This window comes from Saccoglossus kowalevskii, chromosome 6 (genome assembly GCF_978046115.1).
Source record: "Saccoglossus kowalevskii chromosome 6, keSacKowa6.1, whole genome shotgun sequence".
NCBI classification, from domain to species: domain Eukaryota; kingdom Metazoa; phylum Hemichordata; class Enteropneusta; family Harrimaniidae; genus Saccoglossus; species Saccoglossus kowalevskii.
This window is the reverse complement of record NC_140646.1, coordinates 16,207,639-16,351,817: the sequence shown is the minus strand read 5'-3', so window position 1 is coordinate 16,351,817 and position 144,179 is coordinate 16,207,639. Positions and strand designations below refer to the sequence as shown.

Genomic DNA, 144,179 nt, shown 5'->3' with positions numbered 1-144,179 from the left:
CGACACTTTATGCCTGACATGTGTGACAATGCCATTCAAAGTCCGAATAACCGGAATTAATATTAACTTCTGGGGTTGGGCAGAATAGAAAACAGTGTGCAAATTACACTTTCTATCGGTATAATGGTACTTTAAGTGTATTCATCATTAGTAAATGGCCATGTACATACAATGCCCCAATGTATTTTCGTGATCGACTTACTGACACAGAATTTTTCTTTCAACAAAAAATTTGTCAAGGGAATAAAACAAAATATACTGACAATCCGCGAAGCGTGGTGACTTTGTGGAGTTATACGCTCACAGTTGTTTGGTCCTGAGGTTTTTTGGCAAAAACGAAACCCATTATACGAATAAGTTTCATCGATTTCACATTATAATTATGGTGATTTTATTACAGTCTCGTATTTCCCAAAAGGTGCCAATTTTACTAGATAATTAGTATTAAGATAAATAAAATGTGGTCGATAAAACAGCTGCGCTATCTCCGTCATTGATTGCATTTTTTAAATGTCGGTGTTCGAAGGTAATAGATTATTTTAATTTTTATCTACTTGGGGATACAAAGCTTCTCTACCTAGTGATTTTTTTTATTCCAGAATCTGACAATGCTTTACCTTGCATTGCTATGAGCCATCCTGAAAACAATATATATATATATATATTATTAGATATGTTTAATTTGTTTAAAAGATTCCTCTCATTAGTAAATAGCGCCCTCACTCAACAATATTTAGAAAGAGTGGTTGGTCAAAAGTTTGATGAGTCAGGTGCATCTATTGGCTAAGCTTGTTGCACTTAGATACAAATGAGTATAGGAACCATTAGTGCTGTAGGGTGTACTGGGAGGGGTGGAGAATTTCATGTTTGTAATGACTGGTTGTAATGCGCTATCTCGTTGTTTTCAGGATGCAGCCTGATATTTGTTGCTTTCATTGTTGTTCAATCATGGCTAACATTTTTGTGGTGGGTGGCAGATGTGTTTATTGTTTGTTGAGTCATTGTTTAGACACCTTGCAACTTGAAATGGTATGATCCAAATCCAAATTCGATATGGCGGTGTTGAATATCTGTGCGATATGGCAGTGTCGTCTAAAAACATGGCATCAAAATGATTTCTGTTTATTTATTTACTGTTGTAGATCCTGATAACTAGTCATTGAATATGATGTCGGGAATAAATGGTTTTCTGAACAAGCTTTATTAATTATTGCTGGCAATATTCCAGTATGAATCGGGAGCAAACTGTGACACCAAATCTAGTCGTTGTATTGTTATGCTTCTAAAATATTTTTTTTTTAAATAAAATAAATTAAATAGAAATATTATGTGTATTTTTTTATGTGGAAACATGGCTGGCCCACTCAAAAATATAAAGAAGTGAGTTCTGCAGTACTTTTTTCTTAATTTTTTTATTTGTGAAAAAAAATGGTATTTTACAGAGTGTAAACAATACAACACTCACAGTGCAAGGCTAGTTCATCAACATGTCTATTCTCTTGCTTGAGTGTGAAAGTACATGGTTTAGTGACTACCTCTTATGTTTTTAGATTTTAGAATTTCTTTTATTTGGGAAGGTTCTTCTATAAAATAAAACAGATATATGCTTTAATGTGATCAGATCTTCTTCTCCTGTACCAAAAAAAAAATTGTCGCCATCCATTTTACATAACATTTTGAAATACTCTATCAATTCCTTTTTGATTTCTGGTTTGGATAAATTACGAAAATCGTAAACTTGGGTTAGTGCTTCCAACATGAACCCCACTTCTTCAGATTTCTCATTAAAGCACTCTGTAACATTTATCAAGCTATCTCTTCTGACGATGTATATTTTAATATCAGGAATTCGACGCTTCAGCATATCTTTGACGGTCTCTGAACAAATGAAATGAAACTTTGGATCGAAGTAGTACTCTCCAACCTTTAGAAACATTTGTTTTTCAAAATCACCTGAGAAAGGAAATGAGTTTGTACATAACACTGCTTTATTCATTGATTCGATGATTAACATGTCAGCCAAGAACACTTTGGACTGTTACTTGTTTATGGCGTGATGTTTTCCACACTGTCAATATATATATATATATGAAATCTCCAGGTATTTCAGGATATAATGTTGCCAATATTGTGATATAGATACAAATGTAACAAATAATTGGTCCAAAACATTGTTAATTTTGTAATACATGTTTACAGGTGCGATCAAACAAACATTACATATAGAAACACAATTTTCAAAGACACGATTATTTATTTGCCCACATGTAATTCAAAATGAACCACCAGCAATTGACAGTATTATATAAATTATGTGTATTTTCTTTGCACGTTCAAAGAAAACTGCATCGGCAATTGATACAAACCAATGCTGTATTGTGCGGACGTAATTTAATGGCGGATAACAAGGACGTGTACAGAGAAGTAATAATAAACAAACAAACAGAACGAAAGAACAACTCAGATGGTCGTGTGATGGCGTGATACCCTTCCGTTTCTTCCCCTAACAATTCATGTATGATATTAAATGTCACAATTGAATGTCATAAACTTTAGTTCTGATACTTTAATTCGAGTCTAGTAATATGAACAACACGAAAATATACATTTACAGGATTGTTACAACATAATCAACATGAACACAATTTTGGGTGGCGCTAGGCTCTCACCCCGAAGTTAAGGCATTATTATGGCCCAAGCTAACAACCTAAATTTAAATTCATGGGTGGCGCTAGGCTCACACCCTACATAGGCATTATTATGGCCTTGAATTCATTCCATTACCCAATTTCCACTCAGTTGCCATCCAGGTGGCTTTCTAACTCTGGAGGTTCGACGAGGCATAGTATGATCAGCTGGCTCCTCATTATTGTCACCTCTTTCTGGTGAGGCTTGAGATAAGGTTGGGGTGACCATGGTAGTAGGCAATGATGTAATCTCAGTATCCGACTCAGAGTCTTCAACTTCATTCAGACCTTTAACGAGATCGGAGAAGGGCTGATGTAGCACAGTAGGCTTAATTGGATAGCAATCATTAAGTCTAACATCATATACTTTAGCACGGAACTGGGATTTCGTGAACTTTCTAATTTGACAATGGTCATCAGACAGACCAACAACCAAGTAACGATTTCTGGCACAAGTTTTATCCCTATCGCCGTAAAAGTATACAAGGTATCCAAGACATACATCTCCTGCAGCAGATTTTGACTTGCCATGCGCTTTCGATTTTGAACTAGGACCATGGCTAAATATGCGCTGGAAATGTTGCTGTTGTATTATTTGTTGATCATCTATAGGTAACTGCTCCCCAGTGAACTGGTCTCTTTGTGTCCATATCTTGCGTGCCGATAAGCCTCCTTTCCTTATTCTGGTGTTTAGATTAGCAGTCGCCATTGCTAAGGTAGTAGTGGATAAAGGACCTCCCTCAGGATTTATGTTGAGGCATTCAAGGCCCAGTTTTTTGATAGCATTCTGCGCCACAGGATTCTTATTAATATTTTTAACATTTCCAACCTGTAAACGTATACCTAGTCGTTTAAGTTTCGGGTCATTGGTTATGGCAACCAAGCCCGGGCCAGAGTCTAAACGGATGAAGATATCCTCATCATCCAAAGATCTAACCTCAGCACAGAGTGCCAATATGATATTTCGAACGTCATCATGCTCCTCGCTCTCCATCATGGCCGTTAGGGTGAAGGAGGATACTGTTTCACGAAGAACAATGATGTACTGGCGCTGTCTGCGCATAATATCTGCGGCAAATGATCTGCCTATGTGGTTTGGTGGTGTTGAAAAGGACTGAGAACACAGCTGTGTTGGTACAAATGTCAGGGATAGACAATGATGACATGAAGCACATACTGATCTGTCCAGATCTAAGGCAAAGAAATATCTGCTGAACAGGCGTTTCATTTGGTGTTTGGAGGGGTGATTGAAGCGAAGATGAACTGCAGTGAGCAGGCCATCAATGACACTCCTCGGGACAACAACACGTTCTCTGGTAGGCTGGAAAGGTTGTGTATCTCTCACTATAAGAAGCCCATCATTGGCCACAGTGACATCTCCCAGGTAGCGTTTTACGTCTTTAATTTTAATCAATTTCTTTGAGGGTCTGGTGCCTTGGATAAGATGTGAACGAGTATGTCTTAGGCTAGAACACTCTTGCTGAGTGGCCAGCCAGGCCGCACGACTTGTAAAAGGCATTTTTACCGACCCTTCAATGACATCACTTACAGTCAGATTACTAACTGCACAACTCTCCAACTCTTCAACAAACTTACAAATTTGGCAAGATTGATCCAAACATTCTGAGGGATGACGACTTGCAAAGTCAGTAGGTACATTTTAGATTCCTGCTATATGTTGAACATCTATCATATAGCGGCTCAATGTGGACAAGAATGTAGTAACTCTGGAACTAGCCGAGAACTCACCCCGTCTCAATTTCTCGTAAGCCTGGACACAAGGTCGACTATCGGTCGAAAGCTGTGTTTTATGTTTTGATTGTATTATATAAGGAGCAAAGTGCTTTACTGCTGCCCCTATACACAAAGCTTCTACTTTGCAGGGCAGCCATGCAATTTGATGTTTCTTCAATTTAGCATTGAAAAAACTTGATAGACGTAATTTGCCATTTTGTTGAGAGGAGTACAATGTAGCAGCAATTCCTTTGTTTTTCCCGGAGGCATCTGTGATTATCCACAATTGGTCATTTGGCCCTGGTACTGTAATCTCTTGACAATTTTGTAGTGCATATTGAGCAGTTTTAAATGAGTCTATTAGGTTCTCAGACCAGTTTATTTTGCTAGCTGATTGTTGTCCAGCTGTTGCCTGCTCCAGAGGATCAATGAGGTCAGCATAGCCTTTAAGGACACGGCTGAGGACTTTGTATGCTCCAATAAATGACCACAGACCTGAGACATTGTTAGGTGGATCAATTAAAGAGAGGGTAGCAATTCTGTGTGGGCTAGCTTTAATTGTGCCATTTGACCAAATCCAACCCAAAATATTAGTAGATTTGGGACAGACTATGGTCTTTCTAGCTGATAGGTGTAGATTATTATTGTGCAGTGCTTCAAGTGTGCGACTCCAATTATGTAAGACACTGTCAGGTGTTCCACCCCCAATATAGAGATCATCAGCTATTTTCGAAGTACAGCCTTCCTGGATAAGGTCGCCTAGAACTCTGCACATAACTTCTTCCAAACTGTTTCGGATCCTGGCATACCCATAGCACAGTGTGTATATACCCTGACTCCTTTAAATGGAGTCGCCACTCCACAATATTTCATGGACTTTGATGCTAGCGGGATTTGATAATAGGCCTGATTTAAATCTGTTTTAATAATGTACTTCCATCCGGCAATGTCACGTAATACATTACCGAATATCCTTGATAGATATAAGTATCTTACAAAAACATTGGTGCCTAATTTAATTATTTTAAGGGACATAATTTCCAGCTTTATTCAAAGTAATTCAGATATTTTAGTATAAAACAAAAGCTTCATCTCAGAAAAAAAGTGCTGCTTTTAAACATAAATGGATTCATAAAACATGTAAAAAAAACAGAAAATCTTAGCTGGCTTTTGTCCAAGTATTTTGTACAGGTGTATGTTAAAAATTGAGACAAATATGAACTGCCTTATTATATTCATTGTGTGACTACTGTATTATATGAAAAGTAAAAAAACACCCTATATGAATAGCTATCATGTTGCAAGCTCTGCTTTGTATGCAAATCAACTTAAATAGTTAGTTGGTGTCCAGTGGAGGGAGAAGTCAACAGTACTGTTGCCTCCTGAGAATCTACATCTTCAAACACTGCAATCTTTGTTTTTGAAGTGCGTTTTTAAACTAGTATTATAAAAGCTCTATCATTCTATTCTAATAGCTGAAACAAATTCCTGTGAATTTGCATTTGTCAACTGAACTGTTTGTCAAATACAGAATACATATATTTTAGTACAATTTTTTTTTCAAAATGTGGATGCAATGTATGTATTTTTTATGTTTTGTTTTTAATTCGATAACTTTGAACTAAACAGATTTTCTATTAGCTTCAGATCTTGATCAAAGTTTGGCACCCAGTTCATAGGTGTGCTTATATTGATTTTCTGACATCTTGTTTTCTGTGAAGATTTTATTGGTAGATTTGCAAATGTGTATCAGACTTTGCAAAAAAATCTCTCCATGAGTTGGTTTTGAAACCCAGTATAGTATTCCCATGGAATTTGGGAGATTCATACCCAAGGATATTATTACAAGATAAATGATTTGCTTCATTGAACACGTACAACAATGCATATTTCCACTGAGATCAGTGACCTTTGATGCATATCACCAGTGATCAGTTAAGTAGAAACAGTCAAAATAGTTTATCAGATTTTCTCAATTTTTTCATACAGGACATCTGTTCAAACTCAGGGAAGAATTTATGCCGATGAATAAGGTGACCAAGTTTGATGAAGTTTGGAATAGAATTAGTAAAGTTATTGTGCACACAATAACAATTAATGACGACAACAACGACAACGTCGGACAAAAAAATTACCATTAATAATACCCTTCCCTTCCATCTTTGATAGTACGGGCAAGGTAAAAATGTCATACTCAATGCATATCAATCATGTAGACTAGCTAGAAGGAATTTACTACATATTATCCTACTCACCTTTTTGGTCATGCTGATTATAAAATCTTGTCTACTTTTACCAAATAACTTATAGTGTTCAGTATGCATCAACTGTATTGTATCTTCCTTGTATGATTTCACTACATATTCCTTGTTTTCATCAAACACATCACACTTAATTACTGTACAGGTGTAACACTCTCGCATACCACCTTCTCCAATAAAAGACCCAATTCAAAATGTTATGGGATAAGCACTTTCTTTCCATTTGATGCCATCTTGTTTTATCTCTGCAATATACACAAGCCCTGAGGAATCTGTAATGTATAACCAACAACACAAGAATCTATTAGTATTACCAATACATGTACAATGGAGTTAGTAACACACTAGTAACTAGTAACACACGCAAAATTTCTTTTAATTATTTAACTTTCAACTTTTATTTAAAGTGCATGGTCAAATCCATAGGATATATTTTTGGAATATACACTTTATATCAATTTCAAATGATCCTGTTATAGAAATTAATCTTCGCGTCTTTCGATATCAAAACTACGGTAAGCCATGCATGCCATTAATGAAACATTAATTTATACAAAAATAAGAATAAATTATGACTTACAGATCTTTTCAAGAGAAGTGCATGGTAGGCTCGTCCCAAGTTTGAGAAATTTGGTAATTCCAACTGAATGAAAAAAATTGAAACCCATTAGCTGATGAAAATGTATTACTGCTAGATATTAGTAAACATTTTCTAGATTTTAAAGGATGTGTTCAGTACCGATCTACCTTTTGTATGGCGCTCTTTTCCAGCAAACTGTCTACTTCCTTGTCTGATTGATTCTGTCTTGCAGGAATCCCCTGGCAGTGCCAAATAGGGGATCGAGACACAGACAGGGGAGATGTCCCCCGGGGTCGCAGAGGTAAGCACCAAACGTGCCGCTACTCTTCCCGCCCGTGGAAGGGTATGAGCGCTTGCCTCCTGGTTTACTCTGGCTAGCGGACGTCGCCTTAGGGCGTTGTGTTTTCTGTGCTTGGGGCGCCCTTGGTTTACCCTTGGCAGTGGCCAACTGGCTAGCGAATTTGATCTGAACCATCTGGTTCATTGCACTCCGAAGCTCGGAGACTGCACCCGCCATCTCTCCAACAATGAAAATGGGAGATGTCCAGTAGTGAATGGCAGTGTATCAAAATGTGAATATGGAGACTAAACAATGTGGGAAGTGAAGTTTCAGCTGGAAATCGTGTAGTGTCAATGAGATTTGCAGATATATGTAAGTGCTAGAGTTTAGTAATCTAGAGTACAATTTTTAATGGGAACTAATATACATTAGATTATAATAACACATTGTGTGATCGAGAGATGAACAGGAGTTTATAATACATGTAGTAGAGTATAATAACATACTAGAAGATTTGGGTATTTCATCACTTATCTTTACAGCAGTTCTCTTTCTATCAGAAACAGCTAATGAGAAAACAATTCATTAATCTTAGTTAATATTGCTACAAAACATTAATATACAAACTCCAGTTACCATGTATTGTGAAATTTTACCAAAACGGGTCGAGTATGTCTCAATAATATTTTGTAAAGAGAAACCTTAATTAAATACTCAATGGAAAATGCTACCGATAAGAAAAATGGTAATCAGTCTTGTTTGATGAATTATTCATATCTTGTTCTTGATAAAAATGAGAATAGAAACACAAATGTTGTTTTTCTAAAGATGTACTAAAGTTAGTGTTATATTAGTAATCTAGAAAATATTATGTCTGGCACTATGTATTGTATATGTCTGAAGTTTCAATGAAATCAACTCATGAATGCTTGTATGTACATACAAATGTATGCACAAATTTGAACTAAAATTTAAAGAGAAAAAAATGTATCACATAGACCAGAGTATGTTGAATAAAGAAAAGCGGTACATATATATTCTTACCAAGGTTGTCACTTGCACATCTTGCAAAGCTTTTAAGCTTAGCTGAAGCTGAGAATTCTGCAAGGATGGAAGGATACGTGGATACTTAATTTGGTTTGAGATACCAAAGTGTATTTCTAATAGAAGCATTAATAAACCATCAATTACATCACAGTAATAGACAAATATCACTTTTGGCAATAACACACCAATGTTATTTATGTAAGTGTTGCTAATCAGTATACTTGGTTTACAAATAACAACCTCAATGTTTAACACACCTAGTAATTTATTCTTTCAAGCAGAAACAAATTCCTAGTTCCAGCTACAAGTTCAATTGTAAAATAAATTTTACAATGTTCCCTTTCATCATTCAATAGTAGTTCATTTAACAATCGTAACCAACCATGATAATCATTGAGTGAAAGATCTTTATTTAAATTTCATATTTTCAACCTATTAATGTTGTATAAATACTCACCATTTTTACTTGAGTTCTCACTGTAATCAACTATGTCACTCATGATAAAACTAAAGAATAAAAAAGTATGCATGTATGCAGTTTTACCTTCCTGTTGTAGTAATGTTGTACTGTTTACAAAACTTAGTTGAAAGTCATTCAATTTTGAGTAACTTGGCCATAAATCTAATTTGAAAGTTTAATATACTATGTTTGTGAGTTATCTGACACATTTTTATTAACTTTATTACAATAAATCTCGTCATGAATTAATTGCTGTTTGAATTCCATTTCAAGAGTAATGTTTGATGTTCAAAGTTTGCTTGACCACAGTGGTAACAAAAGTATTAAATACTCATCGCATGAATTCAAAAGGGAGGGAGGAGCATAATGGTGATACAGGACACAAAACAAGAGTCTGGTGTGCATCTCAGACTAATTATAATGCAAAATGCTTCACATCAAACGCTGAGTCAATGAAACTGCTCAGTGATATATAGCTATAGACAGCGATATTTTTGCAAATACCATAAATGTTGGATTTATTACAGTACCAAGTTTGATCTGTTAATAGTTTTGCTTACATAAATTAAAGGGTAGTCAAATAAGTATACATTGGAGATGAGATTTTAATAGAGCAAATGCAGTACAGGTATTACTTAACATTAAGTAATTAGCTGTCTAGTAGTATAAACTAGTGTTTCCTATACAGTTTCATACACACCTTCTACTTGGTTCTCTCATCTCCCCACCTCCAACATGATCATCATCTTCTTCCTTGTCATCATCACTGTTGTCATCTTCTTCTTCATCAGCCTATAACATTTAACATCCATTTTGAAATGTATGTTCATAGATTAGAAATAGAGATGATTGTGTTCACTGTGAGACTAACTACAAAAGAAATCCTTCAGGAATGTCAGAATTTTTTAACAATCAATATCAATGAGCTACTCTCAGAATAGCAGTAAATGGCCACCAGTCCAAAATTTATATGAGGTAATCAGTAATTATACTAACCTTATAAAAATAAAAACTAGTTTTACTCTGAATTTGGTCACCCAACAATTTTGATGAGGTAAATCTACTGTTGTAGAATATGCAGCATTTTTCCTTTACATTGTTTACGGTTAATGGTACATTAAAAAGAACCTGTTGGTGAAATATCAGAGTATGAAAATTTAAATACTTCATTTTGCATAGCAGGTTCTTTGTTCCCACTTTGATTGATTAAATGCCAATTCTATAAAAAAAATTATGACAAACACACACATGGCTTTAAAACATTGCGCAGTAGATAATAAACAAAACATTGTGTGCTCAATACATTCTGGGGCAGCAATCCTTATTTAAACATGCTGATAAAAAATAAGGAAGTCAAAATTAAATTGATGGATTAGATAACAGTATCAAATAACATCAAAACTGTTATATGTGTTGTCACAGTTAGATCCAGCATGTAACAGTTTCAAATCAAAAATGTAACAAACTCTTGTTCGTAATCATAGAACTCATCTGATTAACTTTACTTACAAATTCTTTTAATCCAGCAGCCTTTTTATATTTTTTACCATCAAATATAACCCTTGTAATTGTTAGAGTCTAATGCAAAAACAAATAAAATAAATTAATAGTACATGTTTAAGGCATTATACTTTAAAGTATAAAGGTTCATATTCATTTTTGTGCCAGGTAACAATTACAGACATTGAATGCAACTGTTCACTCTCTTGACTTTTTAGGTGCAATTTGCAAGTGCATTTGCTACAAAGACTATATTCCAGTTTGGGACTATGTGACAAGGATCTCCTTATCATAATGCTATCCTGACATGGTACACTCACCCAGGACTGAAACTAATAATAATGGGTGACAACAGGCATGAAAACCTAATACAGTATAGTTACAAAATGAAGAGAAAAACATACATTCACCAATCCTTCTGATCCCTCATAAGACTATGGTGAGTTAATAAGGCAGTGTGTCCACGAGGAAACTCAGTCAATGATCATTTGTCATGTGATTATATCTAATTATTGGTTGAATGGTTGTCCATTATTGTACATGAATAAGATTACCCCTTACTGAATACAAAACAAACCTACTATACAACTTCATCAACACAATACTGCAAGTGGTTCTGAGAATACACCAATTACACCACAGCAACACAAATATTCATTATTAAATATAGGGACTTGTAGTCCAATCAAAATACCTTTAAGTTTATACCAAAGGACCATGCACTCAGAATCATGGCTTTTAAGAAGAGAAAAAACAAGCAGCCTGTTGGCTGAGAGGGCTTCGCTGTTAGCAATGCACATTTCAATTAAAGAACAGAAGATATCATTAGAAAATGAATAATATGTATAGCATCAAAGCAATTGGACTTGTGGTTTTTAACAAGAAGTCCAAAATATCACTTTTTACCAAATATTACAAAGTATGACCAAAAGATATCATCATGAAATGAAAAAATCTGAGAGAGGTCCACCCAAGGTACATATACACCAAGTATCAAAGCATTCAGGCTTCTATTTTTTAAGAAGATGTTGAAAAGGTAAAAAGTTGACACGGACGACAGACACCGGATAAGACGGACAACCACTCATATAATAAGCTCTGCTCGACAAAGTCAACAGCGGAGCTAAAAAAACAATTGCTGATATACACGAGTTAATCAGGGTTAATTTATAAAGTGAGCAGCAGTTCTTACCTTGTGACATTTCACCTTTATATTATGTGGCTTCTTTGCCAAACATTGTCTTCTAATGAGTTTTTGTTTTTTTCTCTATTTCAGCCCATGTATCTACAAGAAATCATAGAGATACAATGTTATTGCATGCTCACCAAAAAAGTGAATAGGTAGAACTATTTTGTTTTTAATATTAACTTATATGAAGTTACTGGGGTATATGTTTTTCTCTTTTTTTACAACAGGTTCTAAAATTTTGATGAATAATATAAATACTGGGCAGATATTATGAATAGTTCTTGAGATATCAACAGAAACAACATTTATTGTTATTCAAAACATAACTTTTACAACCTTAACCATTAAGAATAACGAATGAATAGATGAATACAAACCAACAATCTTTCCATTTTATGGCAAAAGTGAGAATAAAAGTTCTGATAGAAGGCAATAATATATCTAAATATTGCTAAAATATTTGGTGGGAACAATTCTGACCAAAAAAAGGACAAAAACAATAAAGTAATTGTAATTACATGAAGAAATGAATTCATGACACAAACACAGATACATGAAAAATAAGTTTATTACTTTGGCAAAACAGAGGGGCACACAACGAAATCCATTGGCTTACAAAAAATATACCAGGATGTCATGAGCCCCCTCCATGTGAACGCAAGAAATAACACAACTCAAAAATCAGTGTTAGTAGTGAAACTTCAACCACTGGGGCTGTAGTGTAATGAGAGATTGCAGCGTGACTGCAATTTGAGGTATGGGCAGTGATGGCTGTGGCTATACTGTGGAGCAGCAGCGTTGGCTGCAAGAAGTTAGTTGTTATGGTAGATGCAGTTTGGCTGCGAACTACCAAGGTTAGTTGTTTGAAGCAGCATGGCTGCAAATGGATGGTTAATGATTATTAATAAAATACATAAATCTATATCTAGATAAAAGTACAACTATATATAACAGTATAACTAAGTAAAAATATTATCTTGGGGGGGGGATATGAGCCCCCATGAAACTATGGCGAAGTCCCAGGAGGTGTGTTTGGGGATGGTGGTGGGATCAAAGAATAAAATACTTATTTAGGTAACAACAACAGAGAAATTGACTTTAATATGGCGCCAGGAAGAAAACAACAAAGAAATGCGAAGTCACATGAACAAAAAGTCACATGGGAAACTGGCGAAATTTGTGTTATAAACACTGTTTAACATAATATATTAAACACACATTAGTGTTAATGGCCATGTATTGTATAAATCGCAATGTCTCTAATAGAATAATATAACATAAATTGTATAAAAGTTCCTAAATAATAGTGCACATACTCAATGTACCCAAATAATAATGCAGTAATATACATAAGCACAATATAACACATGAAAAATCTGTACATTTGTTCCACTTTTCACAAACTGCTTATGCACTGCATTACTTTTAATTATTTTTACAATATACTTAAACAAATTTACAATGAAAACGTGAGTCATTGCTCTAATTAGTAAACAGGAAAATTAATGTATCATGACATTAATATTATTAGGTATGGTTGTTGTAAATATGTGTTTTTTTTTATGTATTATTATCTATGATTTTTTGCCATTTTTCTGCAAAAATAGTGGCAAAATATGTAATGGAGGATTCTTTGTAATTGAAAAAAAACAGTAACAAGTGAATTGTATAAAATATCTCTGGCCAGAAACTAAAATATAGCGACAGCCTTAAACAGGTATAAGACTGTCTTGTGTGTTACCTCAATCAATATGGAGCTACCAAGAATGCTATATTTCAGATTGTGTGGGATAGGGTTATGATTAGAACACCCCATGGCACAAAGGCAACAGTCTGTGAATAAGATCACATCACAAAAACAACTTTTTGACATTGAGTTTTCTTGTGCTGACATAGATCCTGCAATAATTGTTTTAATCAATAGTAGTTTCACCAAAAGTTTCTTTTTATTAAAATGATTTTTTCAATCAGACATTAGTTGTGGAGTGATCGGTAAGGTACTGTATGTGACTGACTGCTTTATACAAGTGAATTTTTGATGTTTTACTAATCTGAATAAACCGGCCATGATGAGAAGCATGTTGAAATTGATTTTTGATTTCATTTATAATTTATTTTTGACATTGGAATAATTATTCCAAACATTTTATTTGACATTGGTAGTGGCGTGATCATTGATTTATAACTCTATACAAATATAATGACAAATAAACAAAAAAGAAGACAGATGTATGTACGACTTAACTGCATGTCAGACAGAGAGACAGACAGACAGACAAACAGACAGACCGAAACACTGACACAGACATACAGTGTATAGGGCTATAATAATATAAATGGCCTGTGAAGTTACATGACTCTATACATTTATGTGATTAACCAGACAAACAGACATATAGAAAGATTATCTTTGGAAGTACTTGTATGATAGGCAAACGACCGTCTCAATTCAGACCTCATTACATGTAAATAAGTTCTGATTCTCATCTTTCTCACACAGGAAAAACTTCAATGAGCGAGACTCTTCACCCTGCTTCAACAAGTGTACGTAAGAAGCGCCGTTCAAGAGTCATTGATTGGCTGAGCAGTTAGGGTCAAAGTTTAGAGGTCAGGAGCAAAGGGCGAAAAAAGTAAAAACCATTTTCAAAAGCAAAGTCATTTTCAAAAGTAAAATGTAATTTTAAATTCATTTTGAAAAATAGAAGTATTTTTTCATGTGCAAATTCATTTTCATTTTGAAAAATAAAAGTAAATTTTCAAATGGAAATTCATTTTCAAAAATAAAAGTAAATTTTTAAATGCAAATTCATTTTCGAAAATAAAAGTAAATTTTCAAATGCAAATTCATTTTCGAAAATAAAAGTAAATTTGCAAATGCAAATTCATTTTCGAAAATAAAAGTAAATTTGCAAATGCAAATTCATTTTCGAAAATAAAAGTAAATTTGCAAATGCAAATCGTAAGATGCGCACGAATCTTTCAATCTATCCTCGGGGGCGGATATCCGGGTATTTTCTACCGCCTGGCAACCCTCGCGGTGAAAACAAAGACCAAAAAACTCGCAGAAAACGGTACTTTGCGATGGTTGATGAGAGTCCCCTGAACAGTGTTACAAGATTAGCCCTACGTGTGTAACATATATGAATTTGGTTGTTCAGGATTACTTCAAAGTTGAGTTTGTGTTGTTTTCTCGAGTTTTCACCGGCTCCACCAGCGTTCCACAGCAGCGCGCACAAAGCCCATAAAAATACGTGGTACAGTGGTGCGCGTCTTAGCAACGTAGAACGTCCGTGACGTAGCTCCGCCCCCGAGGATAGAGTAATCCGACGAGCGCTTCTCGAAAGTACGCCCTCATACGCCGCCGCCATTACTGGGGGGCATATACCACTCACAGTCATGGCGTCTCATAACAAATTACGTAAAAATAATAATATTTATTAATTACATGCAAACTCGTACTATTGTCACCACTACAAACTCACCTACAAACATTTAATACGTATTTCCAACGATTATTTCCATGGATATTTGGAAAGATGATGTTAGAGACTGGCTAACATGTGGGGCCGAATGATCAATGGAAGGAGGTCAACCTAGAGGACTGTACTCGAGGCTAGAGACTGGCCAAAGCTGGAAATTCTGACTTTGTGTAGAAATTGTTGTACAACATGATTTTGTTTCGTTTGTGTGCGTCCAAGTCGTTTTTTGCACGTACATAGTTAAGCTGTTTTCCAAAACGATCAATGGAGAACAGACGTAGGAGAATTATTCTCGTTAGTAACTGGGCAGTCCCCTACCAACACGGTCGATGTACAGAATCGTAGGTTGTTCATATGGTACGATTTAATTTTTGTTGTAAAGACTTACTAGATTTAGTGGATAGTCATTCTTTGTAGAAAATGATGGGCATTGATCGCCAAGAAGATCATTGTAACTACACTGATGAAAATAACATAACAGCTCAAGCAATTTCTTAACTATTCAAAATATTTAGGCATTTGAATGTTAATAAGGAATGCTGATGTAGAAAAAAATAAATAAAAACAAAACTCTGCCCTTTGGACATCTCAGAGAAAGCTACGTATCACAATTAATGCAGCTGCAAGCGTCCCAACGAAACTGAACACCTGACCGATCCCTCAAAATGGATTCGTAACCATGTTCACCTACGCTTCACAGGTAATGCAGCAACAACCTCAGCCAGTAGTTACTATACCCAGGTGCAAATTGCAATGTTTTGCTCAAGAAGAACAAAGTGCAATTTTCTTATTGGGGTCCTAATGACTATGCGATTGCTGATGTTTCACTAGATTTACCATGCGCTGAAATATAAAAACACACCATGTTGATAACTTGTAATAAATTAGCTAAAAACCGCTATATAAAAGTTTCAATCTGAGCCCTGAAAAATACATTAAGGGGCAAGGTCTTGACATTATGTACAGTAATTATAAACACTGACTCAGCATGCAACTCAACATGTTATTATTTCCATTAATAAGAAATAAATAAAAAATTATAAAAAAACTGTGAGAACTATTTAAAGTTTACTTGTAGTAACAAGTCAACTAATTTTGTAAACACAAAGGCTGCTTTGATCAAGGAACTTCAAGGCATGTTAAAGCACTGTCACTGAAATTGAAGGGTAAAATTTGGCAACATCAATGCATGTGCGCTGAGATGCTGTTGTGCATCTTGTTAACAAGCCCTGAAGGTACTAGCACGACTGCTCTAGTCAACATTTAGCACAAACTTCAATGCATTGATTTTGTCCAATTTCACAATTATAGAGTCAACTTTACATGTACTAAATTTATGATCTTATCGTGGTGAAAGCATGAGAACTCAACATGGTGCTTTACATTGTACATGTATTTTACTGGTGTATTTAATACTGTCTACCAATTTCATGTACAAAGTAAACTACCAGTTTGTGAAAATGCACAGACTCATTTGTTCACATTCATATTATTTATATCAAGCTTTGATATGAATGTAAACAAAAGAGCCTGTGCATTTTATCAAACAGTTGACTTGCAAAATTACAATGAGAAATCAAAATCTAAATGTTGCATTATTATTGCAAGTGATCCACTTTTGGGGAACTATTGAAATAAATTCAAAACGTGGAAAATTACAAATTTATTTTTCACTTTTGCATTCTTCATATTGAAATCAATTTCCTCTTGAACATGAGAGGTCCAGAACAGTATTACTTCAAATATTTCAGTCGTAATCACATTGAATGCAATATCACGAATAACATCTACAAGTTTGTTTACAAACAAAACGAAAATAATTGGTACCATTTTACATTTTTGTGAGACGGGAGCTTTTCATTTGTATCACTAGATGCAACGAAGTTTGCATTACTAAACATTCGTTTTACTGCTATAAATCGTTCTATTTTGACTTACCCGACTATCATTCCTTGGAAAGAAGTATTTTTTTTTTTTATAATCTGCTTCCATTTCATCAGAAGCTTGGCAGACTCTGTTTTTTTTTCCATTTGGATACCGGTGCATTTGGTAAGGTTGCCTCCCGGGGAGTGCTATATGTATATGTGCCGCCAAAAGGGGTCCCAAATTCACCACTTCTGTCTGAAAAGGGGTATGTTATTTTACCCTGTCTGTATCTTTTTGTCATTATTTCTGTCTGACAAGAGGATTTTCCAAAGACTGACCTTAGACCTTGAGTGATCCAACAATCAGAAAAATTAAGCTGATTTTTTCTTTTTGTAACTTCATTTCGGTCGTCAAATTATATCCTCGGGAGTCCATCTAGGTAAATAAAAATAGCTGACCACCCACCCCCATTTCTCGGAATAAATAAACCTAAAATGGATATCGATCCTCTGATTCGCTTTTTACCATTTATGGTACTGTCTGGAAAGGGGTGTCAAATATCCACACTTTGTCTGAAAAGGGGTAGGCAATTTGAGTTTATTTCTGTCTGATAAGGGGTAGGCGTTTCAAACAACCAGCTACACACTCCTGTCAGTATTTTTGCAAGTAGGCCCTCCCGGGGGTTGCCTACATTCGCACTCATCATGTGTCTTTGGTGAATGGATTTCGCACGTAGTTTGTTTCCATTTTTTAAAGTTTGTTATCATGGTTCGTGCATCCTAGAAACTTACAGTTTTTTTCTGACCCTCCCATGATCATAAAAACATTGAAACTATAACACTAGTTAAAATTATGGTATAAAATTTTGATCAAAACAATATTACACTGACGAAAGATTTCCACTCGATTATCGATACACGTTGCCCCCGGTAATGGCGGCCGTGAGCGCGCCGCCTACGGCGAAGGGGTAATTCATCTGCTTCTCGGATTCGTCTATTCTCGATTCAAACGCTAATAGCAGCCATGACGAATAAAGTTGTCAGCGGACAACAAACGCTGGATACAGGTCACGTTCAACGAGATTAATATGGGCATTGAGCTAAATATATGTAAGGGGTTAAATCGACAAAATGTTTAAACCACAAAAAAGTACATTAAACAATATTTCAAATGAAATAAATTAAATAATAATAATAATAATATAATTATATTACGTAAAATTGTGATAAGATTGGCTTGGTACGAATTAAACCAGTTCACCTTTCACAGAACGTAATAGTATCGAATAGTAGTAATATTTTAGTTACTAAAATTTTAATATTTATGTCTGAATCTCCGGAATCTGAGAACCCCGTTTTTCGTTTTGTTTCATGCCTTTCTTATTTTTCTTACACATAAATGCAATATAAATTCTGTTCGCTCGAGATATTCGGCACGACGACAAATTTTAGTTATTGTATGTTCTCGCGTTACGGATGAGGGAGTACGAGATTTCAGTGATCCAGGGACTTTGTATTTATGCTGGTATCACCTTTAATTTTAACAGAAACCGGATTTTTCTAGCCACAATAACATTTTTATTATTTTGAACATATTTTTGGTGGACCAATGCTATATATGCTACCCATTGTCCAATAGTTCATTGTATTTGTGACGAAATTTCTTGACACAGCTCAAGGTGAAGTACATTGTACTGGTAAGCCGTGTTTAACTGTTATTACTGTTTATTACTGTGCATAGTATATACTGCGGTCATCGCGTACCACTTACTTCATACCTATTGAATTATGGCACGATTCCAGACGAGCCGCGATATTTTACTACTACTAACACTTATGTGTGTGTTATTGGGAAGTGTTTCTTGCCACAAAGTTCTGATTCTTCCGGGAAACTCCGTTGGAAGTCACTTTCTATACTTTGCTAAACTCGGTGAGCATTTGAAGAACAAAGGTCACGATGTCACAATGCTGTTAGGAGAAAACAACAACGACCTGAACAAAATACCTCACATTGTAGACAATTTTCACTTTGAGAAATATACCACTGCCATGGACAACAAACGTATGACCAAGCTGGACAAGATGCTCCCAAAATTTCTAAATGGACAGTTTAATCCCATGGATGTTATGTTCATAAATAATGCGTTAGTAGAAGATTGTGTGTTACTGCTCGAAAACCAGGAACTGTTTCAACGCTTAAAGAGAAAAGAGTTTGATATCATACTTATCGACAACTTTGCTGCATGTACAATCCTTATGTCACAAAAACTAGATCTACCGTTTGTCATTGTATCCACCAATCGACCGATGACAATGATGGATGCATATTATCTCAATATGCCGAGCCCCATATCATATGTCCCATCAATGATCTCTGGACTCTCTGACAACATGAACTGTGGTCAAAGATTAAGTAACCTTATCTACCGTATTATCGGTCATTTAATGTATAGGTTCCTGTTTTTAGCTCCTTATGACGAATTGAAACAGAAGTATGACATTAAACCGGAAATGGATATGATGACATCATCTGGAAGAAGCGAGATAACATTATTTGCTGTAGACTGGGCATTGGAGTTTCCAAGGCCAATAATGCCGAATACGATATTTCTCGGTGGTTTATTAGCTTCACCACAATTCCCTCTCTCAAATGTAAGTAATGATCAGATATATAAATATATATATATATATATATATAAGCAAGTAAGTACTGTAATTCAACATGTAAGAGAACGCTGTAGCATATCAAATGTTTTATTTAATCTTTTTTCACTGTTAATAATCAGTGCACATTCTATGTATTAGTAACTAGTGCGCATGTGCATGTTATTATTTGTTACTTTGAATTGAATGGTCACAGTAGATATTATAGAAACGTCGCATTGTTACTTATTTATTGACAAATAACATTGAAACACACTTTTCGTGTCATCAAACACTACAAATCAATACAAATTGAAATGAATAAAAAGTGCCATGTAACAAATTGAAGAAAATGTTCTCCACGAAGTACTACAATGTACTTGTACACGCGGTGGTAGTCTAGGCCTTTAATTTCACATGAAACGTTGTGCCATTGCAGGAGTGGGTTGAGTTTATGAAGTCTGCTAGACATGGGGTTGTTATATTATCTTTTGGTTCGACGGCGGATCTTGCATTCTGTCCCGAGAAAGCGGAACTGGTTTGCGCCGAGCTTGCCAGATTACCACAGAAAGTAATTATGAAATATAATGGACCTCCACCAATAACTCTTGGTAATAATACCAAATTGACAAAATGGATGCCACAAAATGATTTACTTGGTAGGTGTGTTAATTCATATATGGGTGTATAGTAGTTACAATATTTACCTAGCTGAACCCACTCGCTTTTGCAGAGTCTATGGGCTTATGACCTGGCCTAGCGAGCCACAGAGAGTCGCAAATGGACTCGTTTTTTTTTTAAAACTTCATATATTTCTTATATCCTAAGCTTCTGTTAGAAAAATTGTGTGTTATTTAAAATAAAAATATATCAAATATTTTCACATTCAGTGATTTTTTTTTTTTTTCAAAATGATAAAATAATGAAAAAGTAGATCCTGTGGTAGGAGACGTAGGTGTGACTCGTCGATTCAAATCGTCGGCGCATTTTTCGTTCGACTGCAACTCGACTCTAAGTAGATTATTGATCGATCAGTGTTGAATTCTCACTGCATTGTAAAGTAGCTGATGAGTATTGTAATTTAGTGTATTGATTTTACCTAATTGAATTCATAGGGCACCCTAACACCAAAGCATTTGTAACTCATGGCGGCATGAATGGTGTATATGAAGCTATATATCATGCTGTTCCAATTGTTGGATTTCCTTTGTATGGTGATCATTATGATACTTTCAACAGAGTATCTAGTAAAGGCATGGCAGTTATTCTGAATATTGGTACGCTGACTCCAGATGAACTCTACAATGCTGTTATCAAAGTTATTAACACTCCCAGGTGAATAGTTAAAATATACCATGCACTGTACATGAAGGAAACTATGACAAAATAATTTCACAGCTGCCACATCATGCAAAAAATTGTTTGTATCAGTTTTATATCATTTAAGCCCAACAAAGGAAATTAAAAATTAACGAGGACCGACAGGGATAAATATTTTCACTTTCACTTTACCATATATATATATATATATATATATATTCTTTGTTGCAGACCAAAAAGAAATAACTTTATTATTTTATAATATTGATAAAATATTTTGTATGATATATATTTGCTTTTAAGCTACAAGTTATACGTTTTTCATTCCAGTTATAAAGAGAATGCAAAGAAGATATCAGCTATACACAAAGACAAACCCATGTCAGCAGGTGACACTGCTGTATTCTGGATTGAATATGTCATCAAACATGGCGGCCAACACCTCAGGGCTGAAGCTTTTAATCTGAGTTTCATCGAATATTTTTTGATCGATATTGCAGTCTTTCTAATTGTGGTAATTGCTGTCGTCTTCTTTGTATTAAAGAAAGTGATAACTGTAATTTGTAACATATATTGCAACAAGAAGATCATCAAGATGAAGGTCACTTAAAAGTTGTGTTTTTGATGTTGATTAAAGTTAGTATTTGTAACACACTATACGCTTGTAAGTGGAACAGTTTGCATTTAATACAAAAATGACAATGGCAGTACTCAGGGAGGCAAGCATGGTGAGGGTTACCTGCTTGATTCGTGACCGCCAGCTGCGTTTCTTCGGGCATGTTGCTCGCTTCCCGGGGAACGACCCTGATGGCCAAATTCTATCTGCACGGAATCCTGGTCGGTGGGAACGGCCCGTGGAGAGACCAATATCATCGTGGCTGAGGCAGATGAGCGGGTGTCTCAACTAATTATAGGCTGTGCCCAGGCTTGGACACCTGCTTGGAGATGGCCTGAGGAGTGAGCGCAGCAAGGGACCACCCTGGCATGTGCCCCCATGAATGAATGAATATATGCCCAAACGGAGTAGCAAAGACAGGCGTTTTAATGGGTCAAAAATGATTAGCAGTCTTGGGCGTGTAGCGGAGCCTTGCAAACGGCAAAAAGGAACCGAATGTCCGTATTCAAAGTAATGCCCTTTGACATCCACTGCTTGGTTCAAGCGAACATCACGATGGATGGAATCTGGCAAGGTATGGCTTGTGCTGATGGTGCTGCTTCTCTGAACCATGCTGTCTGAAAACGAAAGAGAGCATCCGCAATTATATTAGATTTACCAGGTATATGAACAGCAGAAAACCTGAAGCTATGGCATGCAGCAGTAATCACCAAACATCGCATTAGTTTCATAATGGGTGGCGATTTAGTGACCTTTATTTACGATGTGAACAATAGCCATGTTGTCGCAGTGGAACAGTATATGCTTTCTGGTTTATTGATGATCCAAAGAGAAAGTGGCTACAACCATGAGATATAGTTCCTGGAATGCGATAGACAGAATATTGTCGTGATCGAGTTTAAGGTATGTTGCCCATCTTTCATGAAAGCAGTATCCTCGGAAATACCCGCCATGGCCGATGCCACTAGCATCTGTGAATAACTGCATGTCTTGGGCAGGAGTGAGGTGTCTGTATAGGAATAGTTAAATGCCATTCCACCCAGAAAGAGATTTATCCAATATGCAAATGTCCTGTTTACTTTCGGATGAAATGCTAACATATTGGTGGAGTTTCTGAATGCCTTTTGAAAGTTTGTGACATGAAAGTACGACCCAGATGGACTACGTGGCAAAGGAAATTGAGGTATCTGAGCAGACTCAATTGCTGTGCTGGCGCTTTTTGCAGGATTCGCATTAGAGAAAATCGTCAGACATATGAAGAAGGCGATTAAGCTTAACCAGTGGCAGAGGGGCCTCCATTTGATGGTATCAAGTTTAATACCAAGAAACTCTAATAATGTAGTAGGACCCATGGTCCATGCCGTTGTTCTCTCAGTGTCTTGGGGTGGTGCATAGATTGTAAGAAAATCAACAAATAGATTATTCATGTTATTACCGTAGTTATGATGAGCGATCCAGCAAATGGCAGTTGAGAGTTGATCAAAAATTGTTGGACATATTTGGCAAAAAAATAACTTTATCATAAAGGACATCAGAGAACAGTGATTTATTGACTGTTTGCGGACATTGTATTTGGTGGCCAGGGGTATCAATACAAATTGGGGACCATGTAACTCTTTGGTTTGATAAATTGTATTAACATTATGTATTTGAAATCAATGTTTACAGGCCGAGGTGAGCCTGAAACAGACGTCAATGACAATAGAACACAGTGCATAACTTCGTAGTTGTGAACCGGAAGATGGGTTCAGTTACATAACCATGAACCAGGGGCATTTATTAGGCAAAGGGTGAAGCGGAAACAGACCTAACAACCCTGAAGAATATGCTAATTCTGTCTAATAATCGATATACTGATATTTTTTGCTACCAAAGTAAAACCCTTGTTTGCAATTTAAAACCAGCAGTTCTTGAACACAGTTTGACAAAGTCAAAGGAAAAACATCCCAGTCTTCAAACAAAGACGATCGTCGTCTTGTGAAGAAATTTTCGTTACTGTCAACTGAAGCGAAATATGAACTCCGGTAAGTCTAATGACACTGTTATCATTTATTGACATTAAGTTGCAGAACAATTGGCAGCATGCCATTTACAAATTTAATTACTATTTGTAACACCTAGGCAGAGCGAAAGGACTGATCCTCACAGTCAGCAATGACAGTTTAGTGTAAAAGGATAATAACATTATTGCCTCCTGGATAAGCAATGTGCGATGTTTGCAATTCATTTTGGAAACTGTCACAGACATGTTCGGTCTGAGTTGCAGTGTATAGTTACATTTAAAGACTTTGTAAGCATCTTGCCCAGATTGGCCATAAGTGTGTTGTCCATAGCAGTGGTATATTTCTCAAAGTGGAAACTGTCTACGATGTGAAGTATCTTGTTCGGGATGTTGTTGTTCTCTTCTAACACCATTGTGACATCGTGACCTTTGCTCTTCAAATGCTCACCGAGTTTAGCAAAGTATAGAAAGTGACTTTGTGGCAAGACATACTTTCCAATAGCCGCAGTATATAATATGCATAGTATTAAATAAACAGTGAAACACTGCTTACGAATACAATGTACCTCACTTTGAGCAGTGTCAAGAAATGTCAACTTGAATACAATGAACTATTGAACAATGGGTAGCAGATATAGCGTTGGCCCACCAAAAATAATATTTTTTTTTATTGTGGCTAGAAAAATTCGGTTCCAGTTAAAATTAGAGGCAGTACCAGCGTAAATACAAAGTCCCTGGATCACTGAATTCTCGTACTCCCTCACCCGTAACGCGAGAACATACAATAAATATAATTTTTCGTCGTGCAGAATATCTCGAGCGAATAGATTTATATTGCATTTGTGTGTAAGAAAAAGAGTTTAATCCTATGAACACGGCAGTGTGCCATCTACAAAACTAATTAATGTTTGTAACAACTGGACAAAGTGGAAGAACTGATCGTCGTAGTCAGCAATGACGGTTTAAGTGTAAAAGAATAATAACATGATTGTTTTCTGGATAAGCACTGTGCGATGTTTACAATAATGCAACAATGTTTGCATATTCATTATGATAACTGTCCTGTCACAGACGCAGGCATGTTCGGCCTGAGTTGCTGCGTATAGTTACAATTTTGGTTTTGAAATAACAAAAAGCAGTATGTGTTTACACATTCGCACAACTTGGTCATGATACACTCTGTTTCTACTGAACCCACCCCACCATGGTGACGTAGTATCATATTTTTTTAGAGTAAATGCAGTCCGTCGCGAGTGAGTTGATTTTCAATGTGCAAAGCAAAGTAAAAATGTTAAATGAAAATATGTTGTTCTGACTAAATACAAGTCATTTAAAAATGATATACACTCCATAACTTGCGAGATTTACATTGAATTTGATAATATCTAATAAATCGACATTTGACCCTGTTCAAATGGTTGCAATAGAGAGGTGACGTCATCACCGCTCCTTGGCTGCATGCATGACGAACTGAAATAAAGAAAGGAATCTGAACGTATTTTTTTGTTATTTGTCATCATAAGCTCCAGGCTTTCATTAGTGCTCAGACACTGTTCTACTAATGGTTTGTGATTTAGTATGCCCAATCTTGGTCGATTTTGCTTCTGTCTTGGTCCACACTGTTTTCAGTGACTTCCTTCATCAATTGCCTGATGGGGTTGGTCATTGGTTGTGTTGTATGATGGATGGTTGAATTTAAATAGCGAATATTTAACAACATAGACTCGATTATTTATGCTCGTGAGGTTCTCACTTCGTCAGTAATAGTCAGTAATAATAAAATAACATTTTATGTGAATGATCAAGAATTTGAAAGAGTATCCTCATACATGTATAGCACAAGTAGACTTGAAAAACCGGGCTTTGAAGGCATTTTTCAAACTGAAGCAGATGCTCTACTCGGAAATTCAAGTTCCCATCAAAATATATCTGAAAATGTTTGACACTATGATCAAACCAATACTCACATATCGTGCAGAAATTGGACATTGTGACATAATAAAAAATAAAAACTATCTGATGCACTTATTGTCACCAATCGAAAAAATGCACTTAACATTTAGCAAGTACATACTGAAGATAAGCTGCAGGACCACAAACCTTGCCTGCTTATTAGAATTGAGTCGATACCCCCTAATAACTACATGTATCAGACATATGTTTAAATATTGGTTGAAAACAGCCTCATAAATGAAGAATACAAATTGGTAATCAATATGGATAACTCAGACAGCCAAATTTGGATCAATTGTATTAAAACAATTCTCAAAGACCTTAATATGGAACATGAGTTGGAAAATGGAAAGACTAATGGAAACAAATATCTAATAAATAATATTACTACAGCACTTGAAACAAACTTCAAAATAAACAGTAGGGATTCTCTAAACAGTGACAATAAACAACCAGAGAAATAAACTACTTACTTATAGAAAATTAAAAAAACTGAATTTGGACTTGAAAATTATCTGCTGACAGTAAATAACCCACTACACAGATCATCAATGACCAACTAAGATTAAGCGCACATGTTTTACAAATTGAAATGGGCAGATACCATAAAATTATCATTACTGAAAGAAGCTGTCCTGTATGCGATACAAATGATATTGAAGATGAAGAGCACTTTCTGTTAAAATGTCAGTTATACAAACGTGAAAGACAGATCCTTCTCAACACAATTAGACAGTGTTCTGAGGGCAACACTGATACAAGCTTTATCATGCTGTCATGCTAAAATGTCAAGCAAAATACATATACGAATGTTTCAACCTAAGAGAAAGCAAATTAAAAAAACAGCTGCCTCACACATATCTAAATTAGTAATCCTAACAATTACTTTATTAATTTGCATTTCTAACCCACTTTCAAGTTGTTGTTGTTGTAGTTTTGTTTAGTTTAGTTTAGTATAGTTTTTTTTTATTCTGAATGTTTCTAACATGGAATGACAACAATACGTTATTGTACTTAGATCTATGTCCATTTTCAGGATACGACTTCAATAAATACTTATAAAGTATTTTTTGATAAATTTTAAGATAATGATATTTTTTTAAAATAAAGTCCTCAGCTGTGTGTTGAGTTGTTGAAATAAAATAAATTCAGTGTTTATGATACAGGGCAATGGCGTGTTTGGTCGCTATAGAAGTTTGTAAAATTTCAAAATATTTAACCAACGAATTAAATGCACTTTCTCTATATAAGCACATATGTCCTATTGAACAATGTGCTTACACCTTCCAAGATACAACACTAATGTGTGTTTATTGTGTGCCTAACATTCACCCTCGCAGTGTTTGTGGTCTATGTTTAAAATGAAGCAGACATGGCACAGTATAAACGTTTGAGAAGAGCCTGTTCAGTGATTTATCCAAACAAGGTAATGGATTTATAAGAGCCAAGCCCCATAAATAACAAGAAATTAGATCCAACTACATACATAATGTAAATTATGCAATTTCTTATGATTCTTTTGTCACTGCCTCGTGAGACATGTATGGGTTATTGAGACAGTTTTAGGATCGGTAATAATATAATATAATTTAGTATTTATGTTTCAAAAATTGTAATTGTGGAAATATAGTATGTTATTAGAACTGTGCTCATTTTGTATTCCAATTACAAATGCGAGAGTGTATATTACCTCTTAAATATGGATTATTTATTACTGAGATATCAATTTGAGTGTAGTATAGTCAATATATATTTATTGCATTTCATATGTTTTTGTTCGACAGATTTTTGCACATAAATATAATTGTGAATATGCTCTCAACTCTGAAGAGATTTTAATCAAATGTCTATAATACACGATATTTGGAAATGTTTTCAGCATTGGCAGGAACAATAATATAAAGCAAGTGAGAAGTATCCTGTATTTTATTACACTTTTGATCTGTTGGCTTCTGACTTCTGAGCTTCTGAAAAGTCAACTCTATCGCACGCTATAAAATTCCTCTAGGAATATAACTCGACTAGACACCCATCCATTTTTACTGATCCGGCGTGACTACTAGAGACATGGCAGCGGGTATTTCATATTGAGTAAGAGGGTTTCTTGCTACCCTGTTTTTGAACTAATATATATATATTTGTGTGATATAGTTTACCTGAAATTGTGTATTACCTTCAAGTTGTCGGCTGTTGCCATGGTAGACATGAACGTGAAGAATTGAACTAAAACCGGGCCCCATATACGAAGTTCGCAAGAAGCATTTAGTCTTCAGATGTCACTTCACTTTATACGTTTTCTGTTGATATAATTATTATTTCCGACCGTTTTTGTGATTGTATTTTTTAGATTATCTGAAGAATTAAAAGGCCGTGATTGGTGAAAAGTAATCTCAACTTTGAGGTTAAATTTCTCGGTAATGAAAAACCACAAAAACAAATGGTAACTTTGTGCCCACACTCAAGCTGAGTAGATGATTTTAGTCCGAGATTAGGGTGATATACATTTGGCGTAATGGTATTCGAAAAATATTTTTGTTGTTGCCAAGGCTACGGTGGGCCAAGTGTTTTGCCATATTTTACAACCTAACCATAGAGACCAGCCTGCAAAGTTTTAGCAATATCGGCCAAGCCAAAAAAGTCACAGAAGAATTATTATGAGAAGACACTGGAAATCACACATACAAGTGATTTTAAATGCAAACCTATCAGAGCGAATCGTCAATAAATACATTGACTGGCTAAACAGAAGATATTGTCCGAATATTAGCTTCATCGGTGGAGTTTAATAAAATTCGGTCGTTTTCATGGCATAATATTCATAAGATTCGCACGAATCAGTCAATCTATTCTCGATGCAAACGCTGATAGCAGCCATGATAAATAAAGTTTTCAGTGGACAACAAACGCTGGATAAAGATTTTGTTGAACGAGTTTAGCCAAATATATGTAAGGGCTAAATTGACAAAATGTTTAAACTACAAAATAACGTCATTAAACAATATTTCAAACGAAAAAAATAAAATAATAATAATATAATTATATTACATAAGATTGAAATAAGATTTGCTTGGTACAATTAAATCAGTTCACCTTTCACATAACGTAATAGTATCGATCAGTAGTAATAATAATATTCATGTATGAATCTCCGGAATCTCAGAAACCCGTTTTTCGTTTTGTTTCATGCCTTTCTTATTTTTCGTACACACAAATGCAATATAAATTTTGTTCGACCGAGATATTTGGCGCGACAACAAATTTTATTTATTGTATGTTCTCGCGTTACGGATGAGGGAGTACGAGATTTCAGTGATCCAGGGGCTTTGTATTTACGCTGGTATTACCTTTAATTTTAACACAAACCGGATATTTCTAGCCACAATAGAAATTGTTATTATTATTTTGAATATATTTTTGGTGGACCAACGCTATATCTGCTACCCATTGTTCAATAGTTCATTGTATTCAAGTCGACATTTTTTTTACACAGCTCAGGGTGAGGTACATTGTAATGGTAAGCAGTGTTTCACTGTTTATTTAATACTGTGCGTAGTATATACTGCGGTCATCGCATACCACTTACTTCATACCTATTGCATTATGGCACGATTTCAGACGAGCCGCGATCTTTTACTACTAACACTGATGTATGTGTTATTGGGAAGTGTGTTTTGCCACAAAGTTCTGATTCTTCCGGGAATCTCCGTTGGGAGTCACTTTCTATACTTTGCTAAACTCGGTGAGCATTTGAAGAGCAAATGTCTCGATGTCACAATGATGTTAGGAGAAAACAACAACGACCTGAACAAGATACCTCACATTGTAGACAGTTTCCACTTTGAGAAATATACCACTGCTATTGACAACACACTTATGACCAATCTGGGCAAGATGATTACAAAGTCTCTAAATGGAGAGTTTAATCCTATGAACACGATGATCATAAATAATGCGTTAGTAGAAGATTGTGTGTTACTGCTCAAAAACGAGGAACTGTTTCAACGCTTACAGAGAAAGGAGTTTGATATTATACTTATCAACCCCATTGCTGCATGTACAATCCTAATGTCACAAAAACTAGATCTACCGTTTGTCATTGTATCCACGAATCGACCGTTCACAATGATGGATGCATATTATCTCAATATGCCGAGCCCCATTTCATATGTTCCATCAATGATGTCTGGGCTCTCAGACAACATGAACGTTGGTCAAAGATTACGTAACCTTATCTACCGTATAATCGGTCATTTAATGTATAGGTTACTGTTTTTAGCTCCTTATGACGAATTGAAACTGCAGTTTGGTATTAAACCGGAAATGGATATGATGACATCATCAGGAAGAAGCGAGATAACATTATTTGCTGTAGACTGGGCATTGGAGACTCCAAGACCAATAATGTCGAATACGATATTTCTCGGTGGTTTGTTAGCTTCACCACAATCCCCTCTGACAAATGTAAGTAATGTGCAGATATATAAATATTGTAATATTGTAACTCAATATGTAAGAGAACGCTGTAGCATATCGATAAATGTTTTTTTAATTTATTTAATCTTTTTTACTGTCAGTTATCAATGCACATTCTATTATTAGTAACTAGTGCGCCTGGGCAGATTATTGTTTGTTAGTTTGAAATGAATGGGCACAGTGGACGTCGCATTGTTATTTATTTATTGACAGATAAAACATTGAAACACACTTTTCGTGTCTTCAAACACTACAAATCAATAAATAATTGAAATGAATAAAGAGTGCAATGTGACAAATTGAAGAATGTGTTCCCCACAAAGTACTACAATGTACTTCTACGCGTGGTGGTAGTCTAGGCCTTTAATTTGACATGAAACGTTGTGCCATTGCAGGAGTTGGTTGAGTTTATGGAGTCTGCTAGACATGGGGTTGTTATATTATCTTTTGGTTCGACGGCGGATCTTGCATCCTGTCCCGAGAAAGCGGCACTGGTTTGCGCCGGGCTTGCCAGACTACCACAGAAAGTAATCATGAAATATAATGGACCCCCACCAACAACTCTTGGTAATAATACCAAATTGACAAAATGGATGCCACAAAATGATTTACTTGGTAGGTGTGTTAATTCAGATATAGGTGTATATTAGTTACAATATTTTACATAGCTGAACCCACCCTCCCTTGCAGAGTTTACGAACTTATAACCTGGCATAGGGAGCCACAGAGAGTCGCAACTAGAATCTGCCACAGGTGACATTTTACACCAAAATTGTTGGTATTCCGTGTTTGTTTTTTTAAATTCATATATTTCTTATATCCTAAGTTTCTGTTGGAAAAGATGTATATTATTTGAAATAAATATATCAAATATTTTTACATCCAGTGATAAAATCTTTACAAAATGGTAAAAAAAGAGAAAGTAGATCCTGTGGTAGGAGTCGTAGATGTGAATCGTCGTTTCAAATCGATGGTGCATTATTGATTATGTAGATTATTGATCGATCAGTGTTGAATTCTCACTGCATTGCGGAGAAACTGATGAGTATTGTAATTTAGTGTATTGATTTTACCTAATTCAATTCATAGGGCATCCTAACACCAAAGCATTTGTAACTCATGGCGGCATGAATGGTGTATATGAAGCTATATATCATGCTGTTCCAATTGTTGGATTTCCTTTGTATGGTGATCATTATGATACTTTCAGCAGAGTATCTAGTAAAGGCATGGCAGTTATTCTGAATATTGGTAAGCTGACTCCAGATGAACTCTACAATGCTGTTATCAAAGTTATTAACACTCCCAGGTGAATAGTTAAATATACCATGCACTGTACATGAAGGAAACTATGACAAAATAATTTCACAGCTGCCACATCATGCACTTTGCCACTACTGTGAAGTACTTTGCCATACTTTGCCACTACTTTGCCGTACTTTGCCACTACTTTGCCACTACTTTGCCACTACTTTGTTGTACTTTACCACTACTTTGTCCTGCTTTGCCTTTACTTTGCGTACTTTGCCACTACTTTGCCACTACTTTGCCATACTTTGCAGTACTTTGCCACTACTCTGTCGTGCTTTGCCACTACTTTGCGTACTTTGTTTGTATCAGTTGTATATCATTTAAGCCCAACAAAGGAAATTACAAATTAACGAGGACCGACAGGGATAAATATTTTCACTTTCAATAACACTTTACAATATATATATATACATTCTTTGTTGCAGACCAAAAAGAAATAACTTTATTGTTTTATAATATTGATAAAATATTTTGTATGATATATATTTGCTTTTAAGCTACAATTTATATGTTTTTCATTCCAGTTATAAAGAGAATGCAAAGAAGATATCAGCTATACACAAAGACAAACCCATGTCAGCAGGTGACACTGCTGTATTCTGGATTGAATACGTCATCAAACATGGCGGCCAACACCTCAGGGCTGAAGCTTTCAATCTGAGTTTCATCGAATATTTTCAGATCGACATTGCAGTCTCTCTATTGGTGGTAATTTCTGTCATCTGCTTTGTAATAAAAAAAGTGTGATTTGTAACATATATTGCAATAAGAAGATCATCAAGATGAGGGTCACTTAAAAAGTTGTAATTTTATAGTTGATTAAAGTTATTAAATTGAAACGATTGTGCACGGTTAGAGTCTATGTACACAACATTACTATAAGTAGCGCTCTCATTACCTGCAAATAGATTAGTTTGTAACACACTATACGCTTGTAAGTGGAACAGTTTGCATTTAATACAAACACGACAATGGTAAAATACAAGTATTAATCAAATACAGAAGCACAAATTACAATATAATTAACTACAATCATAAAAATCTAACTCCAAATTTGGGAAGGGGCTCCAACAGTCACACTACAGAGGTAAAAGCCGTGACGCACCTGCAGGGTAGGGTCAAGGAGATCCTGCTGGGAAGCCGGGATAGATGGGAGGTGATCAAGAAGATGGCCGCTGAGCCCTGAAATGAGGTGGGCAGGAAAGAGTCCATGAGCCCAGTGAAGTGTGCAAAATAAGCAGAGCTAAAAAGAAATCAAGAAGTGAGGAGGTGGTGGTGGGAAAAGAAGTAATTGAAAACAAAATGATGCTCACTGAAGTGTAGCTAAATATGTGAATGACCCATGTCAGCAGGCAACATCATTGTATTTTGGATTGAATACGTTATCAAACATGGCGGCAAACACCTAAGGGTTGAAGCTTTTAATCTGAGTTCCATTGAATTTTGTTGTAAGGAAAGCGAAAACTGTTTTTGTCTTTGTTCCATCAATAAAATACAAATTTTACTCGATATAAAAAAGACGAATGACACGTGCTTTTCTAATTTTACGATATTTCTCAAACTCAACTACACAATGTTGCTTCGACAACATAGGGCGCTAGTTATTGGAATGATCAGTTGTATTTCGTGTTCTGCTTGTTCATTTTTTGTTCAATATAATATTTCTAATATGCTAAGATGAAATTAACCTTAAAATCTAAAGAAATATTAGAAATGGCGGACGACTCAACGATTCTTGTTGAATGATAATGTTCAAACTAAACTACATAATGTTGATGTTACATACGTACATCAAACAAAAAGGCCGAACGTTTGCCAGAAAAATATTTTTTTACATATATATATTAATGTCAAAATGCCGTGGAGGATATGGCATGTATAACACATTATCAGGCGCGGACACAATAGCTTTTGAAATTGTAGAATGTCACGCGATGTGTTGATGCTACTACAACGCTGTAACCTTTGTTTCGTCACGTTTTTACGATAAATTTGACGCATAACACGGGATCTCGTGGTGAACGAGAAATGATTTGTTGTAATTTCTATTCTGCTGTTTAATCCCTTATTTAGAATATAGAATAGAACGATAAGTGATTCTGTTGAATAGATTATTCTTCTTTCGTAATTTATTGAATCAGTAATTTGCCTCACAGCTACTTACTAAAGTTCAAAGTATTTATAAATGTGTTTATAAATTATATGCTTGTCTCCCACAGTTTCGCAGTATATATTTTTCAGCGTTTTAACACGTTCGTGCAAACATTTAGTCGTATTTTAACGTATTTTAGTCGTGTTTCCCTCTCAAAAACGAATCCTGTCATTGTAAGTTGCTCTTTTGCATGGCAGTGGATTTGGTTTAACTGTCCTTGAAGTTTAATTAAATGATCTCATGCAAATGAAGAAGATGTACCCATTTACAAATGATCCATATGAAGGAAACAACATGCCAGACCGAAACAAATACTCGATCAGCTGTTGGGTACAGTATTGAGAACATCAAACTGTTCTCACAATAATAAAATGATCTCCTACTATACCAATCATGTATATGAATTCATATTTCATTGCGTTGATTTTGGATCAAATTCATCAAGGACATCAGAGAAGAGTGATTTATTTATTGTGTGTCATACAGTTTATTTGGTGGCCAGAGGTACCTATACATAATGAGGACCGTGTTAATCTTTGTTTTGCTAAATTGTATTAACAAACGCATATGAGGAACACTAAAAATGCCTTCTTGAAATCCAGGTAAATAACATCAAGAGCTATACCAGTATATGGTATTTGGGCCCACTCATCTTAACGAGTCACACATGGCCGGTCTGGAACAAATACATTTTGGGCATCAGAGAATAGCATGTGTAGTTCATCTCTGATAGGTTTTGATTAATTTTGTCAATAGTGTCAATAGCTCTTCACATCATCGACATTTAAGATATCAAGATCGTTTTTCCAGTCAATCTCTTTCATGGGGTCATTTAGGCTCCTGTAATAATCTATAATTTCATGGTATTTGTACCAGGTTTCCCTGTTTTAAACAGGTGATCATATATCCGCAATCACCATGGACAGAGGTTAGTCATGTAATTTCGATTGCAAACATTATCTCTTTTGAATGCTTAGCAAGATTTAGCAAGGCTGTACATAAATAATAAAAAAGAAACGTGGTGAAGAAAAGAAATGATGGGATCTCCATATTATGCACTATATTTTACTTTTTTACAAAAAGATAATACATTTAAATTTGGAACTGTTACAGCCATTTTAATTATGAGCATTAGCAAACTTCTTACTGAGTGAATTGTTATGTAAATTTGCAATTATCTCGGCTTTTAGTGCACATCCCAGAACTTTAAAAAAATAGCTCCTAGACGCTTTGCCTTTTTGTTTTAAAATTTTCACAAATGATTGACAAAGTGTTTATCTTCAAAACGCCGTCGGCGCATTGTTTTTGGTTGAACAGTGTTACAGCAATCGTACAGACAACTAGCCTGGGTGTTAATTTATACATAAACTTGAAGTAGTGAAATTGGAGCTGCTGCCCTGCAAAATTGACAACTGGTAGACAGTTTTCAGACGGCACTTTCTTCATAGTAAACAGATGTACCCATAAACCACTTTTGACAAGAAACAGAAGCATGGTTTCGAAGCTATTTTTTTTTTAATCACTTGACCAAAAAAGCACATTTTTGTGCATATTTCAAACTACAGTGTTCATAAAAAAATTACTAGCACAATTTTAAAATTCATACTTTAAGCTTTCCGAAAATATATAGTTTTGTGGACAAGGGAGGTCATCTTGGTTTCCTAATTAACTAATTAAAATACCTATCAGGTAAACTGCATCTCTACCTTAAGCCAGTTTCGAGAGGGTTCACCGGATTTCAGCCAATCAAATGGCTAGATTAACCATGTTATCATTTGTCATAATTAAAACCTTTCTAGTTTCAGGTAGCTTTGCAAGGTTTTCATTATCTGAATTTGTGCGTCAATGAAACGTTCTCCTTTTTGTTAATTGTTTATATATGATGGTCTATGGCTATTTATCATGATAAATAACGTTATTGAACAAATGTATAATAGGTGTGATTATGATAAAATTTTATTTGTCAAATACATTGTTAAAAGGCTCAGAATGATTACAGTGATTATTACGATTATTAATTTGAATACAACATTATCGAAATATATTTAGGTTTATAACTGTCTCTGCAAAAAGGGGTGAGAGATCATATATGCATTATATTCTTCTCAGAAGAACATAATTACTGCGTTTTTTAAAGTAAATTTGAACATTTACATGTCCTTTCTAACTTATTCCCAACAATTTATTGCTTTAATGCGATCAGATCTTCTTCTCCTGTACCGAAAAGAAATTTGTCGCCATCCATTTTACTTAACATTTTTAAATACTCCATCAACTCCTTTTTGATTTCTGGTTTGGATAAATTACGAAAATCGTAAACTTGGGTTAGTGCTTCCAACATAAACCCCCTTCTTCAGATTTCTCATTAAAGCACTCTGTAACATTTAGCAAGCTATCTTTTGATGATGTCTATTTTGATATCAGGAATTCGACGCTTCAGCATATCTTTGACGGTCTCTGAACCAATGAAATGAAACTTTGGATCGAAGTAGTACTCTCCAACCTTCAGAAACATTTTTTTTCAAAATCACCTGAGAAAGGAAATGCGTTTGTACATTACACTTCTTTATTCATTGATTCGATGATTATCATGTCAGCCAAGAACACTTCGTTCTTTTACTTGTTTATGGCTTGATGTTTTCCACACTATTAATATCTATATGAAATCTCCAGCTATTTTAGTATAGAATATTGTCAATATTGTGATATAGATACAAATGTAACAAATAATTGGTCCAAACATTGTAAATTTTGTAATACATGTTTACAGGTGCGATCAAACAAACACTACATAAAGAGACAAAATTGTCAATACACGATTAATTATTTGTCCATATGTTATTCAAAATGAACCACAGTATTATATAAATTCTGTGTATTTTCCTTGCACGTTCAATCAAAACTGCATATAGTTTAGAGCTGTAAATGACAAGTTTGTAAATAAAACATCAACCGAGGCAAATGTACATTGGCTGCGCAATGTTCAGTCTGCATGCATGCAAATGTACACCAACGTATATTTGTTTGAAATAAATTAATGCCCAAAGCAATGGACACAAGACCACAAGGGGAAATGACATTAATCGTGACACATACCTGCAATCATCCTGACGAAAAACGTGCCTCCTTTGACCAGATTATCATGATTGTACAATTGGGCCAATGTGCCGTCTATATCTTCAAAATGATAAGCTGATTGTGAAAAACGATCAAACCAATTTTGTTATTCTTCTCTTCTTCTCTTTTTCTGAATATTCTTCACTAGTAGTGACTTGGAAGTCAAATTTGACATTCTGCCATTTCTTCTCATTATCTTTGGCTATTTTTTCAAACTTAGCAAGTTCATTCTGAAGTGAATCTACGGCTATGTAACGGATCATCGGACACTTATTCAGCACGGTGTTTATAATGGGCTCATCAACTTTACCTTCAATGAAAAAAAAAACAATAAGAATATTATATAATAAATACGCCTGGAAGAAGCATTTTAAGGGGTATCTCTGATTGCTGTTACTATGGACTTCTGTAATGTGTCTTACAAATCTGCATCTGTCTGGGTATATTTGATACCACGCTTCTGTTCTTCAACAAAGGCTGCTTGTTTATCATAATAGTGACCGATTCCTTAAAACATCCCTTAATTCTAAACCATAATGTCAATTATATGCATTTGAAAGCACATCTGATTCACATAACAATAATACCAATAATGAACCATACATGACCACATGATCAAACAATCACGGCCCTTCAGGCCAATTTGATCAACCCTCCAATTCCATAGCTTCGTCTACCAAAGTTTGCTGATGGCCACGTGTTGTATATTGATGATATCGGATGACATGTATAAATGTTTAATATCATTGTCTAAAAAATCAGAACCGAATTCACAGCATCCTAGTATCATGACCAGCATAGATACAAATAAATAAGAATCCCCCCAACAGTCCTTATAGGCAAATATCTTATTTGTATTGCAATGAGTTGGTAGGAAGTTGTATCGGATATTACAGACAAAAATATATGAACACTCTTACCATTCTTTCAGGGGGGATTTGGATTATAACACGATCTATTCCTATTGCAAGCCAATAAACATTCACATGTGCTTATAACTGAACTCCTTTGTTATGTACAACGGAAATGTTTTGTTGATGTCATGTATCATTCTTTATTCAAATAAGTTCATAAAGGGAAGGGTCAACACGCAGTTACGAGAAAAATGTGAAAAATCTATAGGTTATTTAAGCTATTAATTAGTATTATTAATATAATATTAGCTTATGAGGACTGCTGAGTCCAAAAAGTACACTAAAGCAACCAAAAAGCATGCGGTAAAAAAATACCTATGCAGAATTTGATTCTTCGATACTTAATCAATTTTTAACACCTTGGCTACTCTATTTGCTGTTTATTCCAATGATTTAGCTCCAAGGTTTAACTCGAGCTAAATGATCATGATAACAAACATAGAATGGCCAAAATGCTCATGTTTCATAAAAACTTGTTGAGTATTATTTCAACTTCCAGACAAACTTCGCACATGAGAGTCAAACAGTTAAAGTTAATGTGATAGGCGGGAAACAACAGTAATTTGTATGTAAATTCTGATGTTTGCTTCAACGTATATACCTATACTTCAAATTTCTATAAAAACGTGAAAATAAATTTTAAAAATAAAAACAGATTAGTAAAAACGAAATTTGATTTAAAAATTTGATTTTAAAATGAATATTTATTTTGAAAACGAAAATGGATTTTGAAAATGAAAATGGAATTTGAAAACCAAAATGGATTTTAAAAACGAAAATCGATTTCGGAAATGAAAATGGATTTAATTTTTTTAAAATAAAAACAGAACGCAGAAACGAAAGTGGGTTTTAAAAATCCACTCCAGAACTGAAAATGTTTTTTTTTAAAGATTATAAAAGATTGTAAAAATGATTTTATAAAATGCCATGTTGCCGTAGTGGCGCCATACTCACCGTTTCCACATCCAACTGTTATCTTGTGAAGGATCTAAGTCTAGTCGATAAAATGCTTCATAGCATCGTTGGCCAATCGTTCACCTTCCACTTCAAATTCATTCTTTTTATCTACATCATAAGTGACGTGATAGTGGATTTGGTGATATATCAGTGATTTGATTTCTTCTGTTTACCTTATTTTTTTATAATTATAGATATGTGCATTAGTTTGTGAGTATTTGATGTAAATTCCATTGATACTTCAAAAAAGTGAAATGACTATGTGTCTGTGTCCAATGCAGAAAAACATAGGCTTCAATATATGTAATGTCTGTAGATTTGCCATCTGATCCTTTAAGTGTTTGAATTTGGGTGTGTTTTGACATTCAAAAGTTATTCTATATTTTTCAGATAAATTATCTACACATTACAATTACTTTATTTATTTCGCCACAAGATGACCATGTCAGTCACCTACTTGTTGCATGGCCAGTCTAGAGTGTCATAATTCATTGGCGTGATATGTATTGTTTTTTTAACTATACTTGTAAAATAGAATTGTCTTGATCGAGGGACCCGGCTTATCGCCCAAAGCATGTATAAACATTTTCATCAGTTATTAGTAAACGATACAGGACTCTGAATTTCTATATACATGCTACACCTACCGCTCAGTGACCGAAGTTAACCGCACTGTTTCATTGATCTCATCATGAGTGCACTGTGAGCTTGTGGTCACATGACACACAGAAAAAAATTGTAATACAGTTAAGGGTCTGTTATCCAACGCATACCAAATTTCACTACTTAGTTTACATGAAAAAGCCAATCACTGCATACAGGCACGCGACTGACGTCAAAGATGTTTACAAGTAGAAGTAAAATAAAACTTTTAACAGTAATATATATATCAAAACAGCACAAAATACTCACTGTCGATACTGCGACCCTGGATACAGAACTGTCTGGGCTTAGTCAATAGCCACAAAAAGGGGTAAACCATTATTTAGTGTAGGTAGATAAGCGCGTGTTTTTGTTTGTTGATACGGGCTCAGTCGATTCCACAGTTAACAGCGTGATGCATGTACAAAGAGCAATAGTATTTACTAACTAATGTGAGCATATGCCAGTGCTAAAATTGTTACAGATTTTGTTCATAGTGGACAATTAATGGTATGAACGTGGCAAGACGAATTAAAGCGTCCGGTCTAGGTATTATTCATGACTACATGTGAATGCATGTTCAAACCTCGAAAAAAATTGTCTGTACATGAATCGTAAGACATTGTCATACACTGAATTAAGAGACACTAATTATGATTAGAGGTACATGTTTGATAAAATCATGTGCTTGAACTTTTATTTATATAAGCAACAGTTTGCAGAAGTATGTCCGTGAAATGTTTTCGGATCTATGATATAACCTACTATGCATTATTTGTGTTAAAAATGATTATTTTTGCCTCATACAAAAACGTTATGAATAGATAATGATTTACATGAATGAAAATGACAATGTAACATTATAAATTGGTATTGACAAACAGCAATGCAAATCATTGGCTAATGGTAACACACGAAGGGTCAATGACCAGCATTTATCCTACACCGAGAACAAAGGCGTGATGAATTTACAACCTGATTTACTTTTAGTAAACACACAATGATGGTATCGAAGTTTTTTGCAACAGTAATGTGATTGGTTAGCAGAGATTTGCATAATAATTAGTATTTAAGCTCAATGAAACCTCTGCGCCCTCTCCCTCACTGATTGCAACTTTGAATGTCCTCGGTCGAAGATAATATTTTATTTTGTTTTTTTATCTATTCAGGGTCTACAAAGCTTTCTTCTTTGATAGATCCCCGGCTTCACCACCACCACAACTGCCTTGGGACGCTACTTGAAAAAACAGACAGAATGCTGCATCTAAATGAAAACATACATTTTTTATCGTAAGATTTGGGTCTCCATGATTTAATATTCTTTTTGAGGTGACAAAGCTAGTCTTATTTTTTTTAATAAATTATCGACAAAGTAGGATTACTTTATTTATTATTATTATTAGTCAACTACTCATTGTATTGCCAATTTAAAGTGCCATAATGCGTTGGCGTTGCTGAGGAATGTTTTGTGGTTTTTTTAATGTGACGCTTTGGTCAATTATTCATCTTATGCGTACTTGTACCCCCTAGTTTCATTCCACTACATGTGTTAATGAGAATAACTCATCACCATTTGTTTTCCCTTAATTATTGTGTGGAGGACGTTTTGAATACGGGGGGAGCCAGATAACCGCGCAGATCAACGGGCACAACAGGAGACATTACCAAGGTAATTATGTTTGTTTTTTTGGGTGATTTGAAGGTATTGAAGTAAATTGCGCCAAGGTCAAACCTCATACTTGTGAAATGCATTTGAATATTGCATTGCATTGTTGGAAATCTATGTTCATCAACACAAATGTTGCATATGCACGAGTCTTGAATGACAAATCGACAGACCTCATTAAATGTTAGCGCCAAGAACCACCATTTTAAATCTTTGAATACAAATATTCATATGTGGTTCAGTGTTTTTCCAGTTATTTACATTCGGTTGTAGGCGATGAACTGTCACTTACCTACACTGACAAGAAAGGTCATGTAGTGACAGTATGTACTATAGGGCTCATACCACTAATTGAATTTCCATAGACGACAATGTTAACATATGACGAGATTGCTATATGAAAATGACGAAGAAATTTGAGTAATCAACCATATGAAAAAAACTAACATGTTGGCTAGCTCAAACTCTTGCAAATCTCAGGTAAACAAGACACACCTACTGTATTTGGATTGCACCAAGAGAAATCTCTGGAAAAACACCAAGATTAGAACATCCAAATACACACAGAATAAACCCACAGGTACACAGCCGCTGAGTAGTAAACAAAAGACCACATGTTGGTCTCACCTCTGACCCAGGTGATTACGCCCTCAAACAGGGAGCACCTGAGAAAAAAATATTTAAAAAATTTCATTGGTTCTTTCTAGGCATTTAATTTGAGCAGCAGCTACGAGCAGCCATTGGTTGATTAGTGGCATGAGACCTATATACATATGCACAACAGCTACATTCCAACTTGACTCGACAATTTAAACGAATTAATTGCTCTGAATACAAATATTCATATGAAGAGTTCAGACTGTCGTTCAGTGTTTTTCCAGATATTTACATTCGGTGGTGTGCGGCGAACTAACACTGACCTATATAATCGACAATTTAAACAAATTATTTAAATTTACAGAAAGGGGTGCCAATTCTAACATTGGAATGTGGACATAAAAGCTAATATAGCGCTCTCTAGCAACGCCGTGGGCATATTCCGCACATCACAGAAGGACTGTGATTGTGTTGTGGTATTTATATGCAATATGCTCCAAGAGCAAAGCACTAGTGTTTGTGGTGAGTAGTAGTAAAATAAAGTAAAACAGTAACATAGAAATAAAGGAGCACACCAATACTCACTGCCAATACTGCGACCCTGGTTACAAAACTATCTGCGGTTTATAAATAGCCACAAACAGGGGAACACCATTATTTAGTGTAGGTAAATATGGGTGTGTTTGTGTTTATTGTTAATACGGGTTCAGTCGATTCCAGAGTAAACAGTTTGACACATGTACAAGCAGAAGAAAAATAGTACTAACTAACTAATGTGAGCATGTTTTGCTCATAATGAGAAACAATGGTATTAACGTGACAAGACGTAATGAAGTGTTTCGATTTAGGTGTTATTGGCGAATGTTCAAACCTCGATAGAATTTGTTCATGAATGAATCGCAATAGACATTTCCACAGGTCGAATTAAAAAACAGTAAGTATGACGATGGGTATCTATTTGATTAAACCATGTGCTTGAGCTGTTACCTTCTTTGGGTAACTATTTGTTGATGTGCAGATTTGCGTCCGTGAGATGTTAATTTGTCGGGTTTATGATAGAAGATGAGGCTTTGAGTTATACGAAAACGTTATGAATAGATAAATATTTACAAGAATGCCAATCACAAAGTAACATTATGAATGGTTGATGACAAACAGCAATGCAAATCATTGGCTAAGGGCATCAGAAACTGGGATCACTTAGTTCGGCTATCACCGTGGAGGAAGGCGAGATGAATTTATAACCTGATTTACTTTTCCTTGACAGTTGGTATACAAAAAATGGTAACCGTGATTGGTTGGCATCGATCAGTTGCGCCAATTTGAGCTATGACAATTAGGAATAAAATCGCCCCATCCTGTCAATACTTGATATAGCTTTGCTTATCTTCTTGCTAAAGATATTCAGTAATGCAATCTGCAATTTGAGTATGCGTCTCTTCTCATGAGTGTAAATGTGAATAAAAGCAGAAAGGCAGAGAAATAAATCTGACTTAAAATAATAGTGCACATAGGATATCGATTCGTATTGATCGTAATGCCATTCAAATGATAGCGTCCATTGGTAGGGGTTTAAATAAATAGACAAACCAAAGCGGTGCCATGCTATACTACACAGCCTACTTTGGCAAAATATCACTGATTCAAATAACACTACAGTTTCCCCGCATAAGATAGCAATATAGTTTTAGACAATAGGAGAGCCTCCCATTCCTTATCCGCGTGAAAAGTAAGTAACGAGTATGGTGATTACTCATTGTCTATATGACTTGTAAAGTTTACACCGCTAAGACGACTAGGGAATATATTTTTTTTTAACTGACATCTTTATTATTAAATACACGAATATTGACCACACCGAGTGCAAATAAGCGAAATTAATATTCGCTTGCGGGGTTAAGCAGAATAGGAAACGGTGTACAAATTACACTTTCCACATCATTGAGCTACTTTAAATTTACTCCTCTTTAGTAGAAGAACGTTTACAGTGGGGTACAAATTGTAGTAAGTCTTTAAATTGACTATCAGATTATTCGAAGTACTGACACAGTGATTTTCCTTTCAAAGGAGATAACAAAATCCATCAAGGAACAAAAGAAATGAGCACTGAACTAAGTGTAGGAGGTTTGCGCATATTTTGCAGTTTTTCTGTTATAGGACAAAAGTACTTATAATGGCAATCCGCTATGCGTGGTGACTTTGACGAGTTATACGGTCACAGTTGATTTATAGATGATTTTTGACAAGAATGAAACCCATTTTACGAATAAGTTTCAATTATTTGACATTTTAATTATCATGGTGGTTTCATTGCTATCTCGTATTTCCGGAAAAAGAACCAGACTTGTATGACAATTAGTATTTAAGATAAGAAAACTGTTGTCGGCGGAACCAATACGCCCACTGTCACTGATTGCAACTTTGGGGTCGAGATGATATTTTACTTTAATTTGTTTATCTATTTTATCTATTTTTATCTATTTGGGGTCTACAAAGCTTTCCAACCATGTAATTGTTTTAGCCTAACGGCGATATATCGGGAATGTATCTAATATGTATATTATGTGATATGTGATTATTTATGTCATTCTGATATTCTCTTACTATAAATTCAGACCTATATATCGTACTTTTTACGATCTCAAGGCACACTGTGGTCGGGGTCCCAGGGATGAGAAAAAATTTTTCTGAAATCACGAGTGTGCAATAAATGGAATACAAAATGTGGTAAGTAGTCGAGTTGTGCTATGTTTAGGTCTGGCAGGCATGGCACCCCTTCACTCTTAACTGAATAAATTATTGAAAACACCAGAATATCGTTTCAATAAATGTTCCACAAGATAGGTTATTCGGTGTTGTATTAAAAAGTAATTAGAAAAATAAAACAAAGTTGATTGCAAACTCAATCCAGTAACACAAATGAAAAAGAAAAACAAGAGCCATAACGGTCGACATAGCTCGCTGTGTTTGTCTTCAAAGTTGACAATGCTGTATTATAAATGTCCCCACAATGTTCTTGCCAAAGCAAAACCATGGTAGTTTATTTGGATACTGCCATGGCAATTACAATTGTTATCATCTTTTGTACAAATCTCATGAGGATCAATCTTGGACCGTACATATCAAGTATAAAAAGCAATTGAGCTGGTAGTTGCTAAGAAGAAGGCGACCCAAAAATGGCAAAAATATAATGAAGAAAACATATTTTCTCGAAATAAACAAATCTGACAGTGGTCCACCCAGGATACCAAGAAGAAAATGTCAATGTCATTGTTCGCGGACTGGTAACAGACACTCACTTTCATAGCTTGCTTACTCTTAATAAAATATCACTTTCAAAAAGTATTTGTGTGCTGAAATTGAATTTGTCTTTCTACGTGCTTCAATTTTAAATTTGAATATTAATTATTTAATTTGTATAACAAGTCATTTCTGAATTTGTCACTAACAGTTTATTTGCCGAATGCAATCAGATCTTCCTCGTCTGCCATTAGAAAGTATTTGTCCCCTTCTTTCTTGCAACACTTATTTTTTAAATGCTCCATAATATCTTTCTTTATTTCTGGTTTGCAAAAACTGCGGAAATCGTAAATTTGTGTCATGCATTCTAGCATGTAACCCCCGTCTTGTGATTGTTCATCGAAGCATTCCGTAACATTCAACAAGCAGCCTCTGGGTACGATTTCCAGTTCGATATCTGGAATTTGACGCTTTAACATATCTTTTACTGTCTGTGAACCGATGAAACCTTGATCTGGGTCATAGTAGTGCTCTCCAATCTTCAGGGTTAGTTTTTCCCATCCACCTAAGAAAATTGGAAGATTGTTATCACACTGGGATACATTCTTTGGCTGAACATATTCTTAGCAAATTGCTAATACCGTGATATATCTGTTATTATTATACATCTGTCACCGTAACCCCATAAGTTACAGCGTGCCGTAATTTGGCATTATTTTACTGGATATTTCCATCCTACCATAATAAGAAATGCAAATACCAAACATAGAATGATTACGCGCGTAAGCGTCCTCTAATAACGAAAACAAACATGGCTGCCACAAGGTTTTGGTCGGAGTCCACACAAAGACGTTCGCTGATTTTGTTCTAAACATTTTGGATTTCGGCATTCCAATGATGTATCCTTGGAAGGGAAAGATGTATAATAATAAGGTTATTACGAGGATAACTCAAGGTTTGTACTCAGACATAAATATGGAACGATTACGCACGTAAGCGTCCTCATCTTTGCCAGTTAAGAACCATTTATTCGGCCGAAGCCTCAACATTAACCCTTGGAAGATTTCACCACGATTTACTGTATGTCGCACGCCCAATAAGAACTCACGAAAGGAACTACACATTACTTTTTAAAATTAAACTGGCGGAATCAAATAAATGGGCTGCTAGCTATTTATCTGAACAAGCTTACTGATCACCAAAAGAAAGAGCTTAGTGCTGTAGCTGAGAAAAATGGCGGGTTTGTTGCAAACACGGTTCCTCGTCTGTGTAGCAACGAAGGCCGTATCGAGCAAGTTTATATGTGTTGGCAGTTTACTAAAACACAGTTTGCACAAATAATTTGACATTCCATTCACACCACAAACAATGTTCTCGTTACGTTGGAATAAGAAATTTTGGAAAGGTGTTAACAAATATAGAGCTTCTGTTCTTGACTCTCGGTGAATCAGCCCAAAGTCTACACGCCGCCATTGTTTAAATCTGTGTTGATCTCCCCGATCTTTATTATACAGCAACTCTGATTGGTGGCGCCAGCTCCTTTGCGCGCCAAATCAATTTAGCTGCAGTGAAATACAGATTTTCCTAACACGATCGCGCACGGGTTCGTGGGCCAGTTATGAATGGCCGGCTTTAATGAAACTGTGCGATTCGGGCGATGAAGCGTCCTCTAATAATACAAAAACAAACATTGCTGTCCCTAGGTTTTGCCGGATTCCACACAAAGAAGTTCGCTAAGTCTGTTTTGAATTATGTATTCATGGGAGGAAAAGATGTATAATAATAAGTCATTATGAGGACACTGCAAGGTATGCACTCAAACAGTACGCCGTCGCATGGACCTACGCTGCGCGTCGATCGATACTGCGCAGTTATCCTCGTAATAACCTCATGTTATTTCATGCATATTTTCTTAATGATGTTGATTGTCTAAAATGTTCATTTTTCAATATCTTTCGGTTGATATTTTCAAACCAACAGCCATCTCACTCGATGAGTGTAAATTCGTACTTTCGGATATATACAATTGTCATCGTTAGTGTCAGCTGAAACATCATTAAAAGTCCTCTGCATATTTTGAACAAAATAGTCCCTTCGCAAATGGAATGTTAATATGGCAGTTTCATTTGAAGAAACTGACCATAAATTAAAACAACCGTTGTACAGCATTGATTAATTGTGTAGCCTACGTAATGGCCAAGAGTAATTTAAATTAACCTTCAAAAACTGAATACCTGAAATCATCCTGCAAAAAAACATTCCTCCTGTGACCAGATTATTCTTATATAAATGAGCCAAAGTGACTTCTACGTTCTGGAAATGATAGGCTGCATGTGAAAGAATTATCAATCCGAACTTCCGCTTCTCTACCCTTTCCAAATATTCTTCAATAGTAGTGACTTGAAAGTCAAACTTGACATTTCCCCATTTCTTCTCATTATCTTTAGCCATTTTTTCAAACTTTCCAAGTTCGTCAGGAAGTGGATCCACAGCCGTGTAGCGGATCTTCGGGTACTTATTCAACAAGGTGTCTATAATGGGCTCGTCAACCATACCTTTAAAAGTAATTCATCATAGATAGCATAATAGCTACAATAACTGGCTTAATTTGTAATATATATCATAAAAGGGTGTTGGTGTGCTGATATCCAATTTATCTTTTTACGTTTAGTGTCCCACTTTTTAATTTTATTAATTATATAATTTGCATGATAATTTGTCAGCTTTTTTACAGGTATTCCACGAAGCACTTGACAAATTTCAGTGAACGTGATGCACTGAGAAACAAAATGTGTTTAGTAGTTATAATCCGTGCATAATAATTACCTAATGTACATATTTTTATAATATGCATTAGCTATTTTTTTAGCTTGATGATTAATAAAATACTGAACAAATTTCAGTACACAAACATATGTGAAAACCTCATTTATTCATTATGTAGAATCCGCACAAATCAATTAATAATTTGCATGATAATAATTATATTTTCAATTTTTCATCTGATGCCTCAAACACCACTCAATAGATAGCAAGAAATGTGATCTGAGGTAAGCCACGCGTACACATGATTACTTTAGGGTTGAAATATGTGCATACCAATTACCTAATTTGCATATATTTGTCAATAATTAGTGGTTTCATGAATATTCTCCCTGTCACTTTGACAACACTTTTGTCCGGGATAATCCAGTAACTAATTAGTTAAGGTAGCGAGACTATTATTTGTGTTGAAAATTCCGATTTTCACATTAATTTATTAATTGATGAAATGCACTATAAACTTTCATCTGACAAAGTCAACGTAACCTAGAATGTCGATTTTTTGAAGGGAAGCAAGGCAGCTTCAGTAGTGTTTTCCAAAATCAACGACACAGGTTTAATTTGTGTGCCTATAAATTTCAAAGATTAACTCAAGACAAATCAATGTTAGGATGTGTTATCAGTAGCTATCTGACACACAATGAGTGTTTCCAAACATTTGAGTGGTTTGTCTCCGCCCCTGTTTATTTCACAGATTAGTCATTTGCATATGAATGCGTCAGACACAAGGTCATACAGCCACTGAAAAAAATCATTGATTTTAGTGTTTTCATCTGCCGTTTTATCGAACTATAGCTATCCCATTCCTTTAATTTTGTGGGTTTCCAATAGCCTTACACATTTGGATGCCCCTACACATGTTAAAACAGACCTTGATGGGAAAACAAATCGCTTGTGCAGATAATCAAGGTAGAAAATCTTTGCTGTGACTTCATCGACGTTTTCTAGGAGTTTATGTTTTTCAAAATACAAGGTCTTTAACAAAAAATAACGTATACTTATTGTCGTTGGATTAACACCAAATTTTCACAGCTTTAAGGTGACAATGAGAGGAACTTGAATGTGTCCAGACAAACTATTTCATGGATTATTTACCAATGTGCTGTGGTTTGAGTTGGGGTCAATGCGACTAAAACAGAAATTAAAATTCAGGACACTATTTTTCAAAACGCGTTGCTTGAATAAAACTGATCAGACACATTCAATTTACCAGACTATTGAACAGCTAGGAAAAGTGAAAACAAAACTTATTATCACCAGCATAAATGCGTAATTATTTTTTTTACAAAAAAAAAGTAATTTTTCACTTTTGATTAAGTAACGCACCGTAGAATGCAGATACGGGCATGACAAACACACCTTTGAAAAGCTTGAAGTCTGGCGATTCCAAAAATATATACTTTCCTGGGTCTATTTGTAGTTGTTTGGTCCCAATTAGAAGATGAAAAAAAGTATGCAAATAATAGTCCCGCTACCTTAAGGGTTGAAATTACATACATATTAAATAAAATAAATATATTGTTAAATGTTGCAAGACTACGTAAAGAGAAAATTTCCCAACAGTTGTATAGCAAACAGTAACTCCAATGAAGACCATATATGAATGATACTGATTTGATACATGTGACATATTAATGATACTGATATGATACATGTGATATATGAATGATACTGATTTGATACATGTGATATATGAATGATACTGATATGATACATGTGATATATGAATGATACTGATTTGATACATGTGATATATGAATGATACTGATTTGATACATGTGATATATGAATGATACTGATTTGATACATGTGACATATTAATGATATTGATATGATATGATATATGTGATATATGAATGATACTGATATGATATATGCAATACATTAATGATAATGATATGATATATGTGATATATGAATGATACTGATATGATATATGAAATATATTATTGATAATGATATGATATGATATATGTGATATATGAACGATACTGATATGATATATGCGATATATTAATAATAATGATATATGTGATATATGAATTATACTGATATGATAAATGTGATATATGAATGATACTGATATGATATATGCGATATATTAATGATAATGATATGATATATGTGATATATGAATGATACTGATATGATAAATATGCTATATGAATGATACTGATATGATATATGCGATATATTAATGATAATGATATGATATATGTGATATATTAATGATACTGATTTGATACATGTGATATATGAATGATACTGATTTGAGACAAGTGATATATGAATGATACTGATATGATATATGCGATATATTAATGATAGTGATATGATATATGTGCTACAAGAATGATACTGATATGATATATGTGATATATGAATGATCCTGATATGATATATGTGATATATGAGTGACACTGGTATGATAAATGTGATATATGAATGATACTGATATGATATGATATACGCGATATATTAATGATAATGATATGATATATGTGATATATGAATGTTACTGATTTCATACATGTGATATATGAATGATACTGATTTGAGACATGTGATATATGAATGATACTGATATGATATACGCGATATATTAATGATAATGATATGATATATGTGATATATGAATGATACTGATATGATATATGTGATACATGAATGATACTGATATGATATATGTGATATATGAATGATAATGATATGATATATGCAATATATTAATGGTAATGATATGATATATGTGATATATGAATGATACTGATATGATATATGCGATATATTAATGATAATGATATGTGTGATATATGAATGATACTGATATGATAAATGTGCTACAAGAATGATACTGATATGATATATGCGACATATTAATGATAATGATATGATATATGTGATATATTAATGATACTGATTTGATACATGTGATATATGAATGATACTGATTTGAGCCAAGTGATATATGAATGATACTGATATGATATGTGCGATATATTAATGATAATGATATGATATATGTGATATATGAATGATGCTGATATGATACATGTGATATATGAATGATACTGATATGATATGATATATGTGATATATGAATGATACTGATATGATATACGCGATATATTAATGATATGATATATGTGATATATGAATGATACTGATATGATATGATATATGTGATATATGAATGATACTGATATGATATACGCGATATATTAATGATATGATATATGTGATATATGAATGATACTGATTTGATACATGTGATATATGAATGATACTGATTTGAGACATGTGATATATGAAGGATACTGATGTGATATATGCGATATATTAATGATTATGATGATATATGTGATATATGAATGATACTGATATGATATATGTGATATATGAATGATACTGTGATTATATATGTGATATATGAATGATACTGATATGATATATGTGATATTTGAATGATCCTGATATGATATATGTGATATATGAATGATACTGATATGATATACGCGATATATGAATGATACTGATATTATATGATATATGTGATATATGAATGATACTGATATGATATACGCGATATATTAATGATATGCTATATGTGATATATGAATGATACTGATTTGATACATGTGATATATGAATGATACTGATTTGAGACATGTGATATATGAATGATACTGATGTGATATATGCGATATATTAATGATCATGATGATATATGTGATATATCAATGATACTGATATGATATATGTGATATATGAATGATACTGAGATGATATATGTGATATATGAATGATATTGATATGATATATGTGATATACGAATGAAACTGATATGATATATGTGATATATGAATGATAATGATATGATATATCTGATATATGAATGATACTAATATGATGTATGCGATATATTAATGATAATGATATGATATATGTGATATATAAATGATACTAATATGATATATGTGATATATATGAATGATACTGATATGATATATGTGATGAATGAATGATACTAATATGATATATGTGATATATATGAATGATACTGATATGATATATGTGATGAATGAATGATACTGATATGATATATGTGATATATGAATGATACTGATATGATATATGCGATATATGAATGATACTGATATGATATATGTGATATATGCATGATACTAATATGATGTATGCGATATATTAATGATAATGATATGATATATGTGATATATAAATGATACTGATATGATATATGTGATATATGAATGATATTGAGATGATATATGTGATATATGAATGATACTAATATGATATATGTGATATATATGAATGATACTGATATGATATATGTGATGAATGAATGATACTGATATGATATATGTGATATATGAATGATACTGATATGATATATGCGATATATGAATGATACTGATATGATATATGTGATATATGCATGATACTAATATAATATATGTGATATATGAATGATACTGATATGATATATGAATGGTACATGTTATTGTAGTGCATCTAAACAACACAAGAATAACATAAACTGTATGCTATAGCATAGCAGTAACAAAATGATACAGTTGCATGGCGAATATAATCCAGTCAGTAAAAAAATACTTATGTAGTCTAAATATTGAGTGTGCATATTCCACAAGGGAGACGATGGGTGATCAAGAGTATTCAACAGTACAATTTGCAACTTTTCGAAATTTTGCGGAATAAAAAGTACCAGTCATCAAAATTAAAATAAAACAGAGACCTCAATGGGTCATAATCACTGGAACAAAACAATCACACATACAACTACTCTTCAAGAATACCCGCCTCCCTCTCCCCATACCCCTAATCAAACAATCAACAGAGCTGTTGACTCAGCTGAGTAACTGAAGTAGTCAGAATTGATAAAAACGTAGGCACACAAGTTGCATGATTGAGGGCGCTATATACAGTTTTGGGGTGATCGTCATTATTTCGGATCAGGTTGCTTTCATACCATATGTCTTTCAGAGTTATATTTTTAATAGGCAAATATTAAATATTTTTTTATTAATTTTATACATTTCCTATACCGATCTCGTGCTTCCATATTCCTTCTTTTATATGAATAGTAAAAAGCATATGATGAATTCTTAAAACTCAATCATTAACATTATTAAAAAAATGTTAACCCCTGCTCTTGTAATAACTCCAAAAGTATTTAAACAAACAATAGAATAATATTAATCATATCACCATTTTTATGGTAATAACATTCACAATGCGTACTAATGAAAATCTGAATGAAGATGAATGGCGGTTATTTTTAAACCACCTTTTAAGTGTTTTCATTAAACATAATTCGGATTCAAAAATAATTATTAGAACTAGCATTCCCACTCGTTGAAAAATATCAAGTCCAGTATTTCCACGAGTTTTCGATGATTCAGGCAGTGAGTTTGTTTTCATAAATATGGCGTTTCCTGCCATCTAGTGAAGTATAGGAAATATCAAATTAATTAACGTCGAATTAAAATGAAAGATTGTAGTCCACCGCCCTAATCTACACTTTTAATGTGCTGTTTTTGAAACATGTAATAGCAGTGTGCAACTGACAAAATGATTGTTCATTGCATAAGTATACATGAATGTAACTCGGAGAAACCCATCTTGATTAACCCCAAAGATGTAAGCGTGACGTCATACTCACCATTTCCGCATCCAATTGTGATCGCATTCAGTTCCTCTGATGGATCTAATTCCAGTCTAGCAAACGTCTTCTTAGCGTCGTTGGCCCATCGTTCACCGTCCACGTTGAATCCGTTCTTTTTAACTACATCATAAGTGACGTGGTAATGAATAGGATAATGAATAAGTGATTTGATTTCCTCCCGCATTTTCACCTGCAAGATTCCCGGAGAAAAGTTTGTGTATCAGTATTTGAGAATATACACCAATTTTTGTAAATCGCGCTCTCTAGCGGAGAAGCAATTATGTGACGTCAAAGTGACGTATATGGTGAAGCAACAACTGTGTTTAGTGGTGTGATTGTTCGTCATCTAGAAAATAGTAAAATCAGTCAATAATATTCATTGTTAGATGACTACAAATCATAACAATATTAACGTTTTGTATGTCTATAAAGTTTCGCCATTTACGTAATGGGCGCCCCCAGTATCTAGAGGGCGCGATTTACAAGAGACTTGTATTGGATTTGAATTCGATTTCCTGTGTCAAATTATTGACTCAAAATATATCTAAAACCAGCGAATGTAAAGTATTTTCTGATTTATTTCAAAGTAAATTTGAATCTGAAAGTGTTAAATCTTGCTAAATATGTTGTGCCCATAACAAGAACATTCAGGAGTTTAATCCCATTAGAGTGTAGACATGGAACGCTGTATTCCTTTCAACGCATAAAAACATCAACCAACTCTCATTGTGTATTCGATAGATTACAGTCTATTTGTATTTAGATCTGCACTGGTTTACAAATACAGCATTATTGTCAATATAGCTTATCGCATCAATCACCCCTTACAAGGTCACACCACAGTCCCACTATAGACGGACTGTGGTCGAAAGGTTTTAGTCGAGTAATTAGAGGTCATTATACGACAATTCCCACGACATAGCGTGGGCTTTAAGAATGATTTGAGTCAAAATGCGAAGACCACCAGTAAAACGGCGCCATATCACGGGGTTGAAGACTTTGCAATGTGTGCAAACGTCTACTAACTTGAATATGTATATCATCGTACATGCTGGTGTTGTTGACAATCTCAGAATTCAACAGTCGAATATCTAGGATTCACAATTACATTAGGCCCGATGACTTTCGACAGTCTAAAGCAAGGGCTGAAAACAGTAGTACTGTTTGCATTGAATATTGCATTCAAAACAAAATAAATGGTAAGAAAATAGTCAATAATTAGTTACTGATGAGATCAGTGTACAGCCGATGTATGCTAGGTCAATTGCACCCAAATATGAAGTGTGTGTGTTCAGCAAAACATTCATGGACATATACTAAGGTGGTCAAATGAAGGGTTTGGCAGAAAGTTCTGTCCATTTCTATTCCATTGTGTGCGTTATACACTGTGAATTACGGTAATTATCTAGACCAGCCTCAGGCATTATTACATGCCGGGTTAAAGCACTAACCTTCAGTAAATTTGAATGTTGAGTGTGCACATAAGTAGCATTTCCCCACATCAGTTTGGAATTGAAAAGCCTTATCACGTTATTTGTCCGACTTAGCGTCGTTTCATTGCCGAATCATCCCAGAAAAGGGTATACACGGATGTGTTTGAAATGTTTTATAAGAAAAGTGATAACAGAACTATTTTTTTAATTAATTAAACTAAATTAAGTCTAATTAAATATACAAGCAAGATTAAATCGAACGGTGGACCTCGTGAAGCCCTTACAGCGCATAAAAACGTAAGTCGTCTATCATTGTGTATTCGATAGATTACAGTCTATTTGTATTTAGATCTGCACTGGTTTACAAACAAGGCACCATTGTCAATATGGCGTATGGCATAATGGAAGCATTTACAAGGTCGCATGTTTTAGTCAAGTAGTTAGAGGTCATTAAACGAAAATTCCCATGACATTGCGTGGAATTTGAGAGCGATTTTGGAAATTTTAGTCAAAATGCCAAGACCCCCAGTAAAACGGCGCGATATCACGGGGTTGAAGACTTTCCGATGCATGGAAACGTCTACTAACTTGCGTATGTATCTCATCGTACATTCGACCATGATTCAACATAACGCACCCTGGTGTTTTTGACAATCTCAGTATTTAAAAACAAAAGCCGAAATACTAGTACTGTTTGCATGGAATATTGCAATCAAAACAAAATGAATTATGGGAAAATATTCAATACTTACGTACTAATAAGAAAGAAACCTGACATTACCTGATGTACAGTTGTATGCCGATGCAAGACACTTGCAAATGACTACTAAGCTAGGGGGTCAAATGAAGGATTTGGCAGAAACGTCTGCCCAATGTTTGGTTTTATTGCGTCTGTGTAATAATGGAGGTAGAAAAGATCTCTTTTACCTCTATGGTGTAATACACTTCACATCAGTGCAAAAGTTCGGTAATTATATTATAGTGGTTTAACCCGGACATCGTTACACGCAGGGTTATAGTACTGAACCTGCCTGACATTATGTATGGGTTAGATTTGACGATTGTATTCGGGTCGCTCGGGTCAAGGTCTTCAGTCATATATCACATTATTCAGTATACATCCAGTCTTTACTTCACCATCATCAGTTATATTTTGCATGATATCAAATAAATGGCTAATGAAATGCATAGCCAATTGGTGATTTTTAATTCTAATTTCATACTCACATTATGATATATCATATTTGCATTTTATTCTTTTAAGTAAGTGTAAATAAATAAGAATAACGGATAATGCGGTCAGTATAGTGCCATCGTTGACGTTTAATGTGATCCCAAGGTCAAGGTAACATTGTCTCTAGAATGCGCATGCGGACTCCATACTCTTCTACGCAGAAAGAGCTGATCACATATTTGATCAAGAATAATTCCAATTATTGTTTCAACTGTGGCAAACTGCATATTATTTTGAAAATATTTCATTCATTTTATTTATAAATCAGATCATCACATGTGGCAGTGCTAAAATTTAAATGCTTCTTCTTCGAAAATAAAATTTCTCGCCAAATTGCCGCTTTTTAAAATGAAAGTGGGACATACATGATCAGAACAGGTCCTAGCAGGTTAATACGATTTATTTTAAACTAAGGTTTCTTACACGAAATGAACAAATTTGGTAATGCTGCGCTAAACATACCAACATGTTACTCATCAAATCTAAAATGCTGGTCTCCAAAGGAAATTATAAAATGATATTGTTAAACTTAAACGACAACAATGATCACTAAACATAGACAAATAAAAAATATTCCTTTCTGATATGAAAAAGTCTGCTGTAGCTGCAGTTGGCGGAATGTTCGAAAATCTTCTAGGTATGTCAATTATAATTTTCGATTATTCTAAGGTATCACTTGGTGTTCACTGCTTGCGGTATTGGATCTGCTTAATTTTCTCGAAAAATCGTTTTCGCTACCTATAGTAAATCGCGCCCTCGCTCGACAATAGAATGAGTTGTTGGTTAAAAGTTTGATGAGTCGCGTGCAGCTATTGGCTAAGTTTGTTGTGCATGTTTGGAATGCCTGTTTGTAAGATGTTGTTTCGTTGTCTTCAGGGTGCAGCCTGATATTTCTGGCTTTCTTGGTTGGTCAATTATGGATAACATTTTTCTGGTGGGTGGAAGATGTGTTGATTGTTTTTTTTGGGGGGTCGTTATTTTTGACACCCTGTAGCTATAAATGGTATGGTCCTAATCAAAATTCGGAAAAGAAATTCTAATGTTTTTTATTCGTTGAATGTGCCGTAAATCTCAATGAAACGTCGGAAATTTTGATTGTGTAATAGTAATATCATAATTGACAGGTGCCACGAGATCTGTAAATGAATCGCTTGGTGTTTTGAACTAGTGTAAGTTAAACAATTGTTCTTACACATTTATATAGGACGATATAAAACATGAAAGGCGTTATATATGCCATCTCTGTCCACCCGCTATAGCTATATATTGAAGAAATATTTGCAGATCGACACAATTACGGGGTATGTGGATGTACGAGATATCAGCAGTGGGTGTGCCCGTCAATGGCACTTACTTTATTTGCAATATCCGGGTTTTTTTTTTACTTCCCCCGCCCCCACAAATTATTTTAGCTTTTTTAATTCGACCATTCCATTAAACCACTATAACACGTTAGGCTATAACGGGATACTGGTGATCATATTTCACTATGCAAATCACACTAGGCTGAAGAGTGATGACTCTACTCCGTCTTTTCCACGAAATTGTAAACAATTGGCAATCAAAATGCGCTAAGTACTGAATTTTTCTGTCGTATACAATCTTGAATATTAAAATATAGAATGCCGTTAGTTTAACTTCGACGTTAGTTTAAAAGATACATGTTCTGTGTATGTCTCGTTTAAAATTATATGTTCCGAAATTGACGCCAAACACACCATAAAATATATATATCGTAATGAGTTAAGTAAGTTAATTCGCGTTGTATTACATTCATATATATATTTCATTACAAAATTGAATTTGCTTAATGTTTAGTATACGAGTATATACACGTGACGGTACATTAACCCTAGTCCAAAGACACGTATTTCTTAAAGCTGCGCTAAACAACATTAAATCACTTTAATTATTCTCTAAACACGTGCCTTCACTTCAGTAGGCAGCTTCAGAAGTGCATACGCCCTCTGTGTCGTTGTTTTGATCCGTGACTGAAAGTTCGTTCTGAGGGCGCACTCACATAATGACAATTTGTAAATAATTTGCCTTAGGTTTGATAGTGATGAAAAACTAGTTTCAGTCTTTAATAATTTAGTTCCACAATTCTGTGCCAGCCAGTGATTAAAAAATGACGTTGCATATATGCTTCAACGGTGTTAGTTTAAATTATGTGGGTTATTTCGCTCCAGTGAAATCAATCTCTATATGTACATCTGAATATATTGAAGTATCCGTACCTCACAATGTAGTGATCTTCCCCCTGCCTAACGATACCTCCGTCTAGTGACATATTTCATTCTTTCACTTTCTTTGTTTTTGATTCTACAATTATTCTTTGTTTACAACAGTAACGTATGCGTAAGTGAAATGTATCGTGGTTAGGCCACGTGACCGTCCGTGGCATATATATATATATATATATGTGTGTGTGTGTGTGTGTGTGTCTGTCATTTTTCATATTTTGGATTTAAGATTTATCTAAAGGGATTGACAGATAAATCTTTATGTTACATAATTGAATTTGGATTAACTTTGTACCAAAAATTGTAATATTTCCAACTAAACCGTTTAGAAGATACGTCTTGGAATAAAAATCGACAGGCATACACCGAATGTACATAATCATTGATTCATGACTTCGCGAGAGTGCCACCAACGGCATACTCGGTCGATACTTGGAGAATATGGCCAATTCCCAATTTTCGAGTTCCCAGTTTTCGCTAGAAAGCCGCTAGAGGGCTATCAAAGTACCCAGATGACAATCACTGTCACGGCTCTGAGTGGGGTTAAAATAACCACAGCTTTGTCGTTTACTTGCTGACACACGCAAAGTGAATTTCTTCGCTTACTTTCGAGGACGCAATAATCACAATGGTATTGCAACGCTCCTGGCTGTTCTTCCAGTGCCATAAAAAAATAATCTGACAGAGCTCGTGAGAAACCAGCGCCATCAGCAACCGAATATTCGTTTCCTTTCTTTTTCATTGTAATTCACGTCATCAAATCTACGAGACTTGTTCCGTTTACGTTAATTTTTAAATAATAATAAATACAAGAGATGCACAGGAAGTCAATGGTTGAAAGCAATGTAAGCTGTGTCTAGAACGTATATAGACCGCTATGCTTAAATTGTGTCATGAATTGTGTAAAACAGGCAGCAATTACTAACAGTATCAAATGGTATAGATATAGTATTCTAATAACAAATAAAGTCGGAATCGTGTGTTATATTTTCATCGATTTTTGGTTCCCTGGCTAGATATCTGAACGATGGGAGGTGGTCTAGAACCACAGTATGTATTTAGTATTTTATCTTATATTATATTAATAAAACCCGGTTTTCCTTGACGTATGGCTGACAGGGCGGATAAATTAATCATATATATAGCGGAACCGCAATCCAGATCAAAAGAACCTCATCAAAACACCTTGCATTCAACCATGAATCACCGTCGACCGAGTGAACATGATATTGAATTTGAATAGCTTTCATTTTATATCCAATGCAGATTAAAGTTCGACGTGTGGTCGTTATCTGTGAATGTAAAAAGCGGACAAGTCAATTAAAGCGTAGGGGTGTTGTCTGTAAGACATTACTCTGTGCGTCGCATGTGAACAATATCTTTAACAATGTTTATTCATGGAAGATAAAAAGACAAAGTAGACTGTGATAATGCAGTGTTCCCCACCTGTTTCACAAACACTCACGCAAAGGTCACCATTTCTCTAATTATGTTTCGAAGATATGTCGATATAGTATTAACGACTAATTGATACAACTCTGATTGCCATGACAACGCGGATTAAATCTTTAAATCGCCATATGATATCGATCTAATAATAATATTAAGACACATAGTAGAGTGGAGTTTCTAAATAAGTGTATACAGAATGAGTGCGTGGTTTTTATGTACCCGTGAATATTACTTTAATAGATACACATATTTGCAATGGCCACGCCGCAATGAATCATCTACTGCGTGGTTCGGAATACAAATTACATACCTTTTAAAATTGCAAATGTTATTAACTGTTTATGTGTGTTCCAGCCATATGTCGTGGTGTTTATTTAATCCCCATTCTTGGTATATATTATAAGAAAAATAATGCTTTTAATCAGGTACGCAACATGTGCAGTGTGGTTTGCACTACGTGGCAAATACACATCCGTCTTATGAAGGGAAACGAGATATTCAATGTGACGTCTCGTACGAGTTCCCGTGTCGTAGGCTGCAAGGTAAATTGAACACATGTACATGAATATTCTTGAAATGTTTACACAACATTGGAGACGTGTTATCTTTATGAAACGCATAAAATAAAATAAATAAGATTGGGGTGGACCACCTGTGCCGTTGGATGATTGGTTAGTGTGTATATGCCATAAGGTACGGGTACCCATGATTCTCTTTGTTTCTACTCCGTTATAAATTACGCAGCATGTAATTATTTCCGAGTCGGTATATCTCCACACAGTCTGTCTACTTACCAACCCATCATGTCGCTGGCACGACGTCGGTAAAACGCATCTAACATTATACATCAAACACAATTGAACTTTACTGACAATGATGCCAGAATTTTAATACATACAATGAAAATACTAGTAATTCACGAATCAAATAATACCAATCACCACAAAATAAAATAAAAAATAGACCGTGGCGGAGGGGCACTGTGCACTTAGGTTATACTATTTTAAATGATGTTTTTGACGTCTAAATTAAATTTTAACCTGCACAATTTAGATTGCAGGTATTTTTTAAAACGCACAGGCAAACTATATACATCAACAGAATGCTGTTTCCCGTCATTGCTAGTGATCACGTGCGCTATTTCACCAGCCTAAGTATTATCTTGCACAACGTAGTCCCCAATAAAAAAATTACACTCGTCAGACGTTAATAAATAAATTGTCACATATATATTATTGAATTTTTGCAGTACATTGTCAGGTTAAACACCATGCGTAGTGAGGTGACCACAAAAGCTGCCTGTGACGGAGCACGTGGTGACAGAGGTTCTATTGCGAAATGCGCAACGAACTATGGGAAAGATTGGTGACAGAGGTTCTATTGCGAAATGCACAACGAACTATGGGAAAGATTGATGTTTGATATACAATATGTTCGTCGTTGGGGGAGTTGCAAATGCCACCCACACCCCTAAATATCACACATCCTGTAGATGTTGTAGTCGTATAAACTTGTTTCTAGCTTGTCCCATGGTTTTTATATTTGACGATCACCCAATATGCAAAGTGTCCACAGAACCACTTTGTTGTCAGTAAATTTCAAGCCCAAGTTGTTTCTTTGTTGTATATTACAGGAAGAATATTTCGTAAATCAACATACTTCGCATACCCAATCATGTGATTGTATTCAGACACGTCATAACATGACCGACCCAGCCTGAGATCTGAACAGGTTTAATGTTGATACGGTCCATTAGACTATTTGATGTCCAACGAGTATTCGCCGCCATTGAGTGATTTATGCGTGATCGTCGTTGCGCAAAGAGCATTGGGATATGAACAGATCTGGTAATCATATATTGGAAATATTTTTTTTTTATTTTGCCATCACTGCCTTAATTAACGAATGGCGATTGCACAAGTAAGTGCTAAGATGGTCTCACGACCTCAACACTCACAATAAACATACTCAAGTTGATGCGCTGCACCAGATGACTGTGTTCAAGTAAGATAACTTCAAGACCTACGCGTTGTTACTAAAGCGTGTTTATATGGTCTGCTTTCAAATACAACAAATGTTATGAGTCGTGTTCCAATTGAATGCTCCGCTACTGGTAGACATGCCCGGGGCAAGCTTGAAACATGGCCGAAATTAGTTTCAAATCTTACTTCCTTAAAAGCTGATATATTCAGAACATGATTACGGTAGGTGACTGTTGTGTGGTAGTCAACGTCTTGGAACCTCCTCCCACCCCCTCCACGGTGTTGTTGCTGTCCCAATGCATACCCATAAACTTTCTGGTGCAGATTGACAAAACGCGTACAGCGTAAGTTGCAGACACGAGGAATGTGATTAGTCGTGCATGGATGGCGTTGCCTGCCAGTCTAAATTGGCGACTGTTAGTGAGACATCATTGTTTTGTCGCTTTCAAAGATCAGTGAGACGTGACTAGGGGAAAATATCGGGTTCTTCGCACAATTTAGCAATTCGGTCAATCGAATCGTACCCACTTGGGGGAAAGAGGGTATCAACGCGGAACCGAGTAATTTAAAGCGTATACATTTTGTTAAGAAACATTTTTAAGTAGTTTGGCTTGTTTATCACGTGACCGTTGCCCAGTTCAAGATATTCACATACCATACGTATGACAAGACAAGTCATAATTAAACTCGTTGTCTGAGAATATATACGAAAACCGTGTGTAACGTATTTGATAATAATACATATCGGTTTTCAAAGGCATATATGTTTTGAATAAATAGAACCATTGCAGCAAACTTGGTTACTTTTCTGGTTAACGATACCTTAATAATCAAGTGTTAGTTGACAAGAGCTCATTTAGAATAATCACCTTGCTCAAATCTGTTTTTCGTTTTCTTTTACCCCGACGTAGTTACGTCGGCGCAAGAAAAGCGTATGTGAACACGATATGTCGACGTAAAGTGGGTTTATAATGGCGGACTTTAAACCCCCTTGAAGGAGTGTCAGCTCCGGCGTAACGACAGATAAGATTGCGTTACGCCGGCGTGAAGGGCGGAGGATATTGTAGTGAATTGGCGTCCTAAATTTAATTTGAGTACCATTTACAACTGTATTAGGTTTATCTCACCTCAAAGTAGACAGGCTGGCAGTATGTGTCAGCTTATAAAGCAGTTTAAGTTGTTATATATATGCATTCATTTATTCATTAACACTTACCCGGAGGGAGTGACAATGGTTATAGATAATAGTATAAGTATTCAATATTAATACACTAATAAGGAAGTAATAAAAAAAACGGAATATTAATAGAAAAAAAAACAATAAAACTCTTGCTAAAAGAAATATGCATATTTATCCCGTATTTGTTGTCTAATTTCAAAGCACTTGTTTGATATACTGTGCTATAGATTGACCTGTAAAGGTTGTTAAACTCGAAATGTGCCGATTCGTTTCAACATAAAGTAAAAAACTAAAAGTTAACTTTTTTTTAGCAATAATTTTAATGTTTACGTGTAAAGTTCATAATAGCTAATATGTTGAACAAATTATTGGGGCAATTAATTTAACCAAGTCAGATAGCTAAAAACAACCCCTCAAAAAACTTACTTATAAAGTAGTGAAGTTATCGGTTCATCGATATTTAATACCTTCAGTACAATGAGAGGGACAGCATACTTACCATTTTAATCCTTTTTAGTAACAGCTCTATGTTTTGTGTGCTTTTCCAATTGTTACAAATCTGTCAACATTTCCACTTATCCACATGTATAGTAGAATTTTATTTGGAACGTACCAATGAAATCTTGAGTAATGTCCAATAAAAACAACAACAAAACAAAACAACATTCATGAAAATAAAACTTACAGTACTTAAACATATCACGAATATAGAAAATAAATTTTGCAAAAATGCTAAGAATGAAAGAATCATTACTTGAAACAATAGTAAGAAATAATTCATCAATGCAAAAATCTTCCAACTTTGGGGCATAGATGTACATGCATAAGGCTGCAATCTTGATTTTTGTTCTTTAATCTTCAGTGAAAAGTCAATGGAATTGGGGGTACACTATTGGATGGTTTTGCACTGAATGGCTGTTTTGTCTGCTCAGGGTATTAGCATGCACTGACACTCAAGAAATAAACGAAGGGTAAAATTAGGAGAAAATCAGTCCATGGTATATCTACAATTAAGCCCTGTTAAATATCCTTGAAACGAGGCTATGATCGCTGCAGTCACTCCGACCGGAAATGAAGGTTTGCTATTAATCATCATCGAATGAACATGAATGAGAATGTGACCTTCATACTAATGTGTTATTTATTTGTTTAATTTGATAATACTTCCAGAATGCGATGTTGGTCTATGCATATGCATTTATAATTCTAGATGGGTCCTTGAACCTAGTGGTGCTAGATTGTGCCGACCGGTTTGGTGCAAATATGCTGAAATTACTATTTAGTTTGAAGTGTGTCCGGTGAATGGCGTGAAAGATGTGGAGGTATGGAGAAGTAACATTCTGGCGTGCTTTAGTAATTCATGGCGTACGTTAATAAATCAGGGCTTATGTTAATAATTCAGGGCGTTCATTAGTAACATTGGCGAATTTAGAGGGGGCCGAGGGGGCCGCTGCCCCCCATTTTTAACAAGCAACAGAGCTTCGTGCCATCGGCGCTCGCGAACTTTGCCTTCGGCCAACTTACCCCCCCCCCTATTCCAGAATCCTAGATCCGCCCCTGAGTAATTCGGGTTTACGTTAATAATTCAGGGCGTACCCTGGTAATTCAGACCGTACGTTAATAATTCAGGGCCTGCATTAATAATTCGGGTGTACGTTAGTAATGCAGGGCGTACGTTAGTATTTCGGGTTTACATTAATAATTCAGGGCGTACGTTAGTATTTCAGGGCTTACATTAATAATTTGGGGCGTGCGTTGATAGTTCAGGGCTTACATTAGTAATTCAAAGCTTGAGTTAATAAATCAGGGCTTACGTTAATAATTCAGGGAGTACGTTGGTACTTCGGGCGTGCCTTAGTAATTTAGGGCGTGCGTCAGTAATGCAGGGCGTGCGTTAGTAAAGTACTGCATGTTTTAAATTAAGAACGTGCGTAAACTGAATTGGATCACCTGACTAATTAAATTGCAGAACGTTAAATTCTGTGTGTCTGAGATTTGTTTTTCAATTATCAATAAATATTTATGTGACGTCATTTCATCCCATATTAATCAAATATTATTCCTGTAATGAGTATCGGACTTGTCATTGATTTTATACGTGGGATTTTGATTGCGGTATAGGAGCAACGGGACTGTCATGGTCAGCAGCTAGCACCGCGTGTAGTACAGTGTCTTTAATTTTGTTTTACGTGTGTAATGTTTTTTTTTATTCCGAGAGTGAGAGGTAAATCCCGTCGTACAGTCACCGCATGAGGGCGTGGATATAATATCAGTGAAAATGAACAGAATGACGACAGCTGTGAACTGGACAACCTGTTTGCTTCAGTGATAGTCACGCAAATCGAATACAGCAGAATTAATCCCGTGTGGAAAATGAAACACGTAGAGTCTTAGATTTTACGTCGGACACAACGCTCCCGGACCACATCATTAAAGCGTATCTAAGTACTTGTACAGTTTCTAAAGTTAGGTGGACGTATCGATTTGTGACCTCGGTCTGCTGGAGGGATCATTATGCATGCAAGGTAGTTGCAAAGAGGTCAGAGGTCAAAATTAATAAACCGAATAGAAACAGTGGTGTAAACATCGAATGGTAAAGTCGCCGGCGTTCCGGTTGATTCTGGACGGATTTTATAATATACGCTGCTGGTATGTGACAAGGTATGTAGTTTGTATGTACGTAGACACGTAGTATTAGTAATGTTGTGCAAAAGTCGTACAAAATGGCACCAACGTTGTAGTTAAATGAAATGCGTGGGAAAGTTGATGTCAATGCCGCGACCAACATTGTCCTCGGATTGTTTTTTGCGGAGAATACGTTGCTGTTTAAAACGAAGACCCGAACGCAATACCAATCTGTGACTTGTAGTATTTTGAGTAGACTGGATGTTGGGAGACGCCTATCGCTAAAAATCGGTCAAAATCATGCGTGGTTTACGTAAAGGTCTGTGGTTCTCGTTACGGCACAATGAAAAGTAGTATAGTCAGTACATAGGCAACAATAAGTCAAAAGGTATGAACGTCCGTCCAGTCATGTCGCCTATTGTATCGTGCGGGACATGGTTAATAAGAGAACAAACCATGGTGAGGCGAAGGTGCGAATGTCGCGAACAGTTCAACTGACTGTATACTGTGTGAATGGGAAGTATCACTCTCGGCAACTGAGACAACACCAACTACGTGGCGGCGTATGAGTTTCCCCTCAAGTGTGTACCGACAGCGCAGTCTGATTACTCCACCCCTCCCTTACAGCATGGAGCTATCTTTTTGTAGCTCCATGCTAACAGCAAATGATCGCAGACGCCACGAGAAGTGTTAATGTCTTACGTAATTCCTAACATCGACCGTGTTGCCTATGTTATATAAGGGTAGTTGTGAACTATAAGAAGGCGTTCTACCATGTCGGTACCGATCCGTACCAGTGCACATCTTTTCAATATGGGATGCGAGATCACTTGTAACGACGGGAACGTTGCTCAAAATCCCTTCTGCTTTTACTGGTAAATTATAATCACTCTCAAATCCTCCACGGCCCTGGTGCTATCTATCTAGTAGCGGTCATGGTCCAATTAATAACCGAATCTCCGCGCACAATGCCCTGACATGAGAATGGACCACCTTTGAATGTAGCGTGCTTCCCACCCACAGGCTGCTCGAATTGAATACATTGTGAGACGGTGCCAATAAATGGTTACTTTCTATTTATTGTATCACTGATCGTTGCAATGAATATGAAAGAACGTCTTAAAGCTTGATTACAATAGTTTTAAGACGTGTCAGTCCCAGATCATTAAAAACTGCAATGTTTGCATAATGTGTCTGCATACGGGTAGTAGAACATTCCGAACCATTTGTTGTTGACAGATATTTTATGTTGAACTATATTCAAACGGCGACATCGTGGACTCCGTCTAAGGAGGGTACGGTAAGTGTAACCTGATTGCAGAGGGTTTGGGATCGAACTCAGTGGCGCCAAACAAAAATACTGCTTTCATGCCTTCAACACACTGTACCGTGTATATGACTGATTCGTGGAGATTACACACATTTGCTAGCAACCGTCGATTGAGCTACTCGGACCTGTTTGTCGTTTCAACATTTCACTGCCTAGATACAATAGCGCTTTCCCAATTCAACACTCAGAATCGCGGCCGATATGTCTAAAACCCAATCCAGTGGTCTACGCGTCTTGGAGAAAAATGGCCGCAAGTTATCGTTCATACCAGTATCAACGAGATTTTGATTTACAAGAAAACATTCGTTTGGGATTTATGTCCATATGTTACACAATGCTGATCTTTCTACTACAAATGCCGTACGCATACACGTGAGGATATCCCTCTCATAAAAATACATAGATGTCAATATATAATATACGTGTATTTTTATTGTTTTCTATATTTGATAATTACTATATAATTACAGGTTCATTTTAAAATCATACTGTACCCAATTGTAAATATTGTAAGAATTCGGGAATCCGCTATCAGGTATTAACCCATACAAGTGTTGCTAGAATTGTTATTGCAATACCAACCGTGCATCGAGACAATAACGAAATTCTTAACCCCGTGCCCCCTGTTATTATTCAAATTCATATATATGAACAAATATAGACAGGTTTTTTTTTACACCTGGCATTTGAATGGCTATTATTCGAACGACATCTAACCCTGCTTGCCAATCGCTCGGGTGGAAAAGTCACCAATGGAATGTGTGTACCTCCCTTCATCTTGCCTTGTGTTTCGATACAGCTCGGTGAATTGCATTCTTTACATTTCATTTCTCAACAGATCATTTCCAATGGGCATTCGTCGGCGGAACATGTAGAAAAGGGGGATAGCCTTACCTCGGTGGAAACATGAGTCGCAGACAGCTGTTGCGGTGTATTTTATCGGCGCTGGCGTGTACCATGGTTCTGTTACCCGTACGCACCGACACAGAAAGTATCACGGACAAACCCCATTTTAACCGCATTCGAAAAAATATAGGTATGAGATATACTATCGAAATTTGACATGTTTAACTGAGAGTGTATGAATTTTCGTGTTAAGATATTATTATACTAGTGCCTTATAGTTTCAGACGAATCTATAAATATCAGCACCCGTGCCAGACATTTATAATTTACCCCGGGATGGAAAGCCTACACCACCGTCGTTTTAGTAACCGTCACGGTGTCTATACCAGAATCCCTCAGTTAGTCATTTTGATACGGCAACGTGTATTCAATAAAACATGGCCCTTACCACAAAAATCGATCGCGAACGATGTATATTTCTTGATATGTAAGGAACTATAGAGCATTGTGAAACATTGACCGCCAGAAGAAGGGACTATGACATTAAACTCAACGAAATCGATCATTGTAGCTTTTAGAGGTCTGTTTTCATAGGCGCGACATTTGCATCTGTTGTTTTTTCCCTTGTATTCCTAACTTCGCATAGCATTTTTGGATTTCCAATAGATAATCCCTTCTAAAGTAAGCAAAACGTGAGTGTATCACTTTCATAATAAAGGTAGCAATGTCAACGAATAGATCGATAGTTTATACATGTTGGTGTTTCAAGTTTCTTTGTTTGTACTGTATTGAATCCTACGATTGTTGGTCGTCACATTCGACTGGTCTCTATTATGCGTTTTTTTGCAAAGCTATACGAAGCCTATAGACCCACAATATAAAAACAATTATGTCCGCACGAGGCTTTCACCATTCACGTATATGTGTAGGTCGTAAAGGACTAACTGGGAATTAATTCGGTTTTATTTTGACAGGGAGAAGAGATATCGACGGCTATTGTGGAGCATATAATAGGGATAGTGGGGTAATTAAATCTCCCAACTATCCCAGTAACTACCCTAGTAACCAGGATTGTTACTATTATATATCTGTTACCAGTGGCATGTTCGTTCAGGTATGTTGATGAGTATTATTCTAAACTGTTTGGTTTAAGGTGCGCCATAATTTTGAGAACATGAATGTAACATTTTGGACTTTAATCGAAGCATGATTTAGTGAGAACTGGTAGTGTTGATTGGTGAAGTCAACTGTTAATATCAATCATTCAGACACGTGTCATGGCGATGGTACAAATTTGATTGAGTTTATGAGAGTTTTATTGGACGAACACGTGAATGTATTCATTATCACAGTTTGTCTTGACCAGTGTGCATACGTCGCTATTGACATATTGGTCTGCAAATTTGATGTAGATATTGGTTATTTGTTTTGTTTTTTTCAATTTCAATCACTTTCAGAGGTCGCGTTTCCAGTGATTTGGTTCTAATCACAATTTTAAATTAATTTAAATGAGAAGGATCACGCTAAACAGAGTGAACAGCTGCCCAAATCCTCCGTTAGATGGTATTTTTGTAGTTCCAATATTGTAAATCCTCGAAATTATTATTTGTCCGTGGTTGTTCCCGTATTGTTCGGTTGGTGTTGTATTAGAATATATTGTGGTTTATTACACGTTTTACGCGACACAATGTTGAGCTACGACGAATATTTCATTTTATTCAGTTAGTCATCCATATTCCAAATATATATGAATTTAAATAAGATTCATAACACAGCAAATGCATGTTGACCCACTGTTTCCATAACAACATAAGAACGGGTGGATTAGGTTCGTATGTTCGATGTCATTATAATGTATGTAAGTCCATGCATGTTCAGAAGTAAACGTCAATGTCCATAGCCCTCGGCGATACATGGCTTCACAAAAGGAATTATAGAGCGTCGCGACTGTATTACTTTTCAAATTTAGTTGTTACTATTTCAATATGTAATCAGAATTAACCTATTCACATCACATTATCCTGTTATTTTATGGAGCTACTATGTGATCATGGTTTCGCAGCAGTCTGCTAAATATTATCTTTTTTGCCCTCGGCATTTCGTGGTGGTTCGTAAGTTTGTCGATTTGTAAAATCCGTTGCATCTTGAAACTTAACCTTGAAATTGAAATTAAACTACAGCTAATGAATAAATAGTAATTGCTAATGCAGTGACTTGCTCTCGGCCATAATGCGTTAATGTCTATTGAATTCTCACGATTACACAGATATTACCGATTTTTTTTACGAATTAGTGCAATATAACAGAGAAAAAAAAATTCCCCACATTGAGCTGAAATAAATGTATTCACTGTATAAGGTGTATGCTTTTGTAAGTTACAATCGTGTTTTGTAGTTGCCAAGTTAAACGTTATTAACCCCTAGCGATGCATTGGTCTTTGTGGAAATGATTCATGGCGTGTAATTAGTTTATTGAAAACCAACATTCGAGTCTCTGCTTGATTCAAATGTTGTTATAGACACTGTTATTCTGTTTTTCAGAATGTGAGATATATCAATACTTGGTCCGTTCGGTTGAAAGATGCCGAAGTGGTGACTCGGATATATACGTGTATGATCTACAAAACACATTAAATTGGCGCAGTTAATAATATCGGGTATTGTACGTGCGGTTTGCACTTGTAGTTGTCGTTGTGCGCTTGGAAAGGTCAACCGGGACAATGGCGACGTTGCATTCTGAATGACTCACTAAAATATTTAGAAAAAGCTACTTATTGTTTGTATATTAATAGGCAGGACTGTATCCAAATATTTCCTCGTATGAAATTGCCACTTTTTTAATAGAACCACAATGTTCAATATGTGTATGAGCCGTTCTGGGTCGTCAATATGCCCAGATTCCTGAAACATAACAGGCATTTTGTGAAATGTAAAACAGTTTTTTTAAATGAAAGAAATACAAAAATACTTTCATAAATATACGTTATATGAATAATAGCTATATGATATAATACACAAAAATTCAAAATATTAATTATGCTAATATATTCATATATTCGTTCAATTCTGTTCAAGACAGGAAGGGTGGTTTGAGGGTGAATTTCACGTATGCTTGAGAGCGTCCCTAAAATTTCCATTTTGTTATTCGCGCGACTTAGAAATATCGGTCGGCATCATGTAATGCCACTGATAATGGAAGAATTCTTTATTACGCTTTCTTCGTTGATTGATGGTACGCTATCGGGTAGCTCTTTTCGTTCCTATAAACTGGCACGCAATAGAACGATTTAAACGAAATTAACGAAATCATACAAAAGATTATACAGTAAACTAGTCAGACAGTTGAGGAGTGTCTGCGTACTAATGTCGATTTCCGTCGGCAGACGACATTCGTTGTCTGGCGCGTTCTGTCCTCCAATAAGTAACGGTCGACTTACAACACACGAGATAACCGTCGAAGTTGGCCGGTTATAATGGACCGCTTAGTTTTCAGTTCACGGACTGTACTACTGCTCATGAATGCAGTTACTCGGGCATTTTTTTCGACAGATTACACCCTGGAAAAAAACGTGCCCTAGTTTATTATTCACTACCGGAAAACAAATTCGCTTTTTTCATAGTATTTAGCAATGGTCATCAGAACGGTTTACAGAACATTTGCAGCTGACAAAATACTTACTTACTTATTTGGCCATTCAGAAATGATCGGTATAACATGAAAGGCAAACACATAGATACCAACAATGGCTGTTCATCTATTTAAGCGATTAGTTAAACCAGGGATAAGTCGACGAGGGGGCACGTACCTCACTGCAGATAGCCAAATTAGTTCCTACATGACCCCGTGTTATAACCATGTGTTGCATTGTGTTTACTAAACATGTATACAGATCATTTGGTAGTGTCAAATGTACTTTAAATGAGGGTGTCAAGTTTAATTTAAAATAAGCAAACAAAAAATGCCAGCAAATGTTCAATATTTAGCGTATTTATGTTTTCCAATCGACAATTATTCAAGTATCTTAAAAGCGTTATGATTTTGTTTGCAGGTACCGTTTGTGCGAAAACTTTTTCGATGTTAGGTTATCTGTATTCACATCGAATATGAATGATGTACACAATTTCCGATGAAAATATACTCTAAAACTATCTGTTTGATTGTTATTATATTATTGTAGTAGTCGCAAATATTATACCAAAACAAAACATCTGCATATGAATACCAGTAGTATTTACGTTATGAATGTCGCTAGGGTTAGGGCTTTGTAATATGTTACATATGTAGCGGGGGGTATCATCCGTTTGTTCTGACGAGCGGGGATTTGCTTTGCAGTTCTTCGGATTTACATCTAATCTGTTCACGCATCTCACTCAGCGGTGATTCTCACTAAACTATAAATATGTAGTGTGTAGAAACGTGCAATATAAAATGGAAATCCCAATGGCGACCCCAAACGACCGTGGTTGTTACGGTGCCATCTGGGGCAATATATGGTGTAGTTGCAGGTTGAAGCGCACACACATTCGATATTATATTAAATATCTACTTTATTATGTATACTATTACAGGCAAATGACGCTATTACATTGATTTGTTCTTATTGTTTATAGCTGGTATTTTACTTTTTTAACACGGAGGAATTCAACGATTATGTTGATATTTATGACGGCCCGTCTGAAAGTTATCGGCGCATTGGATCATACTCCGGTTCGACTATCCCTCCTATTATCACGTCGTCCGGCGCAACGGCGAGTATCACGGTTTATTTCCACTCGGACGGTGAAAATCAACTTCAAGGATTCGAGGCTACTTTTAAAGCCGTGGCAAGACCCAATGTCGCATGTGTAGGCACGTTTTACGGCAGCGAGGGTGTGTTCTCATCTCCTAACTTCCCTGGCTTCTATCCAAGCAATCAGGACTGCTATTATACCATAACAGCGTCAGTTGCCAGTGCGGTGATTCAGGTAAACGCTTAAATAATGTTCTACAGTACCCGATCAACGTAGTTTTCTTTCACACGCATTCTGATCTCCTTACTCATTCACATCAATAATTCACGGCAGTTTGTCCCTTTGTCTATCGGACATCAATCAACAGGTTGCCGAATAAAAAATAATGTTTGTGTCCGTGTGGACGTCGTCCGAAAACAAGTGTCCTTTATTTCATGCCACGTCCATCACCGATATGCTCCATGGACAAGACATCACCATGTCTGCACATCTACTTATTTTCCGATTTGATACAATGTACCAACTACCGGCCGCTTAGTATGTCCTAACATCACTTAAGTCAGACATGGTAGCTTCAATACATTTGTCCCAGAATGACCGATTGGCAGCCATTTTGTTTAGTTTTCCATGAAACCCAATATTAGTCTCTGCCCCAAACAGGGTTCCCCTTGCAGGGTTGTAGCATATGAGTTGTAGGACATGCCAACTTCAGACCTTCATTCTATTCGCTTCTTTGCCATACTCCCTCAAAACGTCATATCGGTAACAATATAATATGACTTGCAATAGCATGGGTGTACTTTTGTTTCAGTTATCGTGTTTTGAAAATTTGAACACTATTTTGCTTAGTTGAAATGACGTGAAAACGTTACGTGGATGATATGGTTGAAATCACAACAGTTCATCGTTTAAAAAAATAACATCGCTCATGTCCCTCGAACCATGACTATGGCGACCTCTGTCCATGTTCACCATAAATCCCAAATGTCTCAACTATCGTCACTAATTATAACACATACTATTTTCACTATCCTCGCCAGATTGAATTTTTACAATTTGCCACCGAAGAAAACTACGACTATGTCAGTATATATGATGGTACGTCGACGGCTGCCTCACTACTGGGTACATACAGCGGACTAAAAATACCGTTAGTACCGGTGTCAACACGGTCCACCATCACGGTGTATTTTCACTCGGACGGTTCAAATGAGTTCCAAGGATTTAACGCGACATTTCAACAAGTAAACACAACTACGTATAGTTACTTTGTTTCTGATTATGGATTCATCGCCTCGCCCGGATTTCCCAATTATTACCCAAGCAATCAAGACTGTTATTATTTCATAACAGTGTCCAAAGGAATGTATGTTCAGGTAATTTGAGTTAAGTTTGTTAAGAAAGCCTTTCATTTTCTTATCGTGTTACGCTACACCTTGGGTGGAGTAGGATTCCTAGGTAAAAGCAAATAAGAAATGGCTTTGATGTTAGTTTACATGAAAACACTGAGTGTGTTCTTTGTATTTGTAACACAAAGTGACCGGTATGAACACAATGTAGTGGCATTTTTGTTCGATAGCGGGATTTGTTTGAATTCATTGCGAATCAAGTTTTTTTTTATTGGACCTGTCGCCGTTACGTCGTGGTCGTTGCACCGAACGCATGATTGTTAGATCCGTGTTCAACTTGGGTTAAGCTCAAAACTGTGATCAACATCCCGGATCCCCGGGTACGCGTGCAGTGGAATATATAGAAGGGGGCAAAACCACTAGCCGAGATTATTTCACAGACGTGGGGCAATCCAAAACATTGAATACATTTCATGGGGTTGACTCGTCCGGACACTGTAAATGAACAGTTTTCTGGCGATTTAACGATTTTCACGAACCCAGTGACGATAAATAACCCTACCGCACAACAAAGGTGTATATAACGATAAATGCTAGTGCCAGGTTGTTAAAAATTGAAAGGCGGCAGTACAAAATAAGGGCGTATCGATAAACAAGTTTAAAATGTTTTACTGTTTGACTAGCTCTTGTGTAAATCCAAACACAGCCCCTTAACAAATTGTGATCCAACTTAGCAGTGATGTGTTACATTTACGAGTAGTGCACGACTGTTATCAAGATGTACTATTTTTTTCAGTTAGAACAATATGGCCGCCGTCACCGGGAACTCGCATGCAAATGAGCTGGTCTGACGTCAAGCATTTCATTAACATGCGCGTCGTTTAGATCTCAGTTTATTGAAAATGAAGAAATATGGCAGGAGTGTTAATTGATTAATTTATCGATTACTTATTAACGCTAAACTTGGTCATTACTATAGAGTAGTGGTCGGTCGGTTTGTAGTCCGTAATATGTATATGTACGTGTATTACTTTTCAGCAAAACCTTGCATTGAACTTGTTCGCACGACATTCTTTATATAGGTGGTGTAATTGCAAATAATGGCATGCCATCCGGTGTTAGTGGCAAGTGTATAACAAGCGTGAAGCAAGCGGCTAACGGAAACATCACATCTTTTGTTGTTTCATGTTTCCCCGAGCTTTTTCCATGTTTTTGCGCCGTCGACAATGAAACCGTATAAAAACGATTTCGTTTATGTAGAATGAAGCATATGCTTCGATCATAAAAATAAATACACGGTATATTACATCAACTACTGCACAAAGCGTTGAATAAACTTCGCTTCTGCTCACAAATTCAAAATGGTTTACGAGTGAGGGGATACATTTGATATGAACGATTGATTCATGCGAATTAACTTCATCAGATCACGATGTACTCATTATATAGAGAGCGAGATCTCAGAGCATTCAAAGTCATACACGTTTGTCTCGAGTATTTATATCGATCGACAGATGATTAGACGGGTCAGGAAATTATTGCTTTGCAACCTTGATCGAGATAAGTTGCTACTAAAATAAACAACATATACACACCAACGTAAACTCAAGGTGGCTTGGCTCTTGTAGGGATTACGTACAACTATGTTTGAAATAAACAGTGTTTAAAATAAATGCCCTGTACATATAGTGTATGTTTACATAAGACGAGTAATGTCCGACAAAACAAATCTCACTTTGTGTCACTATGGTAACACCTCCTTTTTACAGCTGTAATCTAAATGTAATGTATCAACATACAAGTGCGAACCTTTAGGCGGGCCTTGTTACTACGTAATTTTATAAATCTCACGAGCAAATTATTTTAATTTTAGTCTTGCGTTCACGAACGAATATTTCCAATAGTTTTCTTCCATTTTGTTCACAGCTTGTTTTTACTACATTTAGTACCGAATCCATTCACGACTACGTGGAAATCTACGATGGTCCGTCCCCTGCGTCCAGTCATCTTGGTTTTTATTCGGGAAACAGTCCGCCGTCAGTCCCCATATCGTCTGGGAATACGATCACCGTATACTTCCACTCAGACGGGATAATCGAACGCCAAGGATTCAACGCCACCTACAGGGCAGTCATAACGACCAACGTGGGGGACTGCGGCGGTACGTTCAATTCGGATATGGGCGTCATTGCAACACCAAACTACCCAGATCATTATCCGGGAAACCAAGATTGTTATTACTACATCCGGGTATCTGATGGTCTGTTAATACAGGTGAGATTTTCAGCATATCGTTTTATCACATGTATATGTGATTAACTTGTTTAAAGTAAATTTAAAGACACAAATGAAGGAGGTACGTTTGTTTTTTCCCCACCAACCAAGGCCAAGGTCGGCTCTGTTTTTCATTTGCTAAATAGATAACAATCTGGTTCTTATTCACGTATGCAAATTACTTGTATTCGTGGTACTTGCATGGACACCATATTACTTGCCAATTTTCGTGACAGGCTCTAAAGTGTAGCTGACTGTTTGCCCCAAACATTCTAACATGCGTTAGCCCGATGTGGTGGAAGTATTAGTGTGAGCCAGCATCGGGTAACTGTGATATATATGCAACAGGTAAAACAAGTCGTTCCCAAAAATCATTGCTACGTATGTCATAACCACCTTCATATCGCAATAGGTCGGACCGTTTTTTGCAACGATCTGCTGAACGTCCTAGATTAGTGCTACAACTAACACAATAAATATTTATGCTGTCATAAAACTGTGATGTTTGTTTCCCACTCAAGCCTAAAATAATACATGTACACGTGAATTACAAATTACGAGTTACTCTAAAATATTTAACCACAATGCCTTCGTTGTTGACTATGGGTTTGTTGGTCCGTACACGGACGTAAACATGTACCCCATGCTCCGTGTTATCACCAACCTCACGCGGTTAGCCAGTGCTCAGACTAGTAATACAGTCTGAGGCCAGTGCTAGTACCAGTATAAAGGTATATGCACACGTATACCCCGCTGAGGGCGTTGCGCTTAGTCTAGAGGCTGGTTATCCACAAATACAACTAATGCCGTCAGTCTCGCTTTGCCACAGGTTGAGGTCACGTGCCCCTGCGATACATGGTGATGCCATTATAATGTAGCACTCACTGGCATTTAAATATCTACAATTATACTCATTTAAATTTCTTCCCGCAGCTGGAATTCATTCTTTTCAACACCGAATATGAACACGATTTCGTCAGTGTCTTTGATGGGTCGTCGACTTCCTCCACGACGATACTGAATTCCTATTCCGGATCCGGTTTGCCATTAGTGCCTTTTTCATCAGGTTCGTCTCTGACAGTGTATTTCCATTCCAATGCGGACGGAGCAGGACAGGGGTTCTACGCCAAATTTAAAACCGTACTAATGACGAACAATACTGGTAGTCACTGTGGCGGAACATTCACAACAGACTGGGGAATTTTTACATCCCAAAACTATCCAGAACATTATAGTACTTTCCTTGATTGTTATTATTATATAACTGTGACTGCTGGAAACAAAATCCAGGTAAGTCCATATTGTTGTAGACGTTATTAATAAACGCTACGATATACTTGCCAGTAATTTGATTTGTCAGCACACCGCAAAAGTTTATATTCTGGTGGGACATGTATATATATATTGTTGGGCCTTCCAGTGCCCATTTTTGATAACGTTCATTCAAGTTGCGTTGCGAATACCAGCAAATACTAAACCCAGCGGGACTGTGACTAAGCGATAAAGATTAGGTGCATACTAATAGCGTACATATTTGCCTCATGTTCCAGGTACAGTTCAATATTTTTGACACGGAGTCGTGCTGCGATTACATCTGTATTTATGATGGGAGCAGCACTTCGTCGTTGCTTCTCGGTAACTATACCGGTTCCACGTTACCGCCTCTCATCACGTCAAACTGGTCACACGTGCTTATTTATTTCCACACCGATGGAACGGTCGGAAGCCGTGGATTTCAAGCAGTTTACACTTCGCAGCCTCCCAAAGGTTTCTCAGGTAATGCTACACGTTGTAAGGGCGTGTCAAGTTATATCGAGTTGCATGTTCAAACGCCGAGTAGTCTGTAGTCGTATGTCCATCCATGCTGCACGTATTACTGTGTTTATGGTCGATACGGTTATCAGCGCACGCTTTCTGTTAGAATATCACGGGTGTTAAAGGGAAATGTACCAATAATTTGCCGCGGCAAAAGTGTTTGGTTTCCACCCGTAAAACCGACAACAGGTTATATTAATTTTCGATTTACAGTGGGATAGTAGTTGATGAAATATTGCTTACCCACCATACGTGATTAGTGAAACTTACTTTATTGTGTTTATACAATTCTTACAAATGAATAGTTGTACTTACATCTTGTCTTATTAGCTATAAATTATAACAGTTATATTGTCAATCAATCAATCAATCAATACACTGGTATTATTGTTAGACACACAAAATACGGAATAGAAAATACTGCAAAATACGGTGAATGTCAGGTTTTGGGAAGATTTGATGCCTGACAAGCCTATGGCTCAAATATTGCTGCTACATTAGACTTACACACGGCACTGATTCCATACGCTTGAATTAGGCCGATTTAGTGGCCGGTTTACTGTTTACATATTAACGACAAAGTAGGTCATGCATTGCCGTTTATATTACGCATTTGATTTTTTCTTTGTAAATATACGGGTTCACACTTTGCATACAAATTCACATGCGTGTGGAATTGCACAAATGAATCCGATCCCGAATTACGCGAATGAATCCGAATCCGATTTACACGAATGAATCCTTTGCCAAAACTATAGGTTATTCGACCCAAGGATGGTAATTCGCGCATTATTTAGCTTCAGTCTGCCTACTGCCTCGAGCGAAAAAAAAATCTACCGCTGGCCGTCATGGTTATTATAATTATATATTTGTTTCAGTTTGTACCAATAACCTTGCCACATCCCTTGGCGGAGTGATATATTCGCATGATACGTATCCGGATGATTACCAGTCGTCACCACCGTGCTCACTGGCCATCAACACGTTTGCATATTACGCCAACATCTATCTGAAATTTGTGGATATTGATATGTACACTGTAAACGACCATGGTAAGTACTGTTATCCACACTATAACACATAGCACGCGTAGATGACACATATTTGTTTGTACACGTTGCATCGGACAGAGGGTGTGAAAAAGTGTATTCACTGGTCGTGTAAGAATAACGTAACACATTTCTTCTCCCTTTGTTACCCATGAATCTCAGCGGCAAAATGTACCCAATAATATTTATTAACCAGGCGGGCTTTATTATTTATCTATTTATGTTCGAAAATACATTATATTTGTTTTTCAGACTGTCTGGGAGGAGATTACATAATCTTGTCTCGCTCCAGTGTTGGTCAGTATACAATATGCCATCCCAACGACACGGCTGATATGTACATCACGTCGGGGGCGTTCGAGATTTCCACTCGGTTTACAGAACCCACCCATCCACGCAGGTACAGGGGATTCAAGGCGGTGTATTCCCTGTATTACTATGCCGGTAAGTGCGTTGCAGCCTTTGAAATAATAGATTCCCTTTCCTTTCAAAAAGTTTGTTTGCCGTTTGATTTTCCGGGGGTGTATGCGCTATAGTCAAATAAAATCGCCTGTTAACCAAAGTCGTACCGGCCTTGCTTGCGCGAACCACAACCACTGAGATTTGTCCGATTGTGTGACACGATTCGTACATTCTCCAGGGGAATCGATCTTGTCGGTGGTCAACGACACGGGGGGTTTGAATACGAGGCCCATGTATCATGGGTTAAACAACCACTATGCTACCGGTAATCGGTATCTTTCGACTTTGATGCCACTGGGCATGAACTAATTTGCACGGAGCGATATGAATGCAATGCTCCGCCCGAGTTCCGTCGTTTAATTAATAAAAGGCTGCCCCTACACCCACTAGGGACTGCGATTGGCCTATTTATTCGGGTGTGAATGTGCTCAAAATGTTATTTATATATTGCCGTGACCTGACTGCCATGTGATCTGTTCCCAGCCTAGTTGTCAGTCCTTGTTTCCTTTCCACATCACTTCATATGCAGCTGCAGACGATCATCAACGGTTCATTGCGCTCAACAATTGTCAGGAATCCGTTTATATCAGTTCTTTACACTCCGTAATGTCGTCATTTCCTGATTTACGAACTCGGCGACTGCATCTCCCTGGAGTATAACAATATTTTTTAACGTTTGTGTAATTTTTCATTTCTATTCAGGAACCCATGGCAATTGTACGTATGCCAGTGATTTCAAATGCGACAACAATCGGTGTATAGCTGGATCGCTTCGCTGCGATGGAAATGATAATTGTGGCGATAACACTGATGAAGAGGCATGTGGGCTGAAGGGTATGTGATTTTTATAATCTTACAATGGAATGGACAATTTGAGCCATTGATTACATCTGTCACCCCTGGCAAGAAATGTCTATACATTTTAACCAATTTGCTCTCTGCGCCAATGATATTGGACGTACGTACGATTTCAGTCGCGTATAATTATTTGCCCTGCTTCGTCAATATAACTGGTTATATTCTGATTTTTTTTTAATATTGCTATTGTGGCTGTTGTTTTTAAATAAACTGGTTACCCTTCGAATGTCCCTGTAATTGACACAGTCAGCCGGCATCCAGTTTTCGAAAACAAATGAACATCGGTTTATTACAACTTTGAAACAAAGATGTAATCATTGTAATATCACAACGATCAAGTTCATAACATTTTGAAATATTTATGTGTATTTCTGACATTAAAGTAACCCGGTAATTGAAAATTATCAGCGACTCGTGCGCATGTATGGCCAATCAGCGCATCGCTTACAAAGCGGCGTTGCTCGGATGCTGAAGCTGAACAACAAGCGAGGCCGTTTCATAAGCAATGTGCTGGTTGGTTGGTAGGAAGCAACAACTTCCTTACTTCGCTGAATTACTGTTCCTGATAGCACAGTCATGATTATGAACTAAATGTGTGTGTGTTTTTTTTATTTTTATTTCGACGTACATTGCGTATATGCCCGTTACTCGTGATAACAGACACAACCAGCAAACTTCATAAAACGAATTATGCGAAAACTTCTCCACAGTGCCAGTGAGGGCAGTATACATAAGCAAACCTTCGATTGTCATTTCTCATTTATAATGCGTCTAGGAGTGACTTTAACTGGATTTAAAAAAAATATTATTACTAAATCAGCTCAAACTGTTATAAATACTCGTTTTATTGTGTGATTTAAGACATTTTATCATTCACCAATGTCAAACATACATGGCTAAGAATGTCAACAATATTTGTGAATCCCTTTAGTCGGAGTAACTAGAATTGACTGGACTAGCTGACAGTGGCTGGCGGGGTTAACGGGCGTGAACAATTAGAGTAATAAGTGACAGTTTGGTTAACATGGTTGAACTGTGTGGCAATGTGGGTGACATGGGCTGAGAATTTACATGCAGTGTCACGGTGGATGACAGAATTTAGACTGACTGGCAGTGTGGTTCTAAGAGGTTGAACTTAGTGATAGTGTGGGTAATTGGGTTGAAATGTGTGGCAATGTGGGTGACCTGATTGGTAGTGTCGTTGACAGATGTTATACTGACTGACAGTGTGGACGACAGATTGGCCTGACTAGTAGTATGTTTAAAGGAGGTTGTACTGACTGTCAAAATTGTAAATGTAGGATTATGTCTTTTCTCCTGTAGATGATGCGGCCCTGATAATCGGAGGGGCACTTGGTGGCTTAGTTTTGGTGGTTACAGTTGTCGTGTTGGTGGTCGTATTATATCGCAAACGAATTGTCAAACCAGTCTCGCTGAATGTGAACGGAGCACCGCCCCCAGTGTTCACTGCATATAATACTGGTAACCTAGGGTAAGTCAAAATACTTTTCTGGTCATGCATCCATTATATTATATTACTATAAGTGTTAATTAGGGATGCTATTTGAAATTTATAAATATTTTATATAAAATCAATTCAAGCCTTCGTGAAACCCGATGCATGCGCCTTTATAATTATATAACGCTAATTGTGGTTGATTTGTTTGCGTACATTTCTAGGCTAATTAATGTACCTGCGTTTCTAGTTTAATCAATGGTAATTTATACACCCACGTTTCTTGGCTAATTATGGATGATTCATCTGCCTGCCTTTATATAATAGTCTTGCCGTATCAGTTTCGTAGAAATTATAAACTTTGTTTTTGTTTCCACATACCAGGTTAACAGATGAACAAAATGGTGTCACGTTACCCTCCGATTTACAGCAGTCCACAGTGTCTTACCGTAATAACAAAGCAGAATCTACACCACGGTCAGAATCGCCGATATATGCCTCCCCGATTGATCTTCCATCGCCGATGCAGATAACAGTGCCTGAGCCCCCGCCCGATCTTGCAACGGCAGCTAATGATCTTATCGCCAATGTGAGGACAGTGCGAGATGCCTCTGCTGATTTGCCAACTATACCCACTGAGACATTGATTCAGGATTCGCCAGAGCACCATACGCCTCTCGACCTTCCGCATCAAATGCATGTGTTTCGAACTGATTTGTTAGCGTCACCGGTGCACGACTCGCCGATAGATTTACCGGCGATACCAAATCAAGACCAGAGGAAACCAGGCCCGGTCTCGCCATTGAAAGACCCGCCTGTTGATAGACCGTTGCAAGGTCAAAACTCTAATCGGGCGGTGGAGCCAGTTTATGATTCCCCGACTCACTCTCCATTAAGCTCGCATACGTCTCCCTTGCATGGTCAAATGAAGAACCACAATACACATGACAATTCAAGCTCATCAACGCCGCGTATTTCAATGAATAATTGTTTTGTTTTGCCATCAAATAATCCCCGGATGTACCGACAAACCTCGCCAGCGGACAATCCAGGAACAAATCGAACTGCTTCTGAAAGTAGTCGGAACACCACAATTGTGCCCTCACCAAGAACACCTCGGGGACACGTACATAGCTCGAGGACACGTCGCATATCGCAACCAGGTCGGAAATCTAAAGGACGTCGCGCAATGTCGCCAACCTACGCTAGCCCAATAGATGCAGTGACCACGCCGCCAATGTCTGGCCATTGCAACAACAGTTTTGACTCTTCCCAACAAAATGAGTCGCAATACCGCCCCGAAGGCAATGCAGCTCGCAACTCGCACAGACGATCGCGTGAACCTATCACGCATTTCCTTGATCTTACTCCGACCAACTTGAATCCACCACCGGGTGAGGCGCCACCACCTTACGACGAAGTGCGGCAAAGTACGTCGGTGTATCTCTGTTAATAGACAATGACAACGCGTAAGCAATGAACTACCGTATATTTACAAGATTCGCAAGAAAACCTACAACATTCAGTGTAAATATCAGAATACCAACACTTTACGAACTATATGCAGGCAGTCCCTTGTATGCCTTTACATAGTATTATTGTATAGATAATTGGCCATTTACTCGGACGATGTTTTCAAATATAAACAAAATCGTCCCTTTTATTACAGTAATATACGGATACTTACTTAAATATACGGCGTGCCATTTCCACACATTTCTGTCTTTTCGCACTTATTTTTTAGATTTTTAATAAAAACTATGAACAGGAGATACAACTGTTCCGGTAAATTGATACAGTCCATATTCAGTGTGAATTGTGATTTACGGATCAGAAAATTAAATACATTATGTTAATGCAAATTGCTTTCTTATTGTTAAGGTCTCTCAGCTGAACGAATCTGGATGGCGGCTATCATGTGTCTTGTCATTGATTGGTTAAATGTGATTCGGATTCTCCCAGACTTGCATACAGTCTTTTGTTTTTTCAATAAAATGAAATATTATGCGAATGTATAAATGACGAAAGCCTGGGTACCGTGTTTGCTTCGCGGTCTACCCTGATTTCGCCATTTATATACTCAAATAATATTTTATTTTATTGAAAAAAATCACCAAAAAACAAACGAGACTATGCAAGTCTAGGATTCACAACATTTATTCGGAATCGATGTCCTCCCTCGTGAAAAACGTGGGGTTGATCAAAGGGCGGTGGTCGTCGCGGCGCATCGCGTCGTCTCCGAGACTTCCATAGCGAAGTACACAACGCGTGTGAGATTTAAACACGCTCTGCGCGACGACAGTCATTGCCTTTTAAGTGGATGATATGCTCTGGAGACACTCACTTCAACTTGAGTGATTGATGGAAATCCCAACATTTAGATCAGTAGTATTTATTAGGTCTGTTTAATCCAAATTTCTCTGTAACACTATGTGATATATGGCGATGGTGAAATAGTCACATTTTGACTTCAACCATCCATTTTCCTACATTAAAATAATGTAAAATAGAAGTTCAAGTTGTAGTACATTAACAACGAACCGAATAGAGTCATGTCATACGCCAACCATAGGAACATACAACGGAACCTAATCACAAATTGTACGCAAATAGTGAGTGTGAATCAAACTGCGACTTCATGAGTTCAGAACTGATCTATCCATTGGTCGCTTGGTTGCTGTTTTACAGTAACGACCGGTGTTTCATTTTCTTTATTTCCACTGTCAGTACGAAAATAAGTCACAAAATAAGATTTTGTTTAAACAAATGGCTCAGACTATTTGTAAGCACAATATTTGATATCATTCAGTTTTCAATTTGTCACGTTTTACTAGTATTCCAACATGAACATACCAAGCAAAATGCCACGTGTAAATAACACTCAACACTCTTATTTTGGCCATAGAGGAGAAATGTGGCAAATGATAACACGGCTGATAACAGAATGTAGATTTTTGCACTTCGAACACTGCGGGCGCTCTTTACTATAGTGCCAAAGTGTCCTGCATTACCCATCCGCCGATCATCACAGCAAATAAAATTCGCCCTCTGTCATCGGGATGGAAACTAATCGCGTCCCATGGAATAATGCCAGATAACACGTACCGGTAGCATGATATCGGCGGGAGATTACAGGGCATGCACATAGGTGTAGTATGTAAGGAATGCGTTGGCACGCAACTGTAGTATTCTCGGCAAGTATACTGTAAAATTATTTATCTTAGATGGAATTAATTTTCGTCGATGAAGCAATTTTGTCAGTTTGTATGAAGTTTAACAGTCCTTGTTCGGACACAGTCCGAAAACGGGGACTTATGGAGTGACCTCTGTGCATACGTTCGTGTGTCCGTATATCTTATACATGCCTGGACCAATTTCATTCAAACTTCACACATACATCATACATAATATTGTACATATGCACACCAATTGTCACGATCTGATTCGAGATGGTCGAATGACCGCATACGCTGTTTACAAATGAATTTTGTTCAAACTTAGTACATTGGCAGTTTTGTTTCAGTGACTGTGGTTATAGTGCTCTGACATCCTTTGACTGATTATGTTAAAGTTTTAAATATTCATTATACATCATCTCATAGATATTCAGAAAATGGCCGAATGGTGGACATTTTTGTGATTAAAAATCATCAAAAATCAACCATTTCTGGGATTCCGGAACCGAATCTTGGTGGCTTATGAATGGGTTTCATTTAAACTGAGCCCATACATTAGATATTATTGGTCTCCGATGCACGCCATTTTGTTTTCAGATCGGACTCAAAGTGGCCGACTGGCAGCCATTTTGTTTTAAAGAATGCGGTTCAAGTGCCATATCTCTGACATGTTTTGACTGATTGTGTTCAGATTTTAAATATTCATTGTTATTATTTCTTCTAATTAAGGCTGTTCCAGATCAATATCTCTCAATATGGACACGTACTCGTACTATATTACTATAAACAAAACTATATAACTCAGATTTGATAACTAAAGGGGTCTGTGCTATGCATGGCTTGTTTTCACTGGATTTCGATGAGTTGAAACTAAAATATAGAAACAAGGATATTTTCACTGGATTTTATTTTGTTTCATTCCAACAGTGCAAATAGTAAAAATAAATTACAAGTGAAAATTAAGTACTTTACAATACATGGGTTTTATTGACATACTCAAGCTATCGTTTGAAGCAATGTCTAGCTCCGATAACGGACGATACTAAATGATTTTTTTTTTCTATTTATACTGATCGGACTTCATCTCAAAGCTCCATTCCTTCTTGTGTATTATATGCAGAACACCTCCCACTGATCATTGTGATCAGTTGCTATGGCAACAAATCCTGAAACATTGGAGAACTGAAGCTATCCGGCTCTTCTCATGATGTATAATCACGATGTTGTAATCAAGCAAGGCCATTGAGTCATGTTTATTTTTATTAGAAGGTACATCTAATGAACCATATAAAATTCTAAAGCCCCCATAAAACGTACATGGGTAAGTGGGCGTTTATCTACAGCTCGTACAACTTGAACTTGACAGTGGAAATTTGAAAAATAACGCCAGGAGAGTAATGTCAGTAGTGCCTCTTCCCTGATACTTTGAAAAGGAAAATCATATATGTCTGATTTCAGTACTTGATTTTTTCCAGGGGTATTTCCATGAAAATTATGTTTTAAATCATGCCTAATATTGACCTTCATGTACCTTCTGTACATTATTACAAATTCCCCCAAATGTTAGGCGTTCACTTTCAAACAATATATTTTGAGTATTTTTGTTGGTATTAACAGTATAGGCGGAATATAACGGATAGCATCCATTGTCATCAGTCAGAAGTCCAACTCGTACATTGCGGTCAGTGTAGTTAACGTGTAATGTATTTGCACATATGATGTAAACAAAGTTATTGTTGCCTTACCAAATATTACAACATATATTTTAAAAACACAATCTTTGTCTGTGTCTGATTTCCACAAATCATAAAAGGTACATCGTGTTCACAACAGGGAGCGAAATTTGAAAAGCAACCAATATTCTTCAAGCTAGTATTTATTTAGTTTTTATTTTTCATACTGTTTGACTGTTTTTTCGAGTTAAACAATGTGAGCTGGCTGGAGCCTTCATTCCTTGTCTATTTCTTACACTAGATACCAGCCGAACCCCTCCCCCGCTCGTAGGGACTCATAGTTCCTGGGTTCCCTGTGTTTTCACACGTTTAATGTTACGAGGAATGGAACAGGTGAACTATAAGAAGTGAAAGAGACTGTTAACATTCGCTCATTTGAACTCTCATGTCAATTACAATTTACTCAGTGTGTCTGAACTGCAGAACTCAGAAACTGCTCGAAGCACCGTTTATCTTGATGCACGAGACATGACTATTCATTCCGCAATCACACAGCGTGTCAACAAATGTTGGAGAATACGCCCTAGCATGAAAACGAGGATAGAGATAGTAAACAAAAGGGGAATATTATTGCGGTGTGCAAACTGTCCTTGAAAGTGAAGCCCGATAAGTTGAAGATGATGTTGACAAGCCATACTAATAGCGGTTGTGGTAGTAGATACACCGCATCGCAATTATTTGATTGAGTTTTATGACGACCTTAGCGGCAGAACATATTCAGCATATTGAAATGCTCGTGTCAAATTAAGTGCAACCATATCTCAAATGTACTTGTATTCGGAAGTAACATAACCAACATACAATATGGTTCACTATACACAAAAAACAGCGACAAACAAAATAGTGGTCAGTGTTCATGAAACACATTAGTTATATTCCTCAAATGTTCATTATAAATTACTTCTGGTGTATCAAGGGCTCCAAGGACCTTGTTGTCTGTTTGAAATTATTGTACCTAACAAAAACAAATGTTTTATAAAAATCACCTGTGGTGGCGCACTTCACAACATGTGGGTTTCTCTGTTATGACCTTCAAACCCACCTGCAATCTTTTGTGTGTTTCTAAGGTTTCGAAGAAAAAATAAAGCCTCAGTAACGTAGAAGTAGTTCATTAATCCACAATTGTAATCTTTGGTGTGTTATTATATTTTCATATATAAACAACCACAATTAGGCCAAAAAAACAACAACTTATGTTGCTCTCAAGTCGGAAAACTCTTGAAAACTAAGGGTATCGTAAATAGCCGAGGTATATGGAAAAAAACGCGACCCGATATTTCATATTTTTCGGTCGGTCGCTCAGGGCAACAAAACAATTCTGTTTTGGCCTTATGCAACACAAATCTCATATGACTGACTTACCGCCGAGAACCCCCCCCCCTCCACACACACACAAATGCATGCAATATAATAATGGCGGTACAAGATCGCCGCCCAACATCGATTCTAGACTCACCGGTATTATACAATCTGAATTCATTAACATTATAAGGTGAAACTGCTAAAGACTACACGATTTCCCGGTATAATCTCATGGGGTGGGCAGCTTTTAATTTAAAGTTCCATTGATTTCACTTTTTGCAAATCTGCGAAGTACGATTCCCGATAGTCGCACTACACAATGTTAACCAAAGCCTGACTTGATGGGAACATTTTAAAAAATACCCGTATTTAATAAAAGTAATTAAAATTACAATGATGATTTTAACCACGGAACTAAAAACTATGCTTTCAGTTCTATGGTTTAGTTATACATGGAGCTAGCTCCATGATTTATACAACCTAGACCACGCGGTGACGTTGTTTAGGGTGTCAACTGACGCGAGACACCAGCCCAAGTATCGTGCCGGTGTTACGCCACCAAGTTCTTTCCCGCAAGGATATGAATCTCTTAATAAAACGTTAAGCTGATACATTGCATGATGATCATACTATACGTTACAGCAGGGGAGTCGTCACCTGCGCATGCGTCAGATTGCCATAGGTGTCATTGTTTACAAACAAACGTCTATCCATGAGCCTTTGCGTTTTTAGCATGTGTTGTTATCGTCGCTTGGGACCCAATTTCCGCGCGTGCGCAGGTGACGACCCTCCCGCTTTAATGTATAGTAATCCGCTCAAGTTAATATAGTTGGTAGAATTATAGTTTTTCAAGCATTATAGACAGCTATCAAATAAAGAATTTAAAAAATGCTATCATATGTCAAGAACTTTGTTCAAATATTTGACCGCCGAATTCGACGCAGGCCGTTCAATATTTCATCGGGATTTTAAAAGAAAGGTTGCTACTTCCAGTAAAATCCAACGGAAGCAAATTAACGTACATCAAATTGTGGAGTTTATTTATTAAGCGAAATAAAAACTGTTAGAACAAACATTATTTTCGCAAAATAAGAACAAAGGGCAAATTTGTTTGGCGCGTTGAGTAATGGCAGTGTGAATGTAAGTACAATGTCATAACAAAAAGAACCGAGATTTATTGGAAACACCAATGTTTCGAGCCAACTATGGAATTGAACCCGGGTCTTTCAAAACGTATGTCAGTGACTGTGCATATATGTAACTATGTATTCCTGTGATAAATCAGTCTATAAGCAATATGTTAGGTCTATCTTAAAAAATATACATTCACATTACAATCACATTATAGTTACTGTAATAAACAGGGAACTCTCGTGTAAGTGTACTTAAAATGAAATTGTCCTCGAACTATTCAATAATGCCGAACAAGCAAACGTAATTCAGGACAATTGTCACGTGGCCTCGGTCTAAACAATAAGGACTATAGTACAAAATACGCCAGTAACAAAACTATGTTACATAGGAGACTTTAGAAGGTCTCGAAGGTAACTATGGTTGCATATACTGCTTTGAGTTGTATATACTGTTTTAAATTGTAGATCCTAGTGTTTTGAGTTGTATATACTGTTTTAAATTGTAGATCCTAGTGTTTTGAATTGTAGATCCTAGTGTTTTGAATTGCAGATCCTAGTGTTTTGAATTGTAGATCCTAGTGTTTTGAATTGTAGATCCTAGTGTTTTGAATTGTAGATCCTAGTGTTTTGAATTGTAGATCCTAGTGTTTTGAATTGTAGATCCTAGTGTTTTGAATTGTAGATCCTAGTGTTTTGAATTGCAGATCCTAGTGTTTTGAATTGTAGATCCTAGTGTTTTGAATTGTAGATCCTAGTGTTTTGAATTGTAGATCCTAGTGCTTTGAATTGTAGATCCTAGTGTTTTGAATTGTATATCCTAGTGTTTTGAATTGTAGATCCTAGTGTTTTGAATTGCAGATCCTAGTGTTTTGAATTGTAGATCCTAGTGTTTTGAATTGTAGATCCTAGTGTTTTGAATTGTAGATCCTAGTGTTTTGAATTGTAGATCCTAGTGTTTTGAATTGTAGATCCTAGTGTTTTGAATTGCAGATCCTAGTGTTTTGAATTGTAGATCCTAGTGTTTTGAATTGTAGATCCTAGTGTTTTGAATTGTAGATCCTAGTGCTTTGAATTGTAGATCCTAGTGTTTTGAATTGTAGATCCTAGTGTTTTGAATTGTAGATCCTAGTGTTTTGAATTGTAGATCCTAGTGTTTTGTATATACCGACCACTAGTAATGTGATCCTTATTTTTCTTTTATTTTTACGAGTGCCACGACGAGTTTCATTGAACGGTGGTATTTGATTGTCAGCTCTTCGCTTTGTGTATGTTAACTTCATTGTTATCTGGCAATCATGGTATTTCAACCTTGATTTCAACCGACTGACGTCTTCATTGTACACTGCTCTGAACAAAACAAGACGTTGTCACTTGGAATAGTTTCCCACAGTTTGGGACACATTGGTCTCGTAGAGCGGCGAGAATGTCTTTTGAAAACAGCAGAGCCAACGGCAACGATTCGGTCGGTGCCAACACCGACTTTAACTCCCATTTCGGCAGAGACAAACCCCGAGATCCCCCAACAAGTTCAGATGATGTGGACACAAGCGCGAAACGGAATGCCAAGAAAATTGTCAATGACTTTATGGGGTCTACTACGGCCCATGGACTCCCGCGGATATTTGACGGGAAAGGAATTATCGTGGCGATTTTCTGGACGATAATATTCCTAACAGCGCTGGCGGTATCAGTGTGGCAAATACAAAAACTCTTTAAACAGTTCATGGACAGGGATGTTAACGTTAGGGTAGGTAAAGGGTTTTCTAATTGAAATCTACGTTTACGTTTTGCCCCTATTGATTTACATTATGGGGTTGTGAAATTGTAATTTTTTTTCTCTTCACCCACAACAAATTTATTTTCCCAACTCCCCCAACTCCTCGGTTTTCATATAGGTAAGTTCTAATCTATTCATTCTCTACTAAATCAACAGAAGACGTCCCTATTATCTGCAAATAACTATTGTTGAAGCATGTCCTTTCATGCCCACTTGAATCAAAGCCATTGATAATAGTTATTTGTTCGGTAAGTGAGTGGCTTAAGCCTACTCATAAACTAAAATACCCAGAATTTATTCATTTTGCAATAAAGTGTACTCCAAGGCAATATAAGAATATTGTCTTAAAAAAAGTTGGGGTCACCAGCCTTATTTTTTGTATTTTAGTTAAAAATCGCCATTTTGGCTCTATTATAATGCTTTTACCATAGGTTCCTATGGCAGAGATATTATGCAATATCTCAAAATCTAGCCTGGTGACATAGGCTGAAACAATCATATATTGTTAATGGTGGAGTACTTTTTGTTGTTCTGAATTATTTAAAAAATCTGGGTTTTAAAAAGTGTCAAAAATGCAATTTCCTTTAACATTGTGTTCTATGGAATTGTTCTAAAAATAGCAATTTTCAAGAAATATTAGGAAACGTTTCTCAAAAATCTTAACTGTAACACACAAAATAATGGTATTTCATTGTACCATGAGACATTAGCTTCATGATTGTACATAATAAACAAATGAACATTGTCATGTGTTTTATGACCAATTTTGTCAAAAATTATGACAAAATGATTATGATTATTTTTTCAGATTAAAGTGGTGTCTGCAACAGGTCTACCATATCCAAGTGTTTCGATATGCAATACGAACAAATTACGAAAGTCCGCCATATCAGAGTCGCCATACAAGCAACTCATAACAGTTGATACGGAAATAGTTCGGCCATACTATGGTAGGTCGATTACGTATTCTTCTCCAATGATATATGAATAAAGCCGTATCTACACATGATTCTGCGTAGCTGATAGTAACTTCCCCATTTTTTCCTGAAACGGGTATTTTGGAAAATGGTTATATCAGGCAAAGTCCCATCTATCTGTGTATAATGTCAGGCGTTTTGAGTAAGTTTGCCTAAGACCCACATACACAAACACATACATTGTAACCGACCTTCAAAGATAAACGAAGCCTGCGTCAGTGAGCGTCTTTCTGCAGTTACTTTCCTTGTATCAAGGTGTATGTTTTTTCTATTCATTTCTATCATTGAAAAAAGAATACTTTGTTCGGAACAATTTGTACTGCTATTTCCTGAAAATTAGTATTTTTGAGAATGTTTCATTTCAAGTTGTCCAAATTGTTAGGACAGTTATTAGTGTTATTTTGTGGTATATTAAGTCATTATACACAATGTACAATGGGTTGGTTGAGTGGAATAATTTCAGTCTTTGGAGATATTAAAAATCGTTTTTTTTACTCATGCTTTCTTCAAATATAAATACGCATGTAATTCCATGGTACATTTCAATTTGTTTGGGTAATGTGAAATAGTGTCTCTTAGAGTAAATATACATTTAGTGTTAGAGTATTGCCATTATATTAAACCTTATATATATATATACCCACCTTCTTTGTTCATTCTAGCACATATGTGTATTGAAGGTGACTTCCGTTGCAATAACAATGGTTGTATAAAGAGCTATTTGAAATGTGACGGCTATGATAACTGTAGAGATAGAAGTGATGAACAAAACTGCAACTACGGTGAGTACATCGCGATACATATGCAAGTCGTATAGACCTTTCCTGTGACGTGAATAGATATCAGGGACGTCGTTCGGAACGTCGCTATTGTTTTGGTTCTATGCTCTATCGTAAAGGACGAATGTTAAAACACCAAATAGAGTTGTCAACTTTATGACATTGATTGCACCATTATAAGTATGTACTTTATTGTAAGCATGTTCGTTATTGTAAGTATGTATTCACAGATAAGTATGTACTTACTTATTGTGTGTACCTTATTATAAGTATGTACTTATTTTAAGTATGTGCTTCATTGAAAATATGTACTTTATTGTACGTATCCCGTGCACGTTATTATAAGTATATATTCATTGTGCTTAATTGTAAACATGTGATTCATTGTAAATATGTACTATAGTGTAAATATGTACTTATTGTGTGTACTTTATCATAAATATGTACGTTTTATTGTGCTTTATTGTAGTATGCACGTTATTGTAAGTATGTATTCACAAGTATGTACTTACTTATTGTGTGTACGTTATTATAGGTATGTACTTATTTTAAGTATGTGCTTCATTGAAAATATGTACTTTATTGTACGTATCCCGTGCACGTTATTATAAGTATGTATTCATTGTGCTTAATTGTAAGCATGTGCTTCATTGTAATCATGTGCTTTATTTTAAGTATGTACTTTATTGTACATATGTACTTATTGGTAGAATGTACTTTATTAGTAGTGTGTTCATTGCAGGCAAATGCGGTCTCACGCAATTCAAGTGTAACACCGGAAGTCCCCTAGGCGCATGCGTGGATGAAACGTATAGATGTGACAGAATTTTGCACTGTTATGGGGGTGAAGATGAAGACAACTGTGGTAAGTTAATGTTCTATCCAATAATATTAAGGTAGCGGGATAGTCTTTCTGCTAGAAAAAAAAATGATGAAGGCTCCAGTCAGAGCAATTATGCCGAAACCTATTAAACCTATAGTTGTTTCTGTAGACTGTATTTGTTTAAAGTCACATGACTCTAAAAATAAAAAATAGATCGGTTAAATGCATAACGTGAAACGCTATTAGCATAACTGTTATTTTGTTGTCGAAAAAAAAACATTGTATGAGTACGTCATGGAGTATAAGTGTTAAAGTATTTTCTTTCTTCTAATTATTATTTCCATCATTTCTAAAATTGTAGCTGTTTCTGCTATTTAGTGATGTCACGTTCGTATTTTGGACGATGTTTTAAAATACGGGAAACATTTGTAGAAACAATCAAAATACAACTTGGAAGCTGTTATTTGGATTTAAGCAAACTGGATTTGTTCAGAATTGAAAATGGAGAAAACGGCACTTCTGTGAGTCTGTACTTTCGGCAAGATTACCTCAAGTTTTAAAATTTACAATTAGATAGATTACCGACAAATGCATAATTTGAAACGTTTTCATGAAGTGAAGATAGTGTTTGAACAGTGTTTTTTGACCGATTTCAGAATACTTTCCTTAAAAATTTGTAATTGAAAAACGTAGGAGCTAATCTTCCATCACACCCACTTGAGCTTGTGTTGTTGTATTTGACACAGGTACTATAAGTAACAGGCACAAAAGAACCCATCCTGTTACCTTAAATGTGTTGTTTTTTGGTATCTGAAAATTTACTTACGCAATCGTTACTGGACGATCTACCGAAAATTCATTTTGCGTTGGCTAAATAATATAGCACACATTCGATATGACCAACGAACTTTCATAACCATGTACGGTGATGTGCGATGAAGATCTCACAAGAAACGAACTCTCGCGATTCATGAATGTTTGAAAGCTATCTCATTTCGTGTGCATCAATCAAACGTAGCCGATAGCGCCTAATAAAGCAGTGGGTACTTGGAAATGTTTTACTTAAACAGAAATGAACGAGACTGGCAAAGGGCACGAAATTAGTTCTTTCACAAATTAGGGTTTAGGTTTCTGTTGTGAATTTGCAATCATATTGTAATTTAATTCGTGCAAATGACACCCTTGCACACATTCATTTTATATTTTCAAGAATGTAAGGACAAGAAAGAGTTCAAATGTGTGACATCAGGCCGCTGTATTGCGCTATCCAACCTGTGTAATGGCGTAGAAGACTGCGCAGATGCTAGCGACGAGAGCAACTGTGAGTATTTTGGTTTAATGAAAACACTTGCACATTTACTTTGAATGAAGGTCGGCAAGGGGTATTTTCGTAAGCTGTAATAAATTGTTTTTATTTTCGTAACATTGTAATTTAAATATATAAAAAAACGTAAATTCGTAGACATGAGCAAGGTGTAAAATGTAATCAGCTATTTTATTCGTCCGTAATCTGTATATTATTTTTTGTAAGCGTATAAGGCATTTTTCAAATCAAATGTCGTAATTCGTACGCAACTTTCAATTTTGATTCTTAAACTCAAATTATCAAAAATATTATAAAAATGTAATTAGGAATTTGCTTTATCTGTAAAGTGTAGAAACCTATTTTTCACTGTATATGAAACTTTCCATTTATTTCCTGTAGGAACGTAAAATGCCGTTTATATTTCCTGTAAACTAAACCATACTATACCTGTAAGCTATACCCCTTGCTCACCTCATGAATTATTCAATTAAGGATGAGGCGCATATAGCGAAATCTGTCTAGAAACCGGCTTGTTAAACTTTCTTTCTTTTTCTTTCTTTTTGTTTTAGTGAGCCTATTTAATTACGGACAACCTAGTCATGAAATTCTCACAAATTACTAGTAATGTGGATGATCCATTACATTCACATGTACTTCTTGAGTGAAACACTTAAAATTATTCAGTCAACAGAAATGATATAACATTCGACGAAATCATGTATGGAATGCACAGCTTATTACGGCTGATCACTATGTTTAATCCAGTTTAAAACACAGAACAGTGATGGTTATTATTTTACGAACACATAAATACCGACTCATCTCTGAACTGTGACAAGTGTTAATCTATGCCACGAGGGGAGCCCACTCAATGAGTGAAAATACCGTACCTATACGACAGGTTCAAACTGCCCTAATGTATATTTCTAAATGAACACACCAGGTACAAAAGGCGGAATGTACTGCGCAAATGATTACTTCCAGTGTGATGATCAACGGAAGTGTATACCACCAAGTTGGCAATGTGATGATTACAGTGATTGCGATGACAACACGGACGAACTAGACTGTGCAACACAATCTACAGGTAACTATTTACGGAATAGTTAAAAACGTAAACTATTTTAGCATCACATTTGGGCTATGAACATGCAATTGCTTGTGACATTCAATTTGTTATTAACTTATTAATGTTGATAATAACTCGACAATTAACGCATGCGCATTGCACGCCAAATTTCACCGGCCGGGCAAGACACCGGTTAACTCATGGTCACGTGCTGGTTACGGCATGCAAACCCGGAGCGCGAAACTCGATTGGCTTATGTGATGTAACAATAAAGTAACTATGATTTCATTATTTTGTACCTTGGCTGTTCTAAATTGAAGAGTTTTTATCAATCAATTTGTCACAGTCAATACGCATAACTTAATTTGTAATAAATTTGCCTCGTTTGTTGTCGTACTTTGATCTTATATACAATGTCATAACCTGGTTACGGCATTTAGCCGCAGAATGTCTAGAAGGGTCATTGGCTAATTCCAAGAAAGCCGTGATGCAAACGGTAGTAATTCGTACGACATGCCACTGACACTTGTTCATATATATATGTTACATACATATGTATATATATATGAAAACGTTTCTACTCATTGCGAAAATTAGATATAATATATATATATATATATATATATATATATGTTCTACTCTGTTCCAGGAGAAACGGGTATTTTGGTTTGCTCAAACACAGAATTCCAATGTGATGCAGCGAACTGTATCCCACTATCGTGGAGTTGCGATGGTACCGTAGACTGCTTCTCGGGGAACGATGAAGAGAATTGCGACGATAGCGCAACAAACGGTAGGCGTATTGAATATTCTGTTCAAACCGAGTCACCCAAAAAATATTTTAGCAATTTGAAATTATATCATCATGAAGCAAATATTTCTACATTGATTATTACTTATATGTCACACAGATTGTGACTCGGATTTATTTATGTGCGATGACAACACGTGTATTGTGAGTTATTGGGTATGCGATGGAGTGGCTGACTGCTTGGACCAGACTGATGAAGCGGAATATAACTGTGGTTATGGAAGCGAAACTTCTAACGGTAATTATTAGAGCAGTATTTGATTTTCTGATTAGATAACATGATCTCTAGTGTATCTAATATTTCAGGTTTCGTTGCCAGATCTAATGATTTTACCCTTGCCATCGTGATCATCATAGTACGTGGGAGGCGAGAATGCAATTTTGGCGCTTTTTGTGAATTTTCGTTTTATAAAAATAATTGTCTTGCAGCATCGAATGGAGTATAGAACATATGAAAGCGGAATTAGCTACTAGTGCCTTTGGCGAGTTTCCACGATTTTTTTAGCAATGACTGTATTTAAAAAAAAAACTTCTTAATTAACTTGAAACACACAGCACCATGTAAGTTGTGCAATAGAATTAATTTGCTTGTGATATATATATATATATATATATATATATATATATATATATATATATATATATATATATAGTTTATAATGCACTGGAATCATTATCAGAATTCTGCATGACTATATATGTTTTCTTACCATATAAATGTTGAAGAACGTTCTCATTGGACGTGTATTTGCGGTAGGTAGTCTTCAGAATACGTGTTCCATATCTGCCAAGCATTAAAAACAAGATTATATCTAAAACCACTCATAAGTCAGTGCAAACTGTGTTGTTAAATTTCTATTACTTCATTATAAAATCTGCTAAAAACACGTTTTAAAACCGTTGTTAAATGGCTAAATCCAGTAAACTTGCCATATTTGGCGCTGGGTCTGGAGAAATTTGCGGTGGAGATAGTGTGCTTTTTAAAGGTTGGCCAGGGGGTTAGTTTAAATCAACGACTTCACCCACAGTAAGTGGACCCTCTAAACTATGTATTTGGAATTCAATCGAATTTTCAAAAAAATAATAATAAACGTAATCAAATTATGAATTCATAGCATAGGTATTTGACAATTAACGGCAACTAACAAAATGTTCAATATACCCTACTGTGTTTAGGCAATGTGTCTGTATGATGCGTTCATTTGTGTAGCTTCATTGTAAGACAATCTGTTTCACCACAATTTCGTGTTTTGTCTAGTTTATCGTGGTATAAGTCTACAACATACAATATTTTGTGACGGTTTACGAGATTATACCTATGATACACTTTGAGTGTCGTACTTCTAAGGATACATCAGATGACAATAACACCCCGCAATGTACATATGTACGTCATACCTCAGACAAACAATTATTATTTGTCTGAGGTTATACCTACTAAAAACTAATACTGTGAAATATTTTATTTTCGCTGGAATTATTTTTTGCTGAAAAAGCTTTTTTTTTTTTTTTTCATTTTATTTTCACTGATTTTTGATGAGTTGAATGTGAGACTTACGGAAAAGGGTATATTTGGTAGATTTTATTTTCACTGAAGCAAAAAATAGCGAAAATAAATTCCAAGCGGAAACAAAGTATTCTACAGTATGACGTGATGGGCATCACTCTGTTGAATGTATTGCGTTATAATAATAAGATATCGATGTGTGTTGTATGTTGTACTTTTAGGTAATTGTATTACCGGAGAGTTCCAATGCAATGATACTAGCTGTATATCACAGTACTGGGTATGTGATGGGTATAGTGACTGTGAGGACGGTGAAGACGAGGATGGCTGTGACAACAGTATGTTAATATGTATTGTTTCTCTGTCTGTCTTGTATAAATGACAACTTATACTGATTTGCGTTGTCCGGTTCTGGCATTGTATATTGATTTTTTTGAGTCTGCGTTTTTTTTTATTGTGACGCGCAACATAGAGGGCGCTTCATTATGATAGACAAGCGTGTTCATGGTAATTAAGATTGCTTGAAACCTCCCCTAACTCAGTAGACTGTTATTCAATAGCAATACATTCAAATCGTTCCGTAAAAACACATGACATAGTATGCTTTATCAATACCATATGCACTCACATATCTTCTTAGTTATTGGAGGAGTGAATAAGCGATCAAACAAACAAGAACAAACAAGGGAATTACTGTATTTTCTTATATGTTATAACTTATATGTTAATATATTTGAATCAACTAATTCCGAGAACGTATGTGACTCAGTAAAAATTGGACATACCAATAGCAGACTGGTTGTGGAATACATCATCATCTGCTGTAACTGTATTATTGATGTTATTTTCTTTCTGTTCGGAGACATTTAAAATTAAGTCAATATATACCAACTCGATAGATTCCCAACGAGGGAATTTTAACAGAAAATTTAAATTATCCTCAACTGCTGAAAACTGTCTATAGCAGTCGATAAATGTTTATTTTTCGCTTGCCTTGGTTGCCACTCACCAAATCAACGCCCGCATTTCGCAAGACCAACTGTATGTCAGTTGCCCAGAAGCGTTTGTGCAGTCGACATTCAAAAAACCTCTGTAATTATCACCATAATGTAATTACAAAAACGTCACTATATTCAAATGTGTCTGTATCTCAAATTAGGTGAAGACTTCTTTGTCTGCGATGGAGGAAATCGGACAATACATGTCAGCTGGATATGTGATGATTATGATGACTGTGATGACGTAACTGATGAAGACCCAGCAAACTGCCCAAGTAAAAAAAAAATTATATCTATTTCTGAAAGATTGTCTCAAGAATAAAAACGTGTCTACTAGTAGCTGCAATGCTTCTAAGCGGCGCAGTCTTCGTGGAGTGTGCGCTCGGATTTCGTGATCATTGCATTTTACCCGCGTTTTATACATCACGTGGGACCTCTCGGCGACAACCGTGACTGTGACACTCTAATTGATGTTACGGTTGATAATAATTAGATTATAATTCACACCTTAATGATCAGAGTATTCTGAGCGTTTGCAGATGTTCTCATATAACTAATCTTAACCCATTGCTATATTGACGTTTGCATGAACTCAACCAATGTTCATTCTATCATTCACAGATTCTACGTTAACTGCAACGACAAGTGGTAAGTTTTATAACGCGATTTTTTGCTCAGCATTAGTAATATTCGATTGTCATGATTTCCCATTAACAGTGAACAATGTTGTATTGCTGCACTGATTACCTTGTCCTACTCTAAATAAGTTGATTCATGAGAAACAAGCACATAACAACCATTATAACTTGTAACTTCTTCAACAATACTCACATGGACTACAACTCAACAATTTTATTCAACGACCCGAGAGCGTCAATGTTACCCCTGCATTCGGAGATATCACAAACAATCGTAAGAGTACGGGTTATCTTGGTGACGGTCGTAGAAATCCATTCGCACAATTGCGCTATCATTTAATAATGTCCCGTTTATGTCTATTATTTCAGCTCCTTTATCATTCTATTGTCAAACCTCGGGTGAAGAGCTGGCATGGAAGTACGTGTGTAACAACGTTGTGGATTGTGATGACGCAAGCGATGAAATTAACACAGGATGTACAAGCGGTAACAAAATAATACAGTTGTTGTTATTTTCTCAATTTATACTACGCTTTATCGCGCATTCTGCTGGAATCATGATCACAGTTTGAAAAGAGGTGGGTCCCACAGTTCTATCGCGGGAGTTACTAAATGTACGTGGAACATTGCAATTAACTATGCCCATCATTACCGCAAAGGTAAAACTATTATACACATATCGTATTTTATACAGTCTTTGCCAGGACACAGAGGCAAAATTCACTTTGTTAAAACAAATATTAAGAAGTAGTTGCACTAGTCTTACAATTCCATACACGTGCAAACTCAATTTATATTTCAGGGGTGTCTGCTAGGTACCGCCCGACAGCAGATGAGCTTTTGTTCTTATACTCGAGTGTCTCAGATGACATAAACGTGTATTCTGAGTTCTTGGACGGTTTCTACCAAGATCATTTACTTGGCAGAGTTGTAAGTGAAGATCCACCCGACTGGTATGGGTTTATTGCGTACAGTAACACCCCTGATTACAGCGACTTAGAGAACGTGTTAAAACTTGACGTCAATGAGACTGCGGGTTATGGACATCAACTGAGTGACCTTGTATTGGAATGCTCTTTTGATGCGACCTCTTGTAACTTAACTAGGTAAGTAGTATTTTATTTCAGCGATTTGTTGCTGTTCAATATAATCACATAGGAATAGCATGTACACACACACAATAATTACAATTATTATACATCTGTCACCGTAACGCAATAAGTTACAGCATGCCGTAATTTTGCACTATTGCACTACTATATAAGAAAATGCGAATTCCAAATACGAAACGATTACGCGCGTAAGCGTCCTCGAATAATAAAAAAAGAATCATGGCAGCCCCTAGGGTTTGACCGGTCCCCATACAAAGAAGTTCGCTCAATCTCTTTCGGCATTTCCGCTGTACTGTCTTCGTGCATACTTTCCGGTATCCTCATAATAACCTCATATTATATAAACCTTTTACCAGCTGCGGTACAAACCAAAATAATGGCTAATTAAAGAGAATATGCCTTTTCAATAGTCACGCCCTCTGGCGATGAAAACATTCCGTGACGTCAAACTGACGTAGATGAGTGGAAGAATGTGTAGTCCCTTGTTATTTATAATATAACAACTCAATCTCCCAAACATTATTCTTATTGATGGATGACGTCACAAATGCACGATGACGCGAGAGGGCGCGACTTTTGGGACGATGTATTAAACTTTTCAATTTATGTATTAAGTGGAGCAGTGTCGTGTGCAAACATATTTTTTAGACACCATTCTGTTTAATTCTCAGGGATTTTCAGGAATTTTATGATGACAGGTATGGCAACTGTTACCAGTTTAACGCTTTCAATGGTAACCAGGATGATGAACGCTACTCAACGAAAACTGGCGCTAAATATGGCGAGTATGAATAAATAAATATTATATAATATAAATTTATTCAGTACAATGGCCTCAGGCCTATAGTACAATAAATAAAAAAATAGAAAAATACATATAAAGTGAATCCTTTAAATAATTATTGAATCTACAAATCACAACTGGTTAAATAGCTTTTCTATATGCTTAGAAGCGTAGAATACAAATTTCGAAATTTGAAAAACAGATAATTTGTCAACCTGCATTAAACGAAGACATTTTTTCATAAATAAATATTTGTTTCTGTCGGAAAACAGATAGGAATGAGAGGTTACCGAAAACGAATACTTTCTCTGGGATTGTGAAATGTTCTTCTACAGTGCGATGAAACGATATCCTAATATTATAATTGTAAATCTTTTTTATTAACATTAATATTTTGGCGTGCATAAATACAATTGGTAAAATCTATCAATAAACCTTATCCTACTAACCTACTTTCACATAGACATGACCAGATAAGGGTTTATCACGTGTTTATAAATTACAGGACTAAAGATGACACTATTTACCGAGCAGGACGAATACATCAGTGTGTACGGTCGAGATTCTGGTGCAAGAGTTGTGATTCATCCACCACATGTCCCTGCCATTCCATGGTCTGAGGGAATCACAATACCCCCGGGAATGATTACATCCATTGGAATGAAGGAGGTAAATAAAAATCATATATTGTGATATGGCGTGACTACTATTATGATTTATCCAATGTTGTCACATGCTAATGTATGTGTTAATGATGTTACTCATGGATTTGTATATGCCAAGGAGGTTAACCGTGGTTTCGTACATGTTATTAATACGAGCAATAATGGTTAAATATATCAATTAGATTTCTCCTGGTTTCCTATGTTAATGGAGTTAATCGCGGTTCAATATATGTTAAGCAGGTTAATCGCGGTTCAATATATGTTAATGAGGTTAATCGATCGTGGTTCAATATATGTTAATGAGGTTAATCGTGGTTTAATATATGTTAATGAGGTTAATCGAACGTGGTTGAATATATGTTAATGAGGTTAATCTTGCTTCAATATATGTTAATAAGGTTAATCGTGGTTTCGTACTTGTATATCGTTTTAGGTGAACGTAATCGTGTTAAGCAGGTTAATCGTGGTTTCGTACTTGTATATCGTTTTAGGTGAACGTAATCGTGTTAAGCAGGTTAATCGTGGTTCAATATATGTTAATGAGGTTAATCGATCGTGGTTAATACATGTTAATGAGGTTAATCGATCGTGGTTCAATATATATTAATGAGGTTAATCGTGGTTGAATATATGTTAATGAGGTTAATCGTGCTTCAATATATGTTAATGAGGTTAATCTTGCTTCAATATATGTTAATAAGGTTAATCGTGGTTTCGTACTTGTATATCGTTTTAGATGAACGTAATCGTGTTTTTGTTTCGTTTCAGACCAGGATCAAGCGACAACCACATCCTTACGGAAACTGCACTGAACAAACCGAATTCGAATCTATGTACGGTACTCACTACACTCAGACAGTAAGTTACCGCTGTGTATTTGCAAGTGGTGTATTGACTAAAACATGTTGGCATTTACAATACTAACTGAGGCAGGATCGAGAACATACAAATTCTTGAGCATTTTCTTAATGTTTTGCCTGAATGCGAGTGGCAAAATGTGAATAAACATAAGACTATATTATGTATATATATATATGTATATTTATGTCTGGGTACAGAAGACTATCGCTGTACAGCTCTAGATGCCTTAATAACGTTCAACATTAAAATAAACAGTTGTCGTTCTGCATAATTGAGTATTGCGAATGCAAACTTTGAAACCGAGGTTAATTTATCAGTTTGACAAATCCCGGTTTAAAAGAATGCAAATAGTGAACTGTGAATAACTGAACATATTTATCATCTTTCTGACAATATCCATATCACTTGCATTGATTTTAGATTTGCGAAGAAGAGTGCTTACAGGCGAAAATGTTAGAATTTTGTGGTTGTGTTGATACAATGTTGAGGGATGAACCTCGCTGTATGCTGCTCAATAGGACACAGGGTAAGATGCAATACGGTGGTTTGTGATGTGATGTGATGTGATGTGTTATGCGATGCGAGGGTAATGTTAATTCAGTGATTTCATACAATGAGGTGCGATGCGTGCGATCGTGATGTTAAGCAATGCGATACGATGGTATGTGAAGGGATGTCACGTTGCATGTATGCGATACGTTAATTCTATTGGCTGTGGGGAAATACGGTGGGATGTTAATGATGTGTGCATGATGTGATGTTACGATATATGATTCAATGTGAAGCTATTATTAATCGGTAATGTGATGTGATGTACGGCTGCCATGCTATGCAATGCTATGTTAACTGTACGAGATGTGACACAATGGCATGCGATACTAAGATAATGCTAAGTTAGATACTAATGTTGTACGATGCGATAAATACGATTATACTGCTATGCTATGTAAAGCTGTGTAATGGTACATGTACATGCATGTGATTTTAACACTCTGGGTATGCATGAAATGCGATTAAATATGATTCATGCTACCGAATCATTTACGGGATTATACACGAGAAAGTTGTCCGATTTTTTCCAGATTCTTGCAAGCAATTAATTCACTATCTCGCTCGAAAGGAAATATTAGATTGCAGTTGTAGTCAATCTTGCACGTGAGTATTAATGAAGTGGATAACGATTCGATTATTAGAATAAGTGAATATTTGTGTCCATCTATGGGTCTGTAAAGTATTTTTTTCTTCTATTTGTCAGTCTGTGTCATCGTGGGAGGGGGCGGTTGTTCTTTCATAATCAGCATATATGAATATTCGTTTTTACAGGGAGAGCTGGTACACAACAACAACCTCCCAGTCAGTATGGCCATCTAATACATATCTAGTGAGTATATCTCCAATCCAGAATGTTTTATGAATAATATGTTCCATTTTTATACTTATTACTGTGTTTTGAAGCTTTATTGTGGTACTAGCAAACAGTTTATGTTTTAAAAAAGAAAGAGTACTTACTTGGTAAATTATGAACGAAAACTGTCCACTGTCGAAGGTTAGCCGACTTTTAGCGCAATAAATAAAGCCATCAGGTAGTATTACAGATACTTGGAAGCGTAGATAAGAGCAGATTTGGGCCGAGGTATGATTCTCTAAACTTTTACTTAAGGACCCCAAAATAGTTTGTTAATTAACGAAAGTGGTTGGGAAGAAGTACAAAATTATAATGTGAATTTGAGAATACTGCAAGTTTTTTTTTACTGTTTTCCGCATCCCCATCGCGGGTTTGGTGTTGTCACACATACGTGTGTGTGGAAGTTCTTTTGTATAAAAGGATATAGGGCCAATATAATGATATCACACCTGATTTATGTTTGTATCATAGCGAACTAAATGTTGCATCCAACCGCAAACTACGCACACTTCGCTCATTCAGTAGAATAACCATATCTGCATTCACACAGCTCGTCGATCTGAAAAAAGTTTGTTCGATCCCAGGGTGTTATTGCTCAAGAAATGTTTTATTTTTAAATAGAAAGGGTAAAGCTGCACTCTTCACTTGGATCATGCGAGAACAGCGTTTTTCTGAAAAAAAGTCCCTTCTAGTGAACGGGTATTTTTGAGAACATAGAAACAGACTTATTAATAGCAAATAAATAGTACATTCCTATTAATACTGAACTGAAAATGTTATATTACTAAAAAAAGGTAGAGTATACGTTTAAAGAAAATATAATCTCCGACAAAACAGTTCGGGAATCATGGTGGATAGATTCGCCAATCATTTCTAACGAGAGAGCTATATTGGGAATTAAATGCACATGAATTCTGATGAGGGTCCCATACTATGGATAACAACGTATGGCTTAGGAAACTTGATTTGCATGAACATTGAACCCATTTGTACTCTCGTAAACTAAACAAATAAACGACGTAGCCTTATTACAATATTTTGCAAAGACGCATTGTGACAACATGTGATTTAAAAGTAATCTTTATTTCTTCCACAGAAACATTTACTTAAACAAATCCACTATAACAATGCCAAGACAAATGTAATCAACGATCTAGAAAGCGTCAGGTAAGTTATATACACTGGCATATAGGAAGATTACTTTCACAATAATATTTATCAAAACTACAGCTGTACTGTCTTCGTGCATACTTTGAGGTATTCTTGTAATAATCTCATTATTATACAACTTTTCCTTCCACGGATACACCATGGAAATGCCGAAATCCAAAAAGTAATCATTCCATATTTGGAATTCGCATTTCCTTGTATGGTAGGATGGAAATACCCCGTAAAATACCGCAAAATTACGGCACGTTGTAATTTATGGCGTTACAGTGACAGGTGTATAATAATAAGTATGTTCATTTGATACCTAGTGTATCGTTGGGATATACATGTTTTGCAACTTTTGAAACGCACGAACTAACGCCGGAAACTTACAGTCAAAATACGTGCAGTTCGACTTATGTAAAGTGACAGCATTTGAATTTCTAATTAAATAAGCAAAATAAAGTAGTGTTTAGACATAACACGCACTAACTCAAGAAAGTCGGAGACAACATAGTCGACGATTCCAGAATATAAGCAACAACTGTCGATACATACAATACACATTTGCTTTTAGGGCTGCCATAGTTTACAAACCTGCATATACACCTTAGATTCAGTCATCAGATAGAAATGTGTTTTAGTAACGACTGTGTTTAATCTGCACTGTGAAAAACCACATGAACGGATTTGTATTAAATTCTTTATGTGTACATTAAATTTCAAAATGTTTTTCTTTCATCTCAAGGCAAAACCTGGTACGCTTAGAAGTGTATTTTGAAGAACTAAATTATGAAAGTATCGAAGAGATTCCAGCAATCACGGTAAGTTGTTTAGTAAAATTATTTCAGTTTGCTCTCTAATATTATATGTACATGTACTAAGGATTTATTAATATCGGAATATAAGACAATATTGTTGTTTAACAAAGGTAGAACCATTACGCACGTACGGCGTCGGGTTGTTAAGACCCATGCAGACGAGTAGTTTAACATCCTTGAAGTATACCATAAACTACTGTCATATGTGTTTTCTGAAGTTTTTATGAACATTTGGAAACCGATAGGCTACCCATCAATGAGAAATTGTATATTACATGTATTCTGACGTAATATCTTAAGGTGGCGTTGAGAATCTTGCTACCGTTATGCAATTTTACTTACAGGAAGAAAACCTACTCAGTGATATTGGTGGAACACTTGGTCTTTATTGTGGATTTTCCTTTATAACGATAGTTGAGTTTCTTCAGTTTGGTTTTGAATTACTCCGCGTGATATTTTTACGAAGTACTAAAGTTGCCCCAAGTAACGGCAGCCATGCTTGATTTGTAAATAAAGCAGTACAATATAAACTAATGTACTCCATTCTATTAAATCAACGAAACTTTTCAAACACACCGTTATGCAATTTATATCATTTAACCACGTTCTAACTACAATCGAAACAAGTTTGCCCCCCCCCCCCGTCACTCGAGATCAATTTATGCACACTATTGATTTGAACGTAACGCACTGGAATTTCTCACACGACAGTTATTTAACACACGGTTACTAAAAAAGACCGTTAGGAAACGCCATTGTTAAAAGGTGTGAATCTGCCTAATCCCTCAAGGATGCGTGTCTCGCTGTGTACGCCCTCTATTGCTTGAGATTTCAAGGACTGGTCCACCATTTTGCTTCATTTTTGTGTCGATCACTTGATGTTCCGCGAATTTGAAATTTTAAGCTTGTTTTCGATAGAATATCCACGTTTAGTGAACAAGCTCTACGATGAACCACACGTACATTTCGGATGAGTACTCTTTGTGACTGTGAAAACATTCAGAATCGAGAATCGTCATTTATCGTTTTCACTGTTGTCATGAGAGTAAGCTTGGGTCCCGGTAGAAAAGTGACAAAAATTCTAACCCCCAAGTCACTATTTTAAAATACATTATATTATAAAAAATACTACCAAATGAATTTTTAGTATACTACCGTGCGTACTTATGAAGGTTGTGTGCGATTTGGGGGCTTATTAGAGTAAATGTTATCGTTTTGCTTACGCGTCACTGTATCAGCCATTTTGTTTTTTAGTAACAGTGTATAACACAAAGCGTTTGACTACAATCAGTGTAAGCCGTACATATAGAACATTTACACTAGTTTTAACGCAAAGGGTTTAACAGCAATGCCCACATGTATATATTTAATAGGTTAATGTGTATAGCTTTTATATCGGTAATAACCATTTGTATCCAACAAATTGTTGATATCGCTTTGTGGATGTCAACAGTATTTGCATATCAGAAATGGAATTTTATTCGTACATTTTATTTATTGTTTTATGTATTTTATGAGTCCCGAAAATTGTGGAGCGACACATCTACGGATTCATTATTAGCATAAACTTGTATCGGTTTGTAATAAATGCGAATTTGTTACACTGCATAACGTTATTTTATGTTGAGTGCTAGCTTTGGTATAATTTTTCCTTATGAGGTGGTGTTGCAACATGCTGATACAAAGTATTTTGACGCGACAATGTTTCCAGCAGAAAGTCGATCTGATAGTTTGTAATTGGGTGGCATGATCATTATTTAATGCCATTCCAGGCGTGAACTTTTGTACTTTTTCGAAATAACGTGCAATCGATAAAGAATGTACAGTAAAAGCATAACACCCAGGAGTAGGGGATACGGGCCTAGGATACCGTTGAACTTCTGCTTGTACGTTGTTTATTTGCATAATCACCACTGGATAATTTGATTACCTTAGAACAAGAGTCACCATGAACTGCGTTAAATGGAAGTAAACCATCTCCCGATTCTGAAGTACGATGCTGACTGTACCACGTGGGCGATGTATAGATAGTAAATGTGTAATTGAAGATGGTATGTTTCGAGTGAGGTGGGCAGAATGGTGCCTCCTGGACCTCGTAATATGTTGACAAGTAGAGCACGAACACAGAGAAGGTTAATTCTACATATTACATGTCAGGTTTAACCAGCTATATTGGATGTGAATAGTATTGACCACTGCCATAAAAAAGTAACATTTGTTTTTGATCAGACAAATTGATACATTACACATCGGCAGATGCACTACATGATGTGGCGCATATACAATATTATATATACAATATTATATATACAATACTATCATAACTGCGTACAAATGCGAGATGAACATCCATTCAGTGGCACATACCAAAACATGAATATAAATATATGGTTTTGTAAGGACTTTATTTGTCAGTAATACACGCTTGCATATAATATTTGATGCCAGTTTACAAAGATTTAGCAGGGCATCAACTCGTTTTAATTAGTTACAATAATCAGCTCATTGTTAAAGACCACCTTGAATAAATTTCAAATGTACGATTTTAAAAGATACAACCGATTCTTAAAAGTACAAAGAAATAAAACGCAACTGTTATTTTATCTCACGTGTATTAGTTACATAACTACTCAAGTCGTACGGAAAAAAAATATCAAAATGAATATTCAGGATGTTAAAACAAGTACAATCCATACTAGTATTACAATCCATGCATATACGTAATGGTTAGAATTCAAGTGACAATTTTGTTGCACACGCTAAATCCGGATGCACGGCCACTTAATTACTATGGAACTAACATTTGTGCACATTTTCAAAATCAACAGCTAAATCAAACCAATCAGACACAGAGTTATTGTAAATTAAAAAAAATGTACATTTTCAGCATCACTTAGATTATACTCTTATCATTTGTAAATATGAAAGTTGAATCGGCTATACTACGTTACACATGTTCACCCACACTCGAATCATGCTGGGATAGGGAACAAAAATAATCCTGTCATTTCCCAAGAGAAGTCTGTGCCACAAAATAAAAACATTACTCGTGTTATATATAATTGTCGCCTAAATTATTTAGCAGTAATGTTAAATAAATTTGAAATCAAGAAAAAAAAAACAATTACAGAATGTACCGTGTTAATACAACTATTCTCGTACTGATGTACATTTTAAGATATAACACAATACATACTATATAATCTCATGTTGTACATGTATAACAAATATAGATAATTACAGATGTTAAGCATACATCATTGAAGACGAGCATGCGGCCGACAGAAATATCCGCCGTACCTGCTATGACGATGAATACATTAGCTCAATAGCATACACGACAAACTCGCGCGAATAAAAGTGTGACTTGTTTCCCCATAAAAGAACAAATAATTACTTCCGTTTTAGCAGTTTTAAATGGACAACTAAAACAGTCCGACAAAAAAAAACTTACCATTTTGTTTCCTACTGGGAAATGTTTAAATTGCCATGGATTCTCTTTGAAACCTTGACCGCTACCTCAAAATTACTTACTTTGTAATTGGTCCAGGTACACGTTGCTAGTGGCAGTTATATACAACGAGACTTGTTTGATACGATTGTCCCTATTCAAAAAATAATACGTGTATAACAGTTGGCTTTGTTGCCGCGTGAAAATGCAAGTAGTTCTACTATGTAGTAAAAAAATCCAGTCAGTTTGTCTGATGTTGTGCAGTATACCATGGCATACTTCCATGCATTGCCAAATGTTTGAAATAAAAATATAAAACCGCGGAAAAGTCAACAAAACTATTTTAGAACCGGGAATTTGTAAGTTTGCAATAGTTATGACGACCCCGGCTGTTCAGTATATTCACTGGCGATATGCAAATGAGTGCGTTGTTTAATGCCAGATATTTATTCTTTGTGACGATATTAAAATAAAGTGAATGTCGCATTCACTGGCTGTGGATTATAGGGAGTTATTTTTATTGTTTTGAAAAGCCCTGAATTTTATATGTTGCGTTACTGGGTCGGTGAGCGAGCACGCCTATGCTAAGTTAACCAATAGCTCGAGAACGTTTAAAAGTAGGTGACTGTCCATGCACGCTCTTCTACGAAAATTGATGACGTGGTTACGAATTTCATGTCGATTTTGTATGTACGTTATAACATGACAAAGCACTGGCGTTTATCGGGTATGAACGTTATTGTTTCATGATACGGTGTATCAATGCTGAGTTTTCACTTGCTTGCGGAAGCAGGATACGCCGCATCACAAGTGGATATATGAATGAGGTTCTGTTAGTGTAATGTAACTGATAAAACGAAATGTCTAGTAGCAAGTTAATTAACTATGATTAATTATTATATACACATAACCCCAAGTTTCTATCTATTTCATTTGAAACAACATTATAAAACATTCTATTGCATTTAGCTAAGAACGGTGCACGAAATTGCAAGAGATCCATCAAATATCCAAATGTGATTGAATACGCGATAATAGCGGGACACATTCGCGGACACGGATTTAAGAAAGTAAATCGTGCCTGGGTAGGGCACTGGTTGAAAATTACATAACAATTACATCAGAAAAAATCTGACGACATGGTTAATTGATAGTCCTACTGAACATTAGAAATCAACTGCATAGCCATCTATATGCCAGAGTGAACATTGAAACCATTACAATACTGTGAACCTAGCCTATACAAATACAAACTAACACCAAGTACCAACTTATAACTTGTAAACATTTTTTTAAAGCGTTTTTTGTTTTGTTAGAACTGTTTATTTTAATACATTTGTATAACATTGCCTTGCCCTTGGAATGAATACACGTTTTAACGGATATTCTGTTACAAGTTCGGTAGTTGTAATGCCTGGCACAGCACTAAGAAAGAACGAGACACTGAGGGATAATGACAAACGTCGCATACCCGGGCTTGTCATCCGTTTAATGATACAGCTAACTCAAAATCTTCAATCTTCAAAAGGATGGGCGACATACAAGGCGATCGACACCCCGACTGATGAGTATTATTATAATTGTTTAACAAAGGTCGCGCAATTCGTAGGGCATTTGCTATTAAACTATGTACTTGTAGCAAAGTTATAGCTAGGAAAACGACAAATCCGGCATTGTTCTAGTAAATATTAACTAATGTGCCTTGAATGGTAGTGCGACACGGTCCAGAGATCAGGCAATTGTGTCAACATTCTTCCTGGTCGACAAAAGCAACGCATGCATTTCTCAGGGCGTCCATGATAAACAGTGAATCAAATCCACCCCCCGAAAAATCCAAAAGCATGGTCGAAATAATTAAGTAACGCTCCTAGACATTAATATCACACATGTGTAACAACATCCAATGTGTAAACACATATAGCAAGACTTGGCTATTCCCAAGAAGTTGAAATCGTAATTTCTCGCCACACAACGACTAACGAGACGTACGACTAAATACAACAGAAGTTCATCTATACTATTGTAAAGTAATACGACTCGTGGTTTTCAAGAAAAAAAAGCTTATTAAAAATTACAAATACATTCTTTAAATCTATAGCACATTAAAACCTGCACACATCTCCGCCAAGATACCTATTAACATCTGAACTTGCCTGCAGATTCACAATTTTTGATGAATGGGGAGCAAATAAGTAAAAGATGCGTGTATTAGTACAAGGCAAACTACAACGTTATATAAAACATTGTACATAATTTTAGAACAGTACAATTCAGATTCATTGAATACCTTCAAAGAGAAGTCACGCATCTTGCATAAACAATTTAATTCAATCACAAATTACAATAGCTTTTGTGAGAACAAAACGTTCATTAGTTTATTATACAATGACAATTTTGCATTAGATAAACAGTATGACAGGCACATTGCCCATAGTCGTACACCTTTACCGGAAATACAACTTGTAAATGACATGCCCTTTTTCGAGTTCAACATCGATCACACCCGCCCACCTTACATAATTTGCTCGTGAAATTTGAACATTAAGTAACGCCACAAGTTTGGAGTTCATACATCATGATTGAGCAGTACATTTATGACTTGGCAGATGCATGAAATGAGGAAGTTTAAGCTCTCATCAACTGAAAGACGGACTTTTTATAGCAGAATACAAGTTCGTATACTGCTATAAAAAGTACATTTTCATCGTATTTTGCCCTAGGAAGCAAGTGCAATACATATAAGTTTGAAAGGGAATTGTATATCAGAGGCTTGTTAAAAACTGACAGAGAGAAACGATCGACAATAACACATTAGACGAGAAGATATGCTCACAGCTGAATTAAATAGCGTTCCAACAATTGTTTGCATCTATATACCTCGAGAAAAGTCAAAATTTAGCTTGTACTATCTTTAGAGGTTTGATAAAAGGTCTCAATAATACGCCTCAAATTCAACTAAAATGATTATCTTTTCTTTAATACTGCGACTGTACATAGCAACAAAGAAAATTATTTTAAATTTACCGCAATGTATAACCTCCTGCTCAATTAACATGATGCATCCGTTCACCACCGATATTAACTATTTCTTTCCTTGCTTTGGGAATAAAAACAGGATATCATTTTTCAAGACAAACGTGCGTCTTAGAATGAAATAAGACGTTTTCAAATGAAATAATTGATTTTGATGCGACATGGACCAACTCACTGACCTGAACCAGTAATAGTTTTGATGTTTACAAAACCTATTTTAGCATTAAAAGACAAAATTTAATGTAATGTAAACTGCAATTCGTGAGGCATCTGGTTTACAACAGTCCAATGCATCCACTGAGCCATGAGCCAGCCTCTGTAAAATATTTAATTTTATTCCTAGTTTGCATATCACCACTACTCATAATGTAGTTTCGTTAACTGTGTCCAATAGACTCGAACACAAAGTTAGTAGATATTAGTAGGTGCCTTAGGAATGAAGGTCTATGCCACGAGAACAAACATGCATAATTTTTTAACAAAACAAAGTTTCATTTTGAAACTTATTCCGACCATTTTTGTAAACAAAGACGGGTCAATCAGAAGGTGAACTGTGCAGACTTAGGCAGAGAGAATAACGGATATATAGAAGTATTGCTATTATTTATGTTTTAATGCCAAAATTGCATTTCGAATATAAAAAAAAAATCCTGATGCATGTCAATCAACCTTAAATATTAAAGACATACACAACTTTGCCAATGCACAATGACAAATTCAGTTAATTTAGAATACATAGGTGTAAAAAAAAAATCCTCCACTATTCATTCAAAATTTATAAAATGCTTGATTTAAAATCAAATACTGCAACATTAACTCCGTGTCATAGTTTAATTATATTATATTTAATTATAAGTTCATCATAGGAGGGTTGAATTTGAAATTGTAAGAGAATATTAAATTGATTATGAAGGATGGATGGCAACAGAGAATAGATAGGAATTAAAGAAAGCCATGATGCACGACTCAGGCATAGTTGCCGCATATTGATGATGGACACCAAAACCTTGTGTATTTAATTACAATGGGGAGAGGTTGACGAATGTTGAACTCCTGGCCACCTTTAAAATAAGGTAATTGAGTACAGGCCAACACAAACAAATACAAACCTTTCATCAAATACAAGGGGGAAGGGGATTTGCCTGGTCTATGTTTGACTTGGCTGAATGTCTGGTTTGTTTACATTGGTGCTGTTTGGTAGATAAACAGGTACAGGGATATACTAGTATAGGGAAAAATGTCTCAATATTACTCATCAATGTTAGTACAATTATGAAAACAAAATTCCCTGTCAGTAAAACTTACTGAAACCACTGCACCTGTAAATCGTCCAACATGGAGGGGAGAAACAATGAAATCCAATGTCAGGTAAAGTTGTTTGACTAGTACTATATTACAACTTTCCCTTTAACGATCTTCACTTTTTCCATGATGGTGTCTAACGAGATTGTATCCAGATATGACTTGTTTGTTGCTCTCAAGTACTGGGGTTTGAATCTTCCTCTTGCATCTTTACCATACCAGTGAATTTCAACAGTTTCTCCTTCAATTTTTTTTACTTTTCCAATCCAATAATCATCATCGTCATCCTCCGCACAGTCTTCTCCCTTAACAGCCACGATATCCCCAGGTTTGAATGTCCTATCCTGAAAGAGCATAATATAGTGTTTGTTCAATTTACCATCACTAGACTATTGATGGTTATGTCTATAGCATTGATATATAATACTTGGGTTTGCCTCTCTAATAAACACAAACAGCAGTTTAGAACGAGATAACTTTAAACATGCATCGTAATTGCAATGTATTGTTTCAACCACTTCCTGTAGAGCTAAAGATAGAAGCCTGCTCATAATTTTTGAGAAAGTTGGTCATAAATCGCATGACAGTGTTCATTGGTCTATTAACTAGAGTCATGAAGCTATTGTCACATAGCACCATAAAATACCAATCTTTCGTGTGCTAGTGACGTATTTCGAGAAACTTGTCCTAATATTTTTACAATTCCATAGAGCGCAATATTAAACAAAAATTGCATTTTTCATCACTTTTTTAAAACCCAGATTTTTTTTAAAAATTCAGGAAAACAAAAAGTATCCCATCCGTAACAATATATTATTTTTTCAGCCCATGTCGCCAGCCCACAATTTGAGATATGGCATAATATCTCTGTCATAGTAACCTAAGGTAAAAGCACTATAATACTGCCAAAATGGCCACTATCCACTAAAATACCACCATCATTTTCTCGAAAATTAACCTGGTGACCCCAAACATTTTTTTCAAATCAATATTCTTATATTGTCCAGAAGTACAATTTATTAAAAAAGGAATAAATTCTGAGTATTTGAAATCATGAGTAGGCGGGGGTGTCATTTGTTGACTTATTGACATAAACGCAAAATATAGATATAATCAATTTTATTTAAAACACAGTGTTACAGTGTTTTGTTTTTAATTACGAAATGAATTTAAAAATAGGCAAGTAATGCCATTATCTGCAATGCAGAGTCTAAAGGTTAACCGAGTTCTATACACGGGTGGTATTCAATTTTTTTTCTATTGCCATTGAAATTTATAAATATTTCTAATAAAACCAATTCACGCCTTTGTTAAACCCGATAAAACACTAATTGTGGCTGATTTGTTTGCGTACATTTCTAGGCTAATTTATGTACCTGCGTTTCTAGTTCAATCAAGGGTAATTTATACACTCACGTTTCTTGGCTAATTATGGCTGATTCGTCTGCCTACCTTTATATAATAGTCTTGCGCATCAGTTTCGTAGAAATTATAAACTTTGTTTTTTTTTCCACATACCAGGTTAACAGATGAACAAAATGGTGTCATGTTACCCACCGATTTACAGCAGTCCACAGTGTCGTACCGTAATAACAAAGCAGAAACTACACCTCGGTCATAATCGCCGATATATGCCTCCCCGATTGATCTTCCATCGCCGATGCAGATGACAGTGCCTGAGCCCCCGCTCGATCTTGCAACGGCAGCTAATGATCTTATCGCCAATGTGAGGACAGTGCGAGATACCTCTGCTGATTTGCCAACCATACCCACCGAGACATTGATTCAGGATTCGGCAGAGCACCATACGCCTCTCGACCTTCCGAATCAAATGCATGTGTTTCGAACTGATTTGTTAGCGTCACCAGTGCATGACTCGCCGATAGATTTACCGGCGATACCGAAACAAGACCAGAGGAAACCAGGCTCGGTCTCGCCATTAAAAGACCCGCCAGTTGATAGACCGTTGCAAGGTCAAAACTCTAATCGGGCGGGGGAGCCAGTTTATGATTCCCCGACTCACTCTCCATTAAGCTCGCATACGTCTCCCTTGCATGGTCAAATGAAGAACCACAATACACATGACAATTCAAGCTCATCAACGCCGCGTATTTCAATGAATAATTGTTTTGTTTTGCCAACAAATAATCCCCGGATGTACCGACAAACCTCGCCAGCGGATAATCCAGGAACAAATCGGACTGCTTCTGAAAGTAGTCGGAACCCCACAATTGTGGCCTCACCAAGAACACCTCGGGGACACGTACATAGCTCGAGGACACGGCGCATATCGCAACCAGGTCGGAAATCTAAAGGACGTCGCGCAATGTCGCCTACCTACGCTAGCCCAATAGATGCAGTGACCACGCCGCCGATGTCTGGTCATTGCAACAACAGTTTTGACGCTACCCAACAAAATGAGTCGCAATACCGCCCGAAGGCAATGCAGCTCGCAACTCGCACAGACGATCGCGTGAACCTATCACGCATTTCCTTGATCTTACTCCGACCAACTTGAATCCACCACCGGGTGAGGCGCCGCCACCTTACGACGAAGTGCGGCAAAGTACGTCGGTGTATCTTTGTTAATAGACAATGACAACGCGAAAGCAATGAACTGTATTTACAAGATTCGCGAGAAAACCTACAACATTCAGTGTAAATATCAGAATACCAACACTTTACGAACTATATGCAGGCAGTCCCTTGTATGACCATTTTACTCGGAACATGTTTCTAGGTATAAACAAAATCGCCCTTTTTATTACAGTAATATACGGATACTTACTTAAATATACGGCGTGCCATTTCCACTCATTTCAGTCTTTATGCACTTATTTTTTAGATTTTTAATAAAAATTATGAACAGAAGATACAATTGTTGTGGGAGATCCATATTCAGAATGATTTCTGACTTACGGATCAGCAAATTAAATACATTATGTTAATGCTACCATGTGTCTTGTCATTGATTGGTTAAGAGTAATGAGTGTGTGAAAGTGGCGTTTCATTCGGATTCTCCCAGACTTGCTTACAGTCTCTTGTTTGTTTTTTGTTGTTTGTCAATAAAATAAAATATTAAGCGAGTGTATAAATGACGAAAGCTGGGTTAACGTGTTTGTTTCGCGGTTTACCCTGCTTGTAACATTTATACATTTAAATAATATTTTATTTTATTAAAAAAAACACGAAAAAACAGTCTAGACACTGGATGCAAGTCTAGGATTCACCACATAAATTCGGAATCGATTCCCCCTCCTGAAAGATGCGTGGTTAGTAAAAGGGTGGTTGTCGCCGCACCGCGTCGTATTCGAGACGGTTCCATAACGAAATACATGTTTTGTTTCACGAAATTCAAACACGCGCAGCGCGACGACAACCTTTGCCTTTTAAGTGTAAAGTATGCTTTCGAGACATTGACTTCAACTTGAGTGATTAATGGAAATCCCAACACTTAGATCAGCAGTATGTATTAGGTATGGTTAATCAAAATTTCTCCGTAACGCTCATATGGTAATGGTGAAATTGTCACATTTGGCGATTTCTCAACCATCCATTTTCTCACACTAAAATATGTCAAATAGAAGTTCAGTGTGTAGTACATAAACAGCTATTATTTACAGTCGCATATTTTTTTGTTCATTCCAACCAGTAAAACCGAAATATAACTACTACCGAAAAAAATAGTCGAATAGGGTCATGTTTAACGCCAACCGTAGGACAATAGAATCGTACGCAAATAGTGAGTGGGTGTGAATCAAACTGCGACTTCATGAGTCCAGAACTACATATGATGCGTCTAAAAAACAAGATGCGCATTACGATTTGACGCGGGCCACGAATATGAATGTAATTAGTGTTGTTCCAACACTTCGAACACCGAGGGCGCTCTTACTATGGTTCCGAATTCAGCTTTTCAGTGTCCTGCATTACAAATCCGCCGATCATCACGTCAAATGCATCATCGGGATAGAAACTAATCGTGTCCCATGGTATAACGCAAGGTAACGCGTACCGGTAGCATGATATCGGAGAATACGAGGCATGTACACGGGTGCAGTGTGTTATGTATCGGTTGCCATCATGCTACTGTAACGGTAGTATTCTCGGCAAGTGTACTAGTACATAGTTTTTATTGCCATACTCAAGCAATATTTTTCCTACCAGTTTACTGAGTTCAGGTAGCATTTGGAATATTATATCTAGAATCGACAACGAACGATACTAAATTATTTTTTTTATTCATACCGACCCGACTTCATCTTAAAGTTCCATTCCATTTTTGTATTATAAGCAGAACACCCCCCCCTCCCACTGATTATTGTGATCACAATGCAAAATGGTAAAATCAGTCGGTATGGAAACAAATCTCGAAATATTGAGAACTGAAGCTAGCCAACTCTTGTCATTAGAAGTACAACTTGTACACTGCGGATGCGGATGTAATGTATTTTTTTAGATGTCGGAGAGCCTGCTAAAAAAAGGTTTTGCAATGAAAATGGACCACGTGAACTATAAGAATTTAAAAAGAATGTTACAATTTGTTCATTTAAACTCTCGTGTCACTTACAATTTACTCTGCCTGAATACGACACAGCCGTAAACTAATGTTTAACTGTAGACTTGTTTGCAGTCTGTTGCGATTCCGATGAAAAATTCTTGAAAAATAAATATAAATTGCGTAAACGAGGGGTGAACGCGAAAGTCCTGTAACCGCGAAATCCCAACAGACGCAATTTATATGTATTGTAATCAAGTCTAATTTAACTGCAGAACTCTTCAGAAGCTGCTTGAAGCAGCATTTATCTTGAATGAACGAGACAGTTCTTTTTATCTTGCAGTCACAAAGTGTGTCAACAATGACAACGTAGATAGAGATGGTGTTCTCAACATTAACAATGGCAACGGGAACTAGTATACGAGTACGCTTCTCGAAGAGAAGGAACACCCGGTTTCACTGTGTGCTATAACTATCCTTGAAAGTGAAGTCCGATACGTTGAAGGCGACAAAAACAAGTGCATACTTATTGGAATGATGGTATTCGATACACCACAGTCCTTCACCACATGTGGGACTGTAGATACACTTGTGACGACGACTTCTCGTGGAATTGCGAAAAAATACTTGAGATGGAGTACAAAAAAGAAAACCATTTAACAATGCTGAACAAGCAAACTTAACTCAGGAAGATTATCACGTGGCCTTGGTTTAAACATCAAGGATTTTAATACAAAATACGCCAGTAGCAAACAAATGTTACATAAGAGACCTTAGAAAGAGGTCTCTCTCAAAGGTAACTATGGTTGCATATACTGTTAAATTTGAATGATAGATCGCAGTGTTTTGCGTATATCGACCACTATTAATGTGATCCATATTTTAGTATATGCAATCATAGTTAAGTATAAGAGATAACTTATATTACATAGGAGACCTTAGAAAGAGGTCTCTCTCAAAGGTAACTATGGTTGCATATACTGTTAACTTTGAATGATAGATCCCAGTGTTTTGCATATATCGACCACTAGTAATGTGATCCTTATTTTAGTATATGCAATTATAGTTATCTTTGAGAGTTAACTTATATTACATAGGAGACCATAGAAAGAGGTCTCTCTCAAAGGTAACTATGGTTGCACATACTATTAACTTTGAATGATAGATCCCAGTGTTTTGCATATATCGACCACTAGTAATGTGATCCTTATTTTCTTTTGATATTAACGAGTTCCACGTCGAGTTTCACTGGCCTCGTAGACCGGTGAGAATGTCTTTTGAAAACAGCAGAGCCAACGGCAACGATTCGGTCGGTGCCAACACCGATTTTAACTCCTATTTCGACAGAGACAAACCCCGAGATCCCCCACCAAGTTCAGATGATGTGGACACAAGCGCGAAACGGAATGCAAAGAAAATTGTCAACGACTTTATGGGATCTACTACGGCCCATGGGCTCCCGAGGATATTTGACGGGAAAGGAATTATCGTGGCGATTTTCTGGACGATAATATTCCTAACAGCGCTAGCGGTATCAGTGTGGCAAATACAAAAACTCTTTAAACAGTTCATGGACAGGGATGTTAACGTTAGGGTAGGTAAAGGGTATTCTAATTGAAATCTGCGTTTACGTTTTGCCCTCATTGATTTACATTATGGGGTTGTGAAATTGTATTTTTTTCTCTTCTCCCACAACAAATTTATTTTCCCAATTCCCCCAGCCCATCAGTTTTCATATGTGTAAGCCCTAAACTATTCATTTTCTCAGTACTGAATCAACACAAGACGTCCCTATTGTTTGCAATTAACTATTGTCGTAGTATGTCCCTTCATGCCTACTTGAATCAATGCCATTGATAATAGTTATTTTTTCGGTAAGTGAGTGGCTTAACTTTATTTTTTCAGATTAAAGTGGTGTCTGCAACAGGTCTACCATTTCCAAGCGTTTCGATATGCAATACGAACAAATTACGAATGTCCGCCATAGCAGAGTCGCCATACAAGCAACTCATAACAGTTGATACAGAAATAGTTCGGCCATACTATGGTAGGTCGATTACCTTTTCTTCTGTCAATGATATATATGAATAGAGGCGTATCTACACATGATTCGATGTAGCTGATAGTAACTTGCCTATTTTTTCCCGAAACGGGTATTTTCGAGAATGGTTATATCAGGCAAAGTCCCTCAATATATCTATCTGTGGTAGAGGGATTGTGTATCATGTCAGGTGTTTTGAGTAAGTTTGCAATACAATGTAACCGACCTTCTAGGATGAACGAAGCCTGCGTCAGTGAGCGTCTTTTTTTTTTTTTTACAAATCTATCTAATTATATTCCTATTCTGCAGTTACTTTCTTTGTATCAGGATGTATGTTTTTCTATTCATATCTATCATTGAAAAAGGGTACTTTGTCCGGAATATCTTGTACTGCCTTTTTCTGAAAATTATTATTTTTGAGAATGTTACATTTCAAGTTGTCCAAATTGTTAGGGCAGTTATAAGTGTTATTTTGTGGTAATTTAAGTCATTATACACATTATACATTATACACACTCTTTCGAGATATTACAAATCGGTCAGTTTTTACTCCTCATACTTTCTTAAAATATAAATACGCATGTAATTCCATTGTACATTTTATTTTGTTTACAAAGTGTGTAATATACCCACCTTCTATGTTCATTTTAGCACATATGTGTATTGAAGGTGACTTCCGTTGCAATAACAATGGTTGTATAAAGAGCTATTTGAAATGTGACGGGTATGATAACTGTAGAGATAGAAGTGATGAACAAAACTGCAACTACGGTGAGTACATCGCGATACATATGCAAGGCGTATAGACCTTTCCCGTGACGTCAATGGATATCAGGGACTTAGTGTGTGTACGTTATTATAAATATGTACGATTTTATGTGCTTTATTGTAAGTATGCACGTTATTGTAAGTATGTACGTTATTGTAAGTATGCACGTTATTGTAAGTATGTGCTTTATTGTAAATATGTACGTTTTTATGTGCTTTATTGTAAGTATGCACGTTATTGTAATTATGTACTCACAAGTATGTAGTTACGTATTGTGTGTACGTTATTATAGGTATGTACTTATTGTAAGTATGTGCTTCATTGTAAATATGTACATTATTGTAAATATGTACTTTATTGTAATTATGTACTCACAAGTATGTACATGTACTTACTTATTGTGTGTACGTTATTATGGGTATGTACTTATTGTAAGTATGTACTCTATTGCAAGTATGTACGTTATTATAATTATGTACGTTATTATAGGTATGTACTTTTTTAAATATGTACTTTATTGTAATTATGTACTCACAAGTATGTACATACTTATTGTGTGTACGTTATTATAGGTATGTACTTATTTTAAGTATGTACTTTATTGCAAGTATGTACTTTATTGTAAGTATGTACTTTATTGTAATTATGCACTTATTGTAAGTATGTGCTTCATTGTAAATATGTACATTATTGCAAATATGTACTTTATTGTTATTATGTACTCACAAGTATGTACTTACTTATTGTGTGTACGTTATTATAGGTATGTACGTTATTGTAAGTATGTACTTTATTGCAAGTATTTACGTTATTGTAAGTATGTACGTTATTATAGGTATGTACTTATTGTAAATATGTACTTTATTGTAATTATGTACTCACAAGTATGTACTTACTTATTGTGTGTACGTTATTAAAGGTATGTACTTATTTTAAGTATGTACTTTATTGCAAGTATGTAAGTTATTGTAAGTATGTACTTTATTGTAATTATGTACTTATTGTAAGTATGTACGTTATTGTAAATATGTACATTATTGTAAATATGTACTATATTGTAATTATGTACTTACTTATTGTGTGTACGTTATTATAGGTATGTACTTATTGTAAGTATGTGCTTCATTGTAAATATGTACATTATTGTAAATATGTACTTTATTGTAATTATGTACTCACAAGCATGTACTTACTTATTGTGTGTACGTTATTATAGGTATGTACTTATTGTAAGTATGTGCTTCATTGTTAATATGTACATTATTGTAAATATGTACTTTATTGTAATTATGTACTCACAAGTATGTACTTACTTATTGTGTGTACGTTATTATAGGTATGTACGTTATTGTAAGTATGTACTTTATTGCAAGTATGTACGTTATTGTAAGTATGTACGTTATTATAGGTATGTACTTATTGTAAGTATGTGCATCATTGTAAATATGTACATTATTGTAAATATGTACTTTATTGTAATTACGTACTCACAAGTATGTACTTACTTATTGTGTGTACGTTACTATAGGTATGTACGTTATTGTAAGTATGTGCTTCATTGTTAATATGTACATTATTGTAAATATGTACTTTATTGTAATTATGTACTCACAAGTATGTACTTACTTATTGTGTGTACGTTACTATAGGTATGTACGTTATTGTAAGTATGTACTCTATTGTAAGTCAAAATTATATACCTTATTTTAATTCATTTTACCATGAGGATGTCATTGGGTTTATTCACAACATTCCATTGCAGGCACATGCGGTCTCACGCAATTCAAGTGTAACACCGGAAGTCCCCTAGGCGCATGCGTGGATGAAACATATAGATGTAACCGAATTTTGAACTGTTATGGAGGTGAAGATGAAGACAACTGTGGTAAGTTAATGTTCTCTCCAATAATATTAAAGTAGCGGGATAGTCTATTTTGTTAGAAAAAAAATTGATGAAGGCTCGAGTCAGAGCAATTATGGACAAATCATATAGATGTTTGAAAAAGGCTTTTTTTTGTGTAGACTGTATTTGTTTAAAGTCACATGACTCTAAAAATAAACAGATGTGTTAAATGCATAACGTGAATACAAACGCTATTAGCATAACTACTGTTATCTTGTTGAAAAAAAAACATTGTAAAGAATACGTCATGGAGTATAATTGTTAGAGTGTTTTGTTTCTTCTAATTAATATTTCCATCATTTCTAAAATGGTAACTGTTCCTGCTATTTAGTGTCTCCGTGATGTCACGTTCGTATTTCGGACAATGTTTTAAAATACGGGAAACATTTGTAGAAAAAATCAAAATGCAACTTAGGAGCTGTTTTTTGGATTTAAGCAAACTGGAGTTGTTCAGAATTGAAAATGGAGAAAACGGCACTTGTGTGAGTCTGTAATTTCTGCAAGATTATCGCATGTTTTAACATTTACAGTTAATTAGATTAAGGACAAATACATAATTTGAAATATTGTCATGAAGTAAAGATAGTGTTTGAACAGTGTTTTTTTTAACCGATTTCAGGAGACTTCCCTTAGAAATTTGTAATTGAAAAACGTAGGAGCTAATCTTCCATCACACCCACTTGAGCTTGTGCTGTTGTATTGGACACAGGAACTATGAGTAACAGGCACAAAAGGGCCCATCCTGCTAACTTAAATGTGTTGATTTTTGGTACCTGAAAATTTACTTACGCGATCGTTACTGGACGATCTACCGAAAATTCCTTTATCCATAGCGTGCGCGTCAATCAAACGCAGCGACAGTGCCACATAACGCAGTGGGTGCTTGGAAATGTTTTACTTAAACAGCAATGAACTAGATTGTCGCTTTCCGAATAAACAAGGGCACTACCCAAAGACACGAAATTAGTTCTTACACGAATTAGGATTTAGGTTTCTGTTGCGAATTTGTAATCATATCGCAATTTAATTACACGTGATCTTCATCCACATCACACCTTCGCATACTAGTACATTCATTTTATATGACTTAAATATCTTCAAGAATGTAAAGACAAAAAGGAGTTCAAATGTGTGACGTCGGGCCGCTGTATTGCGCTATCCAACCTGTGTAATGGTGTAGAAGACTGTGTAGATGCTAGCGACGAGAGCAACTGTGAGTAGTTTGGTTTAATGAAAACACTTCCACCATTTACTTTGAATCATTCGCTTAAGAATGAGGCGCGCCCGATAGAGCGAAATCTGTCCAGAAATCAGTTTGTTAAACTTTGCTTCTTTTTCTTTGTTTTTGTTTTAGTAAGCCTATTTAATTATGGGCAACCTAGTCATGAAATTCTCACAAATTACTAGTAATGGGGATGATTTTAATCCATTACTGTAACATTCACATGTACGTCTTGGGTGAAACACTTAAAATTATTCAGTCAACAGAAATGACTCCTCTAAAATGGCATAATATTCAACGAAATCATGTATGGAATGCACATCTTATTACGGCTCAGGCTGACCACTATCATGTTTAATCCAGTTTAAAGACAGAACAATGTTGACGCAGTCCACAGAACAGTGATGATTATTATTTTACGAGCACACAAATACCGACTCATCTCTGAACTGTGACAAGTGTTAATCTATGCCACGACGGGAGCCCACTCAATGAGTGAAAATACCGTACCTATACGACAGGTTCACACTGCCCTAATGTATATTTCTAAATAAAACACACCAGGTACAAAAGGCGGAATGTACTGCGCAGATGATTATTTCCAGTGTGATGATCAACGGAAGTGTATACCACCAAGTTGGCAATGTGATGATTACAGTGATTGCGATGACAACACGGACGAATTGGACTGCGCAACACAATCTGCAGGTAAAAAACGTAACCTATGTTAGCATCACATTTGGGCTATGAATTGCAATTGCATGTGACATTCAAAGTGTTATTAACTTATTAATGTTGATAATAACTCGACAATTAACGATGCGCATTGCATTATACGATATTTTATATAATGCACGCCATATTTCACCGGCTAAACATCGGTTAACTCATGGTCGCGTGCTGGTCACGGCATGCAAATCCGGAGCGCGAAACTCGAATGGTTTATTTGATGTAACAATCAAGTACCTATGATTTCATTATTTTGTACCTCGGCTGTTCTGAATTTAGGAGTTTTATCAATCAATTTGTCACAGTTAATACGCATAGCTTAATTTGTAGTAAATTTGTTGTCGTACTTTCATATACAATGTCATAACCTGGTTACGTCATTTAGCCGCAGAATGTCCAAAAGGGTCATTGGCTAATTCAAGACAGCCGTGATGTAAACGGTAGTAATTCGTACGACACATTATTTTCGATTTTCGCAATGAGGAGAAACATGTTTATATATATGCATTAACATATGTTTTACTCTGTTCCAGGAGAAACAGGTATTGTGGTTTGCTCAAACACAGAATTCCAATGTGATGCAGCGAACTGTATCCCACTATCGTGGAGTTGCGATTGGTACCTAGACTGCCTCTCGGGGAACGATGAAGAGAATTGCGACGACAGCGCAACAAACGGTACGCGCATTAAAACATTGCAAATATTCTGCTCAAACTCAATCTAAATAAATGTTGGCAAATTATATCGTGATCATGAAACACATTTTTACAAATATTTCTACATTGATTATTGCTTATATGCCACACAGATTGTGACTCGGATCTATTTATGTGCGATGACAACACGTGTATTGTGAGTTATTGGGTATGCGATGGAGTGGCTGACTGCTTGGACCAGACTGATGAAGCGGAATATAACTGTGGGTATGGAAGCGAATCTTCTAACGGTAATTATTGGAGCAGTATTTGATTTGCTGTTTAGATAACATGACCTCTGGTGTAGGTTATTTTTATATCCAATATTTCAGGGTTCTTTGCCAGATCCAATGATTTTATCCTTGTCATCGTGATCACCACAGTACGTGGGAGGCGAGAAGGCAATTTTGACGCAAGTTGTTAAAGTGGTAGGGTTGGCACCTGCGCACGCGCGGGAATTGAGTCCCAGGCGACGATAACAACTCACGCTAAAAACCCAAAGGCTCATAGGTAGACGCTTGTTTGAATGAAAACAATGACACGCCGTGGCCATCTGAGGCATGCGCAGGTGATGACTCCCCCGCTTTAACTTTCATTTTATAAAAATAATTGCCTTGCAGCATCGAATGAAGTTTTGAACATATGAAAGCTGAATTAGCCACTAGTGGTTTTGGCGACATTCCACGTATTTTTTTTTTTAGCTAAGACTGTATTTAAAAAAACAACTTCTTAATTAACTTGGAAAACACAGCGTATAAGTTGGGCAAGAGAATAAATTCGCTTGTGATGTTTCACAATGGTGGAATGAAAATTTAAAACAGGGCATTGTAGTTGATTCTGCAGTCAATATATATATATATATATATATATATATATATATATATATATATATATATATATATATATATATATATATATATATATATATATATATATATATATATATATATATATATATATCTAGTTTATAATGCACTGGAACCATTATCAGAATTCTGCATGGCTATATATGTTTTCTTACCATATAAATGTTAAAGAACGTTCTCATTGGACGTGTATTTGCGGTAGGTAGTCTTCAGAATGTGTGTTACTTATCCGTCAAGCATTGAACATAAGATTACATTTAAAACCATTCGATAGAAGTCAGTGCAAACTATGTTGTTGAATTTCTATTACTTCATGATAAAATCTTATAAAAACACATGTTAACACTGTGGTTACATGGCTAAATCCGGTAAACTTATCAGATTTGGGGCTGTGTCTGCAGTGATTTGCGGTGGAGATAATGTGCTTTTAAAATGTTGGCCAGGGGTAGGGTTAAATCCACGACTTCATTCACAGTAAGTGGAATTCAATCGAATTTTCAAAAAAAAAAAATAAACGTAATCAAATTATGTCTTCAAAGCATAGATATTTGACAATTAATGGCAACTATACCCCAATGCTCAATATACCCCACTGTGTTTATGCAATTTGTGCTGCATGATGCGTTCATACGTTTAGTGTTATTGTAAGACAATCTGTTTCTGAATCACCGCAATTTCGTGTTTTCTTTAGTTTATCGTGGTATAAGTCTACAACGTACAACATTTTTTATGATATACTTTGAGTGTCGTACTCTGAAGGATAAATCTGGCGACAATAACACCCCGCAAAGTAGTGAATATCTACTGTAAATAGATTAATTATTCACTGGGTTTTAATTTTGCTTATTTCGCTGACTGGAAAATGCGCTAAATTAAAATTTAGCATAGAACACATTATCTAAATGATAAAACCGTGAATTTAAAACCTACTGAATATGCCTGAAATGGTAAATCAGCGAAATTTAAACCCAATATGTTATACCTACTAAAAAGTAATATGACGTGACTCTTCTGAATGTATCGCGTTGTAATTATGTATTGTACTTTTAGGTAATTGTGAGACCGAAGAGTTCCAATGCAATGATACTAGCTGTATATCACAGTACTGGGTATGTGATGGGTATAGTGACTGTGAGGACGGTGAAGACGAGGATGGCTGTGACAACAGTATGTTAATATGTATTGTTTCTCTGTCTGTCTTGTATAAATGACAACTTATACTGATTTGCGTTGTCTTGTTTTGGCATTGTATATCGACTTTTTTTTTTCTAAAACCACGCGCTGGGTCTGCGTTTTTTTGTATTTTGCGACGCGCAACATAGAGGGCGCTTCAATATGATAGACATACGTGTACATGACAATAACGATTGCTTGAAATGTCCCCTTAACTCAGTAGAATGTTATTCAATAACAATATTTTCAAATCTGTTTTCGTCTGTAAAAACACATGACATAGTATGCTTCATCAATACCATATGCACTCACATATCTTGTTAGTTATTGGAGGAGTGAATACAAACAAACAAACAAACAATTATTTCCTTATATGTTATAACTTATATGTTAGTATATTTGAATAAATTAATTCCTAGAATGCACGTGTTAGTAAATTTGAATCAGTGAAAATTAGACATACCAATCACGAACTGGTTGTGGAATACATAGTCATCTCAGGCTGCTGTAACTGTATTATTGATGTTATTTTCTTTCTGTTAGGCGACATTTAAAATTAAGTCGATATTTACCAACTGAGTAGATTATAATAATTTGTATTTGGATTGCTGGCTCACGTACGCAAATATAAGTAGCACATATATACAATAGAAATAATAATTTCACAAGACTCGCAATAAACAACAATTAAATTAAAGTTGCTCTATGAGTATAAAGGCATCATATCGGGGGAAATGCAGCGGATTTAATTTACATGTTCATACAATTTGTCGAGGACTTAACTGTTAACAGTAAATGAATAAATTGCTCATGCGTGTTTCTCGTGTGACCTTCTAAATATTGTGACCGAAATTTGTTTCTGAGATGACCCCAACAAGGGGATTTTAAAAGAAAAGAAAATTTATCCTCAACTGCTGAAAACTGTCTATAATATATTTCTTTGTCTAGAATCTCCGAATCCATTTCTTAAATCCTTTCAACTTTTAGACCGATTTCCAGTGGAAAACCAGTCGATAAATGTTTATTTATCGCTTGCCCTGTTTGCCACACACCAAATCAACGCCCGCTTTTCGCAAGACCAACTGTATTTCAGTTGGCCAGAAGCGTTTTCCTCGATTGTGAAATTCGACATTCAAAAAATCTCTGTAATTATTACCATAATGTAACTCGAAAAACGTCACTATATTCAAATGTGTCTGTATCTCAAATTAGGTGAAGACTTCTTTGTCTGCGATGGAGGAAATCGGACAATACATGTCAGCTGGTTATGTGATGATTATGATGACTGTGATGACGTAACTGATGAAGACCCATCAAACTGCCGAAGTAAACATTTTTATATCTATTTCTGAAAGATTGTTTTAAGAATAAAAAAAACTTGTCTAGTAGTATTTGCAATGCTTCTAAGCGGCACTATCGTCGTGGAGTGTGCGCTCGGATTTCGTGATCATTGTATTTTACCCGCGTTTTATACATCACGTGGGACCCATGGCGACAACCGTGACTGTGACACTTTAATTGATGTTCAGGTTGATAATAATTGTTCAAAAGTGGACGGTACAGATTATAATTCATACCTTAATGATCAGAGTATTCTGAGCGTTTGCAGATGCTCTCATATAACTAATCTTAACCCATTGCTATATTGACGTTTTGCATAAACTCAATCAATGTTCATTCTATCATTCACAGATTCTACTTTAACTGCAGCGACAAGTGGTAAGTTTTCGAACGCGAATTTTTCCTCAGCATTAGTAATATACGATTGTCATGATTTCCCATTAACAGTGAACAATGTTGTATTGCTGCACTGATTACCTTGTTCTACTCTAAATAAGTTGATTCATGAGAAACAAGCACATAACAACCATTATAACATGTAACTTCTTCAACAATACTCACATGGACTACAACTCAACAATCTTATTCAACGACCCGAGAGCGTCAATGTTACCCCTGCATTCGGAGATATCGCAAACAATCGTAAGAGTACGGGTTATCTTGGTGACGGTCGTAGAAATCCATTCGTACAATTGCGCTATCATTTAATAATGTCCCGTTTATGTCTATTATTTCAGCTCCTTTAACATTCTATTGTCAAACCTCGGGTGAAGAGCTGGCATGGAAGTACGTTTGTAACAACGTTGTGGATTGTGACGACGCAAGCGATGAAATTAACACAGGGTGTACAAGCGGTAACAAAATAATACAGTTGTTGATATTTTCTCACTTTATACTACGCTTTATCGAGCATTTTGCTGGAATCACAGTTTGAAAAGAGGTGGGTTCCACAGTTTTATCGCGGGAGTTACTAAATGTACGTGGAACATTGCGATTAACTATGCCCATCATTACGTCAAAGGTAAAACTATTATACACACATCGTGTTTTATACAATCTTTGCCAGGACACAGAGGCAAGATTCACTTTGTTAAAACAAATATTAAGAAGTAGTTTCACTAGTCTTACAATTCCATACACGTGCAAACTCAATTTACATTTCAGTGGTGTCCGCTAGTTACCGCCCGACAGCAGATGAGCTTTTGTCCTTATACTCGAGTATCTCAGATGACATAACCGTGTATTCCGAGTTCTTGGACGGTTTCTACCAAGATCATTTACTTGGCAGAGTTGTAAGTGAAGATCCACCCGACTGGTATGGGTTTATTGCGTACAGTAACACCCCTGATTACAGCGACTTAGAGAACGTGTTAAAACTTGACGTGAATGAGACTGCGGGTTATGGACATCAACTGAGTGACCTTGTATTGGAATGCTCTTTTGATGCGACCTCCTGTAACGTAACTAGGTAAGTAGTATTTTATTTCAGCGATTTGTTGCTGTTCAATATAATCACATAGGAACAGCATATACACACCCACACACACAATAATTACAATTATTATACATCTGTCACCGTAACGCCATAAGTTACAGCATGCCGTAATTTTGCGATATTGCACTGGGTATTTTAATCCTACTATATTAGAAAATGCGAATTCCAAATATGGAAAGATTACGCGCGTAAGCGTCCTCTAATAATAAAAAGAACCTTGGCAGCCCCAAGGTTTGACCGGTCTTCATACAACGAAGTTCGCTCAATCTCAAAACTTTGTGTATTTCGGCATTTCCGCTGTACTGTCTTCGTGCATACTGTTCGGTATCCTCATAATAACCTGATATCACATAAACTTTCTACCAGCTGCAGTGCAAGCCAAAATAATGGCTAATTAAAGGGAATATGCCTTTTCATTAGTCGCGCTCTCTTGCGATGAAAAAAATTCCGTGACGTCAAACTGACGTAGATGAATTGAAGAATGTGTAGTCCGTCGTTATTTAGAATATAGCAACTCAATCTCCCAAACATTATTCTTATTGATGAGTGATGTCACAAATGCATGATGGCGCGACTTTTCGGACGATGTATTGAACTTATCAATTTATTTACTAAGTGGAGCAGTGTCGTGTGCAAACATATTTTAGACAGCATTCTGTTTAATTCTCAGGGATTTTCAGGAATTTTATGATGACAGGTATGGCAACTGTTACCAGTTTAACCCTTTCAATGGTAACCAGGATGATGAACGCTACTCAACGAAAACTGGCGCTAATTATGGCGAGTATGAATAAATAAATATGATATGATATAAATTTATTCAGTACAATGGCCTCAGGCCTATAGTACAATAAATAAAAAATAGAAAAATACATATAAAGTGAATCCTTTAAATAATTATTGAATCTACAAATCACAACTTGTTAAATAGCTTTTCTCTATGATTAGAAGCGTAGAATACAAATTTCGAACTTTGAAGAACAGATAAGTTGTCAAACTGCATTAAACGAAGAAATTTTTCATAAATAAATATTTGTTTCTGTCGGAAAACAGATAGGAATGAGAAGTTACCGAAAACGAATACTTTCTCTGGGATTGTGAAATGTTCTCCTACAGTGCGATGAAACGATATCCTAATATTATAATTGTAATTCTTTTTTTATTAACATTAATATTTTGGCGTACATAAATACAATTGGTAAAATCTATCAATAAACCTTATCCTACTAACCCTATATACTTTCACGTTGACTTGACCAGATAAGGGTTTATCACGTGTTTATAAATTACAGGACTAAAGATGACACTATTTACCGAGCAAGATGAATACATCAGTGTGTACGGTCGAGATTCTGGTGCAAGGGTTGTGATTCATCCACCACATGTCCCTGCCATTCCATGGTCTGAGGGAATCACAATACCCCCGGGAATGATTACATCCATTGGAATGAAGGAGGTAAATAAACATCATATATTGTGATATGTATTGTGTTGCTAAGAGACGTGGCGTGACTACTATTATGATTTATCCGATGTTGTCACATGCTAATGTATGTGTTAATGATGTTACTCATGGATTTGTATATGCCAAGGAGGTTAACCGTGGTTTCGTATATGTTATTAATACGAGTAATAATGATTAAATATATCAATTAGATTTCTCCTCAGGCTGGTTTCCTATGTTAATGAGGTTAATCGCGGTTCAATATATGTTAGGCAGGTTAATCGTGGTTCAATATATGTTAATGAGGTTAATCGAACGTGGTTAAATATATGTTAATGAGGTTAATCGTGCTTCAATATATGTTAATGAGGTTAATCTTGCTTCAATATATGTTAATAAGGTTAATCGTGGTTTCGTACTTGTATATCGTTTTAGATGAACGTAATCGTGTTTTTGTTTCGTTTCAGACCAGGATCAAGCGACAACCACATCCTTACGGAAACTGCACTGAACAAACCGAATTCAAATCTATGTACGGTACTCACTACACTCAGACAGTAAGTTACCGCTGTGTATTTGCAAGTGGTGTATTGACTAAAACATTTTGGCATTTACAATACTAACTGAGGCAGGATCGAGAACATACAAATTCTTGATCATTTTCTTAATGTTTTGCCTGAATGCGAGTGGCAAAATGTGAATAAACATAAGACTATATTATGTATATATATATATATATATATATATATATATATATATATATATATATATATATATATATATATATATATATATATATATATATATATATATATATTATTTATTTATGTCTGGGTACAGAAGACTATCGCTGTGCAGCTCTAGATGCCTTAATAACGTTCAACATTAAAATAAACAGTTGTCGTTCTGCATAATTGAGTATTGTGAATGCAAACTTTGAAACCGAGGTTAATTGATCAGTTTGACAAATCCCGGTTTAAAAGAATGCAAATAGTGAACTCTGAATAACTGAACATATTTATCATCTTTCTGACAATATCCATATCATTTGCATTGATTTTAGATTTGCGAAGAAGAGTGCTTACAGGCGAAAATGTTAGAATTTTGTGGTTGTGTTGATACAATGTTGAGGGATGAACCTCGCTGTATGCTGCTCAATAGGACACAGGGTGAGATGCAATACGGTGGTTTGTGATGTGATGTGATGTGATGTGTTATGCGATGCGAGGGTAATGTTAATTCAGTGATTTCATACAATGAGGTGCGATGCGTGCGATCGTGATGTTAAGCAATGCGATACGATGGTATGTGAAGGGATGTCACGTTGCATGTATGCGATACGTTAATTCTATTGGCTGTGGGGAAATACGGTGGGATGTTAATGATGTGTGCACGATGTGATGCTACGATATATGATTCAATGTGAAGCTATTATTAATCGGTAATGTGATGTGATGTACGGCTGCCATGCTATGCAATGCTATGTTAACTGTACGAGATGTGACACAATGGCATGCGATACTAAGATAATGCTAAGTTATATACTAATGTTGTACGATGCGATAAATACAATTATACTGCTATGCTATGTAAATCTGTGTAATGGTACATGTACATGCATGTGATTTTAACACTCTGGGTATGCATGAAATGCGATTAAATATGATTCATGCTACCGAATCATTTACGGGATTATACACGAGAAAGTTGTCCGATTTTTTCCAGATTCTTGCAAGCAATTAATTCACTATCTCGCTCGAAAGGAAATATTAGATTGCAGTTGTAGTCAATCTTGCACGTGAGTATTAATGAAGTGGATAACGATTCGATTATTAGAATAAGTGAATATTTGTGTCCATCTATGGGTCTGTAAAGTATTTTTTCTTCTATTTGTCAGTCTGTGTCATCGTGGGAGGGGGCGGTTGTTCTTTCATAATCAGCATATATGAATATTCGTTTTTACAGGGAGAGCTGGTACACAACAACAACCTTCCAGTCAGTATGGCCATCTAATACATATCTAGTGAGTATATCTCCAATCCAGAATGTTTTATGAATAATATGTTCCATTTTTATACTTATTACTGTGTTTTGAAGCTTTATTGTGGTACTAGCAAACAGTTTATGTTTTAAAAAAGAAAGAGTACTTACTTGGTAAATTATGAACGAAAACTGTCCACTGTCGAAGGTTAGCCGACTGTTAGCGCAATAGACAAAGCCATCAGGTAGTATTACTGATACTTGGAAGCGTAGATAAGAACAGATTTGGACCGAGGTATGATTCTCTAAACTTTTACTTAAGGACCCCAAAATAGTTTGTTAATTAACGAAAGTGGTTGGGAAGAAGTACAAAATTATAATGTGAATTTGAGAATACTGCAAGTTTTTTTTTTTTACTGTTTTCCGCATCCCCATCGCGGGTTTTGTGTTGTCACACATACGTGTGTGTGGAAGTTCTTTTGTATAAAAGGATATAGGGCCAATATAGTGATATCACACCTGATTTATGTTTGTATCATAGCGAACTAAATGTTGCATCAAACCGCAAACTACGCACACTTCGCTCATTCAGTAGAATAACCATATCTGCATTCACACAGCTCGTCGATCTGAAAAAAGTTTGTTCGATCCCAGGGTGTTATTGCTCAAGAAATGTTTTAATTTTAAATAGAAAGGGTAAAGCTGCACTCTTCACTTGGATCATGCGAGAACAGCGTTTTTCTGAAAAAAAGTCCCTTCTAGTGAACGGGTATTTTTGAGAACATAGAAACAGACTTATTAATAGCAAATAAATAGTACATTCCTATTAATACTGAACTGAAAATGTTATATTACTAAAAAAAGGTAGAGTATACGTTTAAAGAAAATATAATCTCCGACAAAACAGTTCGGGAATCATGGTGGATAGATTCGCCAATCACTTCTAACGAGAGAGCTATATTGAGAATTAAATGCACATGAATTCTGATGAGGGTCCCATACTATGGATAACAACGTATGGCTTAGGAAACTTGATTTGCATGAACATTGAACCCATTTGTACTCTCGTAAACTAAACAAATAAACGACGTAGCCTTATTACGATATTTTGCAAAGACGCATTGTGACAACATGTGATTTAAAAGTAATCTTTATTTCTTCCACAGAAACATTTACTTAAACAAATCCACTATAACAATGCCAAGACAAATGTAATCAACGATCTAGAAAGCGTCAGGTAAGTTATATACACTGGCATATAGGAAGATTACTTTCACAATAATATTTATCAAAACTACAGCTGTACTGTCTTCGTGCATACTTTGAGGTATTCTTGTAATAATCTCATTATTATACAACTTTTCCTTCCACGGATACACCATGGAAATGCCGAAATCCAAAAAGTAATCATTCCATATTTGGAATTCGCATTTCCTTGTATGGTAGGATGGAAATACCCCGTAAAATACCGCAAAATTACGGCACGTTGTAATTTATGGCGTTACAGTGACAGGTGTATAATAATAAGTATGTTCATTTGATACCTAGTGTATCGTTGGGATATACATGTTTTGCAACTTTTGAAACGCACGAACTAACGCCGGAAACTTACAGTCAAAATACGTGCAGTTCGACTTATGTAAAGTGACAGCATTTGAATTTCTAATTAAATAAGCAAAATAAAGTAGTGTTTAGACATAACACGCACTAACTCAAGAAAGTCGGAGACAACATAGTCGATGATTCCAGAATATAAGCAACAACTGTCGATACATACAATACACATTTGCTTTTAGGGCTGCCATAGTTTACAAACCTGCATATACACCTTAGATTCAGTCATCAGATAGAAATGTGTTTTAGTAACGACTGTGTTTAATCTGCACTGTGAAAAACCACATAAACGGATTTGTATTAAATTCTTTATGTGTACATTAAATTTCAAAATGTTTTTCTTTCATCTCAAGGCAAAACCTGGTACGCTTAGAAGTGTATTTTGAAGAACTAAATTATGAAAGTATCGAAGAGATTCCAGCAATCACGGTAAGTTGTTTAGTAAAATTATTTCAGTTTGCTCTCTAATATTATATGTACATGTACTAAGGATTTATTAATATCGGAATATACAACAATATTGTTGTTTAACAAAGGTAGAACCATTACACACGTACGGCGTCGGGTTGTTGATAAGATCCATGCAGACGAGTAGTTTAACATCCTTGAAGTATACCATAAACTACTGTCATATGATGTGTTTTCTGAAGTTCCTATGAACATTTGGAAACCGATAGGCTACCCATCAATGAGAAATTGTATATTACATGTATTCTGACGTAATATCTTAAGGTGGCGTTGAGAATCTTGCTATCGTTATGCAATTTTACTTACAGGAAGAAAACCTACTCAGTGATATTGGTGGAACACTTGGTCTTTATTGTGGATTTTCCTTTATAACGATAGTGGAGTTTCTTCAGTTTGGTTTTGAATTACTCCGAGTGATATTTTTACGTAGTACTAAACTTGCCCCAAGTAACAACAGCCATGATGCTTGATTTGTAAATAAAGCACTACAATATAAACTAATGTACTCCATTCTACTAAATCAACGAGACTTTTCAAACACAGCGTTATGCAATTTATATCATTTAACCACGTTCTAACTACAATCGAAACAAGTTTACAATCAGTGTAAGCCGTACATATAGAACATTGACACTAGTTTTAACGCAAAGGGTTTAACAGCAATGCCCACATGTATATATTTAGGTTAATGTGTATAGCTTTTATATCGGTAATAACCATTTGTATCCAACAAATTGTTGATATCGCTTTGTGGATGTCAACAGTATTTGCATATCAGAAATGGAATTTTATTCGTACATTTTATTTATTACCTTGCCCGTACCATCAAAGATGGAAGGGAAAGGTATATTAAGGGAAACATTTTGTCCGGCGTTGTCGTCGTCGTCGTTAATAATTGTTATTGTGTGCATAATAACTTTACTAATTCTATTCCAAACTTCATCAAACTTAGTCACCTTATTCATCAGTATAAAGTCTTCCCTGAGTTTGAACAATAGATGTCCTGTATGAAAATATCATGCAAAAATTGAGAAAATCTGATAAAATATTTTGACTGTTTCTACTTGACTGATCACTGGTGATACACATCAAAGGTCACTGATCTCAGTGGAAATATGCATTGTTGTATGTGTTCAATGAAGCAAATGATTTATCTTGTAATAATATCCTTGGTAATGTATCTCAGAATCCCATACTGGGTTTCAAAACCAACTCATGGAGAGATTGCACAGTCTGATACACATTTGCAAACCTACCAATAAATTCTTTACAGAAAACAAGATGTCAGAAAATCAATATAAGCACTCCTATGAACTGGGTCAAGATCTGAAGCTAATAGAAAATCTGTTTAGTTCAAAGTTATCAAATCAAAAACAGTACATAAAAAATACATAAAAAGCAAAACATTTCATCCCCATTTTAAAAAGAAAATTGTTCTAAAATATATGTATTCTGTAATTGACAAACAGTTCATTCGACAAATGAAAACTCACAGGAATATGTTTCAGCTATTAGAACAGAATGATAGAGTTTTTATAATACTGGTTTAAAAACGCACTTCAAAGATTGCAGTGTTTGAAGATGTAGATTCTCAGGAGGCAACAGTACTGTTGACTTCTCCCTCCACTGTACACCAACTAACTATTTAAGTTGATTTGCATACAAAGCAGAGCTTGTAACATGATAGCTATTCATAAAGGGTGTTTTTTTTTTACTTTTCATATAATACAGTAATCACACAATGAGGCAGTACATATTTGACTCAGTGAATCATTAATTTTTGACAGACACCTGTACAAAATACTTGGACAAAAGCCAGCTAAGATTTTTTGTTATCTTGCATGTTTTATGAATCTATTCACGTCTAAATGCAGCACTTTTTTGCGATGACGCATTTGTTTTTATACTAAAATATCTGAATTACTTTGAATAAAGCTGGAAATTATGTCCTTTAAAATAATTAAATAATGCACCAATGTTTTTGTATGATATTTACATCTTTTAAGGACATTTGGTAGACTGATTCTCCACTGTTGGTTCAACCCCAAAACATGTTTGTATTCAAAATTAATTATGACAATGCATATTTATATTGAAACAAACTATGATAAAGGGAATTATATTATATAACAAAGGGCAAGATCACCAGAGTTCAACTATGTTTGTTTTATGTATTTTATGAGTCCTGAAAATTGTGGAGCGACACATCTACGGATTCATTATTAGCATAAACTTGTATCGGTTTGTAATAAATGCGAATTTGTTACACTGCATAACGTTATTTTATGTTGAGTGCTAGCTTTGGTATAATTTTTCCTTATGAGGTGGTGTTGCAACAGTTGCAACATGCTGATACAAAGTATTTTGACGCGACAATGTATCCAGCAGAAAGTCGATCTGATAGTTTGTAATTGGGTGGCATGATCATTATTTAATGCCATTCCAGGCGTGAACTTTTGTACTTTTTCGAAATAACGTGGAATCGATAAAGAATGTACAGTAAAAGCATAACACCCAGGAGTAGGGGATACGGGCCTAGGATACCGTTGAACTTCTGCTTGTACGTCGTTCATTTGCATAATCACCACTGGATAATTTGATTACCTTAGAACAAGAGTCACCATGAACTGCGTTAAATGGAAACAAACCATCTCCCGATTCTGAAGTACGATGCTGACTGTACCACGTGGGCGATGTATAGATAGTAAATGTGTAATTGGAGGTGGTATGTTTCGAGTGAGGTGGGCAAAATGGTGCCTCCTGGACCTCGTAATATGTTGACAAGTAGAGCACGAACACAGAAATAGTTAATCCTACATATTACATGTCAGGTTTAACCAGCTATATTGGATGTGAATAGTATTGACCACTGCCATAAAAAAGTAACATTTGTTTTTGATCAGACAAATTGATACATTACACATCGGCAGATGCACGACATGATGTGGCGCATATACAATATTTTATATACAATACTATCATAACTGCGTACAAATGCGAGATGAACATCCATTCAGTGGCACATACCCAAACATGAATATAAATATATGGTTTTGTAAGGACTTTATTTGTCAGTAATACACGCTTGCATATAATATTTGATGCCAGTTTACAAAGATTTAGCAGGGCATCAACTCGTTTTAATTCGTTACAATAATCAGCTCATTGTTAAAGACCACCTTGATTAAATTTCAAATGATTTAAGAAGTACGATTTTAAAAGATACAACCGATACTTAAAAGTACAAAGAAATAAAACGCAACTGTTATTTTATCTCACGTGTATTAGTTACATAACTACTCAAGTCGTACGGAAAAAAATATCAAAATGAATATTCAGGATGTTGAAACAAGTACAATCCATACTAGTATTACAATCCATGCATATACGTAATGGTTAGAATTCAAGTGACACTTTTGTTGCACACGCTAAATCCGGATGCACGGCCACTTAATTACTATGGAACTAACATTTGTGCACATTTTCAAAATCAACAGCTAAATCAAACCAATCAGACACAGAGTTATTGTAAATTAAAAAAATGTACATTTTCAGCATCACTTAGATTATACTCTTATCATTTGTAAATATGAAAGTTGAATCGGCTATACTACGTTACACATGTTCACCAACACTCGAATCATGCTGGGATAGGGAACAAAAATAATCCTGTCATTTCCCAAGAGAAGTCTGTGCCACAAAATAAAAACATTACTCGTGTTATATATAATTGTCGCCTAAATTATTTAGCAGTAATGTTAAATAAATTTGAAATCAAGAAAAAAAAACAATTACAGAATGTACCGTGTTAATATAACTATTCTCGTACTGATGTACATTTTAAGATATAACACAATACATACTATATAATCTCATGTTGTACATGTATAACAAATATAGATAATTACAGATGTTAAGCATACATCATTGAAGACGAGCATGCGGCCGACAGAAATATCCGCCGTACCTGCTATGACGATGAATACATTAGCTCAATAGAATACACGACAAACTCGCGCGAATAAAAGTGTGACTTGTTTCCCCGTAAAAGAACAAATCATTACTTCCGTTTTAGCAGTTTTAAATGGACAACTAAAACAGTCCGACAAAAAAAACTTACCATTTTGTTTCCTACTGGGAAATGTTTAAATTGCCATATATTCTCTTTGAAACCTTGACCGCTACCTCAAAATTACTTACTTTGTAATTGGTCCAGGTACACGTTGCTAGTGGCAGTTATATACAACGAGACTTGTTTGATACGATTGTCCCTATTCAAAAAATAATACGTGTATAACAGTTGGCTTTGTTGCCGCGTGAAAATGCAAGTAGTTCTACTATGTAGTAAAAAAAAATCCAGTCAGTTTGTCTGATGTTGTGCAGTATACCATGGGATACCTCCATGCATTGCCAAATGTTTGAATTAAAAATATAAAACCGCGGAAAAGTCAACAAAACTAATTTAGAACCGGGAATTTGTAAGTTTGCAATAGTTATGACGACCCCGGCTGTTCAGTATATTCACTGGCGATATGCAAATGAGTGCGTTGTTTAATGCCAGATATTTATTCTTTGTGACGATACTAAAATAAAGTGAATGTCGCATTCACTGGCTGTGGATTATAGGGAGTTATTTTTATTGTTTTGAAAAGCCCTGAATTTTATATGTTGCGTTACTGGGTCGGTGAGCGAGCACGCCTATGCTAAGTTAACCAATAGCTCGACAACGTTTAAAAGTAGGTGACTGTCCATGCACGCTCTTCTACGAAAATTGATGACGTGGTTACGAATTTCATGTCGATTTTGTATGTACGTTATAACATGACAAAGCACTGGCGTTTATCGGGTATGAACGTTATTGTTTCATGATACGGTGTATCAATGCTGAGTTTTCACTTGCTTGCGGAAGCAGGATACGCCGCATCACAAGTGGATATATGAATGGGGTTCTGCTAGTGTAATGTAACTGATAAAACGAAATGTCTAGTAGCAAGTTAATTTACTATGATTAATTATTATAGACACATAACCCCAAGTTTCTATCTATTTCATTTGAAACAACATTTTAAAACATTCTATTGCATTTAGCTAAGAACGGTGCACGAAATTGCAAGAGATCCATCAAATATCCAAATGTGATTGAATACGCGATAATAGCGGGACACATTCGCGGACACGGATTAAAGAAAGTAAATCGTCCCTGGGTAGGGCACTGGTTGAAAATTACATAACAATTACATCAGAAAAAATCTGACGACATGGTTAATTGATAGTCTTACTGAACATTAGAAATCAACTGCATAGCCATCTATATGCCAGAGTGAACATTGAAACCATTACAATACTGTGAACCTAGCCTATACAAATACAAACTAACACTGAGTACCAACTTATAACTTGGAAACATTTTTTAAAGCGTTTTTTGTTTTGTTAGAACTGTTTATTTTAATACATTTGTATAACATTGCCTTGCCCTTGGAATGAATACACGTTTTAACGGATATTCTGTTACAAGTTCGGTAGTTGTAATGCCTGGCATAGCACTAAGAAAGAACGAGACACTGAGGGATAATGACAAACGTCGCATATCCGGGCTTGTCATCCGTTTAATGATACAGCTAACTCAAAATCTTCAATCTTCAAAAGGATGGGCGACATACAAGGCGATCGACACCCCGACTGATGAGTATTATTGTAATTGTTTAACAAAGGTCGCGCAATTCGTAGGGCATTTGCTATTAAACTATGTACTTGTAGCAAAGTTATAGCTAGGAAAACGACAAATCCGGCATTGTTCTAGTAAATATTAACTAATGTGCCTTGAATGGTAGTGCGACACGGTCCAGAGATCAGGCAATTGTGTCAACATTCTTCCTGGTCGACAAAAGCAACGCATGCATTTCTCAGGGCGTCCATGATAAACAGTGAATCAAATCCACCCCCCGAAAAATCCAAAAGCATGGTCGAAATAATTAAGTAACGCTCCTAGACATTAATATCACACATGTGTAACAACATCCAATGTGACAAACACATATAGCAAGACTTGGCTATTCCCAAGAAGTTGAAATCGTAATTTCTCGCCACACAACGACTAACGAGATGTACGACTAAATACAACAGAAGTTCACCTATACTATTGTAAAGTAATACGACTCGTGGTTTTCAAGAAAAAAAAGCTTATTAAAAATTACAAATACATTCACTAAATCTATAGCACATTAAAACCTGCACACATCTCCGCCAAGATACCTATTAACATCTGAACTTGCCTGCAGATTCACAATTTTTGATGAATGGGGAGCAAATAAGTAAAAGATGCGTGTATTAGTACAAGGCAAACTACAACGTTATATAAAACATTGTACATAATTTTAGAACAGTACAATTCAGATTCATTGAATACCTTCAAAGAGAAATCACGCATCTTGCATAAACAATTTAATTCAATCACAAATTACAATAGCTTTTGTGAGAACAAAACGTTCATTAGTTTATTATACAATGACAATTTTGCATTAGATAAACAGTATGACGGGCACATTGCCCATAGTCGTACACCTTTACCGGAAATACAACTTGTAAATGACATGCCCTTTTTCGAGTTCAACATCGATCACACCCGCCCACCTTACATAATTTGCTCGTGAAATTTAAACATTAAGTAACGCCACAAGTTTGGAGTTCATACATCATGATTGAGCAGTACATTTATGACTTGGCAGATGCATGAAATGAGGAAGTTTAAGCTCTCATCAACTGAAAGACGGACTTTTTATAGCAGAATAAAAGTTCGTATACTGCTATAAAAAGTACATTTTCATCGTATTTTGCCCTAGGAAGCAAGTGCAATACATATAAGTTTGAAAGGGAATTGTATATCAGAGGCTTGTTAAAAACTGACAGAGAGAAACGATCGACAATAACACATTAGACGAGAAGATATGCTCACAGCTGAATTAAATAGCGTTCCAACAATTGTTTGCATCTATATACCTCGAGAAAAGTCAAAATTTAGCTTGTACTATCTTTAGAGGTTTGATAAAAGGTCTCAATAATACGCCTCAAATTCAACTAAAATGATTATCTTTTCTTTAATACTGCGACTGTACATAGCAACAAAGAAAATTATTTTAAATTTACCGCAATGTATAACCTCCTGCTCAATTAACATGATGCATCCGTTCACCACCGATATTAACTATTTCTTTCCTTGCTTTGGGAATAAAAACAGGATATCATTTTTCAAGACAAACGTGCGTCTTAGAATGAAATAAGACGTTTTCAAATGAAATAATTGATTTTGATGCGACATGGACCAACTCACTGACCTGAACCAGTAATAGTTTTGATGTTTACAAAACCTATTTTAGCATTAAAAGACAAAATTTAATGTAATGTAAACTGCAATTCGTGAGGCATCTGGTTTACAACAGTCCAATGCATCCACTGAGCCATGAGCCAGCCTCTGTAAAATATTTAATTTTATTCCTAGTTTGCATATCACCACTACTCATAATGTAGTTTCGTTAACTGTGTCCAATAGACTCGAACACAAAGTTAGTAGATATTAGTAGGTGCCTTAGGAATGAAGGTCTATGCCACGAGAACAAACATGCATAATTTTTTAACAAAACAAAGTTTCATTTTGAAACTTATTCCGACCATTTTTGTAAACAAAGACGGGTCAATCAGAAGGTGAACTGTGCAGACTTAGGCAGAGAGAATAACGGATATATAGAAGTATTGCTATTATTTATGTTTTAATGCCAAAATTGCATTTCGAATATAAAAAA

The 144,179-nt window shown here is 35.8% G+C and overlaps 7 protein-coding genes and 1 long non-coding RNA gene across 9 annotated transcripts; 5 read left to right on the top strand and 3 right to left on the bottom strand.

Annotated features, from left to right (window-relative positions):
• Nucleotides 1-4,347: 4,347 nt before the first annotated feature.
• LOC146741831 (uncharacterized) lies at nucleotides 4,348-5,196 on the bottom strand. Its single transcript, XM_085500593.1, has one exon. The coding sequence runs from the start codon at nucleotides 5,194-5,196 to the stop codon at nucleotides 4,348-4,350; it is 849 nt and encodes a 282-aa protein (XP_085356719.1).
• A 3,430-nt stretch (nucleotides 5,197-8,626) lies between these two features.
• LOC146741830 (uncharacterized) lies at nucleotides 8,627-9,837 on the bottom strand. The gene is made up of 3 exons (XR_014929791.1): nucleotides 9,750-9,837; nucleotides 9,047-9,096; nucleotides 8,627-8,643 (listed from the first exon to the last, which is right to left on the bottom strand). It is a non-coding gene; the product is annotated as an uncharacterized LOC146741830 (long non-coding RNA).
• Nucleotides 9,838-18,845: 9,008 nt separating this feature from the next.
• Nucleotides 18,846-21,702, top strand: LOC100369971 (2-hydroxyacylsphingosine 1-beta-galactosyltransferase-like). The gene is made up of 4 exons (XM_085500762.1): nucleotides 18,846-19,734; nucleotides 20,165-20,384; nucleotides 20,841-21,060; nucleotides 21,376-21,702. The coding sequence occupies exons 1-4, from the start codon at nucleotides 18,871-18,873 to the stop codon at nucleotides 21,653-21,655; spliced, it is 1,584 nt and encodes a 527-aa protein (XP_085356888.1). The 5' UTR covers nucleotides 18,846-18,870; the 3' UTR covers nucleotides 21,656-21,702.
• Nucleotides 21,703-29,032: 7,330 nt separating this feature from the next.
• On the top strand, nucleotides 29,033-32,239 carry LOC100369825 (2-hydroxyacylsphingosine 1-beta-galactosyltransferase-like). The gene is made up of 4 exons (XM_006819822.3): nucleotides 29,033-30,077; nucleotides 30,485-30,704; nucleotides 31,179-31,398; nucleotides 31,925-32,239. The coding sequence occupies exons 1-4, from the start codon at nucleotides 29,217-29,219 to the stop codon at nucleotides 32,145-32,147; spliced, it is 1,524 nt and encodes a 507-aa protein (XP_006819885.3). The 5' UTR covers nucleotides 29,033-29,216; the 3' UTR covers nucleotides 32,148-32,239.
• A 12,047-nt stretch (nucleotides 32,240-44,286) lies between these two features.
• On the bottom strand, nucleotides 44,287-55,481 carry LOC100369335 (histamine N-methyltransferase-like). 2 transcript variants are annotated; one of them, XM_078011544.1, is made up of 4 exons: nucleotides 55,401-55,481; nucleotides 53,213-53,405; nucleotides 46,920-47,240; nucleotides 44,287-45,250 (listed from the first exon to the last, which is right to left on the bottom strand). In XM_078011544.1, exons 2-4 carry the CDS (start codon nucleotides 53,397-53,399, stop codon nucleotides 44,898-44,900), a joined length of 861 nt encoding a protein of 286 aa, XP_077867670.1. In that variant the 5' UTR covers nucleotides 53,400-53,405; nucleotides 55,401-55,481; the 3' UTR covers nucleotides 44,287-44,897. The 2 variants fall into 2 exon arrangements, with proteins under 2 accessions (XP_077867670.1, XP_002737502.1); XM_002737456.3 differs by having other exon boundaries at nucleotides 55,430-55,481.
• A 9,806-nt stretch (nucleotides 55,482-65,287) lies between these two features.
• On the top strand, nucleotides 65,288-96,668 carry LOC100369674 (uncharacterized). The gene is made up of 21 exons (XM_002737457.4): nucleotides 65,288-65,400; nucleotides 67,533-67,730; nucleotides 68,515-68,654; nucleotides 72,151-72,504; nucleotides 73,311-73,646; nucleotides 75,546-75,893; nucleotides 76,827-77,183; nucleotides 77,444-77,669; nucleotides 78,587-78,760; nucleotides 79,010-79,201; nucleotides 79,922-80,053; nucleotides 81,401-81,569; nucleotides 81,918-82,981; nucleotides 90,239-90,624; nucleotides 91,463-91,604; nucleotides 92,294-92,413; nucleotides 93,153-93,275; nucleotides 94,444-94,554; nucleotides 95,483-95,626; nucleotides 96,258-96,401; nucleotides 96,520-96,668. Exons 2-21 carry the CDS (start codon nucleotides 67,601-67,603, stop codon nucleotides 96,666-96,668), a joined length of 4,941 nt encoding a protein of 1,646 aa, XP_002737503.3. The 5' UTR covers nucleotides 65,288-65,400; nucleotides 67,533-67,600.
• Nucleotides 96,669-97,326: 658 nt separating this feature from the next.
• Nucleotides 97,327-106,862, top strand: LOC146741829 (degenerin unc-8-like). Its single transcript, XM_085500592.1, has 15 exons — nucleotides 97,327-97,417; nucleotides 98,148-98,264; nucleotides 99,086-99,199; nucleotides 99,546-99,572; nucleotides 99,932-100,048; nucleotides 100,365-100,668; nucleotides 101,346-101,455; nucleotides 101,964-102,127; nucleotides 102,892-102,981; nucleotides 103,405-103,510; nucleotides 104,067-104,139; nucleotides 104,308-104,365; nucleotides 105,486-105,556; nucleotides 106,287-106,362; nucleotides 106,704-106,862. The coding sequence occupies exons 1-15, from the start codon at nucleotides 97,327-97,329 to the stop codon at nucleotides 106,860-106,862; spliced, it is 1,677 nt and encodes a 558-aa protein (XP_085356718.1).
• A 13,051-nt stretch (nucleotides 106,863-119,913) lies between these two features.
• LOC144363369 (uncharacterized) lies at nucleotides 119,914-136,880 on the top strand. Its single transcript, XM_085500591.1, has 22 exons — nucleotides 119,914-120,237; nucleotides 120,549-120,690; nucleotides 121,336-121,455; nucleotides 123,216-123,338; nucleotides 124,459-124,569; nucleotides 125,143-125,286; nucleotides 125,841-125,984; nucleotides 126,116-126,253; nucleotides 127,919-128,035; nucleotides 129,254-129,367; nucleotides 129,734-129,760; nucleotides 130,120-130,236; nucleotides 130,547-130,850; nucleotides 131,548-131,657; nucleotides 132,170-132,333; nucleotides 132,789-132,878; nucleotides 133,385-133,490; nucleotides 134,047-134,119; nucleotides 134,287-134,344; nucleotides 135,468-135,538; nucleotides 136,269-136,344; nucleotides 136,692-136,880. Exons 1-22 carry the CDS (start codon nucleotides 119,914-119,916, stop codon nucleotides 136,851-136,853), a joined length of 2,835 nt encoding a protein of 944 aa, XP_085356717.1. The 3' UTR covers nucleotides 136,854-136,880.
• The last annotated feature ends 7,299 nt before the right edge of the window (nucleotides 136,881-144,179 follow it).

Bases quoted from the DNA above. Each gene is read 5' to 3' on its own strand.
- LOC100369825 (XM_006819822.3), top strand. From the start codon at position 29,217: ATGGCACGATTTCAGACGAGCCGCGATCTTTTACTACTAACACTGATG. The intron at 30,078-30,484 runs GTAAGTAATGTG...GTGCCATTGCAG, and splicing joins CACAATCCCCTCTGACAAAT to GAGTTGGTTGAGTTTATGGA. The intron at 30,705-31,178 runs GTAGGTGTGTTA...TTCAATTCATAG, and splicing joins GCCACAAAATGATTTACTTG to GGCATCCTAACACCAAAGCA.
- LOC100369674 (XM_002737457.4), top strand. From the start codon at position 67,601: ATGAGTCGCAGACAGCTGTTGCGGTGTATTTTATCGGCGCTGGCGTGT. The intron at 67,731-68,514 runs GTATGAGATATA...TTATTTTGACAG, and splicing joins CCGCATTCGAAAAAATATAG to GGAGAAGAGATATCGACGGC. The intron at 81,570-81,917 runs GTAAGTCAAAAT...TCCACATACCAG, and splicing joins TATAATACTGGTAACCTAGG to GTTAACAGATGAACAAAATG.
- LOC146741831 (XM_085500593.1), bottom strand. From the start codon at position 5,196: ATGTGCAGAGTTCTAGGCGACCTTATCCAGGAAGGCTGTACTTCGAAA.
- LOC144363369 (XM_085500591.1), top strand. From the start codon at position 119,914: ATGTCTTTTGAAAACAGCAGAGCCAACGGCAACGATTCGGTCGGTGCC. The intron at 125,287-125,840 runs GTAAAAAACGTA...ACTCTGTTCCAG, and splicing joins CTGCGCAACACAATCTGCAG to GAGAAACAGGTATTGTGGTT. The intron at 135,539-136,268 runs GTAAGTTATATA...TTTCATCTCAAG, and splicing joins AACGATCTAGAAAGCGTCAG to GCAAAACCTGGTACGCTTAG.
- LOC100369971 (XM_085500762.1), top strand. From the start codon at position 18,871: ATGGCACGATTCCAGACGAGCCGCGATATTTTACTACTACTAACACTT. The intron at 19,735-20,164 runs GTAAGTAATGAT...GTGCCATTGCAG, and splicing joins CACAATTCCCTCTCTCAAAT to GAGTGGGTTGAGTTTATGAA. The intron at 20,385-20,840 runs GTAGGTGTGTTA...TTGAATTCATAG, and splicing joins GCCACAAAATGATTTACTTG to GGCACCCTAACACCAAAGCA.
- LOC100369335 (XM_078011544.1), bottom strand. From the start codon at position 53,399: ATGCGGGAGGAAATCAAATCACTTATTCATTATCCTATTCATTACCAC. The intron at 47,241-53,212 runs GTGAGTATGACG...TTACTTTTAAAG, and splicing joins CACAATTGGATGCGGAAATG to GTATGGTTGACGAGCCCATT. The intron at 45,251-46,919 runs GTATTCAGTTTT...CAATTTTCTTAG, and splicing joins TTTTTGCAGGATGATTTCAG to GTGGATGGGAAAAACTAACC.
- LOC146741829 (XM_085500592.1), top strand. From the start codon at position 97,327: ATGGCTAAATCCAGTAAACTTGCCATATTTGGCGCTGGGTCTGGAGAA. The intron at 99,573-99,931 runs GTAAGTTTTATA...CTATTATTTCAG, and splicing joins GTTAACTGCAACGACAAGTG to CTCCTTTATCATTCTATTGT. The intron at 100,669-101,345 runs GTAAGTAGTATT...TTTAATTCTCAG, and splicing joins ACCTCTTGTAACTTAACTAG to GGATTTTCAGGAATTTTATG.